Source organism: Mixophyes fleayi, chromosome 1 (assembly GCF_038048845.1).
Source record: "Mixophyes fleayi isolate aMixFle1 chromosome 1, aMixFle1.hap1, whole genome shotgun sequence".
Lineage (NCBI taxonomy): Eukaryota > Metazoa > Chordata > Amphibia > Anura > Limnodynastidae > Mixophyes > Mixophyes fleayi.
The window spans coordinates 387,882,679-388,026,857 of NC_134402.1; the positions used below are offsets into that span (position 1 = coordinate 387,882,679).

Sequence of the window (144,179 nt, forward strand, 5' to 3'; positions counted from 1 at the left end):
TGGCGTCTGTATAATTGGTGGTATTGCTGTAGTATGGGGTGGCGTGCTGGTGGCAATGTTGTAGTGTGTTTGGTGCTTAGTATTGCTAATAAGTAGGAGAGGGTATTGCTATAATGTGGGGGGTGACGCTGGATGCTGTAATGTGGGGGGTGATGCCGGTTGCTGTAATGTGGGGGGTGATGCTGGACGCTGTAATGTGGGGGGTGATGCTGGACGCTGTAATGTGGGGGGTGATGCTGGACGCTGTAATGTGGGGGGTGATGCTGGACGCTGTAATGTGGGGGGCGATGCTGGATGCTGTAATGTGGTGGGTGATGCCAGTTGCTGTAATGTGGCAGTGATTGATGTAGTATGAGTGTGTGCGGGGGGGTTATTTATTGCTGTAATTTGGGTACTAATAATGTATTGTCATGGTATTTATTGATGTAATTGGGGTGCTAATAATGTAATGTTGAGGGTCATTAGGAGAAATAAATACCCCCCCCCCCCACACACACACACTCATACTACATCATGTTGTACTGCGCCAGCATCAGTGTGCAACAATATAGTGCATGGAGCCCACAACACGTGGGCCTGTGTGCTTTAAATGCCAGGGCTGATTTTTAGTCCCAGTCCGGCCCTGCTTCAACCCTACTTGTTTGATGAACTACTGCAGGAATCCATCCCCTAACCTCTACTGTGTTTCAGTTCTCAATATTTAAACGCTTTGTCTTAATCTGAACTCTGCTCTGCCTTAGTGTAGCCTGTCCATGTGCTAAGGACTTAGTGACTTTTGTAACAGTGACTTTATTCTTTGTTGGGCTCGGTACACACTGGAGGTTTTTCAGCTGATTATGGAGCCAATCACCCAATAAACGACTGCTTGGCCACATATCGCGTTGGTGTATATAATCACACAATGTGCGACAATCATTCCAAATTCGCGATTGTCATTTCATTTGGTTGGTCGAACTGTTTAATATTCTCATTCCAATTACCTTCCGATCATGTAGTGTGTATGCACTCACGATAACGATCTCCACAGAGTCATGGTCTTTTCAGCCGATGCCGGCAATAAACATGTCCTGGGGCCTGATTCATTAAGGATCTTAAATGAAGAGGTATCTTATTTCAGTCTCCTGGACAAAACCATGTTACAATGCAAGGGGTGCAAACTAGTTTTCTGTTTTGCACATAAGTTAAATACTGACTGTTTTTTCATGTAGCACACATATATCAACTTTACATTTCAGTGTACAAATAAACTATCATGTATTTGTGTAAGTAAGTAATAGTAGACAGAAAATTATCCTAAATTTATTGCAGGTGTTTTTTTTTAGTAGCACCACCCTAAATCCAAATGCCTCTCTGTATGCAGAGACCCCTTGACCTCTCGATCACATATGTCAGCAGATGCCTCAGCAAGTCGAACGCCCCAGCTCAGAGTATATTCACGGCTTTCTCTCTCAGGTCAAGTTACAATTCCAAAGATTCATTCTCTACCCTTAATCCAGATAAATTCAAGCTCAACCCTGATCACTTCATGCACTATATTTAATTCATAACTTCTTCATGTCAATTCATGCACCGCCTCTAGTCACTTAGGGGCCTATTTTTCAAGCATTCTCCCTGTGTTAAACCAGTTTTCGTGGGTTTACCGTGAAATTGTTATGTATTATTGAAGCATCGCAGCAGATATCTCAGATATCTGCTGCTTTGCATTTCCTATCGTTTTTCTAAGCACTCCCCATAACAGTGTATGGGAAGTGCTCAGAATGTGCTATGTATGAAAGTCTTCATAGAGAAATTTTTCTCTTTTTCTACATGTTAGTGTACGCCATCTGAAGCTGGCGCCATCTGACAGCTCTGCTCTGAAGAGCAGAGCTGGACAGTGCATGTGTGGAGGGATCATGTGATCCCTCCCTGTCACTTATCGCACCGTTTGCTTTCCAGGATGTTAGTGCGCATGCACCAAGTTTTCGGTTGGTGCATGCGCACTAAGAAAAAAAGAAAAAAAAAAAGAGAGAAGATCACCGCAGCTTTCAAAATTGAGAAAAGAGTGCGATGATCAGGTGAGTCACTTCTCAGGGACAGCAGGTTATCGGCACTGCTGTCCCTGAGAAGTTTTTTAATACATTGCCGTTACTTTTCAATCCTTATCAAGGAGATAAGGATTGAAAAGTATCAAGTAAGAAAAACAAAGGGTCATAAATAGACCCTTCAATGCCCATGAAAAATAAATTTTCCCCTGCAAGCTCCCACTTCAATTTATTTCTCCCCTCAATTCATTTATTTACAGCACATTCAACTAATTTTTGCCTCACTACCCTCCAAATCAATTAATTTCTCCAAGCTCACCAAAACTCAATTAATTTCTACTCCGGCACCCTCAATTTGTTTCTGCCCCAGCACATAGAATATCTAATCACACTCACAAAGAGGCACAGAATTACACAGACACATAGAGATGCACAGGGCCACACACATAGAGACTTGACACATGGCCACACACACACACAGACTGAAATGCACAGGGACACACACACAAACACACACAGGGTTACACGCAAAGAGACACACATGGCCAAACATCCCACAGAGAAACTCATGGACACACACACACACACACAGTGACACACATGGTCACACAGAGACACACAGGGTCGCGCACACTCACACAGAGGCACACAGATTCACACACAAACATTTTATAATGATCATGGTCCCACAGAGACAAACAGGGTCACAGAAATACACAGGGTCATAGAGATGCAAATGGTCACAGGGTCACACACACAGATGCACAGGGTCATAAACAGGATCACATCACACACACAAACAGTATCACACACATACAGATGCACAAAGAGACACACTGGATCACACAAACAGAGGCGTATAGATTCGTGCACGGTCATAAAGACACATGTGGTCACACAGATACAACAGATATGAACACAAGGTCACGCACACAGGGACACACTCACACAGGATGACCCACAGGGTCAAAACACAGAGACACACCCACAAAGACAGATTCACAGTGTCACACATACACAGAGTCAAACACACAGGGTTACTCAGCCAAATAGACTTTGGCACATAATAAAGTGTTTCCCTTGTAGCCCCTCTACCCTCTCACTTTGCTAATTTTTGTTTTTCATTCTGGAGACTGTTGTTGCTCCACCCATCCTATATTCTGTGCTGCCTAAAGGTCTGCACAGCATTGTGTAGCTCCCAACCCTCTGCTTGGAGTCCACCCTCTGCCTCTCCTCTCCAGCTCATCTACAGGGCAGGAAAGCTTCGTAGTTGAAAACACCCAAACACCCTATAATGGGACCGCCTATGGGACAATTGCTCTCCTGCCCCCTGGGCCACACTACCCATATTGATGGTAGGATATTTATAACAAAACAGTATAAAATAAAGCTAATTTGGCTCTAGTATATACACAGGTTAGAGTGAACAGCAAATATTGTCTTTCCGTGATGTTCACCATCCATTAATCATAACCATTTTTTATATATAGCCATCAATACCACAATGCTGTAAGAGAATATTGGCCATTCACATCAGTCCCTGCCCCATTGGAGGTTACAGTCTAAATTTTTTAACACACACATACAGAGTAGTGTAATATTTGTCAGCAGCCAATTAACCTACCAATGTGTTTTTTGGAGTGTGGGAGGAAGCCGGAGCACCCGGAGGAAACCCACACAAACTCGGGGGGAGAACATACAAACTCCACACAGATAAGGCTCTGGTCGCGAATTGAACTTATGACTCCAGTGCTGTGAGGGAGTAATGATAACTAATGAGCCACTGTGCTGTCATTCAACCATCGCCATTAACCATCTTTATTGGATAAGCAAGAACATTCTTCCCTTTGCCTTGAATCATACCAATTGTAGCCAACTTACAGACTTAAATCTCCTGCCTCTACCCTACCACTGATTTCCTGTGAATCAATGCAAGTACACTGCTTTGAAATTGAGCGGTCACTTGTCTGAATATACAATACTCCATCCACATGTCTTTGTGGACATTTTAACCTATAAAGACTCAAAACCTTTTCTTAGCCCATCTTCGCTGTGGATTGCTGGGTGGACTCGCTTGGCATTGGATTTCCTAAATCAGAAAATCAAGGGTAGTAAAGCAAAAAAACTTGGGGTACTGGTGGTGGAGGATGAACACAGGAGCAGGATGGTAAAAGTAAGTATTAACAGAGGTGAAAGTTAACATAACACACTAAAATGGGTTAGATGGGATAAACTATTGATAACAAGCTGCAAGTTTTAAATAGTTGTTTGGGAGCTGCTTAATGGAATATGTTTAATATGTTTCATATGATAGTTTTCTCACAGTGCAGATAATTATTTAAATTGTACAGAATATGCAAATGAAAAATAATTAATGAAATATCATAAGTAGAAAGACACATAAGAATAAAAAGCAAATCATGAAAAATGTTAGTTAAATTATGTTCTAATGGAATTTTATTAATGGGAAATAGGTATAAAAACAATACATTCAATTCAGAAAATTAATAAAGAAGTAAATAGGTGAATAAATATTTAAATAACTTGTGCACATATCAGCGGTATTCTTCTGTGTAAGTGCTATTTTCATAATCATGTGTGGCTTCCTCAGTGGATTCTTTCCATATCTAAAATGTACTTTGACCCCATTCACTTCCTTAACTTCCATTAATTCATTTTTACCATTCACTTTTATACACTTGTATTCTTTAACCAGCTCCAACGCAATTATTTCTTAGCCCCCAAAACTCACTACTTGTTATCAAAATCCTATCCCATTGAAACCATTTAAATTCAATATATTCACTGATTTATATCTTACATTATTTACCCCTCATCACCTTGCACTGTATATTTTCTGACTTCTACCTATCTCTCCTTTTCTTTTTATTATTCCAACACATATTATTTTTTAGTTTTAAACATATTTATTTTATCATTATATTTATTTGTATATTAACTTTGCATTGATAATTTAGTTAATTCCATGTATTACTATTACAATTATTTATTTGCAGTTTTACCACCCTTCTCCTATATTTATCCACCACCAAAGATCCCCTAAGTATTTTGCTGCACCACTCTGGAATACAGATCTTGGAAATCCAGACCCAAATAAGTTCAGTCTGCACTCCATGGCAACAAATGGCTAAGTATAACTTAAGTGTAACTCTCCTCTAACTAGGTGGAGGACACTGTATTTGTAGTGTGCACAGTATTTCAACACTAGCTAAGCACATAGCTCACCCCTTGAAATGTATCATACGCTTATTTGTTTAATACAGGTGGTTGCTGGCAGTGAGAGGATGTATACTCAAGCACAAGTTGGACACCATTGATTGATGGATGTTGGTTACAAACTGATCTTTAATTGAAAATATTTTGAACAAGGGTGTTGGCATCAAAAAAAATAATACCATGTATACTATGAATACATCTAACTACATCCAGATAGTCACACTTCTCTGTGGAGCATATTGTTCCCATACGCCTACTTTAAGTATTGATAGAGTGAAAAAGCATAAGGGCACGGATCAATTCAAAGAATCAACTAGATGTCCACCCCAACACTCCTGTCATGCTTCAAAAGACCTCCCTTGACTTTGAATTGACTCTTGGTCCTTGGTGAGAATTTACTGATGATTCTCAAGGAGGTGGACAATCAAGTGACTATCAAGTTGCACCACTCCAAACTAAAAACAATGTAACTCAACATCCTGGTTTTTGCCCTTTAGATGTTCTTTATTTTTATTAATAATGTGCTTAGGTGTAGGGTGCCTTAGGAGAATGGAAGGTTCTGTGAGACACGGTTTTCCAAAGGTTTCCTGAGCTTTTTCTTCAACATGAGTTTTTTTTTCCCTCTCCTGGGTTGCTGAAAGAATGACGCAAGGTGAGTCTAGTTTAAAAATGTTCAGTCTTGTCTAAGGACTGTATAGATGCCAAACATGTTATGTATGTATTCAGCGGTGAATGTGACACAAATGTGTTAGTGAATTAAGAGCACTGACACCATATTGAACATCAAGGCAAAATGTTAAGATTGAGAGTGGTGTCAGGTTCTTGCAACATAAGAATTGTAAAAGTTCATACACAATCTCTACATACTTGGCCCCAATGGGTAATATGAAGATATAAATGTATTGGAAATAGATAGGTAAAATAAGCTTATCTGCCAGTGACCTTATTTTGAAAGACTTTTTTGGGGCTACCATTGGATTGGAAACAAGAGTTTAGATATTTAGGTGTCATGATCTCCATATATGGTCATGTATGACACACCATAGCCTCTACCGCACGTTTCAGAAAGCATATATAGGACCTGATTCATTAACCTGGGCAAAACCATATTGTATTGGAGGGGGAGGTAAATTTAAAATGTGATGAGAAAATTTATAGTTGGGGTAGGGCATGTTCTAGATCAACTTCAAATTTCAGTGTACAAATAAAGTCATTAAGTATTTGTGTGCTACATGAAAAAAAACAGCCAGTATTTATCTTATGTGCAAAATAATAAACTAATTTGCACCGCTTGCATTGTAACATGGTTTTGTCCAGGAGAAAACGTTCTAATTTTTTGCCTTACTTTCCTTAATGAATCAGGCCCATAGTGAAAAAAATGTATCCCTATATAAACTAAGATTTTAGCCTCATAAGCATTCTTCTCCTGAATTCAGATTTGACAAAATGTTCCTGTGTGAGACTTGCAATTTGGTAATTGTATGAAATTATTATATATATTTACTGTTTGTGTGAATTGTATTATACAACTGCATTTGTAGATACCATGGGTGAATGTGGGACTCTCTTTACTTATTCTTAATTGTACTGTTTGGAAAAATTCTATAAACATAATCCTGAATATGAGATCATTTGTGACTGTATAAGGTATACCCAGCTGTGCAATATGGTTGAGCTGTGCTGTTGTATTTTCATACACATAAGTATTGCGACTGAAGTTTTGTTAAGGTAGTAGACTAGATCTCAGCGGAAGTGACACCAACATCCATTGTGCATTTTCTTCCTATACTTTAAGTAGTAAGTAGCGTCAAAGCAATAGTTATTGGTGGATATGTCAGGAGAGACATTAAATATGAGACAGGCATTATATAATAAAAAATTAAATAAGAGAATATAAAAGAATATTCTTACAGGCTCCAAATATACTTATTTCTTTTTTAGCTCTAGAAGAAATATTTGAAGCTGGCGTTAGCTGGAAAAGGATCTCCGAGTCCATCACTGGCAGCCTTCGTGCTCTCCCCTCCATTTAATCTCCAGATCCCGGGGTTAATGCTAAAGTAAAGTCATTGCCTCCTATCAAAGGTGCTGTCCCAGATGATTTTTAAAAAAAACAAAACATTATATTGTTGGAGCAACATAATAAAAGAATACAATGGACACAAGACACTCTGTAATAGTAGTCAATGAATACAGGCAGCGGGATAAAAAATGAGAAAGTAGTTATCAGCAAAGAAATAAACATAAACAATACTTTGTAGAGTGCGTGAGAGGCAGGGGAGAAACAGTTAACAAAAGGATGTCAGAAAAGACATCAGGCATTCACAGTACATGACTTAAGCCAAACTCTGTGAACATTCCAGGCATGGCCAAAACCTGACAGGCCAGCAAAGGAGCGCACCAGGACCACCTGCCATAAAATGCAACACAGAGGGTATACCCAGGGGTGCGGAGAAGGCTATTGTGCCGGGATCTATGATAAAGTGTATGGAAAGGCTGAGGGCACAGCGTATATCAGGAGGATCAATTGTGCGCTTCCAATTGAATCAGGGGTATATTCCAGCAGTAATTGCGTTTAACACCAGGTAGTATGGCAGAAGCATTGATGGATGAGGCATTGTGTGGAGCCTTGCAGGCTGTCAATAAAACTTTCCCAAATGAGAAAGAGCGTTCAGTATGAGTGTCTTTATGTAGCGAGGCCTCCGGCCAGTCCATCATGAACACAAAAAATCCAGGACGATTTTTAAATAAATGGCTGCGTTGTATTATCATTGTGATAAGGGATGGTAAATATCATGGGGAAATGTGGCTATTTATAAATAGGCCCCTAAAAATGCAATATCAAAGTATAATAGATCTATGTGTCTATGCTATCTATCTATCTATCTATCTATCTATCTATCTATCTATCTATCTATCTATCTATCATGTATTATGTTACAATCAGTGTCAAGTTGTGCTGATGTATAATGGTATATATCATACCATTAATTCTCCAACTGCTTTCATTGTAAAACTCTCACATACCGTCACTTTTAAATTTCCACTTCGACCCCCGGTTACACTACCCAAAGTTGGAATATCTTTCTATGAAGGTACATGAGGTTAATGTAGCATAATATTCGCAGATCATCTTAATTAAGTAGTTTTCCCTGTGTTGGTAGGAACAATATACCCAGAAAGCTAAAAATTCTTAAATAAGAAAACATAGTCGTAAATATAAAATAATTTGTAGTTTATTGTCACATATTTTCTTATAATACAATTCATTTTTCCCTGCAGCACCACGGTCTTCTCAATAGTAGAGCAAGCCCATTTCTCTTTTATGTATTTAAAAACAAATATTCTTCTGTCTTAAATCATCTTCTTATTGTATGGCCTTTACAATATCCATATCCTTAACCTTCTAATTAAGGTTTCATAGTGTGCTTAAATGTTTTTATATCTTATCAGTACAGAGCATATTTATCATATGGAGCAAACAAAATTTGCCATCGATGTATCCTGGAATTCGTTTAGATTTATTGAATGAGTCCCTATCTCATTATACTTTCCTATTTTATTTCTCTGTTTTTCATACCATTATGTTATTCCTTTATTTGTTTCAGCTCCCCTTGTGATTTATCCTGTGCCCTAGATGATCTCACGAAATTTCTTGGAAGTGGATTAGAAAGAAATATGTTATAGTTGCTAGGCAATCAGATCTTAACATTACTTATGGCCCATATAAGGCTATAATGTAGATAATGGCAGTAAAATAAGGGCTTCACACCCCCAAATGAAGCTTAATAAATACGAATGTAAGACCTCCAATAATTAGCACCCCTTTACAGATCTGAATGTAGTGTAGGTAAGTTTGCCTAGTAAATATAAGCTTTCATGTCTTATACTAAGGGCATACGGGGGTTTTTGTAAAAAGCAACAGCACCTTGTTGCAACTGGAAAATACTACAGTTTAGCTCCATTTGAACCCATGTAAACAAACTTGCCTTTTAACTTAAACTGTTGCTTTCTGCAACTATCACTTATGCCCCTTTTTTCCTTGTGAAACTGTTGTACATCAGGGAATTGATTTAATTATGTATTACATCTGGGAGTAAATGTATCAAGCTGAGAGTTTTCCAGCCGGTTTGAAAAGTGGAGATGTTGCCTATAGCAACCAATCAGACTCTAGCTATCATTTTGTAGAATGTACTAAATAAATGATAGCTAGAATTGGATTGTTTTTTCAAACCCGCCGGAAAACTCTCAGCTTGATACATTTACCCCCTGGTATGTGTTTTTTAGCTGCATCAAAAATGTCTGTATAATTTAAACCTTCAATACAAAATTCCATTCTAATTGCACAAATACTTACTATATGCCTCTGGATATGTTTATACTGTTTGCACTTCCTGTGAAGCCTGCTTTTTAAATATGTAAATATATGTCTTATACTTTTTATGCTATCAAGTTTATAGTCTACATGCTTACAGTATATGTGATATTTGTAATTTTGTGCTATGCATACATTCAGTACAATGTGTTGTTTCCACGTAGAGCATTTTTCAGTTTACTGATAGAAACACTAACTACAGTTTTAAAATCTAAATCATGGACACCAGTATAAAAGTCAGAGCCTTCTGAACACTCAATAATTTCAATGGTCAGGATCAGGCACATTCATTCCGAAGGAAGCAAAGCGATTATATTTTCTTATCACCGTCATCATTTAAAGAAAATAATGGGATTTTATAAATAAAATGTAGCTAAAAATAGGATGTGGGCTCTTCAAAATAAGAAAAAAAACATTCTCAACAACAAACATAAAACGATTTGGAAAAACATAGTATTCTCTTTTTATCCCTGTACTGCATGCTCAACAAAATATAAATATACTTTGACAATATTCTGACACATCATATTATTGGCATCTAGTAAAAGGAAGAATATCATCATAGCTATATAACACACAGGTAATCATTTCTTGTTATTGTTTAATTATTTATATAGGCATGTGCTCTTAGGTATGAGAAGAAAAAAATGTTTTAAGGACAGGGATCATGTATTATATTATTGTATTGTTCATGAAGAATCAAATCCAATTGCATTTTACTTTCACTGTAAATATGAACAAAATATTAAATATATCTTTATAAAGACAATAATATTTAAAGACTTACATATAATAAATTTGTTATAATTTTCTTGTGAGTGTTTTGTTCTGTCCAGCAGTTCACATGGATTAACTGCCCTGAGAATATGCTAAATGTGTCTCACTAAACAACTTAAATAACCCAGTAAAGCCTGTAAAATGTACCTGTAACTCGATGCTTCTTAGGCATCATTTAACTGAATTAAAAACAAAGTAGGGTTCACACATTAATTATGCAAACATTCATTAATGTTTCATACACAAAATACAGTTTAAATGTTGACAAGATTTTTCCTGTGCTTCTAACATCATTGCTGGGTTAATCGTAAAATAAACCATTTTTCAAAGCGGATACAATTGAAATACTACTGCTGCTAGCTGTCCTATATTTGCAAAACAAGCACTTAGACACTGGCAGGACATACTTTAAACCTGATCATCTATTTTTTTCCTGGTAGTGCATTTTAAAATATAAGTATAATATTAACTATTTAAAAAAATGTGCTTTATATATTTCTGTCTGGAATAATCCTACATTCCACAATTTAAGTTTTAGCAACCGTCAAGCAATGGCATCAGGGGCGAACGGAGGATTGTCGGGGGGGGGGGGGGGAGTTTCCCCCCCCGACCCCCCAAAAAAAACACCCCCCGCGAGAGCTGCTGCGCATGCGCAACAGCTCCGTTTCTTCAGCGCTGTCCTATACAGCAGCAGCGGCGCTGTCTAGGAAGCGTCCGCGGTGGTGCTGTATACACCGCCGCGGACGCTTCTTTGACAGCGCCGCGGCTGCTGTATAGGACAGTGCAGCTATAGCGGCCACTTAGTTAGCGCAGGGGGGGTTACTGGAGACTCAGAAACCCCCCCTGCGTGCGCCACTGGGCATGCCTCATTCACTAAACTGCTTGGTATAGTTTGGTGTGACTTAATAATCATTCTGCTCTAGTTTAAAATCAATTGTTGCTGTTTTTTTGTTCATTTTTTTTGGAATAGATGATTTGTAATAAAAATAATAAAAAAACAAAACCTAAATTAAGCGAATGACATGGACTTATGACAATAATTTGTACAGTAAGTAGAAAGGTTTATCACAGTTTTTTTTATAGCTTGCATGAGTTCATTTTTAAAATAAATCTTTCACATGTTCTTAATGGTTTTTTAACACTGTTTTGTATTCTCAGGTTACTATAGTTCTATGCTTTATAACAGTAAACACCGTATAGCTTATGTTTTTTGTCTGGGAAACCTACGAAGCGCACAGCTGCCTCATTGGGACTGCAGCGTCTTCTTGGCCTTGAGATTGGGTAACGGACGCTGCCATCAGCCAACCACCCACCATCGCAGCGATCGTAACCAAGCAGCTTCCATGCTGCATGCATTTGGCCTACTTTAGCAATTTGAGCTCCATCGTTAAGACAGGCCTGCACAGCTTCATCATAAGTCAGCTTCGTTGGGTGTATTAGGTAGTAGAAACGACCTATTGAGAAAAAAAAAAAAAGTCAAGCAATTGCTCATTAAAAACCATGTTGGTTTTCAACGTATTATCCACAATAATAATTAAATAAAATACACCAGCATCACAACATCTATCTATAGGTGTGTTGGGGGTTTGGTACTTCGGCTGTGTTCCTATGTTTGTGCTTGAATATTTTCTTTATTTTTTTAGATAGTATTTTATTACAGTTTTTTATAAAATACAACAAAGGGGGGAGGAACAGAATAGTGATGGGGGAGTATCACCGAAATTGAGAATATATCAGCCTTAATTAGCTGTGGTGTACTATATATTGGGAAATAAATGTCAGCAATACACTGCTGTCTTCCATAGTTTATTTAAAGCTGCTTCATACATGTCAACCTAAACAATATCCGGTTGTGATCATTATAGATAAGGAAAGCAATGTGCCAGTAATTTATTAGAGTTACTACAAAAATTGGTGTTTCACCAACTGTGAAACAAATTTCTAAAAAAGGGGCCAAAGAAGTTTTTGAAATCAGTTCAGAAAGTTAAAACAACAAATAAAAAATCAGAAAATCACCAAATAACCTCAAATTTCAACAACTCAACCATACCTTAGGCACCATTATTATTTTAGTGTACATTAAATACATGGAAGTATTACGGCTCTTGTGCTAGCAAATTTATAATAGTTATTTTAACACACCCACAAACCACTGCTATTAGCAATGGCACAATGCAGGCTCCAATCTGGGTTCCCAGTGCTCCGTCTCGTTACCAAAACTGCACTACATAGAGGATGTCATATGATATGGTATCATGAGAATGTTGTGTGATGATGCCACTACTCAGTTGCCTCACAGTATTTTATAATATGAAACTTCCCTATTGCTGTTTAATATGCTTGCTGACACAGCCGCCATTTCACTACAGTTAATAGAAGGAAGCCTCTACAGACTAACTAAAGCCGCAACAGGTGAGAGATATTTCACCCACTGTCATATGGTCTTAAGAAGTCTGAGAAATTCACTGATTTCAGTAAAGACGCTGCTTGCCCCTGAGGTGTACCAATAAACAGGCTGCTTGCCCCTGAGGTGTACCAATAAACAGGCTGCTTGCCCCTGAGGTGTACAAATAAAGAGGCTGCTTGCCCCTGCGGATACAGGTGTACAAATAAAGGGCACATTTCTCTCTTGGACTTATATTAGTGTTTAATGCTCCATTGCAATCTAAAAAGATAAAGTAAAGCAACTGGATGATGTTAAAAAGTTCACCCTGCATAATTTAATTTAAGAACATAGTGGACCTCATTTAGAGTCGGACGCAAAGTCCGTTTTAGGCGCATCCAACAAAAAAACACTATCACGCATGTGCAGAAAGCACCAAATCCGCCTGCATCTTGGACGCAATTAACACTTGCGACAGCTTGCAACTCACTACGAGAGAATGGGAGGAACGCGGAATTGTGAAGGCGTAACCATGTAAATACATCCTAGTCGCAGTGAGGCGCAGACGCAACACACGTCAAAACAGGGCTAAAGCTGTGCGACAGGAATTAGGTGGCGCAAGCGTTAGCTAGCTGCAGGAACTGCTCGCAACTCGATAGGGTATTAAGAGTGGGACGCAACTGGGGTTACTTGCCACTCGTAATACAAGCTGTGGCACACTCCCACTCCTACACTTCTTAAACGGACTTTGCGTCTGACTCTAAATGAGATTCAGTATGTATACAATGTACTGGCAATTTGAGTTGCAGGCTATATTATGTGTAATTGTATTTGATGTGTATGACTTACACAATGCACTATTTAGCAATAATTACATTGAGATAGTATAATTAAACTATGCCTGGGAATTATGCAGCCAGAGTACCAAGAATTTAGTACAGGTGATATGATTCTGGTAGAGATCAGCTTGGTTGATTTCAGTGTTATGATCTCAGGATAGTCACTATATTTCCCACCGTCTTGTCACCAACATGATATTATGGGTTTTATTGTGCGCAGTCTCGATGTGCCTGTAAGCCTTTCTTGTAAAGCACTGTACACATTATAAAAGTTAACAATGCCGATATCTTATCTTGCATATTTTTTTAAAATCTTGTCCTAATCTCAGTGAACATAAGCTCTTAAACAGGAAGATTTTGAAGAAAATAGTCTCCATGGAAACCAACACTTAAATTCCCATTAGCATTTTCTGGTGCCAGAATGCTGTGTTCTCAGTCAAATGCTCACAGAAATAGCAGCATCTTATCAATTAATTGCAGTATTACACATTTTGTGATAAACTGTGCTCTATTTAATTAAATGTATTATAACAAATAAGTTAACATGAAATCACATGTTAAACCGATCACCATAGAAATATAGAATTTGATCAAACATTAATTGTCAGATATAATTTTTGTAATAAATAGAGAAGTGCTTTGCTAGTGTCCACAAATTATCATTGTCAATAAAGAAGAAAAAACTATAATCATTTTAAACCCTCTTAATGCAATACGTTTTGTTAAAAAGGCTTATAATAACATTAACAAATAAATGCTATTAGATGCAAAGATATTTATCATATGTGAGAGATGTTTTTATCAGATCTTTGCAAACTAAATTTTTGGGTTGTCAAGTGAGTAGCCAAATTAGCCAGATATGTTGGCAAGCCAATCAGCAGAACCTCATGCACGTACTGATGTTGGTTACAGGTTATAGGCTGTCTGGTAGATAAATTAGCCAATCAAATCTGTATGTGTGTGGTTAGTGAAATAAATAAATAAATCCCAAGAGTGAATATTGCTGCAACCTTAACATAATCTGGAAACCTTGTATACCCATATCCATACCACAATCAACTTGTGAAAAACACATAAAGCATTTGAAATTATACCATCCATGAGACTGTTAGCTTGCAGTACATGACCACATGAAACCTTCAGTAGTCTGTCACATGTGAGCTACCTCCGAAGGACTGGCTGAAGGTCTCATTAACCTGCTATATGTAAGCACTGTGAACTTAAATAAAGGTGCTTCCTTCATCAAATAACAGGAAAATTATTTTGATTTTAGACTGAAGCTAGTGTTTTCTGTCATCAGTCATTCAATGTCATAATTCAGTCTTTCAAATTATTTATTGACTCTATTGGTATCTGTTTCAAAATTTGTTCAATGAGACAAGTCGATGGCACAGTATAAATATTGTGATTGCCTGTGCATATCAGTGAGTAATTTATGTACAATAGTAAAAGGCAAAGGTATTTACATACAAAAACAGAGCAACATGCATAAAACAGCTTATAGTACTTGGATGGACAGGAACAAGCTTAAGATTTCACCAAAATATTCCAATTAATGTAGTTCAGATCCTACAAACACTACTGCTGCAATAGAGAATGTCTTGCTCTAGAGACACTTCAAGTACTTGTGCAGTGCTAGAAATTGAAGTGCAACATCTTTTAATATTTGCATCAAGAAGTCTGGTCTTGAGATACTGGGCATCTATAATCCCCCATGTGGTTGCCTATAGTGAATTTGTCATACCTCATTTCTGCTCCCAAATGACAGAAATTTGTGTATTTTTCTCTGAAACAAAAGAGTAGGCAACTAGAAGAACATCTGATTGAAGGATGCACCAATTTTTTCAAAGCCTCCCCATATGCTTAGCTAATAGTTACCCCTTTTTTGACCTGCCACCTGGAGTGACTATGATGTCATCATGGCAGTCCTATCTAGGTGCCTGCTTGCTCCTATGGGTAACCATGAAAGGTGCCTCTATAATTCCAACAATTAGCCTGAACGTCATCATCTCGAGCACTTGTCAAGTTCAAGGCTTATTTCTGCATAGATTATCCATTCCTGGTTTAGGCATTAAGAAATGAAATATACCATACTAAATACTTCAGTTGTGCAATTAACTATGAAGCAGTCCCTTCTTGCTTGTGTTATCTTCAGATCCACCCTGTTCATGCTGGTGAATGTCCATTACCACTACTAAGTTTAAGTAGTGGCTGTGACCTTTTATACTGTTAAAAGATAACTTTAGGTAAGATCTATGTTGGTGATAATTGCATTACCTTTGAAGTTTGATGTGAAACAGAAGACATCATATCTGTTTTTGTCTTTGTCCCTATAGCCATAGTTCCGTACTCCAGGAACGGTGTTTTTGCCCCCACAGGGCTCTCTAGGATTAGTAATAGGGTATTGTACTGATCCATCATTTAGCCATCCTGCATTACACCAATCGAATCCTGACCTCCATGCATCATACAGTTGGTCAAAAGAGGCTATTATAGAATCCTGGTCTTGACAGGCTTGTTGGGCCTCATGGAAATTAAAATTGTAGCGACCTAACCGTGGAAAGAATGGATAAACAACACCTACAACACAAAAACAAACGTGGATTAGAAGATTAATTTAAAGTAAGAAACAATTTAAATAAACACAATGAATTATTTTGATGGAGAATAGTACTATTCTACTTGCACTATTTACCCAAATATTTTAGTCATCAGATCTTGATGATTTTTTACTATGAACTATTTCTCTGTTTGAATAATACACATATCAACATGGATAACCCATCCTCACGTCAATGAAAATACATTCATAATCTGTATTTAGTTTTTTTATTACCTTTGCATTTTTATCTTTTTATATGCATGTATGAATTTGTATGTGTTACATATAACAAAAGGCCTTTTTGTTTAGAAATGTAGACGACAACAGCAGAAAACAAGCTGGGGAGCCAATAATAAATACAATCTCCAGTCAAGGTTAAACAATTTTTTTTTAAAAGATTAAGCCTCCACCAATTGCCAGAGGGCGAGACACCATGGTCCTGCCCCAACTGCCCAACAACCCAATTCATGTCATCTTGCAGCAGGGGGCGGTGCCATGATGACACTATTCGCAATGTCACTACCCACCCGCACTTGTCTTTTGGATCTCCCCTTCTGGCTCCTGGATTTCTCTGCCTAGAGAACTCCCTGAAATTAGGGAATCTCCCAGACATTCCAGGAAAGTAGAAATATTACTATAGCGCTCATTGCAAACCTATCAATAAAGCTCATTGGATGGCTATCTGTTTTTATTTTATCAACTTATGACTGTTCACAGTTTAAAAAAATATGGCAGGGAAGACTCTTCTGAAATATCACTTTAAAATAGAAGGCAGAAAATGATGAGAGCTATGATACCACTAACCAAGCTAAGAAAGACAGCCAAGGTATCCAAAAACAACCCAAGATCCAACATATTTAATTACTGGTAACCTCATTGTGCTGCTTCCTTGTTTGCAGATGAAATCAACTGACATTGCTAAAGTATATTTTTCTCTAATTCTGTCTATGTTCCCTATATACAGGTGGCACAGCAGCTGAGGCCATCAGTTGTATTACAACCAGGGCACTATCTGTGTGGAGTATGTGTGTTCTCCCTGTGTTTGTGTGGAATTCATCCAGGTGGTCCAGTTTACTCCCACACTCCAACCCATACTGGTAGGTAAATGCTAGTTTGTGTAGTAGAGAATGTAGCCAGTAAACTCTGTTGGCCAGGAACTGATGTGAAGGATTTAAACCTTCTCCATAATGAAGATGAAATGGGCACTATATAAAGGTTAATACAGGAAATGTTAATACAATACATAATGGGATTAAAATATCTCTCCTGGGAAAAACAATATACAATTACTATAGACAAACTAAAAAACATAAAATTAAAAACATAAATATAAAGCCATTCCCAGCAAAACTGCTGTAGCCTAAACCTAAAAATTGGCTTGGTCACGAAAAACAGAGGAAGACCAAAACATTGTGAAAGCTACATAAATTTTTACTACCTCAACTCAGTGGAAGGAGAATTTTTAAAAGCCAATAGAACAAAATGATCTAAATGTGGACAACCCATTTAATGACATTGCTTCTTATTATAACATGTAATGTTATTAACAGTCAACTCTAAACCAATATCTCATCAAACAATGTCCCACTATACAACGACAATGCATCTGGCCAATAATTGTATTGACATAGAAATATTTGCTTAACTATTCAAAGAATTGTTCAATAATCTTTAAAGAGTGAAATGAAGTTACAAGATACTCTTATAAATTGCAGACAATCGGTTGCTAAGAATAACAATTTAATGATAAAATGGGAAGCAGCTAAATTATATTGTTTTAATCAGATTAAGCATTATTCTCCCATTTATTCAGTGATTTACCAACTAACATCACTATCATGGGAATGTTGCATTTGAATAACAATTAAGCGTGGATTAAATAAATCCTTTATCAACATGACAAATGAAACAAGAGCATAATATCCAACATGACTCATCACAACTGGGAGATAATGGTCTGCTCCTGTCACTTATGTTCCAGTGAACTGATGTTACATGAATAGATTTAACAACAATAATTATTTCAATGAAGCTACATATAATTGGAAACTGAGAGAGCCCTGTAGCAGCCCCATGGCTCATGTATGAAAGTTAGTAGCAGCTTACATTTTATAGACTACAGATCACATTTTAGTAAACAGAAGAATAAGTGATAAATGTAGCAGGTCCCACCAGGCGTTGCTACTGCAGTTGCTCCATAGCACAATTATTAAGAGTTCTACTCCTTTCATATATTTTAATAATGTAACAATTTATGTCTTCTGTCTCACAGCTGTCCCCCGGCCAGCATGGAGGATTACACTGTGCTCACTTCTCACAACTGTCCGACCGTAGTAGACAGCTTCTAACTAAAGCCTTCTGATTGATTTCAGATCAGTGTTTGTGTACCTGGCCTATCACTTGGACAACGACTTTCTTTACTAGCTGGAGACACATAGGTAGGTGCCCAAAAATCGTTCTGAACGGTAAGTGGGTTGTGGGATGCATATTGATTGCTACTGAGCAGACACGTAGGAGAAGTCATCACTGAGCAGACACTAAGTACTAAAAGTCGGCGGGGTGCAACTTTTAAATTAGTAATGTGGGCCAAACTGGGCCTCTATGTCGCCTCTCATGACCTAGATTCATAGCGGACTACTATATTTATCATTATGCTACTGCATATGAGGCCTCGCTCTGGGCCATGTATCAGCTGCACCCCCTGCTACTGCAGAAATTCTGCCTTAGGCTGACTCCTAACTTTCTAGCAATTCCTGAATAGCAGTTGGGTCATTTTGACTTCTTGTAATAACAAACTGGCTGTTAGTTTCAACTAACTGGCTCTACTTTCTGTATGATATTGTTCAGATATCTTCCAATGAGTACTATTATTGGAGCAATGTTGTATTTCTTATTATAAAGGGCAGCCACTGATCATTTTTTCAAGGGCCATTTAAATAAGATCTGTCACAATAACGTTAACTAAATAAAATGAATCTCCTTTGCAAACTGAGGTTTTTTCTTTAAATTAGGTGCTCTATTCAATAATCCAGACCAGCATGAGATGACCACTTAGAATATATAGGGTGGTATGGGCATACAGTGGCACATATGTTAGCATTGTTGTCTCGCAGTACTGGGACCCTGGGTTTGAATCCAATCAGCATGCTTACAGTGTGGAGTTTGTATACTCTCCCTATCTCCATGTGGGTTACCTCCTGGTGCTTCGGCTTCCTCCCACAGGCTCACAAATATGTAGGTAAGTAAATGACATCTAACTAGTGATGCTCGAAAATGTTTAATTGGTTTTAATTGCAATCAAGTTTCACAGGTTCAATGGCCATGAAAATGTTCACAGTGCAATTGTCAATAGACACTGATTCAAATTTGTGGTTTGAAGTTTGCCTCTGAGATTTAAATTCACCGTTTACATTGAAAATAGTGTTTATCCTTTCTTAACACAATTTGAAAAGCATATATTTTAATTAATATATATTTTTTTTACTTTTCTTAAATCATACTTACAGGAAATGATGAAAAAAACTTCATCCCCACTATTATAACTAAATAAATAATACTTTCTTTAAAGGGCCACTAAACTTACAATACAAGTTGCCATACATGAAGACTTTATAAACAACATTCACAGATATATATGTAAAAGTTTTAACACCTTGACAGAACTCAAGATACTTCTTGTTGTGAGCTTTAACAAGAGTTGGATGCAATTTCTGTCTAAAACGCAGGTGTAAATTGCGAAAAAAGAAGACACATTCAATGTAGTATGCTGAGTCAGATGCATCCCATTCCATCACCCATATCCAGGGTCGCACGCAGGGGGGGTTTCTGGGTCTCCAGAAACCCCTCCCCTCCGTTAAAGAAGTGCCCTACATATTGGCATTGTACTATATAGCAGCTTCTTTGACAGCGCTGGGGCTGCTATATAGTACAGTGCTGCCTAAACGGAGCTCATGCGAGGGCGCATGCGCGGCAGCTCTGTCGCTTTTTTTTTTTTTCCGGTGGAAGGGAAACCCCTACCTTAAATCCTCCGTGCGCCCCTGTTATCAGTATGTAAGTTACACCTGGGGTAGAGAACCAGCAACGGATATCTGTGTCTGCATTCAGGTCTACTTTGGTTGAATTTACTTGGACATGCCCTTATTGTGCTTGGGCTGGACTTTCATGCCCCTTTCCTCCTCCAATCTGCCTCTACGGGGGTTTCAATGTGACACCTTACTCTAGAAAGTGCTACGGTAATAATGCGCATTATTACCTTTTGTACTGTAATTTTTAACGCTGATTTTTGCTCGCGGCTTAGGGACCCACTAGCAGAAATAAGGTTTAAAATTACCGTACGGCTGGTAATAGTGCGCAGGCCGCGTTACTTTCAAGAGTAACACAGCCTATTTAATTCCTCCCAATAAGTGTAAGGGGTCCTTTACACAAGATACAATTCTCATGCATACAGATGCAAACGTAAAGCTTTTTAGAGGCCATGGGCTCTGGTGAAATTTGCCTTTTATGCAAAGCAAATGTACTTGTCCAATTCTACATGAGGCTCTGTATGTGCAATTGTATGTAGCTGAATTTACGCTAGTGTAGTCTGTTATCAGCCATTTATCAGCTGACATCAGTTTCCACCAATAAGCTTACTACCAGGTAATAGATTGTGTTGGGGACATATCTCCCTCTCTGGTCATAACTTTACTTAATATATGTTGAGGTCTGACCAGCTCCTGAATTTTTACATACATTTGTAAAAAAATTTAGTAGCTCTTTTATGTAAGTTGTATCATAAATTTAATAGATTAAATTATTATAAATATGGAAGAGCTTGCAGACAATGTACCTTGTAAATCCAATGACACAACAGCGGTATCATCCTCCAGTCCTTCAATGACTTCACATTTGTATCTGCCATAGTCTTCCAGTGTTATGTCGGTGATTATCAGTGAAGCGTCATTTTCACTTGCTTCTTGTAGGTAAACCCTATCCTGGTAGTGGCCGTAACTCCTCTTGTGGTGTCCCATAGAAACAAAGACATCCACTTCCTTGAGGTAATCTGCAGTCAGTTTGGTCCACTTGATGCGTATTTTGTGAGAGGGTGATCCGGCAGACACTGAGTCATGTAAAAATTTGCACGGCAGTGTAGCATTGGCCCCTCGATGGGAGATTACTTTTGTTTGATCTACCTCCACAACTAGACGAGGTCCATTCTCTGGAACACAGTAAAAGAAAGACATTGGAAAAAATAATATATAATCTTGATGCACCAGTGTAATCTGAATACACTTACATTTGGTAAAATGCAAATAAAATATTTTAAAATGGATAACAATATACAATCATGATTTTGTATCCAGTGCCTTTACATCAAATTCCAATGATCTAGTTAGATCTAAATAACAACGTAAAAGTTAAAGGAGAAATAACTATCTGACACAAATCTCACATGTGTGCACTTTTACATCTCCTTATGAAATCTAATCTTTGAAGGTGACAGAGCAATGTCTCATAAACACGGCAGTTCCTAGCACATCGAGGAAACATTGCCACACGGCAGAAAAGAAAAGTGGTGCAAGATGGAATTGTCCTTGGAACATAAAATCAGTTATGGTTCATTTGATAGCTGTTCCTTGGATAACTGTGGTAATTCTACAGCTAATACATGGCGACGAGCACTGACCCCCCGGGGGATGTGTGCTTTTATCAGACCCAGACCAATCCAGGGTGCCAGACAATGCACTAAAAAGAGCCATTGTAATTCACAGCAAAAAGCCAGTTCATCACTGAGCTTCGAATCGTCCCCAATTGCCAAAAAATTATAATATAGTTAGGTACCTTTGACGTAAAGTGCAGATTACAAACACTTTGTGCAATACTGATGAAACAGCAGCAAATTGGAAGGTTATACATATAGATGTCTATTTAGACATTCATGTTTACATTACTGTGGCTTTGCAAATGCTACAAATGGCTAGACAACTGTTGTCAGGATTTGGGTAAAAACAATTCCACACATAAGAGGTGAATTTTTTGGTCTTAGGCCCAGGCATGACAATGGCATTCTTCTTATCATGTGCAAGAACTGCTTCCATTGGGGCAGGACTGACACAAACAACATCATCCTCATCAACATCCTCATTAGTGCCCTTGTCAGCTACACAAATATCCCCTTCATCCTGTTGCAATTCCAAAGTGGCATCCTCAATTTATGTATCAACGGCTACACTTGGGCTGTTCATGCACACATCTGCAGAAATGCTGAAAATGACCTTCTTTATGGGTACACTATCGGACAGGTCAGGATTACACATAGCACTCGTGGATAGACTCTTCTCAGGGATTTCTGAATCCCTGAGGAATCTGAACATACATTTTCCTCTAATGCCTTACTGTTTTCTTCCAGCTCGGTTTTAACACGTAAAAGTATTTGGACACCACTTTTGGAGTCCCTATTATTTCTATTTCAGCAATGACAATTAGCAATGAAGCTCTCCTCATTGTGTTTTACCTATATAACACAGTACAATGTGACTGCAGATTTAGAAGACCAAGCCTGCCAGCCCTATTTCTATTTCAGTAATGACAATTAGCAATGGAGCGATGGAGCTCTCCTGAATGTCACTGGAGACTTTGAAGAACACTGCTACCCCTCCTCCTTCTTTTCTACCTATGACGATGCCAAACTGCAGTAGAGACTGCCAGGAACTGTGCTACCCCGTCTGTGTCCCTCTGTGAAATGGCGCTTGATCCCGTGGAGGGCGGTACTTATAGAATTCAAAACTCGCAAGATCCGACGACGTCACAATGACGTTTTGCTTTGTTTTCAATTCTGAGGGCGCGCGAAAGTACCGAGCCGGCTCGACTCGATACTCGGATCTGCTGAGTTCGGGTGTGTTCGGTTCTCGGGGAACCGAGCCCGAGCATCTCTAACTATAAGTAGGTAAGTGGCATAACAAAGTTAAAATGTGTCAGGATGATAGTTGATATTTAAATGTATGTAATTATGCTAAAAGACAAAGGGGCATATTCAATTAGGATTCGCACCCGCAATTAGACGCGACTACGCATGTAAGTGTCATTACTGTACCGCAACATCGCAGATTTCTGTGTGCACCCCATAGGTGCGATGTTGTGGTAACGGGACCCACGCAGCCGCCCGTAATCACGGGCGGCTAATTGAATATGCCCCAAAGGAGTTAATTACACAGCATGGAAGTCACATTTTTGCCATAGGACATACCTTACCTAACAATTTGAAATAAATAATGTACAGCTACAGAACCATAGACGTGAAATGTTGTTGGAAGATATCAACAAATCTTCCCATCTATGTAAAACACCCGAGGGAGTAACCACCATAAGTGCATGGGGTACAACTGGTACAAGTATTATCCCCAAGTAGTCTCTACAACATCTAAAGTTGTTATTATAATGGCATCTACCTGAAGATTGTTCAAAGAATTTCCTGTCCTTTTAATAAAATGCTGTATTTTTAATATAACTTTTCAATGATTGTCTCAACTTGTGAGGCTGTTGTGTGTCTGTGTTTATTTTTTTCTAAAACTCTTTCAGCTATGTTTTCAAATATTTTAAAGTTTGTATTATTTTTAGTTTACCTTTTAATGTACATATTAACATGCAATACCTTAGACTTGAAAGTCACTGACTTGTATAGCCAGGTGGGGAGCAATAAAGCTCAAATTATCCTTGTATGTCAGGATGTGCGAAACTTAAAGGTGCAATCCTTCTTAAAAATAAAGTGTGTGGTTTTCTTGGAGTGTTTTTGGAGTGTAGGAGGAACCCAGAGCACATACATTTTTAACATGAATCTCTCTTGTTATCTATAAGAAGAAACAAGGGGCCAGTCTGATTTCCTTTTACCTGCATGTAATGTTTGAAAAACTTGATACATTTTAGCTGCACTCTATTAAAACATTATTCTTATTATTAATATTTAAAGCATACTCCATCATGCTTTACAGTTGGGGACAAACATAGTAATAACACAGCAATAACACAAGACAGACAAAATTGTAAGAGGGCCCTTCTCGCATGCTTACAATATAAAGAAACATAGGAATTAGACACATAAGGTTAATTGTCATGTATTGCATATAGGTGCAGCCAGACAGCAATGGGCAGCCAGACAGCAACCAGAAAAAGATATTAGGGACTGACAGATAGGAGCAGCAGTATAACATTTTGCATGTAAAATTAGTCTAGCCTCTGCATTCAAAATAGATTTTAGGGGCAAAAGTCAATATGGGAGATTATGAGTACATGAATTAGTATCTTGTGTGGGATATGTGTGTGTTCTGGAAATGTTTTCTAGATGTATGTAACAGGATTTAGACTGGATATGGGGATCAAAGGACAGGTCTGTGTCAAGGATGACACCTAGGCAACAAACAAGAGGGGTAGAGATAATGTTTGTGTTATCCACACATATAGAGATGTCAGATAATATTATTAGTAGAGATGTGTGCTGACTCTTGTGTTTTGAAACTGGTGACGGTTCTAAGTCAACTTCTTTTTTCGGCTTTGCTACCAGCTTTGTCAAACAAACGCAAAAGGTTTTGGGTTTGGATTTGGATTTAATTGAAAATTGTGAAAAATAGATAAAATATTGCCATTTGACCTGTTTTTGCTCCTATATTACTATTTATAGCATTAACATTCATTTCCAGTCTATTTTCTAATGATCCCTTCACAATGGTCCCAAATTTCACCAATTGGCCAAAGTCTGCAGCAAGCTGTCTTAATGAAGGATTTTGTAACTTTGCCATCATTGCAGTTACTTTCTCTGATAAAATTAAAAAAATAATAAGCTTAGTGTTGATATCTCCCTTTCATTACACCCAAACCTCCTGCGCATGTTCAGACTTACTATTACTGTATTTGATTAAATAAATAACCACAGGGACACCAATATAAATTTGGCAACAGGTCACAGTTTTTATTTAAACAAAAATGGTGGTGGAGCAAGCAATGTGAGTCAACTAACAACTAATAACAAAACCAAAGAGTTGAAGGACAGATTGCTGTTACACCACTGGTCCAGGATATAATCCTTTATAATGTTACAGCTTCCTAGCAACTATCATAAGCTTTTAGCAGGTGAGGTTTTCATCTATAGCGGCCGTATTTCCCACAGAGTTGGTACTCGGATGCCCCCAGGCCTTAACTCATCATAGTAAAAGTTTATGACCAGGAACTGGTAGCACCAAGATACCAAGATAGGAGAAATTGGGCCAAGAACACGCCCCCACGTTCACTCAGAAGGCAACAATAATTTAAATACTGCCGTGTTCCCAGCTGTCTGTCACTAGCTGGGACACAGCAGCAGTGTGAGGCATCCCGGTTGCCATGGTGTCAAAATGAGTACACACCTTCTTGGGGACCACCTCTGCTGCAAGATTTAGGCAGTCCCAATTACCCAGTGGTTGGATGAAGATTCCCCCAGGACAATGATTTTTCCACCCTCCCTCTCACATAAATATTTATGAGTCCCTGGTTTAATTCAAAAGGGCAGCATTATGGCACAGAGCATATAAGGGAAACAAGGTAGGAAAGCCCTGCTCTTGGCTACCGATGAATGCTCGGGCAAAGTGACTAATCTTTGATTTTTTGTAGTATGAGTTCAGGCCACCATCATATATTTACTTTCCAAAATGTCTAACTCTCATTCAACCCACTGTGCAATGACCTATGCGTGTACTGCAGCTTCACTGTCTATGATGTTGCACTCAAAATGTATTGTGTGCCTAAATGTTTAATTTTTGTAGTATGAGTGCAGGCCACTTTCGTCTATTTACTTTTCAAAATGTTTAACTCCATTCAGTCACACTACTGTCCATCCAATGACCTCTGTCTGTTACTGTAGCTTCAATGTCTATGATGAATGCTGTTACATTCAAAACGTATTGTGCGCATAATCTTATAATTTTTGTAGTGTGGGTGCAGGTCATATTCATCAATTTATTTCCCAAAATGTCTAACTCTATTCATTCCTACCACTGTTCATCCAATGACCTTTGCTTGTTAACTTAAATACAGCTGTGCGTGTCAGTCACTAGCCGGGACGCAGCAGCAGTGTAGGCTACTCCTTCTTGGGATCTTGTTCGTCTCTGCTGCAAGTCTCGGGCAGTCTCCATTAGCCCGGGATTGGGCGAACCTTACCCCAGGGCAATGATTTTTACACCCTTCCTACCACATACATATTTACGAGTCCCCTGGTTTGATTTAGAAGGGCAGCATTATGGCACAGATCTACCTCACTCGAAGGACAATTCCATCTTGAATTCCACCATTTAACATTGTGTCCTCATCATTGTTTAAATGTCTACTAATGCCGTTGTCAGTGGATTTTGTAAATCTGCCACCGGTGCATTTGCTATCTCACCGATTCATTAAAAAAATAATGAACCATACTTTTCAGTTCTTTAACTCCATCACATAGCATAAACCATCATCCATCGTATCTCCATCTATACATGTATTCTTTGCCAGGTCCAAAATCTGTCCTGTTAATTTGTCATAATGTGAACTTTTAATTGCATTGTCAAGGCAATTTTTGGGCAACCACATCTGCATCAATGTATTATACATACTTGTGTGGGAAGGGCAACTATGGGCCTATCTGAACTTCCTCTTTCATATATTTCTTACATGTCAGCAATAGAACTTACAAATATTATTTATATACATTCCATATTTATCATCATCATTTTATTTATATAGCACCATCTTGGGGACCACCTCCGCTGCAAGTCTCCGGCAGTCCCCTTTACCTCAGGGTTGGATAATGATTCCACCGGGGGGGGATGATTTTTCAGCCTTTACTCCTGATAAATATATATGTGTCCCCTGGTTTGATTCGGAAGGGGAGCATTATGGCACAGAGCATATAAGTAATACAAGGTAATAAACACCATGCTCTTGGCAACCAATGAATACTCTGGCAATGTATTGTGTTACTAATCTTTGAATATTTGTAGTGTGGGTGCTGGCACCTTCATCTCTCAGCATCCTCATTTATTTATATAGCAGCAAGTTAATGAAAGATAATGAAAGCCTTGCTCTTGGCAACCGATGAATACTCTTGCAATGTATTGTGTGCCTAACCATGGAATTTTTGTAGTATGGGTGCAGGCCACCTTCATATTCTCATTTATTACAGCAAATTAGGTAGCCCTTTACAATTGGGTATCTACTTGTCTAAATATCTACTGATGCCTCTGTCCATGTAATGATATTGGATTGTTACTGCCTCTTCACTATCCATAATGCTTGCTGTATATAGTTTCAAATTTAGTGTGTAGCGTTTCAACATTTTTATCTCTTGCACCTTACACTAAATTGTTTAATTTATCCAATGGGCTTGCTTCAGTTGGTGGCATGACAGATGATATTTTTTTTGCAGCCGCTGCAATGTTCTACATGTGATCACTGAATGTCGGAAATGCTCAGAAAAAAACACTCACACACAAACTTCCTTTTTGTAAGTATAGATTTCATTAAATGACCCTTTCAATGGAAAAGTATTGAAAAATAGATAAGATTAGAATATTGTTTTTTTGGAGTGTGCAGCTTCGTGCTTACCTTCACAAACTGTCTTTTTTTAAATAGATATTTCACTGAATGACCCTTCCAAAATAGATAAGTATTGAAAACTAGAAACATAAAAAAAATTAGAATATATAGCGTTTGTTTGGGGTGTGCAGCTGCGTGCCGACCCTCACAAACACCCTTTTTTAAATATAGATATCACTGCATAAACCTTCCAAAATTAACAAGTATTGAAAAATAGAAAATATTAGAATATAATAATATATAGCCTTCCTTTTGAGGGGGAGGGGGGGGTGCAACTGATGCTGAATCTCACACGCAAACACCAAGTTTTTTTTCAAAATGATTTCAGCTGTCTCTGCCCCACACAAGGTTACTTTCACTAGAAAAACTGTCAACTTTAAAAGAAAGAAATCTGATTGATTTTTGGATTCTGCTGGTAATAGTCTGACAGCAAAAGCACACAGTTTTTCTCAAAGATTATAGGGCCTGATCATTAAGGATCTTAAATGAAGAGGATCCTTATTTCAGTCTCCTGGACAAAACCATGTTACAATGCAAGGGGTGCAAATTAGCATTCTGTTTTGCACATAAGTTAAATACTGACTGTTTTTTCATGTAACACACAAATACTTGATAGCTTATTTGTACACTGAAATTTAGAGTTGATATTTGTGTGTTACATGAAAAAACAGTCAGTATTTAACTTATGTGCAAAACATAACACTCATTTGCACCCCTTGCATTGTAACATGGTTTTGTCCAGGATACTGAAATAAGGATCCTCTTCATTTAAGATTCTTAATGAATCAGGCCCATACTAGTTAGTTAGAATAATATCTGTTTATCTAACTCAATCTGTATATACTGTCTAGTACTATTATATATATGCAATACAATGCATTAACAACAACCAGTAGCCACTAGTTTGTGCAAAGTCTATTTAAGATTGAAATTAAAAGCATTTGATCAGCAAACTATTGTAGCTGACTATTCTCTACAGAACTGCTTTACAATATTGACACAATTCTATTGCTTTCCTATGTCCTTGGTGACTCTTAATGCTATTTATGAGCAGAGCACCACAGCTAACCTCCTCCCTACACGCTGTCTGTTCTAAAAGGCACCTGAGAGAAGGAGGACTATATACACTAAAGATGGCGATCCAAAACTTGCGAGAGTTTTGCAAAAAAAAATCATGGAAATGACGTTTCGCTTCGTTTTGAGATCCGAGCTTGGCGAGTCACAAATCGGTTTCACTCGGATCCCCAACATCACATTTCGTCGGATTTCAAGTAATCAGAACCGCTCATCTCTAATTATTACTTCAGTTTTTGAAAGATTGAGATTGAGGTAACAAGAGTCAACGCAATGGTGAGAGATCCGTAGAGGATACATTTTGGTATTATACACTATCTGCTTGAAAAGATTCACGGAGAGTGAGAATCAAGCACACATGCTTTAATCTCATTGTTATTCATTAATAATGTATATTTATTAGATATCATTGTACCTGCTGCAATACTGATTCTGTTAGCGCCATCTTGGCATGGTGTTAATAGAGGAGACAGCTGAAAAAATAACTTCTTGGTTAAATAGTTTATTTTTCAGGTCTCTTAGGCCGGTTACCCACTGGTGTTGCATTTACATAGGAAAATGCAAGTGCAAGCCACATGTGAAAATTTCTATAAACGACATACATTTGTGCATGTGCTTGATAAGTAGTTTATGTGCCGTTTACCAGGTTTAATATGCGTTGAACGAGCTCACATGCATCTGGCAAATGATTTCATGCACAATCATGTACCCATTGTTCATAGGCTGTCTGTCATCTTTTCCCCTCACATATTTCAAGCAGGGAGAAAGATGAAGATCCCCCAGGATTTAGGTAAGCAATAAAGTGGTAAGTGTTGGTGTGTGGGAGAGATTCTCTTTAATAAAGTCTTTTTTCTCTGTGTAGGTGAGCCCAACGCTAGCAATGGGTATGCTGGCAGTTTACAGTTTAGTGCGGCCAGGGCTTGCTGGGACCAGTGGTGTGCCAACACTATGGGGCATATTCAATTGTTTGAATATCCCATGGCGTTAAAATTATTACTGTTATTAGGGTAATAGTAAGCCGGATTTCAGCTCGCAGCTCCCTGAGCCGTGAGCTGAAATCCAGCGAGAAAAGTACCGTAATACCGGTATTTACATGCACTATTACCGTAATAACGGTAATAGTGCACGCTCCGCCAGATTTTTGGCTATAACGCCAACAATTGAATATGCCCCTATAAGTTTTTTTCTCTTCTACACTTGGAAGATCTGTACTGATGATCATCCATCATCAGCACAAACCTTGCACCAGCCCTTCAGCAGCCGCAACAGATACGACTTCTGACAGGCGGCTGGGTCTAGGTCCTTTCCTGTACACTGCCTATGATTGCCCTCCCCTTCACTCCCCCCATCCTGCATATGTGTGCATTCTTTTCCTGGGTACACTCAGTCCAAATTTGCATATCTTACGCCGAATAAACAAGCGTATGTGCCTCGCTCGTAATTGTTAAACTATGAGTTACTGCTAGAGATGAGCGCACTCAGATTTCCTGAATCCGAGCCCACCCGAACGTTGCCGATCCGAGTCGGATCCGAGACAGATCCGGGTATTGGCGCCAAATGAAAACTGAAACTGAGGCTCGGAGTCATAATCCCGCTGTCGGATCTCGCGATACTCAGAACCTATAAATTCCCCGCTAGTCGCCGCCATCTTCACTCGGGCATTGATCAGGGTAGAGGGAGGGTGTGTTAGGTGGTCCTCTGTCCTAGTAGATCTCGTGCTGTGCTGTTTAGTTCTGTGCTGTGCTGTTTAGTTCTGTGCTGTGTTGTGCTGTGCTGTGCTGTGCTGTGTTCTGCAGTATCAGTCCAGTGGTGCTGTGTGCTGTGCTCTGTCAATTTTGAGTTCAGTGGTGCAGCTGGGTCCAATCCTGCAGTATAAGCCCATTGGTACTGCTATTACAAAGTTCACTGATTCAGCAGTATAAGTCCAGTGGTACTGATATATTACAAAGTTCACTGATTCAGCAGTATAAGTCCAGTGGTACTGCTATTACAAAGTTCACTGATTCAGCAGTATAAGTCCAGTGGTACTGCTATTACAAAGTTCACTGATTCAGCAGTATAAGTCCAGTGGTACTGCTACTACAAAGTTCACTGATTCAGCAGTATAAGTCCAGTGGTACTGCTATTACAAAGTTCACTGATTCAGCAGTATAAGTCCAGTGGTACTGCTATTACAAATGTTCACTGATTCAGCAGTATAAGTCCAGTGGTACTCTCCTGTGCCGCATATAATTTTTAAAGGCTTTGCCGAGTGTGTGTGGCTTAGGGGTACGCTCTCTTGTGCTACATATAATGGAAAACCAAAATTTGGAGTATAAAGTAGGGAAAGATCAAGACCCACTTCCTCCGAATGATGAAGCTGCTGCCACTAGTCATGACATAGACGATGAAATGCCATCAACGTCGTCTGGCAAGCCCGATGCCCAATCTCCTAGTACAGGGCATGTAAAATCCAGAAAGCCCAAGTTCTCAAAAAATAGCAAAAAGAGAAACTTAAAATCATCTGAGGAGAAACGTAAAGTTGGCAATATGCCATTTACGACACGTAGTGGCAAGGAACGGCTTAGGCCCTGGCCCGTGTTCATGACTAGTGGTCCAGCTTCACCCAAGGATCTAAGCCCTCCTCCTCCCCCCCTACAAAAAATTTAAGAGAGTTATGCTGTCAGCAACAACAACAAAACAGCAAAGAACTCAGCCTTCTAAACAGATGACATCACAAATCCCCAAGGCGAGTCCAAGGGTGTTGTTGGTTGTGAACCCTGACCTTCCCATCACTGTACGGGAAGAGGTGACTCCATCCAGCATTTGCAGCACGCCCCCTGCATATGCTGGAAGGATCACCCACAGTCCAGTTACAGATTTGGCTAAAGAAGGTGTGAATGTTGTACACCGGGAGGAGGATATTGATGTAGCTGGCGCTGAGGAGGATGTTGATGATTATGATGCAGACAGATACCAAATTGCCTTTCTCAATTTCTATTTATATTCTAGAATATATAACGGCTGAATAGTTTTCTATTTTACTCCTAGTGGAGAGGGGATCTGATGCAGACAGATACCAAACTGCCTTTGTCCATGTCTTTGTATATTTGAATTTCTAGTTCTACAGTCTATGCAGGCTGCTTTTTTATATTCAACTACAAGTGTAGGGCGGGGGGGGGGGGGAAAGATAGCCACCAAAGTAACGTGGTCCATTTAATTTCACTTCCTAGCTCCACAGTCTGTGCAGCCTGCTTTTTTATCTTCAAAGTATTTACAAGCCTTGCAATTTAAATTAACTAGGGGTAGTGACGTGGTAGAACTCCAAAAGGCAGCTTGGAAGCCCCTGTACAAACTGGCTCTATTTTACCTGAGTTGTCCCCCCTCCAGTGTGTACTCGGAAAGAGTTTTTAGTGCAGCGGGGAACCTGGTCAGTGAGCGGCGAAGGAGGTTGCTTCCTCACAACGTTGAAAAAATGATGTTTATAAAAATGAATAATCAATTCCTCAATGAAGTACAGCACTGCCCTCCAGATAGTACAGAGGGTCCAGTGGGGACGAATTGATAATGTGTGAGGAGGAGGAAGTACACACTGTAGGGGGAGAGGAATCAGAGGTTGAGGATGAGGACGACATCTTTCCTCAGTAGAGCCTGTTTAGTTTGTACAGGGAGAGATGAATTGTTATTTTGGTGTGGGGGCCCAAACAAACCAATCATTTCAGCCACAGTTGTTTCGTAGGCCCTGTCGCTGAAATGATTGGTTTGTTAAAGTGTGCATGTCCTATTTCAACAACATAAGGGTGGGTGGGAGGGCCCAAGGACAATTCCATCTTGCAACTATTTTTTGGGCATTATGTGACCATTTAACAGTCGTTTGCCATGTTCAAAAAGTAAAAGAAAATGCCAACAAATTAAAAAAATTTAATCAAAAGTTAAATGCCCTGTCATTATTTAAAACAAGAGGGTTTGACGTGCTGGAATTAGTGTAGTGTTAATATGTTATAAACACTACACTTGGAACTTGGAGGAGGTATTGTGGCCACCCCACTACGCAGTCCAGATACTTGTTTGGTGGAATTCTGACCAGTTGCGGGTGTAACTATTTATTATATTGTGGCCCCGGTATCAAATTTAGTACCGGGGCCACCCCACTACACAGTCCAGATATTTTTTTTTGGTAATTCAGAGCCGTGGAGGGTTTTTTATTAATTATATTGTGGTGACCACTCCTCTACGCAGTCCAGGTACATTTTTTGGTGCGATTCATACCAGTTGATGGTTTTCTTATTATATATATTGTGGTGACCACTCCTCTACGCAGTCCAGGTACATTATTCGGTGCGATTCAGACCAGTTGATGGTTTTCTTATTATATTGTGGTGACCCACTCCTCTACGCAGTCCAGATACATTTATTGGTGCGATTCATACAAGTTCAGGGTTTTTAATTTATATTGTGGTGAGTGACCACTCCTCTACGCAGTCCAGGTACATTTTTTGGTGCGATTCATACCAGTTGATGGTTTTCTTATTATATATATTGTGGTGACCACTCCTCTACGCAGTCCAGGTACATTATTCGGTGCGATTCAGACCAGTTGATGGTTTTCTTATTATATTGTGGTGACCCACTCCTCTACGCAGTCCAGATACATTTATTGGTGTGATTCATACAAGTTCAGGATTTTTAATTTATATTGTGGTGAGTGACCACTCCTCTACGCAGTCCAGGTACATTCTTTGGTGCGATTCATACCAGTTGATGGTTTTCTTATTATATATATTGTGGTGACCACTCCTCTACGCAGTCCAGATACATTTATTGGTGCAAATCATACAAGTTCAGGGTTTTTAATTTATATTGTGGTGACCACTCCTCTACGCAGTCCAGGTACATTATTCGGTGCGATTCATACCAGTTGATGGTTTTCTTATTATATTGTGGTGACCACTCCTCTACGCAGTCCAGATACGTTTAATGGTGCGAATCATACAAGTTCAGGGTTTTTAAATTATATTGTGGTGACCCACTCCTCTACGCAGTCCAGGTACATTTTTTGGTGCGATTAAGACCAGTTGATGGTTTTCTTATTATATTGTGGGGACCACTCCACTACGCAGTCCAGAAAGATACCTCGTTGCAAGGTTTTGGACTAATAACAATATTGTGAGGTGTTCAGAATACACTGTAAATTAGTGGAAATGCTTGTTATTGAATGTTATTGAGGTTAATAATAGCGTAGGAGTGAAAATAAGCCCAAAAACTTGATTTTTTAACTTTTTATGCTTTTTTCAAAAAAAATCCGAATCCAAAACCTTAAATCCGAACCAAAACCTTTCGGCAGGTGTTTTGCGAAACAAATCCGAACCCAAAACATCACGAAAATCCGAATCCAAAACACAAAACACGAGACACCAAAAGTCGCCGTTGCACATCCCTAGTTACTGCACATATATGCTTTCACCTTTTCAAAGAGTGCTGCAATGAATAAAGTACTTATGTCGGTCATAATAAAAACTAATAAAAAGCAAGAAATCAAATGATTTGTTGAATTCCATTTTTTCAATTAAACTTTGTAATGTAGCAGGATAAGCTCCACTTGTCCTTAGCCGTTCAGGGGTTAATAGAATTAAGTGTATTTTAAGCATGATCTCTAAATTATAGGACAAATCCTTATTCAGAAAACCCTCAGGCCCCTTACTGTCCTCCATCAACAATCATGCTTTACTAGCATTTTTTAAAACATATAAACAGGTATGGGAATGGAAGCCATTGGTTATATTTACCCCATACCCATTTGTACTTTAGTACTTGCAGTCAGGAGAGTTTGTGGAGTGGCAGTGATTTGTGTACGCTGCATGCTCTATTTAGTTACATGCACTGCAAGTGAACAAATTGGTGTCAGTAAAGTGTGCTCCCAAAAACAAGTGCAAGCATTGGTTATGTAATGCAGTGTCACTAGTCTTTACCTAAAGCCAGTGGATAGCTAGCGTCAGGGGTCTATTTATGACCTACCGCAAAATTTCCATGGAAATTATCATGTCTTATCGTCACTGTACGCAGCAATAAGAGATGAGGTTTTGTGACTATTTATTAAATAGTCTTGCCGGGACAGCGCACCTGATAAGAGGCAGTCTCGGAGATTACTATCTTGTAATGAAAGCAACAGGTTCTGACTCAAGAGTCTTCACTGTGCATGTGCAACCTTAGTCAGCTTAGTTAGAGTATGGAGGAGAGGAATGTCCAGGGTGCTGGAGACGGATCCCCCATATAATAGGAGAGCTAATGCCATCTTCAAATAGCGTTAGCAATCGGGCATAATTTCCAAAAAGCTTCACTCTTCAGAGCTTGGGAAATAGATCCACACCGCAGACCCCATTGAAAATAAGAGGGACTGCGGTATTTTGCGGTAATTTGCCTAATGCGGGAAACATCGGCTTAGGGTTTTGTTAAATTGACAATACACTAAAATATGCCTAAATCGTGCATAAACAGCCGTTTCTGTATGGTTTTATGTTTGATAAATATGCCCCTTAGTCCTATTCATCCATTCTGTAGAAAAAAAGAGAGCATTACTGAAATCTTAGTAATACTTACACTCTACACTGGCAGTTCTAGATCTACTCATGTGTGTCCCTAACTTCCTTCTGCATAAAGCAGAAACAGGAACAATGTAGCACTCTGGAGATAAAAGAATGATTAGGAGTCCTTGAGAAGGTTATAGTAAACAAATGCACAGTACATTCCTTAGCTGGGGACATTGAGGACAATTGTGAAGAAAACACAGACAGTGATAAGAATACGAGACAGGATATAAACCAGAAAAGAAGTAAAAAGGAAATTTGTAAGCCACTGGCAAAGTCAAATCAATGCACAGTACAACTGTGATGTTATTATAGCTCCATATGCTTTGTTATAATCATAAAGCTATTTTCCAGCTCTATTACATCTATTTATTTTAAGACATGAGAATAGTAACTACCATTTCTTAGCATTGGCATTATAAAAGAAACTTGTCTTTTTCAACATGCTAACAAGTAATTCTCCCCTTAATGAAAGCAGCTTAACTCCCATTTGTATTCACAGTTTATATATATCACATGAATCAATTGGAATATTGTTTTGTATTTAATGGAATAAACTAAACTATTTGTTCAGAAAGTATCAGGCAGATATACTTGCTCATTAGAGTGTTTCAATGACCTTTCGGAGGCCTTGCAAAATGGATTAATAGACAACCGTAACTTGCTTTATTGCCACTAAATTAACTAAATGTGATAACACTGTGTCCCAACATGTGTACTGCATTATAATCTAATGAATGTTCAATTTTTCCAATGTCAGTGTGCTATCCTCATTCCTTCAATACTTCACAAGAGCCTAAAGAGTATAGACTGTAAAGATAGCTAATTACCCTAGATGAAGACACGTCTGAAAATGAAGCATTTTATTTAATATAAAATGTTTAATAACTATCACTAAAACAAGAGATCATACTCTGCAATGTCATCCAGTGACATGGACTATGTCATATAAAAAATCAGCAATGAAATAGAATATGTTTAAATGTCAAATAAAAGACAATCTTAACACCAAGAGTAAGATTTTAAGCATTTTAAATGTGTTGTTTTTTTAACTCAGAAAGATTTTTATTAAAGATTTCAAAGATAAAAATATACATAAACAATCACAGTTCAAATGGCAGGTGAATGCATCAGGTATCAGAAACAAGTATACAGCAAACAAAAAAAGACAAAGACTGGGAGAGGACTACAGCCTAAAGGAGAAAGGTGGGAAGGTGTGGGGGTGGGGGTGGGGGGGATTGGGTAGCTCTGGGAGTGTAGAAAGGGCCCTTCACATGGTCGGTCCAGAGGAAGTTATATGCACCCTAACTGGAGCTAGAAGGCAAGACCGCAATCCAATGGGTAGCGTAATAGACCAGGAGAACCACTTCATCGGTGGGAAAAATGTTGAGGTGGAATACTTGAAGCCAATATTCTCCATCACATAGCTATGCTAGAGAGAGATGGAGGAGCCGGGCTCTTCCAATTCTGAGCAATAACCGCTCCAGCGGCGCTTAAAGCATGTCATGCAACATATCGGTGTTTCCATGTAAGCTTTAACAAAGTCCCACAGTAATTATTTTGGATATAATTAGGGTGCATAGATATACCTGATCTCCCCTGCATATTGTAGAGCATTTTTCATTTAACACGTTTTTTTATTGGCAAAATGATCTATAGGTTATGGGTGCTGGATAGAATAAACTTTTAACGCTTCTGTCCAATGTTTCCTGGTTTTGAATTTGGTGCTGGACCTGGTCCTTCTCTTTCTATGATATAAATGATAATTGTCATTGTTTCCTGCGGGTTTGTTCCCCTTGAACCCATATATAACTTTCTTTGAAATGATTTAAAATCACAAAATGTAGCAACTTGCAGTTCTGCAGTGTACACACGTGGGCCATTTATAAGGTGACACTTAAAACAAAAATGTATTATAGTTTTACATCTGCCTACGAAGTGGGATTGTGAACACTTGCATGCTACCTATGTCCTGTGTATCCAAATGTACAAAGTCATGTCTGAGAAGTGTCTACATGTGTTTCAATGAAGTGGTTAGCACTTCTGCCTCAAGGCACTGGGGTCATGAGTTTGATTCCCGACCATGGCTTTATCTGTGTGGAGTTTGTATGTTCTCCCTGTGTGTGCGTGGGTTTCCTCTGGGTGCTACGGTTTTCTCCCACACTCCAAAAACATATTGGTAGGTTAGCTGACTGCTATCAAATTGACCTTAGTCTCTCTCTCTCTACCTGTGTGTGTGTGTTAGGGAATTTAGACTGTAAGCCCCAATGGGGAAGGGGCTGATGTGAATGCGTCCTCTGTACAACGCTGTGGAATTGGTGGCGCTATATAAATAGATCAAAAACAACACTTCACCTTTTAGTACACAAACCCCTATGAGTACAAGCACATTGATACATCAAAAATAAAAAAGGGGAAAAAACGGCGCTGATGGTAATAACTTATAGTCCAATGATATTCAAAATGTACATCATATTCTTCAGGAAGAAAATGTCCATCCACAATAAAATGAGGGGATCCTCTTTTCAGTCAATCCATTCAGTATGCATAAAGAGGAGAGAAAAAATAGACATAGTACAGCCTGTATAATTAAACTTTTAGTAGCTATGTCCCTTGAAGTACCCGTGTGTTTAATAATAGAAAAAACACCACGTGATAGAGCAATCTTCTTAGCCCCTTAAGGGCATATACTCACTAGACCACAATGGATATCAAGCGTATAGAATAGCATATAGGTTCCACAGGGGGACCTCAACTCAGCTTTCCAAGGTTCCTCTCCGTTAAAACCACCTCAGATATCCAGCGCATTGAACAACATATGATTTTCACCAGGAGGTCTCAATTTAACCTTGCGGAATCCCTCTCCATTCAGATAATCATAGGAGGAAGAAAGAGGAACTCCATAGTGTAAAACTACATAACACTTTATTCCACATACATCAATATGAACACGAAGATCCTGTATAAAAACTTATTTTACATCCGTCACAGCAGCAAAAGGGAATAGATGGACTCTTACCCTTAAGTTGAAATAATTGAGCGTGATATTGAATTATCCTTGCCGAAGACGTCCCGGGTAGTACTCCGGCGGTTCACCGCGATTCCCGGTGAATCGCTGCGTTTTGGACCTAATTCTGCGGGATGCGGGAGTCTCCCGGACATTACGGGACAGTTGTCAAGTATGCAACATACTGCTGTTTACAGTAACAACTCTCACTGCTATAAACAATCGGTAAGAGGATGAGGAGCAAAAGCAGGTGCAGTGGTGTCCCCAGCAGATATCTTCATTTTGGTGCTGCATTTGGCTGTTGGAAATTACTCCATTATCTCAATTATTATCTTGTACTTGTTATAGGTAAACTCTTGCTAATTTCAATATTTTTATTGTTAAACTGCAATGGAGAAATTCACCTCAAGATAACCACAGTGGACAGCAACAGGCAGCTAATCGCTAGGCTGCCTGTTGCTGTATGGGGTCCCTTAGTGCTGTGCGATATGGGTAGCACAGTGGCATAGTGGTTAGCACTTGTGCTTCGCAGCACTGGGGTCATGAGTTCGATTCCCGACCATGGCCTTATCTGTGTGGAGTTTGTATGTTCTCCCTGTGTTTGCGTGGGTTTCCTCTGGGTGCTCCAGTTTCCTCCCACACTCCAAAAACATACTGGTAGGTTAATTGGCTGCTATCAAAAATTGACCCTAGTCTCTACCTCTCTGTCTGTATGTATATGTCTATGTGTGTGTGTCTATATTAGGGAATTTAGACTGTAAGCTCCAATGGGGCAGGGACTGATGTGAATGAGTTCTCTGTACATCGCTGCAGAATTAGTGGCGCTATATAAATAAATGATGATGATGATGATGATAGACAAGAAGCCTCTCTTTTCCAGTCTGCCTGATCTGCGGAGCAACGCCAGCCAGAGAAACTAAAGGTAAGTGAGCGGGGGAGGGGGGTGCCTATACTAAATTATTGGGAGGTATAGTGGGAGGGTGACTAGGGAGAGTGGGAGGGAGTGGTGCCTGTCTGTACATGCTAAATTATAGGAAGGGGGACTGCCTATGCTAAACTATAGGGAGGGAGGGGGGTTCTGCCTTTACTAAACCATAGGAAGGGGGACTGCCTATCCTAAACTATGGTGGAGGCTGCCTATACTAAACTATTGGGAGGGAGGGGGAGCTGCCTATACTAGACTATAGGTAAGGAGGGGGCTGCCTATACTAAACTATAGGGAGAGAGGGAGGCGGGGCTGCCTATAATAAACTACAATGTGAGAGGGAGAAAGGGGGGCCTGCCTATACTAGCCTGACTATGATAAAGTATAGGGAGGAGAGGGCTGCCTATGCTAAACTATAGGGAGGGGGGCTGCCTATACTAAACTACAGGGGGGACTGCCTATGCTAAACTATAAGGAGGGGGGCTGCACAGAGAAAACTATATGGAAGGGGGATGAACAGAGAAAACTATAGGGAAGGGGGTTGCACAGAGAAAACTATAGGGAGGGGAGCTGCACAGAGAAAACTTAAGGGAGGGGGGCTGCACAGAGAAAACTATAGGGAGGGGGGCTACAAAGTGTGAGGGAATGGGGGGCTGTTAAACTATAGGGAGGGAGGGAGGGGGCTGCCTATACTAAATTATAGGGAGGGAGGAGGGTCTGCCTACACTAAACCATAGAGAGGGTGGGAGGGAGGGGGGAACTGCTTATGCTAAACTATAGAGAGAGAGAGCGAGGGGGGCCTTTAATTTAATGCTGGGGTGGTTTGGGTCTAAAATGGAATGTGGGGCTGAGTTTGGGGAGGAGGGCTATTTGTTAAATGTGAATATTAAATATTTTATGCCAGGGATGGTCATGGGAAATGGTTACAGTAAACGTAAACGCTATTAATTTATTGCTGGGGCTGTTTAGAGGGAGGGTATTAGGTTTATTTTTTAAATGGGAGTACTATTAATTTAATGTTGGTGATGGTTAGAGTAAAATAGATCTATTTATCAAAATTGAGTACTCTTACTTCAATGTTGGGGCTGGAGAGAGGCCTAATTATTAATTGTGGGTGCTGTTGATTTAATGCCTTGGATGGTTGAAGTTTTCTAAATTTTATGTACCCATTTTTTTTTCCAATAAGGCCTCCAAGGATCAAGAAAAGCAGCAACTGATATAAAGAAACAAGCAGCCACAGGTGGTAAAAGTGACAAGACAGGTAGGAGAGAGCAGGACAGTCTGCCAACTGAATCTAGTGGGGCAGTACAGACTTTAGGTGACTGTCTTGCTTAGTCAGGATTTGGTCTGATTACAAGAATAGTTGGGAGGCAAATCCTACCTAACAGTAGTGCAGCAAGTTTTGCCTATTTGTCTAAAATTTGTCTAAAATGATAACCCCCTGTCTTAAGTGCCCCAAGCCCCCCAACACCCACTTTGGTTTCTCCAGTTTACCTTCATGCCCCAGTCGTACATTGATGACATTCACAACATTTCGTTTAATAGTAGTGACACACTCATGCTTTCTATGCTCAGTGTATATCAGCCAAATGAATGCAATGCTTATTAGCTCCTCAAGCTTGCACATTGCTGGCAATGTAATTTGGGGGTTTCTTTTGCACTGCTTTGACTCTATGGACACTGCAAGCATTCATATAGCATATCAGCAGTACTGTGATTGGAACCTGGCCTTTACATTGCATCTACATGTTTAAGGTGCAATAAGAGCACATTTTTGCAATCCAGCTGGTCCATGTAGCTCTAGTTTTTAAGTTACGGGGACAGAACAATCTGTAGTCAATCGGATCATCAGAATGGTCACAGCAGCACAGATGATTTCAGTACATGAGTGAGGCCACATGTATGATTATGTTACTGTGCATCCTGTGACAGGGGGAATGTAATGATTCTAGAAAGACAAAGTCAAGACACAGACTGAGAGAAAGATAGCGGGAGCATAAGGTTCACCGAACAGCACAGAGTAGTGGTGAGAAGTTTGTGTCAAACTGATGAGGGAAGATTGTGGTTCTGAATGCACCTCTCTGTGAAACTAAATTTATACATCAAACTTACATATATAGTAACATAGTTGATGAGGTCGAAAAAAGACACCAGTCCATCAAGTTCAACTTATTTTGGATCTCCTGCGATCCCTCACTTATATTTGAAATTGATCTAGATTAAGCAACCGCCAGTCGGTTTCAATAGTGAAAAATCCCTCCAGACCCAATATTGCAGTCCTATTTTCTCCCTATATCCACTACTATCCTTCATTTTAATTAATGTTTGTATCCCTGGATAAGCTTTGCTAAAACTCTTCCTTAAATATATCTATTGAATCTGCCATCACAAGCTTCCCTGGCAGTGAATTCCATATCTTGACTGCCCTTACTGTAGAGAACCCCTTCCTTTGCTGGTTGTGAAACTTCCTCTCCTCTAACCTTCGGGGTGACTGCGTGTCTTGTGTATAGTCCTTGGGGTAAAAAGTTCCCATGGAAGCTCTCTGTATTGACCCTTAATGTATTTGTACATAGTAATCATATCTCCTTTTAGACGCCTCTTTTCTAAAGTAAACATGTCTTATCTGACTAACCTTTTCTCATAACTTAATGACTCCATACCCTTTATCAATTTTGTCTCCCTTCTTTGAACCCTTTCTAGTTCTAAAATATCTTTTTTATAGCGTGGTGCCCAGAGCTGTACTCCATATTCCAGATGAGGTCTTACCAACGATTTATACAGTGACAAAATTATATTGTCTTCCCTTGCATCTATGCCCCTTTTATGCATGCCAATACTTTGTTTGCCCTTGACATTGAGCACTATTGCTAAGTCTACTGTCTACGGGCACTCCCAATCCTTTTCTATTATAGATTCCCCTAAATTAATCCCATTTAATTTATAAATTGCCTGCTTGTTTTTGATCCCTAAATGCATAACCTTACATTTATCTATTAAACCTCATATTCCATTTGGCTGCCCAATCCTTCAGTTTATTTAAGTCCCTCTGTAAAGAAGCTACATCTTGCTCTGATTATATTACCTTACAAAGTTTAGTGTCATCTGCAAAAATGGAAACTTTACTCTCTAAACCATCACTAAGGTCATTAATAAATATATTAAAAAGGAGTGTCCCCAGCACGGAACCTTGAGGTACTCCACTTAAATCTTTTGACCAATTAGAAGATGTTCCATTTATCACAACTCTCTGTTCCCTATTCTCTCACCAGTTTCCGATCCAAGTACAAATGTTGTTTCCCAGACCCAATTTCCTTATTTTGTAAACCAACCTCTTGTGTGGCACTGTATCTAAGAAGACCACATCTACTGTGCTGCCCTGGTCTAAGTTCCCACTAACTTCCTTGTAGTAACTAATTTGATTAGTTTGACATAATCTTATTGCGCACCAAGTAATCCTGAATACTATCCCTTAATATACCTTCCAGTAGTTTCCCCACTATAGATGTCAGGCTTACAAGTCTATAATTCCCTGATTGTGATCTTGTCCCCTTTTTAAATAACGGCACCACATCTGCTATTCGCCAATCCCTTGGTACTGAGCTTGACGAGATTGAATTTATGAAAAATAGCAATGTAGCTATTTCTGAGTTTAGCTCCATAAGAACCTTTGGGTGTATGCCATCTGGACCTGGAGCTTTATTTATCTTAATATTCTTCAGTCACCTTTGGACTTCTTCCTTTGTCAGCCAAGTATTAATTAATTGTACGGTTTCATTTCCGTTTTTATGTATTATTCCTACCATTTATTCCTCTCTAGCAAATACTGAAGAAAAGAAAGTATTTAATTACTCTGCTTTTTCCTTAGTATCATTTATCAATTCACCCATCTCACTTCTTAGGGGTCCTATATTATCTTTTTTTAATCCTTTTGCCATTTATATACTTTAAAATCTTTTTGGGGTTTGTCTTACTTTCTATTGCAACTTGTTTTTAATTTTCTAATTTAGCCAATCTAATTTCCTTTTTGCATGTTTTATTACATTCCTTGTACCTACGGGAGGACTCCTCAGACCCTTCAGACTTAAACAATTTAAATGCACCCTTCTTCCTTTGCATTTCTTACCTTTAATTTTTTATTTAGCCACATTGGTTACATTTTATTTCCCATAGGAATGAACTTTTAAGTGTATGTTTCCAACAACATTTTAAAGACAGCCCAACTTTTCTTCCGTATTTTTTCCTTCAAAAATCTTATCCTAGTCTTTGCACTTTATAGACTCCTTTAGCATATTAAAATTTGCCTTTCTAAAGTTTAAAGTCCTAATTGATCCCTTATACTGTTGCTTCTGGAAACTAATTTCAAGTGAGACCATATTATGGTCACTGTTTCCCAATTGTTCCCTTACTTTAATATTTGATATTACGTCTACATTATTTGATATTACTAGGTCCAGTATAGTCCGGTTCCCAGTTGGTTTCTCTACTAATTGGGACATGTAATGTTCTTTTAGCGTGCTCAGAAACCTGTTTCCCCTAGCTGTACCGCAGGTCTCAGTACTCCAATCAATATCCAGATAATTAAAATCCCGCATAATTAAAAATTGACCTAGTTGTATAACCTTTTCAATTTGCTGTAGAAGTTGGGCTTTCTCAATCATACTAATATCTGGCTGTTTATAGCATATCCCTATCAGCAACTTCTCTGAACTATTTCCTTCACTGAATATTTCCACCCACAATGCCTCTATAACTTTCTGAATATTTGGTTTTAACTCTGGCTTAATATAAAGTCATACTCCTCCTCCCCTTTTATCTACCCTATCCCTCCTTAAGAGAGTATAGCTTTCCAAGTTGACTGCCCAGTCATGTGTATCATCCCACCAGGTCTCCGTAATACCTATAATATCATACTGCTCATTCATTGCTACTAGTTCTAACTCCCCCATATTACCTGTCAGGCTTCTTGCATTTGCAAGCATACACTTAAGTCTATTATTATTATTAATTTTTATTTATAGGGCGCCACAAAGTATCCGTAGCGCCGTACAAGGACAAACAATGGCACAGTACAAGGTGAAACAGCACAGTACAAGTAACAGTAAGCACTATAACTCTGGGGGCTCAGGCACAGCATGAAAGAGAGGGAGGGAGGGGAAAAGTGAGTATAGGCAGGTAACTATGGCCCAAGAGGGTGGGCACAGATGACAGGTTGAGAGTCACTGAGGGGAGCGGAGAGAAGCGAAAGGATACAGAGGGCAGAGGGACTGAGAGGAGGTGAGCTGAGTAGCTGGAGAGCGCAGTTAAAAGTGATGGAAACAGAAGGTAGGAGAGCCCTGCTCAAAGGAGCGAACAATCTAAAGGGAGGGGAAGACAGACAGACACATGGATGAGACGGAGAGACGGGAGAAATGGAGACAGAGTCGAGGAAGGGGGAGAAGGGAAGAAGGGATGAGAACGAGAGGTAGCTGACCGGTGGGAGTTTAGGCATGAGACTGGAAGGCTTTAAGGAAAAGGTGGGTTTTTAATGTTCATTTGAAAGAGGACAGATTAGGGGAAGTTCTGATGGAGCGGGGGAGCTTGTTCCAATGGAGGGGAGCGGCGCGGGAGAAGTCTTGGATACGTGCGTGAGAGGAGGTAATCAGAGGGGAAGAGAGGCGATGATCATTGGACGATCGCAGTGAGCGGGAGGGAGTGTGAATAGAGATAAGGTTAGAGATGTAGGGAGCAGTGTTGCCTCCCTTAAGTATTTCTTTTTGCTTTAAAAAAAGGCCTCTCCTTATCGGCTATGCTTCCCTTTCCCCCCCTCCACCCCTTTGACTCTTGTTAAATTCCTCCTTAATACTCTCAATGTCTATCCCATAAATACTTGCTTGCCCATCCCCCCGAAGCCTAGTTTAAAATCTCCTCCAACCTTCTAACCATCCTCTCTCCTAGCACAGCAGCCCCCTCCTCAATCAGGTACAATCCATCTCAACAATAAGGATGGCAACTGACTGAGAAATCAGCCCAGTGCTCCAAGAAACCAAAACCCTCCTTCTTACACCAATCTTTTAACCACACATTAACCTCCCTAATCTCCCGCTACTACCCTGAACTAGCGCATGGCACATGTATTATTTCAGAAAATACTACATTGGATGTCCTTGCCTTAAGTTTGCAACCTATATCTCTGATATTATTCTTTAGGACACCCCATCCTCCTCTACCTCAGTCATTGGTGTCCACATGCACCAAAACCGCCGAGTCATTCCCAGCCCTTCCCAACAATCTGTCCACCCGATCTGCAAGATGCCGAGCCCGAGCACCCGGGAGACAACACACTGTTCGGCATGCAATGTCCCGGTAATAGATTGCCCTATCTACCTTCCTAATAATTGAATCCCCTACCACCACAATCTGCCTGGGTCCCTGAGTAACTTTGGTCCCCTCTATGCTGGAGAGACCGTTCCCTTGGTTGATAGAAAAAACAGTCTCACCCAACTCTACCAATTCTGAATTGCCTTCCACAGTATCTTCATCTAATCTGGCAAATCTGCTGGGATTGCTTAGTTCAGAACTGGCCTGCCTCATCCTCCCTCTGATACCCCTATTAACTGTTACCCAGCTGCCTACCTGTGCATCCTCCTCTGTCTCTGCTCCACCATGCTCAGCCAACACATCAACGGTGAGCTGTAAACTCTGCTCCAGGTTGGCAGTCTGTCTCAATGTTGCAATGGTCTGCTTTAGATCAGTTACCTGGGCTTCCAAAGAGACCAATTGCTCACATTTCTCACAGAGGTATAAACCTTGGAACAATTGCTCCAAGTGTGCATACATGTGACAAGATATGGATTGAGTGGGGTCACCAAGCCTGCTACCACTCATCTTATTATGACTAACTTAACTTATCATAGCCTACAGTGAACTCGAAAGTACTAACATTTGCTAGCTACTTACCAAATTAAACCTCTCCCTGAATTCAACTTAATGGATCTAACTCCACAATTTAAAAAAAAAACACTTGAAATCAAAATGCAGTGGAAATCACAAGCTCAATGAAATCACTTACCACCACCTGTTAAATAGAGCTTCCACTTATCAGCTGTATCAACTAATGCAAATAAACCACACCCACTAGCTCTAACAGAAAACCTGTTAAGCTTATTATTATTATTATTATTATTATTATTATTATTATTATTATTATTATTATTATTATATTTAAGACAGAATAAATCAAGTGATCAAGTCGAACTTTCAAATTGCTGTCATTATTCAATTTACTGTAAACTTGATCTAATAATTCTGAAGTGTAGAATAGACCTGGTTTTGTACGTTGGTGGGTATCCTGTTGATATCATAATTGCATTATAAGCAATGAGCTATAGTACACATTAAGAAAATACTGAGAGTAAATGTATTAATAGTTGTAATATACTTAGGGGTATATGTAGAGAGATGTTGCCTATAGCAACCTATCAGATTCTAGTTATCATTTATTTAGTACATTCTACAAAATGACAGCTAGAATATGATTGGTTGCTATAGGCAACATCTCCACTTTTTCAGACCTGCAGTTTAGTAAATATACCCCTTAGTCACTGAGTTAGCTTAAAATGCCACACTCCGGTAGACAATGTCATACTGTCAATATTACCTCAGTACTAAAAGTAAATAATATTTTCTTGAAACAAATAGGGAGTACTAATTTCAGATCTTAGTTTGTTTCCCTTCTTGGTCGCCAAAGACCAAAATATAATTGGTGAAGTCATACATAATTCCAGTCCAAAGTGATGTGCTACGGCATATGGCAATAAATTAAATTATCTATACAACAGGTTATACAGGGCCATTTTATTCCTGTGTCATGACTTCTGATATTGTGGCTGAGATCTAATTGTATTAACATTCTAGTTTCATGGACATGCTATCAGCAGAAAAACAACAGCAGGTACAGGTGATAGACAACGCAACACTCTTAACAGCAGCCTCTGGCTGGCTCACACATGACAAGGCTGGCACACTGGACTGGGCACAGTGCTTGCACACTGATATGGGCATAGTGCTGGCACACTCAATGGGGCTCAATCATGGCACAGTCAATAAGACAGTGACCTGGTATTCATTACAGGGACCATGCTAATATAGTCAGTAGTAACAGAGATGGCATAAAGTGTGGGGGCACAAGTGAGTTAAATGTGTGGGGGATACTGTTGCAGCGAATGGCAAATGGGGCACGCACATGTTGTCATCTTGACATGGGTGCCAAAACATCTCCCCACCCCACTGAATGTGATTTTAATTGAAAGACTATAAAGCTAGTCATTAGTATAAGACAAAAAAACAGTAAATAAAGGTGAATGGATAAAAAAGCACATTTTAGGTATGCATTACAAGTATGTCTAAATTTAATTAATATAATATAAAGAGATTATTTTATTTTTTTTTAACAAAAAAAAACAACCCGATCTAAAAATAAACATACATATAAACTACATATGCAGCTCCTATTTTGACATATTTCATTATAGTAACAAAAATTCTCACTATTGCCAGAATGTTAGGATACTTTTTTTTAGTGCAATTAACTAATTAATGGTGCTGCATTTGAATCTCATTAAACAACATGTTCACGTGTGGGTTGAGCGGATAAGTATCTCACATTGGACAGTGCTGACAAAAGTATGAATATCAGAGTGGCCTGTAAGGTGATGAAACGAAAGCAGAACAGTCCGGCCTATCTGGCAGCAGACAACTCAATACATATTATGCGACACCCTAATGATATCCATATATCACATTTTAAGATCTACAGCTGTCATTAAAATATGTCATAGTCTTTATACGGTTCTTATGCCATTTCAAATGTAACCTTTTCCATTTACAAATGAATGCAAGCCCTTTTTTACAGTCAACTGTACTATTTTTATCAAGCAAATAAATACAGACCATATAAATGTGCCATATGCTAACGATGTGTAAGCTTTGAATTTTCCTGGCATTGTGGCTTTAAACTACTGATGCCAAAATTGAAAGGCTGACATGCACTGCAGAGTGTGATCTTGCTGCAGATGCATACTGTATAAGTAGGAGAGAAAAAAAAATCATAACTGGAAATAGCAAATTAATATGGATATTAGAACATGACTATCACCTAAGGTAAGCCCTGTGACAAACATAAAGCAGGCATTTCAAATATTAGGTTATTAATATATCCCCTATGTGTAGTATGAAGGACACTGCAGTAACATTAAATGGATGGGTTTGTACAGGAAGGCTCACACAGGCCAGTGATAAGGTATTACAAAAAAATGCCAAACTAAGGTTGTCTACTTCATTATAAACAGCAAACACTGCAGAATGAGAATACTAATGCAAACTGAGCAAAAGTAGAAATGTAGGACGGGGGGTAAAGGCAATGCAGCATAATATGAGACAGATCACCAGGAAGCAAACAGCAACATACTGTATATCACATTTATGCCTTAAAACAAATCTACTTGCATACTTTTAACGCAGTCTTACCGTGGACATGAATAATTCTGTCTTGCTGCAATGTGGAGGTACTAGCATGATGATCAGCCCAACAGAAAGAAATTAGCACCAGGAAAAGTATCCTCTTCATCTTAGGATACCAAATGGATCTTCCTCACTGAAAATGCATAAGATAGAAAGAGGATTGAGAAAAGTAGAAAACCTTCAACGTCTCTGCTGCTCCTGCTTCTTAACTTGTTACAGCAATATCATCAGTGGGAAAACGCTTGACAACATTGCTTGCCCTGTTCTGCACTACAGAAGTTACTGCAACTGACACACAATGAGGTAAATGTTGCAACAAGAATCTAGTAGTCCTATAGCATCAATATGTAGTACTACATTATACTTATGTTTTAAAATCCAATGGTAATGTTTTTAATAAAGTGATTAACAATGAAACTATAAAATGCTACTTCATTCTGCATAACAGAGTGGCAATATTGATGTTTGTGCTAGATCAATACTATATAGCTGTTTATATTCACCACATACATTTCACTGCAATGGCACTTACCATGTTAACCTAATATAAATGACAGTGTTTAAAATCATGTAATTTTACAGCACGATAGTACAGTACGCTACCACTGCAGTCGCACAGATTGATTCTCCACTAATTGTTACCTGGAATGCTGACACACTTATTTAATGTGCAAGGCCAGCCACCACTATCAGCTGAGTTATGTGCTGCACAGAGAATCCCAGCATCCAAGTATTAAAATTAGAAGATGAGCGTAAGACATAGACAAAGTGGTAAAAATGGAACTTATAGGTTGTCTTAAAGTGACTTTGAAATTATATAATTATATAAAAATGAGTCTTCTATATACAGTACATTGAATAATATTTAAGTAAGAAATTGGGCACATTTTAAATCATTTTATATCCTAAAAATTGTGTTAAAATAATTAAATACTAAATAATTTTGACCAGACAGCATTTAAATAATTTATTTTTCCGTCATTGTTTCTGGACAAAGAAAAATGACTATTAGAATACACATGACCTAATTTAGACTTTATCAGGTTATGCAGTTAAAGTCATCTGTTTTGCCATTGGTTGGTGCTTAAAGGTTACATGTTATACATTGAACCAGTTTCAGTTTGGGAGAAATATATATGTATGAAAAGTGCTGACGTGAAAAAAATATGGATTATATGCTATGTTCTACGAACATGATTACAAATGTCCACCACGTAATAATTCATACAGTATAATACCCAATTAATAGCAAAAGTTTTCCTATACACCTTCATTACCTCTCGTATTGGTATTTGTATGCTCTTTATTTATACTGACCTATACAACAAATGTTGCAGAGTGCTGATCTGTATAGTCCAAACCTGCATGAACAGGCATCACAGTTCTCCTGCCTCTTCAATACACTATAATTTGCTATAATTTATACCATATTCAAATTAACTGTAGCATTATAATTTACTATAGACATTAGTGGTGTGTGGTCTCTGTACACCACTTGATTAGTGCTTGATAGCCAGATAGGCAAGGATGATCATTTAAAATATTAATCATAGGAGGCACTAATGTATGTGGACTTTCTGAAATTATCAGAAACAAAACTGAAGGTGAAACAAGCTACATGCTAGGAGAAAAATTGAAAACCTTAAATAAATTTGAGTCGAATGTGATGGTATGCCATGCATTGTGGTGATATTTTCCTTTGCATAAGTCATGCGCCATGGAGTCCAACATTCTAAACTGCAAGACATGCATTGTGGAATCCAACCTTCTAAACGGCAAGATATCTATTGTGGAATCCAACCTTCTAAATTGTAAGACATGCATTGTGGAATCCAACCTTCTAAAGTGTAAGACATGCATTGTGGAATCCAACCTTCTAAATTGTAAGACATGCATTGTGGAATCCAACCTTCTAAATTGTAAGACATGCATTGCGGAATCCAACCTTTTAAATTGTAAGACATGCTTTGTGGAGCCCCAGCTTCTAAACTGCAAAACATGTGTTGTGGAGTCCCACCTTATAAATTGCAATCATTATGCACATCAGAGTCAAGAGGTGAAGAAGAAAGGCACATATTTTCAGGGCTAGCGCTACCATTAGGCAAACATCACCTAGGGTATATGATTAGGGGGCACCTGAAACACTGAGTGACATGATGGCATTATTGTTTTTAATGTATCCATATGTTGTATATGTACCCATATGTCGTATTGCTGTGTGGGAAGACATCAAGTTTTTTAAAAATGTTAATTATTTTAACTTGATTAAAAGGGATGATGAACAAAAAGAACATTTTGTTACTCTCTGCCCCTGGTCAGAGAATGTATAGCACTTATGGAAGATATCTATCTATAGTTGTCATGTTGTGGACCACAACAGTTTTCCATTTGGAGTATTTGCAGATTTTTAGGCTACTCTACAGCTGAGTAAAACAACCAAGAAAATAAGTTACAGTTAATAATAAGTTGATAAGTTATTGGCACTATTAAAATTGAGGATGACCTGTGAAGTCTCTTTCAACAAATGACTATAGGGACATGTGTGGGCATCAAAATAAACTGAATATTGTTGAACCCAAACTCTGATTGCTGAGATGATTTACCCAGAGTGTATGGCAGCCTTGTAATGTAAGATATGTAGATTCTGGTTAAAATGTATCCATCCCACTGTGGCCAAATCTGTATAGGTCTGGTCAATCAATAATCACATCATAGCATGTGTGCGGAGAGCTTTCTCCCATGTGGCGATCTGAGCAGTTAATCTCAGGTGGAAAACAGGCAGAGATGATGTTCTAGTCTTCTGGCCCAACCTGCTTCCTCTCCCTTTCACACACCAAAAACCTGCGCAACCTCCTGCAATCACTGTATTAGGAGCATAGACAATATGAATGGAGTATACAGGTCTCTCCTGCCTATACTCCATACTTACTTATATTATCAGTCACTGTGCTTCAAATACAATGATTGCAGGAGGATGCACAGCTGGTTAATGTGCTGCCCTGAGCTTAGGTTAAGGTTAGTGAAAGGTTAGGGCAGGGGTAGGCAACCTGCGGATCTCCAGGTGTTATAAAACTACAAGTCCCAGCATGCTTTGCCAGTTGATAACCAGCAGATAGGTGGCAAGGCATGCTGGGATTTGTAGTTTCACAACACCTGGAGAGCCGCAGGTTGCCTACCCCTGCCCTAACCTTTCACTAACCTTAACCTAACCCTTAAGTAGTGTCAAATCAAAGTAGTCCCAAACTAAAATCTTATACTATACCTAGCTCTTAAATCATCTAACACAAACCATGTGACTTCTTTCTAACCCCAAACAATAACGCTCCTAACCCTAATTTAACCTGTCCCTAATCTTAACTCTAAACTAACCCATGTTTCTAATTTACCACAAACCCTATTTGTAACCTAGTGCTATACAACTTATACAACTGTAGCACCTTTAATAAGTCCTGAGCACTTTCCTGCCTTCCAGTATTTCCCAATGCCTCAAGTCCTCACACTTTGCAGTAATTGACTGCAGGAAAAAGCTCAGGGGTTAGGGGATAGATTAGGATTAATCGTTGGCTGTGGTTAGAACTAGTTCACGGTTCGGCGGAGCAGTTAGGTCTGGAACACAACTGAAGTGGAGGGCACAAATGGAGAACTATGATAGATGGAGCACAGGGATCAGAGCCATAAATCTGCTGCCACTGGACTTTTTTCATTATATGACTTAATTTTGGTAGTAACCAGTGCCTCTGTATTTTCATTATGTACCAGCCAAGCTCATTTAAAGTAAAGATTGTACAGAGAAACGTGGACAGTATATGTGGTTATATAAGTTTGATAATATTTATTCATCTTTCTACCTAAACCAAAATTGTTGATGGAAGTCATGCATTTAGTTACCTTAGGTTATGTAAATAAATTACATAATGTTATATTATTGATATATTTTGTGGATCTGAAAACACTAATAAATGAGAGCCAGTAAGGTAAGCACATTGTATATCTATTATTTACCAAAAAATACATATGAAAACATATTGCTTATGGCTAGTTCCTGACCTTAAACTACACTAACAACTTAAAATAAACATGTGTATTATATAAAAATTGTTCAAAGCTATACATACACTTTTACTTTTCTATAATTGTACCATAGGTATATTTACTGTTATACACATGCAGACTTTGTGCTTTTCTTTGTTTAAAATAGTTTTGTTTCAAAACAAGGGCAAAATACAAATACAATAAAGTATACAATTCACATCAAAGTATTTACATATGTGCATTTTACCCTATGTATTGAATTTTTATTTTACACAGGAACAAGCTGCACTTTTTAACAATAATACAGAAAACTTTAAATATGATGCTTATGGGGATGGGAGGGTGGATGTGGAGGGGGGTTTGGGAAAGAGGGAAGGGGAGAGGGAAGATTTATAGATTTGTCCATTGGATCCATGGTGGTCAAATATAGCAAAATTCTATTGATTAAAGCTAAAGGTTTGAGAGACCTTATGGGGTACTGAGCCGTGAGTTGTACATATTGAATAAGAATCAGTATCCAGTATTATTTAGGTATGCAGTTATTTTTTCCATACAAGCCACATGCTATATTTTACTGAAGAGAAATGGTATGGAGACTTTTGGCTAGATTTAAAAAAAATCACTTTTGTGTGGCACTTTTAAAGCACCCATACTGACAGTGGTTTAGTCAAAACCGCCAGAAAAAAGACAGGTTTGCTTCTGATTGGCTAGATAGCTTAAACACCATGCTATTTGAGCTATCTTGCCGATTAGAATGTAAGAGGAATGCACCACTGACTTGTGAATTATGGGGGCAATCAATATTATTAAGGAGGCAAATTTAATTTTTCAGTATATTAAGCGGCAAAATTATAATTCATTATATTAAGGGGGTAATACTATTTGATTGTTAACATAGAGTTACATGTCTGCAATGTGAATGGTGCTCCCATCTTGAAATAATACATTTTGCTTTAAATAATAATTGCCCCCTTTAACAATTAAACAGTATTTACAAGGCCAAGTTTGAGGGGATGCGAACATGTCATCAAGTATCAGGTGATGGGGCCATGATGACACAATCGCATCATCAGGTCCCTCCAGGCTAGGCCTAATGAGGGTGTCACATTAGGGAGTCAGGGACAACTCCCCAAAAATTGTGAATCTTACGGACACTCCAGGGCAGTAGGCAAGGCCTGCAGGCCCGGCACTACCATTAGGCAGTGTTGTTAAGCAGGGAGGAAGGCGGTGTGCTACAGAGGGGGAACATTGTTAAGCAGGGGGGTGCTGCGGGGGCCACATTGTGATGTGGAGGGCCGCAATGTAACGCAGGGAGGGACAGTGTAATGCAGGGGTAGCTATGTGATATAGGGAGAGCAGTGTGATGAAGGGACATGTTAGGGCCGCCTATTTGGATTAGTTGTCACTTCCGTTTGGACCAATAAAGGAAAGAAGATGCCCATTGCTTTTAACCAGTATATAATACATAGAAAAGGACTCAAAGCATCACAAAACATTGTCTGTTATTTGCTTATTGTGTCAATTTTGTTTCTCCGAAATTTAACACCTGGATACCTCCCCTCTAGAAATCCTTGGTTGCCTCCGGGCAGCAGTGGAGTCTGGACATTGTTCTGCGTGACACATCACTGCATCTGGACCGCTGGTGGAGGTAAGGCTCATCTTTTTTTAACATTTTTTACAAAAGTGAAGCTTGTGAGGGTCTGGGAGGTGGGTATTTGGTGTGTGTTGGGGAGGGGGGGGGGTCGGTAGTTTGAAACTTTGCCTATGGCGCCGAGTCACCTTGCACTGGCCCTTCTTCTTGCTGTTAAATGTGAACATCTTGAAATGTATCCTTTTAAAAAAAATGTGGCACTTCAGTATTATTTGCCATTTTGTGCTGAATAGTGTTCTATTTTTGACATATTTCCTATTATTATTTTTCTAATGAGATTTAGGGTTGCTGCATTATTTATGACAGTGCTATATTGTTTATAGGTTCTTTATGTTTGTCTGTGTTTTGTTTACATTCGATGTTGCTGATGATGCTTTGATAGTATTTGGTAGTGATGAGTTGTTGATTCAAGAAGATTAATTACATGTTTGTGACATTGGCTCCCAGCATTGATCACTATGCTTTCCTCTATGCTATGTTTACATACTTTATTTATGACATGTTGAATCCATATTAGTTGCCATGGAGAGTTGCTACAACTGGATATATTACATGAATCCTAGGAGACTTTCAAACTTATGAACTGCTTCTGTGTAATTCTGTTTAAAGTTTTGTCTGTGAACATTACTCTAATATGGTTTAATACAAGTATTCCAAATGAGTTCTAATTACAGTTGCAAGAGCGGGAGAACCCACTTTAATTAATAACTGTAATGGCAATCATGGGAGTTTACCGTTTTGCAAGATTACGGCTCCCTATTTGTGCTTTGGTGATGTAGTGACCACAGCCGAAGAGCATGGAAAACATGATTTTGTAGATCACAGAATGCAGCACCATCATGATGATGTTAATGCGCAGTCTAAGGGGCTTATTTATGAAGCCCTAAACCATGCGGAAATAGAACATACCAGCAGTGATATTAACGTCACTTCAAAGGGCGGCAGTTACATTGATGCTCATAAGGAGACAATGCGAGGACCCGGCGGGTGTGTAATGTTTTGAAGGAAGGGTTGGACAGTAGACAGCCGCCGGGTCCTCGCATTGTCCACTTAATAGCATGAATGTAACTGTCGCTTTTTGAAGTGACGTAAATCTCACTGCCGGTATGTTCGCTTCTCAGAATTCTTGTGAATTACTTTTAGATCAAATCTGTATTAACTTCATATCGGAATTAGACCATTCGGAATTTTCCTGTCGCTATAAGTGTTGTCCGTAGTCTTCATTAAAAAAAGAAAACGCCGGGACAACCTCCCATTGGATGCACTTTTCCAACATGACTTCATTAGTAAATTGCCCCGAAAAGTCATCAGTCATCGTTGCGACAGATCATAGTTAGCGGGCCAATAATACGAAAAATTATTAATAAGCCCCTAAGTTCAAAAAAATGTGTGTGTTATTTTCAAATTTGCAGTACCCAACTCGCCTATTCAAAAATGGGTAATGCAGTCAGATAGTAAAGTTATAATAGTTAATCTGGTGCAAATTAATTTTTAATTTGTTTATCCTCTGGTACTATGAAATGTTTGGTGTATTTTAATAGTTTATTCAACTTTTCTAGCACAAAACTTTATTTTGAATTAAATAAAGTAAATTGTAAATTTTAAATCACAAATATTATTTCAGTTAGAAAATACAATAGACTGAGCACTCAAATACCCCTGCTTTCAATACTCACTAGCATAGAATGTGGCAGACAGCCAGGTCCACTGATAGCTTTTATTGTTTTTTGTTGTTTTACTTTATTGTAACAATGCTACATCTTTCTGCCCAGAATCCGGAAACTGATTTCAATGGCGTTTTGAAAAACAGTGCCTGTTAAAAGCTTTCTTTGTGCTCGCTTTTAAAAGAGCATTTGAACCATGCTATCAAAGAGTTCCTGCTGCATAGAGTACTATGCACTTAATGAGCGCTCCCTATAAATGCCTTTATATTGTACTTTGTACTGTAAATTGTAAGACTATGTGTTAAATAAGATGCACAATCTTAGTTACACCATTGATATTAATTACCCAATCACTAGAAGAGACATAAACAAGGCAGCAAGATGGAGGAGGTCACGTAGGTGTTGAGGTGACACAAAAAAATGCAATCCCTTTGACACAAATGCTATTTTGTGATATCATGTGCCTATTGTTGCAGGAGTTCAGCACAGCCCCCGGAAATGCAGGCCCAGTCTACACTGAGTGGTAGCAGTGACGTGTAAAGTCTTTCCATCCTAAGCATCTCCAGCCAAGCTCACAAAGATCACACAAAGCATGAGATCAGATCAAAGACTGTAACAATGACTTTCTATGGGCGTGTTTCATGTTATACACAAGGAGAACAATTAGGGCCTCATGTAGAGTTGGATGCAATTTATGCTTGTAGCGGAAGCGCAATTTGCATTCCAATAAATTTACTTACAATTCCTCGCTCGGAGTAGTATGCAAATTGCGCAGTTATGGTTAAAGTCCTACATTACCAGTTTCTGATATGCTTAAAGTGTATCAGTCACATCAGCTCTCCAAGGACGATAAAGAAATAAATATTAAAAACAAAACAGTGTGGTACCTCAAAAAACACCTTAACCAGCCCTTGTGCTGCCAGCCTAGGCTGGTACTAGCAAACGCAGGTAGTACTACAAGCACCAGCATGCCCAGACACTTAATGGCAGCCTGGGCATGCTGGGACCTCAACTGTACAACAGTCAAAATGTTTTTCTTAAATCTACTTTTATACTATTACCCCACACTCACTGCACCAAGGGGGTGGGGGGAGAGCTCTACTGCTTTTCAGCATGGAGCTAGTTATACCTAGCGAGCGGGGAAGGAATCCAGCCCCATGCTGATTAGCCTAGGGTTGGTTTGGCATTATGGCAGGGGGATACCACGTTGTGTGTGTCCCTTCTATAGCGCTACCATCAATTTCTGGCAAAGCCTAGTGATGATACTAGTGCCAGTTTAGGCTGGCAGCATTAGGGTTATGATGTTAAGATGTTTGGGTAGGAGGGACACGCTGTTTTAACAATTTTTTCATTGATTCCATTATTTTTTAATATAGAAATGTCCGTGCTGATTGTCATCATCATCAGCATGGATCTTGAATCAGGGGGCAGCAGATGCAACAGATACATCCCTAGAGGTGTATCTGCGGCTACTTCCACTTCACCATAGCACATATGAGCGTTAATACACCATTACATTGCTAGGCTCATTACCCACTACCTCTCTCGCTCCACCTCTCTAAGCATGGAGAGGCGGAAATGAGGAATATATCTCAGTTTGGGAGCAGACAAAGACGTATCCTTGGCTACTGTGCATGTACAGTTTGAAAAAGAGCTTTTTACGCTTACGAGTCAAACTTGCATCTGACTCTACATAAGGCCCTTAGTGTGCATGTCAGTTCCCCCACTACCATGGTTGTCATAAATCATAAAATAAAAATAGCAACCTTCAATAAAATAAATGACATGATGCTTCTGACAAGCTATAAAACGTATCATAAAAACTATACTCCTGCTCACACTACTGTGCCTTGGCAAACCCACACTTTAAGTTCAGTCGATCATTCATCTCTAGTTGTCAATCACACAGATTTTGAATGTTTAACAAGGCAAATTAATGCAGATTAATAGCTGTATCTAATATTTTATAACTTGGCTTTTTCCGTGCTTAAGCTCATTGATTTTGTATTCATCACTTCTTTACTAGATTCATTCTCAGTCAGTGGCCCTTTTATCCCAGCTCAAAAAGACAGACTAAGAGCTTAAGTTACACCAGCAAATTTGTTTTATTTCCCAGAATTCCTGTTCAGATAGATGTGCATTATTAAAACAACACAGTACGGAAGCAAGGGTTGGAGAATACATTAAATCCATCATTCAAAGTCAAGAGACAAATCACAGTGTCTAGAAAGTAAAGAAGATTCACTTTCATCAAAGGTGCTACTGTGTTTATGGTCAGGCTGTCGATCTCCAGCCGTTTGGCTTTAAACACTGAAAGATAACTCCTCACCCCTAGATCACAGATAAACCGAGTTTGTTTTTGTAAGAGGCGTAATACAGAATATGAACAGCAAAACAGTAGTGACTCTCACTCCAAACAACAACACAACTGCTACAATCAGGCCTATTTAGCATTCTGCAACGATAAGGCTGATTATTTATAGCATCTTATCTCAGTAATGGAAAATGAATTATCAATGCAATTTATTAATAAAAAAAATTATCTGGGCAGCTGAGTGAGAGGTGTCAATGTACTGGTGGGCCAGTCTTGGTGGATATTAGCAGGCGTGACCCGGCTCTCCGCATCACGCATGCGCAGTAAAACTAGAAGCCCGGGCTTGAGTTTTCACTTCCATTAAGTGAAACAAGGATGTTTAAAAAAGTTTAAAAAACTAATTAAAAATATAGTTTAAAACTACTGCAGAATAAAAAAAATGTTTAATCAAATGATAAAACATTTTTTCATTTATTATCTTCTGCTATTGGCATCCTTAGATGTTGATAACAGAAGACGAACATTGACTTGTACCATTGTGATCCTTGTCAATAGGATTCTCCATGCAAAACCTGGCAAATCTTATTGCCGGAAGGGGTTACCTCTGGTACTATCAGTGCTATTGCCTTCGTTAAACCCTTGATAGATAGGATGAAGCCCTTGCTCCAGCGAAAATCCCACTTTACCTCTGAGGTAGGGGTTTTCTCTGTTTAATAAATAAAGCCTAATGTCTCACTTGCGTTTTATGACCACTCCTTGGTTAAACTGGAAACCTTTTCAGTGCAAAGCTTCCAAAATGTGTCCTTCTCTACTTGATGAGACAGATATGCACTAAAATTTGTAGGACTGACTAGTTCCAGTTCATGCAGTCACAATAGGTTTTAGTTTTACATGTTTTATTACGTTTTTAATAAGTAGATATAGTTTTACATACTATGTTTTCCGATAGACAAAAGAAAAAAAATTGGCAGCTTTGAGATAGAAGGCCCATTAACATTACAGTACTTTTAATAATAATGGTTATATTGTTAAAAAAGCAAAGGGACTAATTATGCAATTATTCCTATTGCTGTAACCTGGCCCCCGAAAACATGAGATCTTACTTAGCGGCTTCCAACTCAGTTATTAAGTAACCTGCTTGTTCCAATGAACAGTATTCAGGATTATGAATTTTCAGGTAATTTGACAGAAGAGCACTGTTGAATCAAGATGCAGAAGTGCATATTAAATCCTAATCTAGTGGACAACTCAGACTTCTGTATACAGAACTCCAATTGATATCTGTTGCTTTTACAGACCACTGCAGTAACCTGTTCTACAGATGATAATGTAAATTAATTTCTTACAATTCACATGTGTATCAAGAATACAAAAACTGTTACGTTTCCACGTTTTAAAGAAGTGACACTTCCGGTGATTATCTATTATAAAATAGGCTTGTAATATACCTTAACCATATCTTGCATTTAACATTTACAGATGAATGTACATAGTAAAAAAAGTCAATGGAAACAGAGATCAAATGTTGCCAATTATGAACTACCCAGGGGTGGAACTAGAAATTTTTTGGGGGTGGGGGCAAATTAGTGACCCTCCCATTTTTCCCTCCTAGCAGGGTCATATTGCCAGCAGTCGCACACTATGTATATGTATCTGTCGGCAGAAACCAACAGGCAGAGGACGCTGTCTGGTCACTCTGCTAGGGGTGGGGGTGGGGGGGAGTGATTGCCTAGATGGCCCAATCTGAATCCACCATTAGAACTACCTGATTTTGATGAAACATTTTTTTTTTATAAACAACAATCTTAGAGCAGGTGCACAATGTCACTGGCACACTCTAAATTACCATTACACCTTTAGCCATAGCCTCCTGTAATTAATGTGAGTAATATCTGCTTTGTGTGCAAAAAATGTATTTTCTGCAGATGTTCTTAACCTTAAATGAAATATGAGCACTCTGTTTGGCTAAGGCAAATGCTATGAGTATAATACATCTCAAAATCTATGAATAATAATGATAATAATAATAATAATAATGATAATAACAAATATCACAATGCACAATTATACAAAAAAAGTACAAAGTACAGCCTAGAATCCAGCATTAGTCAATGTTTACTCTCCAGTTTGGTTAGGATAATGAAGGAGGGAGTCTGGAATCTGAGCCCAACTGTGTTTTCTACAAACACTCCACTGCCCAGTTTTCTGTACAAAGTACAAATATGGAACAAATATTTAGAGACCTGATAAATCCTGAAACTGTTCAGGAGATGGGATCTGTGAAATATATTAAAAGCACTGAGCCATGAAAAAGTGTAACTGCAAAACTCACAAGGGCCTTTTTAGGAAAGAAAGAGAAGACTTTTCTCTGTCTAAAATGTTTTTGCCCGGTTTAGGGCTTCATCCTATCTAACAAAGGGTTGCGGTCGGATAAAACTGGTTTCTCCAGTGAAAGCTTTCTCATGCTTTCCTATGTAACAAGGACAGTGGAGGTACTGTTGCAGTCACCCTAGAGCTATCACCATCTCAAGATGGAGATAGCAGGGAATATTAAGAGAAAAAAATGCTTTATTTATGTATTACCACTGACCCAAGAGGGATGTACATGATCTTTAGATACCTCACCTGCCGACAGTTAACTGCATCTCCCATTGTACAGTTGGAAGGGGAAGAAGAAAATTTTATACTACCCTTTTGCGGTACTATGATATAGTAACAAGAGTGAAATGTAGGGAAAGATAGTTAGGGGATAGAGAATAAGTCTAAAGCTGAGGGAAATTGCACCAAACACCTTGACATTATTTACTATCTGTGTGTCAGGCGCCGCCTCCGCACTGTTCCTGGTGTGAGAGGTGGGGTTACCTCTTCTGCCGCCCGGCGCGTCCCGTTGCCTAGCACGTCTCGCCTAACTTTCAGGTTACTGCGTGCGCATGCGCAGTTACTGGTGCATCCTGTTGCTAGGAAACGGGATGCTTTAGTGCTTCCCCTCGGCGGTCAGCGTCCCTGACCACCGCAACTCTGCATCCAACTAGAGATCATCAGGAGGGATTTAAGGAAGTCTCCGGCACCACTAGGGTACGAGAGTATTTGATTTCACCCTGCTCCAGCATCAATCCTGTATTTGACTCCTATTATAGTTACTGACCCAGCTTCCTCTGACCTTCCCTTCGGATTCTCCCTTGGTACCTTGTCTCCTGTCCTGGTTCCTGATTTTGGCCTGTTCCTGACTATTCTTAGGATTCCCCTTCTGTACCTCGCTGACCCGCTGGTTCTGACTCGGTTTGATCGACTACGTTTCCTCTCTGTTCCTACACTGGTTGCCCTCTTGGAGAACCACAACCTGCGCACCCCTTGCAGCGAAGCCCAAACTCCCCTGCGGGGGTCCCTGGTGAAAACCAGGGGTGCGTTAGACTCCACGCCTCCTCGTACGGCTGCGCCAATACCAGCTAGTATCAGTGCGTGACACTGTGGAAACCTCTAACTGCCTGCTGAGAAACCAACTTGTACTAAAGTGACCGTATACTTCCTTAGAACATTACCCAACAAAGATCCTACAGTACTCAGACTAAGATGGAGGCACTGTGCAGCATACGGAAATGAGGTAAAATTTTTACCTAAAGACAGGACAAACAAATCTGTACAAACACCCAAGCATAACAAAGGGTGATATAGTTATTTAAATAAACCATTTTTATTCAGATTTAGGGAAAAATATTTATTTATGCTATATTTTTACAGATTCTTTTTCTACATTTTTTGTTTTCGCTTTTTACATACAGTTCCACTGCTCATGCGTGAAATGGCAAATCTGGGTCACACATTCGCAGACGGACCTAATACTCTATTTTTTGCCAGCCATTATCACCATGTTAAAAAATTGATTAACGCTGTGACAATTATTGCTGTTCCTTTCTCGCCAGAATTGTTTCTCCTCCCACTCCCAATTCCTGGTATTAACAATTATTATAATAAACTGATTTGTCATATCTCCAGCGCTGTAACATCTCAGTTGGGTGCTCTTAGGAACTCTCCTGATCCTCCCTCTCTCACTGCTATTATTAATAGAGTCTAGTATGTCTATAAATTGGAACGCTTCACGTGCTTTTTTAACTGCTCTAAAACATTTACTAAAATATAGCTTCCCTGGTTAAATTATTTTAACACTGATAACAAATTTTGAAATAACTTAAATCACATATTCTGCTAAATATTGATTATTTTACTTTCTCTTCCTTTGAAGAATTTGCTGCCCTCCCCTTCCCATCCTTCTTTGTTCTTCCTTTGTACAGTATATATGCATTGACACTGACAGTGTATTACTATTTATTAATTAAGTTTACTTAACACATCCCGCCATTCTTAATTGCGAAATGTAATCTATCATACAAGTTACAATTGTAAAAATATTTATTGTACCATACACAATATTTTAACAAAAAATATATATATTAAAGCCAGGGGAGTAGAATGATGCAAACAGAGGCAGCTGCATAGACATTAGATTTTGGGTGCAAAACAGATGCATAGAATAGCCCCTAAGGCTCCGGTGACGGGAGAAAGCAGGTAAATAAAATTTAGTGATTAAGTGGTAATGCAGATTGAAGATCCGCAAGTTAAATGTCAAACTATCTAGAATATGTGTCTAAGCCATAGAATACAAAGTACTCGGACCTGTCACCTGCTCCTTCTATGGGGCCACATTCACCCAACTACATGCACCCATTCCCAACCCAACCTGAGTCCTAGCATGTGTGATCAATAAGCACCTGCACTGGTTCATCTTTGTAATCCTGAGCACATACACTATTCCTAAAGTACACATAACACATATAGTACTTCTAGAATATACATTGGGCTTTATGTACTACTGTGCAGAAATTCCCATTGCAGAGTGGAACCATATGTAATATTGATTTATTACCTACAACACAGCTCTGCTCATAAAATGGAGAAGAGTTGACCTCTGCCTTCTCAAAGGTTGTGAAAGATATTGGTGCATGGAAGAGGGGAGAGAGAGAAGCACATTTCCACTATTTTCTCTGTTTTGATTTAGTACATAGATCCCACCCTCTCTAACACTTTGCAGGTTAGTGCTTGGAGAAGTAGTAGGGGTGAAACTACAAAACACATGCACTGTAATGAGTTTAAACATTCCCATGGCGCATTTGGCAACTCCCTCCAAACCTCCATGTTCAAAAATCCTCCACCACCTTTGAGGTCCCAGATGTCGGCTGTGTAGTAAATAATTTTTACATGTGGCATTATACTGCTCTAAAAAAAGTGCATTATAATGACCTAAAAGTCATATGTATGTTAGTATATAGAGCCCATGGTATATACATGTTTCCTACATTGCCCAGAGTACACACTGTACTCCTAGATATACATAGTACATACAGTACTTCTAGATTATATACAAAACATACAGTACTTATAGATCACACATATAATATACAGTGCTCCTAGACTGCATATAGTGTATTCATTACTACTAGATTTCACATAGTACGTACAGTTCTCCTAGATAGAGTCACAATTTGCCTCTGGCAGCAGTTCGATATCTCCTCCCTAGATACTGCTGTGCCTTCATCTGTTCCTGCCAGCAAGGAGTTAAACCTCCATCACATGTTCTAATCCTAATCACCTGTCTCTGGCCTTTAAGAGACTGCTTCTCCCAACATTCTGGGCCACTTCATCAACTGTCTTTGCTGCTGGTTTCTCTGTGTTACTCCTGCGATCTGATCCTAACTTGCTCCCTTGTATTTGACTCCTGCTTTTCCCAATGTTTTGTCCCTCCTCTTGTGACAAGACCCCAGTTTCTTTTGACCTTGCTCCTGCTTACTTAGTATTTGACTACTGCCAAGTGATCATCTCTCTGCAAGTTTACTGCATTTCCAAAATGCATATCTTTCTGCATGTACCCTGTATTTACTGCTCCAGTAACAAAACCTGGTAATCCAGGTTCCTTGTTCCTGCCTTTCATCAGTTATACTTGGACACCAGTATGGCCTGTTCCAGTGGCTAAACCTGGTAATCCGGTCTCCTTGAATCTGTACCTGCAGTCATAAAGTTGTGCCTGGTCTCCAGCTTCCCAGCTAAACCTAATAACCTGATATCCAGTACCTGTAGCTATTCTTCTATGCCTGGTATCCAGTACTATTGTTGCTCAGCTATCCTGGTTTCCTGCTTCTGTGGACTTGTGCTAATTGATTTACCATTGACTGCATTTCATTTTTTCCTATGTGACCTCTGTTAAATCAAAAACCACTCTGTTTCATATACGCTACTCTCCATGGTCTTCATAGTTGGAAATTCTAACAGATAATACATGCAGTACTTCTAGAACACACATAGTACATGTAGTGATCCTAGTTTGCACATAATACTTATAGTACTCATAGATTGCACATAGTACATACAATATTCCTAGACACTTAAAATATACAGTACTCCTAAATAGGCAATAGTACATACAATATTCTTTGTTTACTGTACAAAAATATGGAGAAAATAAACTTACTACCAGTTTCTACTTAACACATTACATGGGAAAATATATGTCTAGTAGTGTGTCAACATATAGGAAAAATAGTGTTGCTAACAATACAATTTAAGATACTAATGAGTACTGTTTGTGGTAGCAAAATGCCATAATAAATGGAGTATATGGAAAGACAGTACATATGTAAAAAGATAATAAATCAATTTACCAGGAAAAAAATTATCTTACATATTTTAGATTACCAACTAATAGGCTGTAGAGCAGTACAGGATACAAAGCCAAGGATTTGTATGAAAAATTAGGTCACAATTCTACCCTTACCACTTCTCACCTTAACCAATGACTATACTTCTGTACCTTATCCCATATGTCTAACATGTATGTTATCAAAATTAAAACCTAAGATTATCTATATTAGATACAGTAAGCCACTTTCTGAGCATAGTAATTATAAGTTGCTAATTATAAATATATTAACAGTAGAATTAATAAATATTGACTTATTCCAAACAAGTATTGCAATACAAAAATTTAACCAGAAAATAAAAATATCTACAACGGACATGTACTGTATATTTATTTCCAAATGTGCTGATCAATTCTAATCCAAAACATTGGTATTTTGCCCTTTATTTAGCAATATTGCATCTGGTCAATTTCTGGAGAACATTTTAGTTAAATTCTTTTCAACTTCTCTGGTAAAGAGAGGCAGATCATTTAGATCCACATGGTGGAAGTCTAATTCAATGCAATTTTTCTTTGATACAGGGAATATCAGGTATGAAGAACCATCTTGAGTTCCACACTGCACACAACATTGTACACAAAAAGTATTCACATCATATCTAATCTAGACACATGCAAAGCAATCTACTCAGCATATCTACTATTCCCAATATACCCAATGTTGACCAATGCACAGGAAATGCACTGAGAAAGTCAAGTATTAACAACATAACCATTCTAGACACATGCACAGAACATACAAAGCATATTCACAATTCACAGCATATCCACCCTGGACCCATGCTCAGCACATAAACTCAGCATTGTCAAATAAGAGAATATATAACTCATACTATATTACTCTCCTGGAATGTCCGAGAGACTCCTGAATTCCGGGTAGGTCTCCTGGACTCCTGGGAGAGCAGGCAATTCTCCTGCAACCTTGTCATAGGGAGCCTGAATGAGCAGTTTGAGGCGAATAATGTAATTTTGGCCCTCTCCATGATAAAAAGCTGATTTTGACACAGTGCGGGGCCAAAGTGACACACCGTGCATCCAACCCTTATGCGCTTCCACCACCCCCCACCCCTGCGGGATTTCTTGGAGTGCAACAATAGAAATTTAGCAACTATGATATAACTGTGGCACAGAACATTACAAGAATGTTTTAGCTACCATATAGCACAAGACATCACAACAAAGTATATAGAATGAATTAATATAATATTTAACAGTACACATAATGAAAGACTAAATATTAGACTAAAGACTAAATATTAGATAAGCATTATTTGCAAACTTTAGTATTGTGGTCATGTGTAGCTTGTACAAAGCTTTGCAGACGCACCTAGGCAACCATTTACGTCACCCACAGATTATGGGATTACTAGTAAAAACTAGAAGAGATAGCAATTATAATATGTGACCAAAGTGGATGTTAAGTGGTAACATTGCTAACTTGGATGGTGTTATAGGCAAAATTTTCTGGCTTATTTTCTAATCATTAGAGTGATTCAGGGTGCAGCTAGCATGGCTTTTACGTGTGATATATATATATATATATATATATATATATATATATATATATATATATACATATATATAGACAGGTAGATAGATAGATAGATAGATAGATAGATAGATAGATAGATAGATAGATAGATATTGATGTAATGAACAAGAGTGTTTTCAAAGTATTATTGTGTAGATTGATGCATTTTTATTTTACAATCGTTGAGACAAATAGACTTGTGGGATTTGTTAAAATCTGAAAATGTAATCTGAGATAGAAGTCTTGAAATACCTTGTGGAGCCACCAATTGGATAGTCTAACAGGCATTCTAATTTATCTCACTCTTTCCATATAACTGTTTTCTCTACAATTTAACAATACATTTTAAGACAGTATATCATTTATTTTTCCTTTCTTTTTTCATTTTCCTTTGTTTCTGGTATTGCACAGTTTTTCTTTATTGAAGACTTTTTCGAGAGAATGATCCATGAAAATAGTTTCATTAAATAGTGAAGAATGATAAGAAAAATATCTTCTTGTACAACAGGAGAAACTCATAAAAGCCATGGTTATGAGAGGGCATGTTAAAATTCTAGGACTGCTTGTTCCATCAAAATTTGAGTCCCCTTTGCTCTTATATGTCATAAAGGAGAAATGTTCAACAGAACTGAAATTCTCCCTGGAAAAGCACTGAGCACTATAAAAATGAAATGTTCACAGGCTGGAGCAATGCATGTGTCATTCAGGAAACAAATGAAAATTGAAAAGTGGTTCAGTCTTACAAAGCATGAATACCATTGTCAGAAAAAAAAGACATTTATCTTAAAGCATAATTCAAATGTAATCATAGTCAGGACACATACACACAATGGGTCAATTTAATAAAGTCTTTCAGAAGCAAAATGAGAACAAAAGTAAGAAAAGCATATGCACGCAGATTCAAAAAGGTATTTTATGGACTGTAAAGCTGTTACTCTATATTACACACACAGTCATATGCACGTGTTACACATATTAAATGCTCTTTCCAGCGCTTCCCTTTAGAGTACAAATGCAGCATTGCGGTTACAAATATTATATAAATAAACAGATTAAATACATTATCAGAAACAGATATAATATACATGTTAATTGGACTCTGCGATTAAAACAATAGATGCATCTGATCATTCAGACAAGACAACTTCAATCTCCTGAAATCCTTCCTTAAACTAATTGGTCAAAATCTGACAACTCTGATACATCTTCAATATCTTTCAACTATTCTCAGTATTTGCAGTAATTGTATAATGTATTAGAAAAACAGGGGTGTTGATATAATTTTAAAACAGCAATAGGGGTCTATTTAATAATTAACGGGTTATTGTCCCATCAATTATCATCAGTCATTGCAACAATGACAAATTGTTGATACATTTACTAGAAAGTCATCCCAGCACAGCACATCCGATAGGAGGCTGTCCCGGAGATGACTTTATCTTTAATCTGCGGTAGTCTGTCTCTCCAATCAAGCTACTATCGCAAAGTGGTATTGTGCATACTCAACATGTTCAAAGCCACTTTGCAGTAGTAAACGGAGGGGAGAGCAGGAAGGCGATGGGGAAGGATCTGAGGATCCCTCTATCGCAATGCTTTCCCCATAGCGTAGAATGGTTTTCGCCATCTTCAGATGGTGTTAGCCAATGGGCTCAAGCTCCAAAAAGCTAGGCTTTTTAGAGCTTGTTAAATAGCCCCAGACCACAGTCACCATTAAAAATTATGGGATTGCAGTTTAATGCGAAACTTAGCCTAATGTAGGAGATATGTATGATATTTTCTGCATTAGGTTTTGTTAGATAGCTAGAATACGTAAAAATATCTAAACCATGCGAAAAAGCTGTTCATGCATGGTTTATGGCTTAATAAATAGGCCCCATAGCCTTTTTAAAAAAAAAGAAAAAAAAAAGAAATAGCAATTTAAGCACCTTTTAAGCATGCAACTGATTTTTCTCAATTATCCTCCTACAAATCATTATCTCTTTTTCACAAACTCTCTGCAGGGCAGACATGTATGACTGCCAGTCACGCACATGCAGACTCACAGCACTTAGCATGTCATGAGATGGCAGAGAGGGAGGAGGGGGAGCAGTTTACAGTGCACCGAGCAGACTGATTTCAAAAGAGCGTTCCAAATGTGACTGTGGTTGCCATGGTAGTCACATGACACTTTCGAAATCGAATAGAATTAGAAGTCATTAATAGCAGCCTGAACATACAATGTAATGATAATTATCAAGTTTATTTCTATAGCCTGCCAGGGTAATATATGCTAAAATACACATCTAATTTTTCCATGAGATTGCTGCTTTAAGCATGTAGCTTACTGGTAAGAGATAATTCTGTTACGCCTCATTTGTCATATGTCATATGTCTATTTTATTCAGTACATTCAACAAGGCATTGCATATCTGGATGGAAATTTACAACTGGATAAATCCCATTCATGCTTTATAGTGGATAAGCGGAGCTGCAACAAAATGTTATACTAAATAAAGCTCTCAGCTGAGGTACAAAGTTCAATACAATCTTTGAGTTTCGTTTCTGCTTTTCCATTCCATGTACTGACTACTTTATAGTCTGTACATACAGTGGATATACCTTTTTTGCCTCTAAACAGATTGTCGTTTTAAATGTTGCTGTCAAAGTCTCTGAATATCGGCGATTTGAAAAAATCGGAACATAATACATTTACCCCGAGGTGAGTAAAGTTGATAGAGATTCATTCAAAAAGACTCAATTACTACAGTAAAAGAAAAAAGTGGTTCCACAAAGTATTAGTGTATGGGGAGTGCACACTTATGCAACAATGGTAGTGTAGGTTTTTATTCTCACTTCTTTAGCTTAAAAAAAATGTCTATTTGTTTTTAACTGGAATTTTGTTGACTGCCAGGTCACTTCATAGGTTGAAGAGGTCTGACATTATTTAACTTATTTATCTTGATTTCCCCAACACTTAGATTGTGAGCACAGTGGCCTGCAATTTACTACAGCATTGGCAGCTAAAAGTGTTTAATTCATACTTGCCAACTTTTCCTCGTTGGCTTCAGGGAGATCCCAGGGGCGGTGGGTGCGGGGTGGGGGGCTTGACAAATTGCAGCATTTTGACCCCGCCGCTAAGTGATTGACACAATTTTGACCAATTACAGCAGGGGGCAGGGCTATGATGACACAATATTTGCATCATTACGCCATGCCCCCCACCACTTATCTATTGCGGGGGCGAGAACCGGGAGGTTGCCCTGCTCCCCCGGGAGGTCTCCCAAAAATGCGGGAGCCTATGCATTAAAGAAAAGCAGCTATTGAATCTCAAGAGACTGAAGGGTCTTTTACATTTCTGTCTCCATTACTGAAGTCATGTTGTCTTACCTGTCAGTCCTTGATTAAATCTTGTCTCCATGAAAATGGTCACCTTCATAGGCATCAATACGTGGATATAGGACACAATTTCTGAACTGTGTCATCATGCCAGAGATGGCGAAGCCAACCACGTCTTGTACTGGCTCAGCATCAGGGAGAATGCCAGACTCTTCAGGGACTGAGGGAGATCACCCCTATTTCAGGGAGTCTCCCTCACATTCAGAGAGAGTTGGCAAGTATGGTTTAATTATCCAAATCTGAAGAGCTAATGCAAGCTTTGATTCTGCAAAAAATGATGTTGGGGAGGAGGCAAAGCAATAATGGACAGATATATGTTACTGACACTTGGATAAATATAAAGATATTGAAAGTGGATAATGATTTGGGTAGATTGCAATTTTTTCTCCAGCTGCCCCCAAAGTTGACAACACACCTCCTCCCCATCCACCCAGCATACAGTGCTAGTGACAAGGAAAGTTTTTGTTGCTTGAACACACAATCTACTTTTACTTTAATTGATCTTACACAATCCCCAAAAAAATCACAAACATTTGGGTTAGGAACAATTTGCCTTAAGTAAAATTGGAGGTCTCTATCAAATGGAATAATATTTTCAATATACTTGTGCAGTTTCATTAAATTTTCAAATACAATTGCTGGATTCTAACTACAGCTTTAAACAAATGCTTAGGTACCTTTCCCATTGTTATAGGTGTCCATATTGAGGGTCAAGCTAAAGTGATCAGACATCTACAGTGGAAATATACTGCAGTATCTACTTGCCTGTGTTCCTTACTTTAAATAAACTAAAATGACTAGAACAGGGCAAACTACAGGGTTGAATTTGAGAAAGGATTTTGACTTTAAGCCAAATGGCTCAACAGAGGCAGATCAGAAGCGCAAATGTGGCAGCATGTTAGAAACAAGTTAGACCAAAAAGTTATTAGGAAGTAATGGAATCTGGCACAATGGGGGATTGTAAAAGACAATTTTAAAGGAAGTAAGGGATAGTCTTACACACAACATAATATTATCAATGATGCTTATCACACCACAATCCCAATCAAAACAAAAACCTGTGAAGGGATGTGGCAGATGGCAAAATCAATGTCTGCAGCATTGTAGTATATTCAGACCTGGAAACACTACTGACAACATACAAGCAACAAACAAACAAACAGGATCAGGAGCTAAAGGAGGGAAATTAGGACAAATAATAATCTGGGGGGTTCCTAAGTCATGATTTCCCCTGTTGCATTGATGCATTGCAGATGAGTCAAGTGACATTCTCAGAGTCATGCACCATTTCACCATGTGGTTGTTCAAAATTACTGCACGCTTATTAGTAGCAGTAGTAGTCGCAGTTTGATTTTTTATTTTTAAAACATATTATACTTTGTTAAAAAATTATTATTTCAATTGTGTTTTTTTTTTTAAAGTTGAAAACACTAGTGATGGGTAGTTCACGAATGATTAGTTCAAATGAACTAATCTTCAAAGTGAACTAAATCATTTAGTTCACAGCTCTGGCAAAGATTAGTTCACCAGGAACTAAAACAAGTGGGAGGAGTTTGAGATAAAGCCGAGCAGCTCCAGCAGCCTCACTCACTGTCTCATTCACACTGGCTCTTTTGTTTCTATTCAGCTCTCTCATTTAATACTCATGAGTCAGTACCTCTAAACTACCAAAGGTGGCACTGCTGTGCTCAGACATTGTGTGAGTCATTCTCCTCGCTCAGGAGTTCAGTGGTTCATCTAGTTCATTTCACTCTTCAAATCTTTCCACTCTTCGAATCTTTCCACTCTTCGAATCTTTCCACTCTTCTAATCTCTCCACTCTTCGAATCATTTCACTCTTCAAATCATTTCACTCTTCAAATCATTTCAATCATTTAGCTCATGAGTCACAGGATACATTCCCTTCCCTGTCAGCTCAAGACACACTGCACTGCTGAGTGCTGCATGTTATATACTGTAGTTCTGTTTACTGCACCATATATACAGGGAGATGTATTAAACCTTCAAGAGAGATAAAGTGGAAACGTTGCCCATAGCAACTAATCATTTTCTGCCATTTTATAGACTCTGTTAGATAAATGACAGAAGCTGATTAGTCATAATTGCCAACATTATGTTGGTTACGTCTGGGAGTTCCTGGAGCAGGGTATGGGTGTAGGGGGCGGGGCTTCGTGTATTGCGCCATTTTGGCCCACCCCCAGTGACGTGATGCCTATTTTGGGTCTTTTTACAGCTGTCAAAATTCCCCCCTAAGGTTTTAGACATCTTCCCTATATCCTGATTGCACTGATCTCAATTTTAAAAGCAAAAAAGTTACACTTTATAATTCTCTGAATTTGGGTCTTTTTCATTAGTATATTATGGAAATAAAAAATAATAATGAAAATGTAATTAACTTTGCAGTGCTCAACATGTCACTACTAGTTTTTGTATAAGTGATTCCCCTTTTTAAAATATTAAAAAGGATCTGACATATTAAACTTATCTGATAATTTTAGGACTATAACTCATCTAATGAGGTAGTAGTAGATATGCCTGCAGTATGTGTAATAGACTAATTCTATGTCTCCAATCACTTCTCTAAGCAGTGTTCCAGAGCCAGTGATCTAACTGAACTAACTGAGCTAAATGAACTACTGAGTGAAATGAGTGAAATGAACTACTGAGTGAAATGAGTGAAATGAACTAATCTTTTGAACTAATCTTTTGTGTGAACTAGATCAGAATGAACTAATCTTCAAAATGAATTACATTTCCCATCACTAGAAAACACTCATTTTAATGTGAACAGGGAACCTTGAACACAAACGATGATGTGAACTGCACATTTCAAAACCTCAGTTTGAATCTGGGTCTATAGATAATTTGTACTGCAAACATGTTCAAAGTCTTCGCATCTCTGAAAATTAAATGAATTTCCATCCCTTTCCAAATTTTCGGGCATCTCTACTACTTTACTTGTAAATAAGGGACCACAAGTCTATGATACGCTGAAATCTAATTATGGTCACGCATGTGTATGCATATGGAGTTATGTCCAACTTTATATGGGACAATTCATAAGCGCAAAATGCGCTTTTACAGCATGTTAATTCCTCAGCATAGTACATAAGAAGTGTTAACTGCAGGAGATGTATCGTTGTGGCTTGAGTAAAATACGGAACACAATTTGCAATGATGTTGTAAGCGTAAATTGTGACCACCCTGGCCTTGTATGCGCTACAGAACACCAAACCAAATCTAATGAGAAATAAAAACTAATTTATATTTATTTAACAAGATAGTATTGAAACTTACTCTAAAAGTCTGACATTTTTCTGGCAACCCTAATTAGAATAAAATCTTGCCAATATGGGGACACTCTAAAAGGCAAAAACTCTTGTCCACCTGGGACTAAAGCTAATTACTGCAATTTGTTTGAAAATAAGCTGTTCTAGATTTTCCTTCTGCTCTTAAACTTTTGAAAACTTATTAAGACCTCATTTAACCTCAGTTATTCACGGTGAACTCGTAGGGCATGTCCCAAAACAGAATTGAGGAATACAATATCATACATTTTATCCAGTATGTGATTTTTTTTTTACAGATTACACTGAACTGATTCCAAACAACCTTGTTTAGACCTCAATGGACACACATGTAAGTCCATTCTCATGAACACTGCTGCACGAACACAAAATAAAATACAATTGTTATAAAAATCTGGTCCCAATTATTCAGTTATTTAATTTGATTCAGGTGTTTGTCAAGTAGGAAGACATGGAAATACTAAGCTAATAATACATGTTGCAATCTGGTAATTTGGCCTGTTCACTGATTGAGGGGATATGTGACCAGTGACGCCACAAACATGGATGTATAGAATGAAAGGCTCCACGTTATTCCTTTTTGGGCATCACTTACAGTAAAACATTTCCTACTACTATTAAATATGCAATTTGATATCAGCAGTCTAAATTCTGTAAAATAAACATGTTAGTTAAAGATTTTTTAGTGGAAAAGATCAGCTCTCAAGAAACAAATACCCATTTCCTGAATACATGCAAATGATGGGCATAACATTACTGTGCATGCTATGCTGTCTGACTTTGGCCAAACACCCATACATATATAAACCTTTATATTAATATTCCACATATTAGATCTCTTTTCAAAAGCCACAACAGCTCCAAACCATAAGCGGTTGGTTGATACAATGGATTTCATCAGCACCAGGCTATGACAGGCTGGTTTATACAATGAATCTCATTGAGACCCCATACAGGTTCTATGTGTAAAAAGCCAATCAGAGCAGCTATATCGTCCTCCAACCAATCAGAGCAAAGTCACTCTGGATTGGTGGCGTGCGGAGAGGTTTCCGACCTGCCATTTGTGACGCTGCTCCAAAAGGAGCAGGTTACCATTGTCTTACAGGGTTTTCTTTTTGTTTAACCTTTGGATTACCATAGAAGACATAAGAAAATAGAAAAGAAGAATAAATGGGAACATCTCTTTGGATTTATCAGTGGAGAATGAGGGATTGGGCAAATGTTTACTTAAATTAAATTACTTTTCTACAATATGGGAGTTTTTAAAATTAAACACTTATTTTACTATGTAACTCTACAGATACCAGTGGGAGATGGATGCCAGCGCCAACCATGTATGACTGTCTGGGCTTGCTGTGACACATATTAAAATACTATTTTTATACTTTATACTTTTAAACACTAATTACACCCACCGGACAGGGGTGTCGGGTGGCCCGTTCTGAATAGACTGGGGCTGTGTCCCTCAATGACAGGGGGACCCCACCCCACTATAGTGTAACTAGCCCAGCTTGTTTAGCCTGGTGGCCGCTGCTGCTTTTACTCATAGCTTGGACTACTATAATAATCAGCCCAGGCTATGTGCACTGCTGCATGCTTCACTTTTGGTGGTGGGGGAGCAGTTTGTTTTAAATCTATGTTTTATATTATTTTTTAAATATACATCAAAACACTAAATTAAATTCCTATTCCCCAAATGATGATATGTAGATCTGCAAATAATGCTATCAATTTACAAACTCCCAATGACTGAACAAAACAACAAACAAAGTAAAGGTAGTTTCAACAAAGTAGGAACAAATACAGTAGCAATGATTGCATGACAATGTTTGTGGTAATGAATAGGAAATGAAGTGGACTGTTTAAACTCATTGATACACAGCAACATACATCACCATCACACAGGTAGATAGTGGTGTCAGGAGCCCGCTACTGCAGAAGCACACGCGTACAACTTCTTCCTTTTCATGGTTCTTTATTGTCAGGATGGTAATAATGTTTTGACACCGTATACTTGCACAGCAATTATGGAGACCCTCAACGCTTACTATACATAGTCCAGCTCTCTGTCCAGATCAGCCAGCTAGCACAGCGTTGATCTCCCTGAACAATGAAACAAGCAGGGTTTTATACCTGACACTCCTCCCACAGGCCTAGCTTGATGGACAGGTGACACACCCACCTTCTCTTTAAAAGGAAACGCCCATCCCTGGCTCTGTTTAGACTATCAGACCCACCCTGTCTGTTTGCAGAGAGGAAGCAGCTTTTAAATCATGTAAGTAAACCAATTTTAAACTACACATATGTTTTTACCTGGTTTAATCTCCACCTAGGTACATAACTGTGCCAATGTTTTACTCTACTTCCCTGCTTTCTCTGCATATTGCCAGCTAAATGCCTCCTTTTGTTACAATAGATAATAAATTATATGGTTGCTTTATCCTCCACAATGAAGGAGAAAATCCATTAATAATAATAATTTGTAAATCAACTTATTATCTTATGAGAGATATAAACAAAAAAAATTGTGAACATCACTTTTAACCATTGGTATAATGCTGATCAGAAACACAGATCTACAAATGCCCAGGGTACAATAGCTACATTTATAAGATATGCCCACAAATGTGAATTTATATTTCTACCCTAAATGAAATGTCATGTACAAAATATCACCTTCTCAATCAATCACAAAGCGTATGTGAAAATTTATTAATACTACTTTCTTTTTTTAAAAGTTGAATAATCTTTCTTTACAACCAGGCTGTGATTAACCTTTTTTTCCTTTATTATAATGAAATCCCTAATGGAAGTCATACTTTCATTGATAACTGGTTTCTCTGTCTCTCATTTTTATCTTCGCATGTATATTTCAGAATTTTACTGTTGGAGTTTTATTGTCACCTTGATTATTTCTTTTCAATTGCTTATAATCTTTTATTTTTTACTGGTGTTTAATTTTGTTATAAAACAATTTATTTTTTTGGGGGGATTAACTGGTTATTGTCACTGCAAATTGATGTATATATAGCAATGGAACCCAGACCCACCTGACCAGACCTGAATCACCATCTACAATATCCCTGGGACTATGGGAATCACCTTTCTATGAGTGGGTATCAATTTTGCACCATCAGAATGACCAATCAATTAAATATTGATATTAAATGGTACTATGGTACTAGAAGCATTGGTGTAAGTACTAGATGAATTGGTGCACCCTCCTGAGATAGTGATAGAAGGACAGTGACTTTGCATAGAGAAGCTTTGTCAGAGGCCCTGACGAGTAGGAGAAAATGCGACTTATGTGGACTGAGATTCCAACACATATTAGTAAAGAGATTTCACTTTGGGGGAGGGAGTAATGTAAAGGACTTGTAAGAAATGGATTTAAATAAATGCATTTAAGGAGACGTCCCCAGTTTTATAGACAGATACCTTGCCTTTTCCTCCCGACAAAAATACCTTAATTGTCTGGATAGTCAGATGTGCCAAAAATGGATGCATTTAACACTTGCAATTTTACATGAAAGTGCATTTCTAAATGTACTAAAATTAATGTAATAAAAACATTTACACAAAAGTGACACGTGTAATAAACACAGTCCTAAGATCCCTTTACTCTGATCATTTATTTAGGACATAGATGAGTCTAAACTGCTCAGTATTTTGGGGGCAAAACAGAAATGTCCTAATTACTAAAGTAGGTGGCTGTAAAGTGGAAGTAGGTTGGAATTTGAAGTGACATATTTGCTGATTCCACCCTGCACACTTTCTGGCGAATCCGCCAGGCTGGAAAGTGGGGGTGCTATTTTTGTTAAGTGGACAAATAGCTGCGCTTGCACAAATGAAAAAGCAGGGTGGGACCATATTTTTTGTGGTTTGTAAATACCCTCAGTGTCTGTATGACAATTCACTAATTGCAATTATATTTACATGGTGATTTCTTGGTCATCATCACATAGACTCAATTGTACCATACATAAATATAGTTTCTAACATATATGCACACATTGGGCCTGAATGATGTTCAGACGTCCACCCGGTTACGTAGTGTATCTTGTGTGATTCCATACCGCTCATACCCAGAAATGAAGATTACACCAATGGGCCCAATTGCTGTCAATTCGTATCTGCACACAAGGGACACTTATTACTCCCTTTAACTTGAGATGCGGAAAGGGGGAGAGAAGGGGTGACTGGCACAGGCCATGTAGAGAAAGGGCTTTTCAACACAGATGTGGTTGATTAAAGTCCTGTGCTTTTCTATCTTTTACACCTGCTACAGGGCAGATGTAAATGTCGGATAATAGTGATGACTGATATGGCATAATCTTTGAATTATAAATTACATGTATGCTGTCAGTAGCTATCACAGAATAACTGTATGCAACAAGACATACTATTTAAACACATAGTACTTATTGAAGTCATCTTTATTTATGTAAATAATGTAAAATAATATATAAAAATTATATTTGAAAATAGTTATTTTTAAAAAAAATTATTGCACCGTTAACAGTTGTCATTTTAATTTATGACAAAATAAAAGTTTTATGTGTTTTGTTGACTTTGACTGTTTTGTCATGATTATAAAGTAACTTTGAAGAAAATATGATCATAGATCAGGTAGATGGGAACTCATAATGGATTTCCAGTAATCTAACTTAAGCCAAACAGTATAGCTATTATTTGCAAGACTGTGACTGTCCATTGTTTAAAGAGAAAGGGTTTGTTTTTCTTTTTTTCATCTAAAGTGTCTGGATGAGGCAGGCCAAAGTGTTTAGTAGTTAGTATGGTTTTACATCTCTTATCTTATTCTAACAAACAGGCTGGGTACACACTACAGAAATTTCGACCAACTTTTTATGCCGATTTTACATGCGATCGATGGTCCGATCGCTCAGTCCATGGACTGCATACACACTAGCCTTGTTTAGGACGATAAAGGGAAGAGCGGACGTCCCTTTAGCGACTTTTTACAGCCATTTTGTCGTGAGCAATGACTGTAATTTCGTATTTACTGTTGTGGATCGGTCGGAAGTTTATACACACTACACAGCGGAAACGAGATTGGAACAAAAATATTAAACGGTACGACCAACCAAATGAGACGACAATCGTCCATTTAGGCAGACTTTCGACCATCGTGTCACTGCACACACCGACCCGACTTTTGAATGAGCGGTCGTATGTCGGCTGTTTGAGCCGATTATTGGACGAAAATAGTGTAGTGTGTACCCAGCTTAACCTACTAACATTTTAGACCTGCATTCTTAAAAAGACATTCAGAACCCTTTTATCTTTCTTCAGTGAATTGACCATGATTCATCGATGCTTCTTCCAACATACACACGTTCATCAAGCATGTATGCCCATTCTTCATCTTGCTTTTTTGCTTTGCCAATAGAACGGCACACTTTAATGCACAATATTCAGATTTGTTGCTATCGCATTATGATGTAACTCATTTTGACTGCATGTTATAGCAAGAAACCATATAATTTTCCAGCATTTTAATATGTTTACAAGACCAAATTATATGCAGTTTTGATAAGCTCTGATCTGATCGTTTTAGATGTCTAGCAATAACTCACTACACACATGCCTGAAAGTTGTAAATATTAAATGTCCAATTTCATTTTATTGATGCGGCTGTTTTATCAAGCAAAAAAATATATTAATGGTATGTTCATTTTTCTAATTTTTAAAAATGTTTTAGAAAGACAAATGAAATATCCCTTGACATGATGCAATTTATTTGTTTCTTCTCTATGACATTTTGTTGTATGAAAAGGAACATAATTAATGACCAGAAAATTCATATTTGTAAAAAATGATGTACTTAATTATTAACAGTTCAATTACCTATGCTAGAAAGTAGAAACCAACAGCGAATCCTTTTTGTAAACACAGATTATCCTCACAGCTTTTTGCAGAATCTAAAGAAACCATTGGGCTTAATATATGGTAACATTTGGTTAATGACCTAATGCAAATATATGAAAAGAACTTTCAAAATTAAGTTTAATTTACAAAAATGAAATTATGTAGAAGTGCACAACTACAAGCAGATTGGCAATTAAGATCCCTCAAATTAGGATATTGCCAATTTCTGTATTGATTTTCAGAAAAAACAGTGACTTGTTTTGATATTTCTTTACAATATGGACAAATAAACCTCTGACACAAATAATTCACTAATAAATAAATAAATATAATAATAATAATAATAATAATAATAATTATTAATAAGTATTAATTAAATTTTTCAATAATAGAGACTGCAGTGTGGAGATTTTATGTGACTTTTCCAATACAGGTTTTAAATTCAAAGGTTTTCCACCTTTGGAGCAGCTATATAAATGTCAGGCTTTTACAATGACGTTGTCCCTTCTTTGAGACACCTGGCATTTATGCAAAATAGCTGTCCCCCAAATCCATTTTATTGACTTGTATTGCTGCTGAAAAGAAGGGGGTGGCACAATTACTGGAATGACAATCGGCTTGATTGGATGGTTGCAGTGCTCAACCAATAAATGTAGTTCGTTTTTTGGAAGTGAGTATTGCACAAAGCGGTGACCAGGCAGCTCTATAAAATAGTTAAAAAACAGATGTAAAAAAAAAACTACCTGGGGTCCTCCCCTCCAAACACTATTAACCCTTGTGCTGCCAGTCTAGTGCTGGTAGTCACAAAATCGGGGGGGAAAAGGAGTGGGGTCTCCCCAATTTTACAAAAACCAGCACTAGGCAAGCCAGCCGGAGTTAATGGTATTACAGCAGGGGAACCCGCAGCAGGGGGTCCCCCTGCCATAATGACGAACCAGCCCGAGGCTGCTCAGCACCGGACCAGACCAGGCATAGGATTTAATCTAGACACCTGGCAGGTGCAGTAGTTACGGCTAAAACCAGCGCACTACTATACTGTACTGTACGGGCCCTTACTGTACATTGCCTATGTTAAACCGCCAATTCCCTACCCTGCTCACTCCTCTAAATTGTAGATTGTAGTAAGCCTTTTTTTTAGCCTGTTCTGCCCATCAGCAGAATGAATTTGCGGAGGATACTCTGAAAAAATCCAGTTACCAGTTGCCTTAATGACTCAGGCCCAATCTGAGTTACTTCCTAGTACATATTTTATAAAATTGGCAACCAAGACTAGCAACCCAGATTATTATTGTTCATGCAGCATCTCCTATAACACAAACATTATTTTTTTTGTGTCCCTTTTATAACATGGAAATGTTACGCCATAAGCTTTTCTAGTATCAGTCAGTAACCGAAACAAAAACTACTGTCTGCATATGATGCGGCCAAACTAATATTTTCTTCTCCAATTTGTCAGTCTGGTGGAGGTGATCTATATTATCTCATCCAATTCAATGATATTCTAATCAATAAATAAAATATCCATAAAGTCTAGCCTGAAATAATATGTTTACAAAAAGACAGACACTGCAACAAAAAGTATTCTGTGTATGGCCATATCGCCCCCCAGAAGATGTGTTGATGAGGCTTCCTGATGAGTTTCTTGTCATAGAAAAAACATTCACCTCTTTTAAGGTTCCGGCTTCTGTCTACCAGCACTGGCTAGTGACTAGTGATAGAAATGTGGGGCTATTTAAAGTACCACTGGGGGTGGGGGATGGTAATGAGAGGTGGTCAATACCTTTAAGGTGTAGCCAAACCACACAAGTTGGATGTATGAAATCCAATTCAGAGGTATGTTTGATATAAATAATTTGCTGCTGTTTTCTATTTCAGTTGGCAGCAGAACCTGTTAATCTATGTTGTGAATGTTCTAACACTCTGCAGTTGGTTCTATTTCACCCACTACAAATTAGTTTACATATGAGTTTTTCTGTAGGGGGGTGAAGTTTTAGCAAATGCAATCGGAATTCACAGGCCACTAAAATTTGTCTAAAATGAAAAAATAACTAACATATTTAAAATCATCTTATATGAGGCATCTGTTCATACATGAGCAAGTTATAAAATAGTATTTTATACAGCCTTAGGCTGGTTCTTATTGTCAGATTTCGCTTATTGACAGATCTCATGATGATTTTTCTCGAACTGTGTGGTATGTGCTGCATGTATTGAAAGCAAAGAATATTCTATGACAAAAAAATCTGAACTAAAAAGCATTTTATGTTGGTAAGCTAAACGGCAAGTCTGCTGCCACATGTTTATTAATTAAATTCAATAAGATTAATGTAGAAAACGGCAACTGTTATTTTGTGACATCATGTGAGAGATTTTTGTTTCTGTGTGTAATTACATGGCTTACTCATCAAGGTGGTGATTTATAGTGTAGGGAAAACCTTCCAAAATGTCAGTTCCTGGCATCAGGACAGGCTAGTGTGGCCACGTCACAATGGCGGCATGGTTATGTCACTTTGGGTGTGTGGCCACTCCCCTAGAGGGGGCTACGACTGACCTCAATGTTAATTTTGTAAATAGAACTGAGGGATGAATTAAGCCTGAGGGAGATAAAAAGCTGAGGTTTGTATACATAACTATTTGCCCTCACTAAGAGTTAACTAATCAAGGAGGGGATGATGCCTATGTACAGGTCATAGTGGGGGCAGGATCAAGGGAATAGACTGTATAAGGACACGGAGGAATCAATTAATTCTCTTTGGATTCAGACAAGATGCCCTCCCATCCATTCCTGACTGCTGGATCCAATGTTATCATAGACCAGTTATGGTTCTGGTCCGAAGCTGTGTGCTTGGAGGTACACGGGTTCTGGTATCTGGTACGGGTGTGCTGGCCTAGCCCCGGAGGTAATGATGGGCCACATGGTGCACAGCTAGGTATGGTACAGGTATACTGGTCTAGACCCGGAGATAATGGGCCACTTGGTGCGCAGGCCAGGTATTGTACGGGTGTGCTGGTCTAGCCCTGGAGGTAATCATGGGCCACATGGTGCGCAGGCCAGGTATTGTACAGGTGTGCTGGTCTAGCCCCGGAGGTAATGATGGGCCACATGGTACGCAGGCCAGGTATTGTACAGGTATACTGGTCTAGCCCTGGAGGTAATGGGCCACTTGTTGCGCAGACTGTGGTAATTGTGCACAGGCCAGGTTTGGTGCAGGTGTGCTGGTCTAGCCCCAAAGGTAATGAGCCACTTGGTGTGCAAGCTGAGGTTTGGTACGGGTGTGCTGTTCAAGCCCCGGAGGTATGTGGAACCACTTGGTGCATGGGATTGATGCCGGGACTGGAACAATTTTTGAAGTGGCAGGAAAACACTGTACAGGCAATAAGCAAGGTTGGTAAAGCGCACATTGATGAGGCATTTGGAACCCGTTCCCTTCAAAGAGTCGGCTTAGGTTCGTTGCAAGTACAGCCCCTTTAGCCTGGCTTGCGATGCATTACGATTAGCCCAGAAGAGTTTGGGTTCCAGAATACCTGGGAATTATTGCCCCAGCTTAAGGACCCACTACAATGGTGTGCTTCAGTAAAATGGCAGAAAGTGTCCCGAGAATGAGTGACTCATGATTCAATCAATAGCCAAGGCTGAGTACAATGCTTCCCGTCACCATATCAGTGCAAAGTTAATTTAATAAGCAGAGTTATTTGCCAATGGGGTATAGTCAGTGGGTCCGCCGGCTATACCCCGTAACCACTGGCATTGCTTTTTTAATTTTGGCATTGCTTTTTAATGTTGGCATTGTCATTGGCAACATTGTGCATGTCGCCAATCACACTATATACAATGTCAACCTGTCAGCATAATAGAAGTGTCGGAAATTAGCCTACTGACATTTATATGTCAGTAGTTTAAGTGCTGACAGTTCCTCTATGGCAATTATGTACCCTACCTACATTTATATAAACTAGGCACAAAATAAAAGAGAAAGCATATTTTTAATGGACAGATGCTACCAATGTGATAAAAACTTTAAAATGCACATGTGCCAATTGAAATACAAATGGTACAGATGCTGCCCTTACTCCATGATTTATTTAAGACAAAAATTAGGCTCTAACATGCAGAATTTTAGGAGAAATGAAGGTGGTGGTTGCATAGTGATAGTAGGCAGGATTTTGAAGCAATGTTTTGCTTTCATGAAATATGCAATCCCATATGCACATTAGGACTTGCCAAAAATGGAAAGGGGGCTTGTACCTTCGTATGCACTCAGCAGACAAATAGAACATTTGCACATATAAGCATTTTAAGTCTGCTTCTTTGTGGCTTTTTAAATGACTACATGCTAGGGATGCGGGATAGACTTTCACAGAAACATGGCAACTTCTTAATGAACATTATTGTTGATCTTTCTTTAAAATGAACAAAGGCTTTCAACATTTGGGATAAATGGATATGTAGATTTTGAATGATAACTGCTTCGTTTGCCCAAGAAAGTTTCAAGCACAGCAATCAATATGTGATCCTCCGGATGGCATGACCTTTTACACAAACCATCTCATACATTTTTTTTTAATTAATGAAAACTTGTATTGTTTGGTGAGCTAAAAGCCAATTAGAAGTATGTTGTAACTCTCTAGAGAAAATGTGTTAACATAACTATGGCTATCGTCAGAAGGAATGATGTTCTCTTACAATGCAATTATTCCTTTGAAATAATTTTTCAATGTAATTGATGATGCTAAAAATTTCTCATTGCATTTTAGTAATTAAATGTAATTCGAGAAAAAAAATGATATGCGTAAAATGCAATTGGGATAGAAGATGAGTTCACTGTACAGATTCATGAAGGTGTGTGTAATTACATTCATTTTGTCATGGCACAGTTGTAAACATGACTTATCTTGTACTTCTGGATTTCTTTAGAATAAAGTATTATAAAGAATAAAAACAAAAAGTAGTTTTAGCTAAAGTATAAAACTATGTTAGAATACAGAACACTTCTTATTTGGAGCCCAGCAATGTGCCAATGCAGCACTCCTCTCTCTCACTACGAGGGGCTTCTTACAAAACACAGTTGTGTTGTCAAGTCTCCTCCCACATCCTGTTCATATAAATGGGAGTTCATAGAGAGACATGGACAACACCACTGTTGGAGTAGTAGGTAGATAGACATCTGTATTCTAACATAGTTTCTTAAACTGCACCTAAAAGATACTTTTGGCAGAACGGTGGCTAAGTGGTTAGCACTTCTACCTCACAGCACTGGGGTCATGAGTTCAATTCCCGACCATGGCCTTATCTGTGTGGAGTTTGTATGTTCTCCCCGTGTTTGCGTGGGTTTCCTCCGGGTGCTCCGGTTTCCTCCCACACTCCAAAAACATACTGGTAGGTTGCTATCAAAATTGACCCTAGTCTCCCTCTCTCTCTCTCTGTGTGTGTATGTATGTTAAGGAATTTAGATTGTAAGCTCCAATGGGGCAGGGACTGATGTGAATGAGTTCTCTGTACAGCGCTGCGGAATCATTGGCGCTATATAAATAAATGATGATGATGATAATGATGATACTTTCATACTCTCCTGAATATCCAGGAGACTGCTCAATTTCAGGTAGTTCTCCTGGACCCCCGAGATCCCGCTAACATCCTAGTGGAAGGGATGGGATGGAGACATTAATGACGGGATTTGCCAACAATACCTCTGCAGAGCAACCACGGATTTTGACCACAGGGGCGGGGCCAAAAGGACGCTATTTGTGGCTCCATGTCACTTGACTTTTAGTGGAGCTATTTTTACAAATAAATCCCATATCATGTTTTCGGCAATGATCTCTTGACAGTATTTAAACTAAGCTAAACACTGCCTCTTAGATTAATTGTTACTGTCCTGCACACCGAAAGGGTTAGCCGAGTTAGATTATTTAGTCAACGAATAATAAAGAAAGGAGCTGCTACACACTGATACCATTCAGCCTGGAGGCACATTGCCCCCTTTATCAGCAATGCTTTTGCATTGTGAGATAAGTTTGCTAGATTAGAACATTTAGACTTAAATGCTAAGTAGAAAAACATATTATCCCACATAACATTGCATACTAGAAATCCTGGCTTTGTCATTGCCAAATCTTGTTTTCATACTTAACAGGGACAGAGTGCAGAAGCATAGTGGAGCAATTATGAATGAGTCACACAGTTTTTTTTATCCCACTGCTGGAAAAATACATATGTCTTATTGTTGTATTATCTATTGCACTGTATGACTTTAGGGCAATGGTTTATATCCTCTGGCATTCTAGCTGTTGGCAAAATAATCTCTCATGATACTAAATCAGCCACATGCTACCCTCAGTGCCCTGCTATGACGTTCTGTGATGCTATATACTAACCTATGTAATGAAGCTACTCTGCATTGCTCTGACAATATATAAATGAAGTCCATTTATATATTGTTAATGAAGTCCAATATATGGACTTCATTTACAGTTAGGAATAAATCCAGATACAAGGTGCCATGTTGCACCTTGACAAAACCATTTTGTGGTGCAGGAGGATGGGGGGGTTTAAAATGTGCAGATTTAGGTTTAAGCTAGCTGATCTCTAAATTGCAGTGTAAAAATAAAGCTGCCCAGTATTTTTGTGCTATATGCAAAATCCAGCACTATTTTCCTTGCATGCAAAAATAAATTGCATTTGCACCACATGGTCTGTCCAGGTACAAATTTTGCACCCAGGACTTGTGTCTAACTCTAAACCAGCACCTTAGATCACATATTACCTCGATGAACACGGTTCTAAAGTCCTATGATGCCAACTAACACGGTTTCGCAACATACTGTGATGGGTTGGTAGACATACATTTGAGATTTCATTTGCAGGTCCCATATTGCTGGAGACCAGAGATAAAGAGCTGAAGACTAGGCCTGATGGGGCTATATCTCCTGTCTATTCAGAAGCCACCTTTGCACTATTTTCATACTAAGTAGGTGTCTCTCCTGTCCAGTTCTCATTACCAATTCTGACAGTTCTGACAATGGAAAGCTGGTGTGGGAGCAACCAGCCGCAGGGGTAGATGGGTATTTCTAACCAGCATGGGCTGTGCAAAACCATAAAAACCTCTTTTGGGATAAAAAGTATTTGTTGCAAAGCCATTTAGGCTATTCACCAATGAGTTTCTTTGTGCAAATCTATTTCGTAGTGCCAACACTTAAAGTATACATTATTATTATTATTTCCCCCCTATTTTTCTACTCATTATGTTTTTTTAAAATATACTTTCTCCGCATTCCTTCTGTAATTCCTAATAACTGCATCTGACAGCATTCAGAGTGCAGATTATGTTAAAGGTGAGCAGAGTGATTGGAGGAGGGGGTAAGAGGCGTGTAACTGGCCAGGAGCCAATCTTGCAGCCCCTCACTGTCACAATGCATTTTACTGTCAGATACTATGATTTTGTATTATCAGTGGTGAATACCTTAAATTGTAGACAACAGTCAAGTAGTTCAAATGGAAAAACATTACTGATGTATAGCTGAACAAAAGAACACAAATATCATTTAGACATGTTTGAGGTCGTGACCATAAACTCAGCAAGAACATAAAAACAAAGTAGTATTCTTAAACAGGGTGTTATACGTAGGGTTATTTGCATACAATAGACACAACCATTGTGATTTCACAGACATCTATTTGTGGATTATCTGTTATATGGAACTAGCAAGTGATGTCTGTGGCAGGGTGAGTACATTTTGCATGGGATGATGGGTAATCTTGAGTGAATGAAGAACTTCCTCACTGCAGAAACAATAATGCATAGGGCAATGAGCCAATCTGCAGAAATAAGATTTCATTTTGCAATTCTACATAGTAAAATTATACTCAGGGCATAAGGGGGCGGGAGCACTGTGAATCTTGTAATTTTGACCCCACCCCCGAGTATGCAATGATTTCCCTGGGGGTGTGGCCAAAATGGCGCAATTCCCCACAAATCGCGTCATTAACTAGGAAGTGTGCAGGATGCTCTCCCGGTAGTCTGGGAGATCTACACGGAATTCGGGAGTCTCCCAGACATTCCAGGAGAGTGGGCGAATATGAGTAAAACCATCAGCAACACTTCTCAGCTATGAAAGTATTACTGATTTTTGGGGGGCATTATAGAGCATTTTTATCATGCAAATTAACCTGACACTTGCACCACCTCAATAGTTTTGAAATCAGTACTTTTCCAATATGTCGCTTGCATTGCAACATGGTTTGCCCAAGCGCTAACTTTCAGCATGTAGTTGGATTTGCTTCTACTTGTAAAGGAGACTTATTGTGTACAAATAGGTTGACTTAAACCAATTTTCTTAAAAAAAAAAACCAAACAGATTATCATTGGGGCACTCCCCTGTGTTTGACACCTGCAATAAATATACATATCCACAGTGGTGTGGTGGAATCAGAACAGACGGTGAGTAACAACCAAAGCTGGGCATTACAACGGCGATGCATATTTTATTACTGAGTATATTGCTAGGCAATAGACTGCTGTATATTTTACTGAATGTGTTACCATTGGCAAATTATTTACTGCCATTACTACATTACTACTGCTATGCTTATTGAAATAGACATAATAAATGGCAGCGTTGGTGTGACTTAAAAATAGCTCATTTATTGAAAATAAATAAAATATAGCAATAATCACGTTCAACAAGCTATTTGGATAACAGTACAACTCACATGGGATCACATAAGATCACATATAAGGCACAGATTGCCTTATCCTGCCTATAACATTTGCGTATCCATTAATCCTTACCAGCGCTCGGTGTGCTGCTTTTATTCCGTATGACTTGGTATATCCACATCTGGCTTATTAATGGGTCTAGTCGCAACTGTGCATATTACTAGGTGTTAGTCACAAAGTGATGGTGATCAGCTCATACCCAACTAATGTATAAAATGTCAGTGGATGGTTGCTCTGATAAGGTCTTTATATGAATTTGTGCTCTCTTTATTTTGTGTGATACCCAGTGTATATGCCCTTTTTATAGACATTTCTATCCTTGATTTTCTGTAACATCTAAAGATAAATTCAACTTTAAATTCTGCTACTCATAATATACTTCACACGGAGCATTTGGCTGTATTATGATGCACGCCCAGATAGCAGAATCGGGTCTCAGGTGCTCACAGGATTACCTCAACCACACCATATAATAGGATGAATTCCCATCATCATTACAGCTCTGTGCATAAGCTTTAAAGTCTGCAAAATTCAAATTCCATGGAACAACAAAGCAAAAGCGGAACTCAAAGATCATATCATATCTCTGCCAAATGGCCTGCTGATACGGAACTTGATTGGTGCAAAACTTCAACACCATTTTGTTAATCTCTACAGGTATCCTTTGAATATTTAATCTACTATCAGAATTCACTTTTTAGGGACATTGGGTCTTCTTTAATATGATGGTGCAAAGTGCAATGATGGGCTGCAACCTATATCATCATCATCTATTTATATATCGCCACTAATTCCGCAGCGCTGTACAGAGAACTCACTCACATTAGTCCCTGCCCCATTGGAGCTTGAAGTCTATATTCCCTAACATTCAATTTGATAGCAGCCAATTAACCTACCAGTATGTTTTTGAAATGTGGGAGGAAACCGGAGCACCCGGAGGAAACCCACGCAAAATGGGGGAGAACATACAAAGTCCACACAGATAAGGCCATGGTCAGGAATCGAACTCATGACCCCAGCGCTGTGAGACAAAAGTGCTAACCACTAAGCCACCGTGATGCCTCATCTGATTGGCTGCCACAATTTACAGCTCATCAATCCTCTTTGCACAACTTTATTAAATATGTCCCTCTTTTTTTGGGTTATCATTTATACTTTGTCAGGTCTGTCTTGTTGCCATTTATGGTTGTGTTGTGTCATGATGAGTCAAAGAATAGGCTGGCTGAGTATCTTGGTAGACGTAGTTCAGCAAGATCTGAGCTGTCATACCTTCCCTATTTCTATTGCTGGATCTTTACTGGGTTAAATAACCTGTGCTATCGAGTGCTGCAGTTAAGCTAAAACAGTTCTGTTTATTCAAACTTTTAGCAAAGTTTCATTTGTTATTCATGTCTTATAAACGATGGTTATTTTAGTCTATGTGACTCACATAAGTCACGCTTTATAGAAGTGAGTAAAGCATTAGGAATGTTACCGTTGGTATTTCTTAATTTTACAATTTTACATGTACCAACCCTTTAGTCAAACATTACCTTATAAAAAATGGCTTGTTCATGCTAAAATGGGATCGAGTTCACTTAAATCCATCACAGATGTGGTTTGTTTGAAGGCCAAGCTTACAGCTTCATGGCAGTAACCACTAGGTGGCACACAGTAACCATATTTATTTCAGCCTATCCTTACAAACCTACCATTCATATAGTAAATAAAGAGCTACATTATTAATTTATGCCAATGCATCCACTCTAAACTTAATATTTGTTTAGCCAGCTGTTTCCTTCATTCCTCCTTTAACGCAACTGATTGAAGCCTTAAGTACATTTAGCCTTTTTTTCATCCCAAAGAACATTTTGTTGCCTACAAATTACAAAATACCTTTTCAAATGAGGCTGTGCACTACAGTAACGGACTGTGGAGCCAGAGTGTCTAATAATTCCTTTTGAATAACAGAAGTTCACTGTAGTCTAAACATGAAATTTTGCCTTCAATAGCACTCATGTGTTTGTTACTTTAACCTAAAACTGATTTTCAGGCTGACTAAAATGCCTTGCGTGTCTTATAATATGCATCATCACCTATGGTAAACAATGTTTGCCTATAATAATCTCTTTGTCTCTTTATAAGTTTTCAAAAGAAATAGATTTCAAGGAATGGACTTGAATTGGACGAAGTCAAAAAGTGAAAATGTGCTGCAAATGAAAACTATGCGTCAACAATATGATTACAGTAAAGCATACTATAATTGTTCCACAATATAATAAACATTGTCATCATAGTCACTCTAACAACTTTAAAAAAATTATATATATATATATATATATATATATATATATATATATATTTCAACAACCACAAAATACTCACACAAAAAGGAATAACTTTGTAAAACAGCACATAAACTGGTAAAATGTAGAAACTGCAGGATGATGTTCATTACTGAACAGTTATATAGCGTAAGTTTTATAGCAGAATACTGCTCAATGACATTTGATACACCCATTGAAATGATAGATGGATAGATAGATAGATAGATAGATAGATAGATAGATAGATAGATAGATAGATAGATAGATAGAGAGTTAAGTTTTGAACTGCTGCTAAGACTGCTTTTGAAGCAACATTAAACCGCACCAACTTATTATAATAGTTACTATTATAGTTATTGAGTTTGGTCACACTTTGCACTGTTGCAATTTAGAATTAATCTGAAATATAACTTGTATACAACTGGTATTTTTATTATTTTTAAACTTCTTTTTTTAAATAAATCTTAAAAATAGTATGCAGCCCTAGACATAGGTCACATGTTATAGGCTATGTGGACTAGATATATTACATACAATAGCACACTGTAATGGATGATGATAAGCTTTCTGCTCAAACAAGCTTGTAATAAAAAATCTAATTTAATGTTATTTCAGAAATGCTACATTTTCCATAATAAAAAAGTACCAATCGTAAAAAATGTGCATTACAAGTGTATTGTTTGACGATACACTTTAAACTGTAACCATGGGTTGAATTATGTGCAATTTGATGTAACTGAGAAAATAAAGAAAGTAGATTGTTGTGACATTGGATCATTGTTCTCATATGCTCTCAAATGCATTATTGCATTTTTTTTTTCAATTCAAGTTCCCTGTGCCAAGAAGACACTCAAAGGTCTGTTTGACTTTATGACATCATATTGGAACATGTACAGACACACTTTCCACGCTGAAAATTCCCATATGTATTGGCCCCACTGTGTATTATTTTAGTTGCAGGAATACACAATTGTACAATCAAAACCAAATCTAAAATGTATCTCATTCACAAAACTTGTTGTATCAGGTCCAACCACAGCAAATAGTTATGTGATTCATCTATGCGCCATTATTTATTGCGGAAATGCAATGCCGAGCTTGGAAAAATACACTGCTAGACTCTTAAATATTGTATACTAGAATCTTACATTATTTTTCAGATTGAAAAAAAAAAGATATGGTATACATATTTTTCTCTTATAAAAATGTACTTATTATATTAAATACAGTGGCTCCATAGTTTTATTGCAATTATACAATAAATGTAAAGATTACAAATCATTACATGGAAATGATTGAATCTGGGTTCTATCCATTACCATTGAAAAAAACACATCCTCACCTGGTAAATGTTAGTTTATTACCCCAAGACATCAAAGAAGCCTGATTTTAGAAAGCAGTCCTAACAACATTATGTTACAGTTGACATAGGTTATAGTAAAGAAAACGTTTACTGCATGCAAAAATCAAATTTCAGATTTGTAATGTATTACTAAATTGCTACCAAGTTACCATAGCTGAGTAATATTAGTTTAGCAATACAGGGCAAATAAAATAACAGACATCAAGATTTAGTCACACAGAACATATGCCAAGTGATATTATGTAAAAACTAGTACAAAGTTGCAGTAATATAATCAACAGGACAACATAAGAGTGATATGGCCCTCTGAGAAAGTATTAATAGCCACTATCCATTACAAGAGACATTCAATACTGTTGAAGGTGTCCAGTACACCTGCCATTACAATAGTATACTTTAGCTAAGGAGCAAAAATACTTTAGTGTTTGCAGAATGTGCTTTACCTGCAAAGGTGTGTTTATTTTCTATGTAAGAATTTCACTTAGGTACCAATTCACTAAATAGTTATATACTTTAAAAAATAAACAAATGGAAAGTAGAATTGATTAAAAGTTGTATTTACAATTCTTCTGATATTGGCTGCTGTTGATTGACATTGAAAATAAAACTGATGTTAGAGTTTTCAAATACTCACCTTTCAAACTTTGGGTCTGTGTTCAGACTGTTTCTTTGTGGCTCTCTGGATGGCAGAGGTCCTGATCTTGGGCACCAGAAGCCACTTTCTCATCGAGCAGAAAGGGAAAGTAACACGTCATGAGTACGCCTCCTAGATGTGTTAATTACAGCCCAGCATTCAGTCTGTCCAGCTCTCCCCACTCTCAGTGCGCGGTGCTGAGGAAAGCAACACGGTGGCTTTTGTGCGTTCCCCTCTCTGTGCGCAACACACCCAGTGCTCCACCACAAACTTACAGAGCTCCTTTATGCACCTTTGTGCTGACAGCGATCCCACTATAAAAACAGCCCGATTGCTTCATATAGGACATAACAGGTCATCCATACAGTTAGTCCACTTTACATAGGGAAACCCCGAGAGAAACGCACCCGTAGCTGCGTTATGCGCGCGTTATGCGCTTTGTCAGCGCTGTAACTGTACCATGTATGTTACTCATGCTAATTGCAGAGTTGGAATTTATTAAAACAATGCAGGGCTGCCAGTCTCATGGTACTTAATAACTTGCCTGTACAGTATATATAGTGTGCAGGGTTTGGGTGACACGGTAGTGGGTGGGGTTGGCTATACATATACACCACGGGCCAAAATTAGAAGCAGATGGGATCGTAAAGGGGGCTGAATAACATGGTGAATGCGAGGATAAGAAACTTGGGAATGGCTGAGGACAAGCAGCAGAAACAGGCACCCAGCCCTCAGAACAAGCTGGCATTATACTGCCAGAGAGCATATTGGGACCATTGATGACTAGTTTCAGGAAAACCGTTTTCTTGGATAGGAAATAGCTTCATATTTCAATAACAGAGCAACATTTTATGAAGTGGAGTCTGTGCACCTCAGATTTAGTCAGTTAAGAAAAGAGGAGGTGTAAAGTGTGGTGAAACGGCAACAAATGGGAGCATTTTATAAAAGAAAATAGGAAAGGGTGGGCAGTGCTTGGAAAAATATGTGAATACTGAACTAGTGTGAGGAATAAGGAAAAGGGAGCTATGCACTTTTTAGTAGCTGAGGAGTATTTCACTGCTGAGGCTGCAAATTGATGTGGACCCACTGGCATCTCTCCCACCCAGGGATGAGGAGCATACATTTTTCTTAAATTAAATATTTATTTTATTTTGTCAGTTTAAAATATTCTTTCTTAAAAATGGAGGTAAGGTGCTGTTCAGTATACCCACAGGTGTGCACAGCTGTTATATACACCTTATCAGAGCTGGCTGAAATTGGAGGAATTGATAAGAACTAACTGGGTGTTTCACAGATATGTTGCTTAAAGAACAACACATGCAGTATATTTCTCATTAAATGCAGTAGAATGCAGATGTTTAATATAAAAATCCATTACAAGTTTATAAATTGCTTCCCTTACACATCATCTGTCTTCAAGCACGTGTGTACTTTAGAGAAATCTGCAATATATAGCTTTTCATGTCTGCTATGGAGAAAAAAATGAATGTACAAACGAATTCAGCTGAATTGGCAAAGAGGTGATGAACTTAGCAAAAGCAGAAACTGTAGATGGCGCTATTGTACTAGATAAATAATCATTTCTACACAACGAGGCTGGAAGTCCCCCCACACAGCGATTACTGTGTGAAATGTGCACTGTGCCCCTTCCTTCCCTAACGTTCAAGGCATTACGTGATTTCATTTCCTAACAAAGGGGGGTTCTGATGAATATAGTTCTCTTTCCCTGAACTGAACCTATTTAGGTGATGACTCAGTTTCAGAAACAATATTTTCACTGAAAGAAATGGAACTGCACTCACAAGACTGAAATGAGGATGTGGAAAATAGGGCTAAACAGCACATGCTGGAAATAAAAATATCTAGTCAGAAAAGTTGGATTATGGGGGAAAATTGCAACGTGCAATTTTATTATGAGAGTTTAATTTTCCTATATGTCCTGTATGACGTTCACTTTTATATTTCTGTCAATAATCCATGTAGGTTGATGTGTTTCATGACTGATTTACAATCCAACTATTGTACTACTTTATAAAATTCAAAAATAAACCTTAAAAGTCTTATCAACGTTCAGGTATTCCCAATGAAGCAGTGATAATAGTAAATCCTTGCTATAATTTATCTGCACATTTTGCTATTTACTAAACATGCTAGAATAATGGGCAGTAATTTGTCCGTCTTGGGGGCCTAGAACATGTTTGTAGTACAATAAGCAGATTTGATCTGCTTCAATTGGTGCATCTACCCTGTCCTCGAACAGGGGCGGGAAGGTGGACACCTATGGTTGAAATTCGTGGTTGTGGGTTTAGAAAGACATTAAAATAAACCATAAAATGTTGCCTTTAAAGCCTAAATTGCTACATCATTTGCTGTTTGCATGGAAAACTGTTAAAGACTTTACAGTGTAGCCAATAAGCTTGAACAAACTTGAACGTGTTCAATCCAGCTCAAATGTGGATGAAACTGTTCGCCTAGATCGAGCGGTAGAGGCTTTTTTCACAGTTTATGTTCTTACATCTTGGAATCAAAATTGAATTATTAGGACATTCTTAAAACTGATCTGCACAAAATAATCTGTAATGTCAAATCAAAACACTTCTAAAGTTTTATCTTAATTACAATAACAAACACAATCATCATCTTCATCATCAGCTATTTATATAGTGCCACTAATTCCGCAGTGCTGTAGATGGGGAGAATATACAAACTTCACACAGATAAGCCTGTGGTCAGGAATCAAACTCATGCTGTAAGGTAGAAGTGCTAACCTCTAAGCCACCGTGATTGCACAAATGTTCACCCAATTGATCTAATAATCACTAAAAGCACCTTTAGCTGCAAATACAGCTGTGAATCTGTTTGGCAAGTCTCTACCTTTGCACATCCGGACACCCAGTCTTTGTAATATTAATATTGTTCCATCAGGGTGGAGGGGTTCCAACACGTTTACACTCCTTCCACATATTCTAGAGGGGATTGAAATCTAAGGGTAGGGTTCCAAAGATTTTTTTTTTTTAAAAAAAAGGAGATGTGGAGGAGTTGCCCATAGCAACCAATCAGATTCTAAATATCATTTTCCCAGTACATTATAGAAAATGATAGCTAGAAGCTGATTGGATGCCGTGGGGAACACCTCCTCGATTCCTTTGTAGAAGAGTTAGTAAATCTACCACTTGGGCATTGAATTGGTCCTTTCAGGATAGTGATTTTTTTTTGTATTTGTTGTATAGTTTGGGACATTACCCTGTTGAAAGATAAATCTTTTTCCAAGTCCTTGCTCTCTTGCAGACTAAAGCAAGTTTTCTTCTAAGATATGGTCTCATCAGACTATAGAATTTCAGTATGAAGGTTTCCTACATGTTTTCTGCCAGACGTTAGGCAATATTTCATGAGTTTTCTTCAATACTGGTATTATTTTTGCTATACTTCCATAAAGCATGATTTGCTTAACTTCCCCAGGCTATTAGGGTGACATGAACAGCATCTCTGCCGTGGAAGACTGTAACTTTGCCAGAGTTGCGATATGCTCCTTAGTGGTCTTGTGAATACTTACGCAATTAATTATCTGTCTTTGTTCCATTTGTATATTTGTAATCAATAAAGAAAAGATTTAGGGCTAGATTTACTAACCGTTTGAAAAAGTGGGGATGTTGCCTATAGCAACCAATCAGATTCTAGCTTTCATTTATTTAGTACCTTCTACAAAATGACAACTAAACTCTGATTGGTTGCTATAGGCAACATCCCCACTTTTTCAAACCCGCAGCTTAGTAAATCTAGCCCTTAGAGTCATTTTGTAATTTGACATTACAGAGTATTTTGTGGGTTATGTATTCCTGAATACATCTATATAGATTACATGTTGCAAGAACAAAAAATGTGAAAAAGGCCAAAAGGAGTGCATTCATCATATAATTCATATAAGACTTAGGGGTGAGTCATTAAGGAAAGCAAAGCATAAAAAAAGGAGTAACTCTGCACCTGGGAAAAGCCATGTTGCATTGGAGGGGGTGGTAAATTTTAAATGTGGGGACAGATTTATAGTTGGGATAGGGCATGTCCTAGTTCAACTTTAAATTTCTGTGTAAAAATAAAGCTATCAAGTATTTGTGTGCAACATGAAAAAACAGCCAGTATTTAGCTTATGTACAAAATAATAAACTAATTTGCACCCCTTGCCTTGTAACATGGTTTGTCCCAGAGAACATTTACTCCTTTTTTTTGCCTTACTCTCCTTAATGACTTAGGCCCTAATATCCATCTAGAATATACTGTATTATGTATGTACTCCATAAGCTCATTTGGGCAAAGTCTGTACATATTCTGTTTAATATTATTGCATATCATTTGTACAATGTTGTATAAAATATTAGCATATTATTAATACAGAATAATAGTACTAGTAATAATAATAATAATAATAATAATAATAATAATAATAATATGATTATCCACAGAACATTTATTTTTGGCAGTGGAAAATTAAAACTATATTGAGTCCACACTACACAAACCACTATATAATAAAATTCCAATCCTTTATGTCCACTTTTGAATTACATTGTTTATTGAAATGCACAGCACGTTTGTAGTCCTAAATGTATTCATTTATTCAGCAAGCCTTATCGTACATGTATTTCACAATGAACATTAAACAAAACACCAACAAACAGTACAAGAACAAATAAAGACTTCACTCCAAGCAAAACCCTCAAGCTCACTTGTCAAGGTCAAAATTGCATCAATGAATTTAAATTTGGGGGTCTGAGCTCTCTTGCAAACTTGATCCCAAACCACCTTGTTATAACATAGCACTACATGAGCAAAATACATTCTTGCCAGATCGAAAATACAGTTGTCAAATTGCTCAGTGTTCCTTATGGCGAGCCCTCCTTCCCATTTACATCCAAGGACATGTTAAAGGACACTGCCCTGGTAATGCTGACTGCAGCTTACCCGCTGCCCTTGGTAGGGCTGGATGGGTGCTACAAAGCAGCCTGGCATAAAAAACACACCAACCCACATTTGGGTACATGGCCTATTCCATTAATCACTGGTTGGTTTCTAACTGAGTCTGTCTATTGCACCCAACACCGACACTGTGGCAACTGTAACATGAGACTTGAAAAGAGAGAAAAAGGTTTTGGATTCCACCAACAAATCAACAATAACTTCAGCCTTTTATTCTGCCACTGAGACACACACAATGATTTTCAACTTGGCAAATAATAATAATAATAATATAAAATCCAATAGCAAGTCAACTAGCTATAGTCTCCTTGATTTGAATAGCCTTTTGCTCTCTGATTACTTTTCTCTGTGTTTCATACATTTATATTAGATAGTGTTTTGGCTAACTAATGCTTTGCTGCTGGATTTACTAGTATTATTTAATTAACGAAGTTAAAAATTGCAAGTTATTTGAAAAAGACTAAAAGAGTCAACTACACCAGAGTAACTAACAGTGACTACTGTCTGAAATTAAAATGATTTTTACTTGTACCTGTAATTTTACCCCTTTTTCAGGGGCAATGACAGGATTTCTAAACAGGTTTTCCATGCCACAAGACCAGAGCTGGCATGGCCATCATATAGGGAGCAGGGCTATCATTTTAGCTAGTGTTAAGCAGCTCTCCAACAAGTTCCCATCCAATTCAAAGACACGGTCAATTCTGCGTGCACTACTGTTAAGTGTATGCAGCCAACCCAGGGGCGCACGCAAGATTTTTAAGGATCCCCACCCAAAAAAAAAAAAAAAGCGAGGGAGCTGCTGCACATGAGCCCGCGCATGCGCAGCAGCTCCGTTTCGGCAGCACTGTACTATACAGCAGCCACGGCGCTGTCAAAGAAGTGTCCGCGGCGGTGCTGTATACAATACAGCACCGCTGCGGACACTTCTTTGACAGCACTGCGGCTGCTATATAGTACAGTGCTGCTATGTAGGGGCACTTCTTTAGCGGAGGGGGGGGTGTTTCTGGAGACCCAGAAACCCCCCCTGCGTGCGTCCCTGCAACCTGATTCAAAGCAGTTGGCAGACTGTCCTGCTCTCTCCTACCTGTTCTTAAAGTGTTTACTACATGCTGCTTTTTGTCTCTTAAGTTCAGTTGCTTCTTGTCTGGGTTCTGAAATATTGTAACCCTATTTGGAAAAAGGATAGGTTCATTAGGACATTGAATCAATAACACCCACATTTAATAATTAGACCTGTTTTCCAGCAACTTGCCCTGACATTAAATTAATAGCATTTACATTAATAAATAGAAATATCCCCCCCAGACAGCCCCAATGTTAAATAAGTAGTGTTCACATTTCATAAATAGCTCCCTTCTCCCTAATGATCCACATCATCAACATCATCATCATCAACATTTATTTATATAGCGTCAGCGGATTCCATAGCGCTGTACAATTGGGAACAAACAGTAATAAAACAATACTGGGTAATACATACAGAGAGGTAAGAGGGCCCTGCTCATAAGCTTACAATACAAATTCAATGAATAGCTCACTAACCACCCCAGCATTCAATTATTAATCTCAACACCTCTCCTTAAATGAATAGGCACCACCGTGACGCTACTATGATATTAAATAGCTCCACCATCAAGCAAATAGCCTCTAGCATCACCACACCAACACATGAATATCTCCCATCCACTCTTAAATGATTACTCCCCACCCTCACCATTAAATGAATAGCCCACATCCCCACCCACTTTACCACACGTAACTTCTTCCATCAGGTCCTGTGGGCAGCATGGTGACTTAGTGGTTAGCACTTCTGCCTCACAGCCTGGGGTCATGAGTTCAATTCCTGACCATGGCCTTATCTGTGGGGAGTTTGTATGTTCTCCCCGTGTTTGTGTGAGTTTTCCTCTGGTTTCCTAGCACATTCCAAAAACACCATAGTAGGTTAATTGGCTGCTCTCAATCTGTGTGTGTGTATTTTAGGGAATTTAGACTGTAAGCTCCAATGGGGCAGGGACTGATGTGAGTGAGTTCTCTGTACAGCGCTGCGAATTGGTGGCGCTATATTAATAGTTTATGCTCTCCACCTCTGCCACAAGAGGATGGAGAGCATTGTGGCAAGAGATGTAAACACATTGGAAAGCTAACGGAATTCCGACATTGAGGAAAAGTGACGTTTTGTCTCACTTTCAGATCCGGATAAAGTTTGAAATGTCACACTTAATAGACTCTGAACCCTCTACTCAAGTTTGGTTTACTGCATTTTGCTAAAGTAAGTATGAGCGTGATGTGGTATTTTAAGGGCTCATATCCACTGTTGATATTTAAATGTGTTTTACCAGCACTTTTATTGTTAATGGGTCTGACACTAGAAATCTTTGTATTGTCACTATAAACACTGGTATTCTTCTTACATTGCACTTTTCAGAACACATTTATTTTTTTGCTTTTGCAGTGGGCATCAGAAATGCCTACAATTATCTTTTTAATGCTAAGAACACATGTAAACGTTTGACATGTGTTTTTACCTGCGTTAAAAAAATAAAAAAAAACACCAGTGTGTAAGTGCCATTAATACTGAACAACTGTCATGTAAAGTGGTTATTTTGTTGCTGTTTCTAAAATATGGGAGCTTTAGTCATTATTGGGATGGAGGTGTGTATTATATTTTATTTAACTCACAATTGTCAATTAGGATTTCATGAAGGAAGAATATGTATTACAGCTTAGCCATTTCTCGTGCTCTTGGGGATGCTTAGCATGGTCAGCGTTGACCAGAGTGTATTAGACATGGCTAGCTAAACATGATCATTGGTCCCTGTGAGCAGTACTAGTGACTATCAGTTGGACATTTGGGGGGGAAAGGGAAAACCATAGATGCATCCTATATTATTTTTTCAATTTCTGTCTTGCATTTTCCGTGCATTCCCCTAAGCACACAAGGTACTTGTGCATATTTATGCTTGAAGATCCGGAGTGAGGAGAGAAAGGGACAGGTAGACGCAGGTCAATCACAGCAAAGGCATGTTTGCATAATAGAGACTGAATATCACTTGTGGTGCAAATACACACTAATGATGAAGACAGTTGCCAGTACTTGCTAGCCGAATATGATTGGCTGATTGACCTCTGAAGCTTATAGCGCTTTCTTCATTGCCTATATTATATGGTTTTATGGGTATATTTTAAAATGAGTTTTTGTTACTTTCATTCTACATAAGAAGTAAAATTATTCCTGCTGTATTATAGATGTTTATTTTATGTAAATCAACCCTAATAGTGAAAGCATTTTTTGCTTTCAAAACAAACGTTGAAAAACTTTCTTGTGTTTATGACCTGGTTGTGTGTAAGTGTATCTGATGTACGCCTGACATAAACATGGCGAATATGCTATTAGTGTAGAGCCGGATCATAATCAGCTATTTATATTGCTCCATTAATTACGCAGCGCTGTACAGAGAACTAACTCACATTAGTCCCTGCTTTTACACATTAGTCCCTGATATTACAGTCTATCCAATGGGGCAATAACATACACACAGATATAGAGTATAATCAATTTAATAACAGCTAATTAACCTAGTAGCATGGTTTTATTTGAGTGTGGAAGGAAACCAGAGTACCAAATGTCACGATGGTCGGGAATCTAAGTCATGACACCAGCTCTGTGAGGCAGAAGTGCTAACCACTAAGCCACCAGGCTGATCCATCTTGAGATTATATATGCTATTTTTATGTGCACCTTTTAGATTTTTATTTTGGATACATATGTATGTCAGCATAAAATACTTTGTTCCTAATCTTGCTACCTTAATTGTAATTTTGTCTCAAGATGCAGTTTTCTTAAAATACCTTTAGATTTGCAATCCGCAAAATTGCCAAAAATCCAATAGTTTATTAAAATGAATGTATAGCTTTTTCCTATTTCTGTGACTAATAGTGTGCAGTTGTCTCCTTAGTATTAATACTGTACACATATTTAATAGCAAAACTGCTTCAAGACACCTGCAGGGTTTATCCATCTCTATTCATGTACATTTTTTACTTGTGAACTCGTTTTCAAACAGAGAAATTGTTTCTGTAAATTATATTCCTATTCATGCATACAAATTCAATAAGCAATTTCTTAAAAACACATTTGGCTATAATGAAGGAAAAATGATTAATGATTTAATAATTATAGGGCTCATTTAGAGTTGGACACAAGGCCTGTCTAAATTATGCTTCTTTTTGTACTGCACATGTGCACGACAAATGCGCCTTTATTACGCTTTTTGCGTATCCCTGAATTGTAACTTCTTGTGTCTGGGGAAAGGGAATAAGGAAAAAGAAAGGGTTGTATAAGTGTAGGACAGTAAAGGTGTGTTCACATAAATGCTCTCCACTTAGAGGGGGCCGTAGATATGCTTGTCAGGGGGTTTATCTGTTGCTAGTGCTTGACACTTGGTGCAAAACCTGTAGTGCACATTCCCCCACATACCCTCTTTTGCAATTAATTACACATCTAAATCCATGTGTTCCAGCTTTTAATCCAATGGGATCCAATGGGAATTAAAAATAAATAAAACACTTGAACAACTTGCCCACCAGGAGCCTCAACTGGATTGACAGGCTGGGCGGCCTGTTAGCTACTAACCAACCGAACCACTACCTTCCCCCTTTTCTCTGTTACTTTGTCATACTCTTTGTTACCAAGCAGCCAGATTAGTTGAGGCACTCCTAAGAGTTTCACAGCAGTTATTCTGTGTGGAAGCAAACTGGAGCATATTGAGAAAATCCATAGAAACATGGGAAAAACATACAGAGCCTGAGTCAATAAGGGGAGCAAAGAATAGAAAAGGAGTAACTTTGCACATGGATAAAACCATGTTGCATTGGAGGGGAGGTAAGTTTAAAATGTTGGGACAGATTTATAGTTGGGATAGGACATGTCCTAGATTAACTTTAAATTTCAGTGTAAAAATAAAGCCGTCAAGTATTTGTGTGCTACAAGGAAAAACAGCCAGTATTTATCTTATGTGCAAAATAATAAACTAATTTGCACCCCTTGCATTGTAACATGGTTTGTCCCGGAGAACATTTTCTCCTTTTTTTGCCTTCTTTTCCTTAATGACTCAGACCCACAAATTCCACAAAGTCAGATGGGTAAATGTATCAAGCTTCGATTTTTTTCAGCATGTTAAAATCACGGCAAATCGCAGGTGACAACCCGTGATTTCAGTCAAAAATTTCTCAAATGTATGAAGCTACTATTTTTACCCTGATCTTCAAAATCGCTGGTCATCTCTGACGATTTTCTGCGATGTAAAACACACCAGTGTTAGCTAACTCTTCTGTGTTGTAGCAGCGTGTTGTATAAACACATCACTGTTACACTGCCTGTCTTACAGCTGCCGGAGCTCCGGCAGATGTCAAAAGTGTTAAAAATAGATCAAACTAAAAAAGCTATTCAGTGTTAACCATAGTGCTGCCAGACAAATGCTGGTTCCGTGAAAATCGGGGAAAAATTTGTGTGGGGTTCCCCCGATTTTCAAGGAACCAGCACTAGGCAAACCAGCCGGGGTTGGTGGCACTATAGCTGGGGGACGCGTGGCAGGGTTCCCCCTCCCATAATGACAAACCAATCCCAGGCTATTCAGCGCTGGGCTAGATTCCCTAGGCAGTAGGGTCCGCCTAAAAAAATGAGCGCCCCCCCCCCCTAGCCCAGTGCTGATAGCACTGAGGCTCTTCCAACAACCCTGGGCGGTGTAGGAAGAGCTGATACACCACTGTGTAACAGTGATGTGTTTATACAACACGCTGCTAGCAAGCCGCGTGTTGTATCTGGCATGTTTGAAAGAAAACTCTCCTGAGTTTGCTTAATCGCAGCTTCATACATTTGAGACTTGTATAGCTGGAATGACAAACAGTCGGGAGTTTAATCTCTATCGATTTTGAAAATAGCGATTTTGACAGAAGCACAACTCTGCCGATTTTACATGCAATCTCAGCTTCATACATCTGCGAGTTTCAACTCTCCTGAGAAAATCGCTGGATTTGGAAAATCGGACCTTGATACATTTACCCCAGGGTGGTGCTACCATTAAGCTCACCTAGGCAGTCTTCTACAGTGGCTTAAACTCTGAATAAGTGGCATAATGTTAGATTAAATACAATACTAACAAATAATTGATAAAACATCATTGGAAATTACAGTTACATAAAAAGTAACTTGTTTTGTAACTTATGAATGGAACTACATACAAAAAATAATTCATGTGTTCCGTGTCAAGAGCACATTAGTGACACCATTTACACTTTTGTTAAAGTTTTGTCAATATACTTTTTTGAGAAAAATGTTTGATAAATTACCTGAGAAGTATTTAGTATTGACTCATCACAAAAGCAGCAGAATCCTTCTTCCCTGATTAGGCAATGCTTGAATACGAAGATTTGTGTACAAGGTTATTTACCCTCAGTTATAGTTGTTTATATTTAATTCTTTACCAATATTAGTGTACACATTTCTTAAACGCCATAAGTAATTTCCTAACTTTTTAATTAAGCTGTACTAAATTTTGGAGTGTGGTGGTACCTCATAGATTTGGACAGGCTGCTATGTATGCGGGACAAGCAATTCAGGGGTTCACACACATTGTTTTAGGAACTGTTCTAGGTCTGATATCACAATGGTGCATTTTGAACTTTCACAACAAAACAAAATGGCAGATTGAACTCTAAAGAGTATTAAGCTTGCTAAGATCAATTTAAGTGGCTGTGTAATAAATGAAATTCCCATAATCTCTAAATGGCATTAGCATCTGTTGTGTACTTTCTGGCCATTGGAGTTAAGCAGGATTTGTTCCTATAGAGCAAGCCCAGCTTGGAATACACTTACAAAGAATATATAAAAACAACAGAAAAATACATTTGGGTTCTAAATAATATGATATAACATTAATTAAATAACATTGCAACAAGAACACAATACTTAAAGAAAAAACCCACACGAAGAAAGAAATTTGAAGTGTAGTAAACAACAATAGCACTGTAGAATAAACGGCAGACAGTCTTCTGTAATTCTTATTTTTTTATTTGTTAATTGATGTAACATATTTTAAATACGTATGTAGTATTTATTTGGTTAAAATAGGTTTATCAAGGTATGCTATCTATTTTTTGTCATATAGTTTTATCAGTATGCAAAGGATTAAGCACCATTTAATTTGGGGCTATTTATTATGAACTACTACCGTATTGTTCTGAAACGTGTTTGTCTAAATGTTGTATTGATGGATTCTGTTGTACCTCTAGTCTCGCCTTGAACATCTCCTACACCACCGTCTTCTATTTATACTATCCACAAGTGGTCGGCCTGCCAGTTGGATCATTAGACCTCTGGCCTGCGTGTAGTCTACTGCTTACTTATTCATGTGGATATATATATATATATATATATATATATATATATATATATATATAGATAGATACAAGTTAACCCATGCATGATACTCATGCATTCTAGTCAAATCAAGCTACTTAAGGTCTTAAAAAGGTTCTTGTCATGCATTTGGACCTAGCCCAGGCCTCCTCAGGGGAAGAGCGTTACTTCCCGACACAAGTGCCCTTTTTAATGTGTGTTCATGAGGTAAAATTACCTCATGAAAATGAGTTTGACCCCTCAACTCGTAAATTTAGCCTTTACTACCCCTCCCACAGGGGGAAGGGGGGATGATGGAAGTTAACCCACTTCACTATTCTAATTTTTTTGTCAAATAATGTCAGTATACCAAATTTCAGGTCAATTGGATGATCCCTTTCTGAGAAAATAGTTTTTTCCCCACACACACACACACACACGCCGTTAGGCTTTTACTTTTATATATTAGATAATGCTAAGAATTTAGTAGGTCAGTGTATAACTCCGCCCAGCAGGTGGCGCTGCAGCTTGTTTTGTTTTTTTCCACACACAGACTAACACACGCCACTAGGCTTTTATATTATAGATATATATATCGAGCCTGCCGGCCTGCCCGGCGATTTTTCTTTTAATCTACGTGCTTGAAAAGTAGGATGTTAATATTACCAGTCTGATTACTTTTAGCATAGGAGCATTTCTTCTGTTTTGACTTTTTAGTCACACACTATAAGGAAACCAATAGGAATGGGGTTGCACATACATTTCTGTTCACCACTCCTTATTTAAACTGGAACTTGTCCTTACTGGGCTGTTTTTAAGGGTGTTTCTCCTTTGTGTGTTTCTATATGATTTACTTACAGCGCTTAGTTTATTATATATATTGGTTTTACCTTGCTAGTTGTTGACTAAACAATATTTGTTTTAACTGGATTCTATTTAGATAAATGGTTACAAAACATGATTTTAGTTAATAAATGTTAAAATGTGGATATTGATAAAAAAAGTTTCATATAAATAATATAATGTTCTTAATTGTGTTATGTATATTTATATGGATTTTTATTTATCAATTTTGACATTGGCATTAGGCATGTGTATATGCATTTGTATAATTAATTTTTTTTTCTATCTCTACAGTTGCTGTTTAGTAACCACACAAAGGTACAATTCTAAGAGAATGAAATGAAACATGAAACAATGTGCTCAGATGATAAAATAAGTTGCAGCTACTGCCCCTGATATTCTGCTACCTTACGCCTGGTGCTGGGACTGTTACTGGGACTGTATGCAACAGTAGTGCCTTGTATCCTCCTTTATATGCAACAGGAGAATGGTAGGGGAATATATATGAAAGGTGAGAGTGGGAGGGCATATGTGCCCAAAAGTCCCCCCCTTTAGATTTCTACCTACTGTGCTGGTGACTCCCATTCAAAAAGTTCACCGGCATCCTGCGCAGACCCCCTCCCATAATGGAACAGCAGTATGAGCTGTGTCATGCCTCATTCTGACTTCTCATCCACTTGTCACCAGGGTAAAAGAGCTGCTTGTGGTGGGGAATTGGCAAATAACTTTCGACCAAGTCATACTTCTCGATTTTGTCCTGGCTGTACAGGATAATTTTCCAAAATTGGAACTGTCCTGACAAAATCAGGGAAAGTAGCAGACTGGACTGATTTCTCCTATCAGATCTAAAAAGGTTTGACTACCTGCTGCTGCAGTTTGTGTCTTAAGCGCTGTTGCTGTTTTGCTGGATCCTGGGAGGTTTGGGATATGTACTATTTAACTCCTGGAAAGCCTAGCAACAAGTGAAAGTGTAGGCTTCACTCCCGCTGCCAACCAAGCCCAACATTAAATCAATAACATATACATTAAATAATTAGGCCTCCTTCTACCCAAATGTATGTGGACACACCTTATAATTAGTGTGTTTGGCCATTTCAGCCACACTCATTGCTAACAGGATCATACAATTAAGCAAACAGTAATGCTATCTCCATAGTCAAACATTAGGTTGTTCTAAATAGTTCAATGGCTTTTAATGTGCCACAGTCATAGGATGCCACCTTTCCATCAAGTCATTTTGTAAATTTCTGTCCTGTTACAGTTGTCCTGGTTAACTGTAAGAGCTGTTATTGTAAAGTGAAAATGTCTAGTAGCTACAAAATCTCAGCAATGCCAAATGTTAACCAGAGGGGTACAAATCATCACCATTGCAGTTTGGGCGAGATGTACCTCCCGGTTGTCTCGGCAGTCAGGACAAAGCAGGATAGTTCCCCAAAATTAAGACTACATAAACTCAGCAATGCCAAATGCTAGATGGACCAGTGTAAATCATTGCCAATGGACTCTGGAGCACTGTGACTAATTACGCTTCACAATCTGGCAGTCTGATGGAGAAATCTGGGTTTGTCAGGTGCCAGAAGAACACTTTTACATACCGCCAACTGTTAATTTTTGTGGAGGAAGAATAGTTGGGGCTGCCTTTATGGTTTGTTCTGTCTTTCATGGTTTGTTCTGGGCCCTTTTCTTCCAAGGAAGAGAAATCGTAATGCCACAGCATACAATGACATTGTAGAGAATTATATGCTTCCAACTCTGTGGCAATAGTTTGGGGATGGCCCTTTCCTGTTTCCGCATGATAATGACCACATGCATAAAGTGAGCTCCATCAAAAAGTGGTTTCCCAAGTTTGGTGTGGAAGAACTTGACTGACCTGCACAGATCCCTAAACTCAATCCCATTGAACACTTTTGGCCGGGCTTAGTGTGTCTCACTTCCTACATCATTGGGGATGTGCCACTAGCCTAAGGCTGTGTCGCCTTTCCACAAAACCTGGTATGTAAGGACAACTGCACAGTATCACTTCTCTTATTGTGAATGCAGTTAATATTATATTTTTTAATTCCTACAAACTACACCTTCTTCCTTCACCTGTTCATATATTTTGTTCATGCTTATTTCATCATCTTTTCCAGTTCCTTACAATCAATCTTTATTCTTTCACCATTTTTTACTCTTAATTTCTATTATCCCATCAAGCTTCAGTCCTTCCAACCTTCAGTCTTACTCAAACTGAAGGTCTAATCAGATACAGGTCTATTCATATATAGTAAATGTTAACAGACTTAAACATTGTCTAAAATTCAAATTGCATTTTAATCTGCTATATAAAAGCTATAATAACGTTGTAATTAATATTGATTTTTATTCTTCTAGATTTGTTTTTAGGCTGTTTACATTTGGGCTTCCCAAGCATGTTTGGAATAATCAATACATAAGCTTACTTTTCATATATTGGAAGAAAATAAGTGCTGATGAATGGAAGTTAATCTATTACCACTTGATTAGCGGCACAGTATATTATAAAGCTCAGTGGACATTTTGGCAAACTCATAATGTCACATTGTGCCCCCAGTATTAAATTGGAAAAACACACACAAATCTCCGGAGTTATTTCAAGTAATAGTTGTAATTATTCTTCATCTCACACATACAACCTAAAATCCACTCACTCCCTGTTGCAAAACATGTGTTTATGAAGGTTATCCTGGAAGAAATCAGTGTGAAAACAAGCTTTTTGTTCCCAAATTAGAAGTGACTTAGATGATGTGTATCCATTTTTACATAGGTACATTATATTAAATTTGAACAAAAATTAAAACAATTTTTAAGTTTAAAGAATGTAGTGAGTACAAGACAATACAGACCATGTGGCGTGTGATGGTGCCCCACATCATGACACATTGTCTACACCCACTAACGGACAGTATATATATGAGTACGATGTACCTGAGTGGATCCTCCTTGCTTTATTGCCTTTTCATTTCATTCTTCTTATATGTATATTAAAATATGTAAGTTAAGGCGAATGTCAGAAATGGAAGTAATTACAGCATTATCCTGATGACATTTACAGATAAGTGAAATAAAATAAATTCAGTATCTTCAGAGGTATTTTCACCAGATAAGATCTGAAACAAGAAGTGTGTGTCCGATTGTTGTCAAACGGGAGCCTGCAGGAGATACGAGTCCTCTTTTACAAGATACTGGCATCTAAATAACTTCTTCCAGCCAGTGAACACAATGGACCTGATGATGAATTGGATGCATGTTAGGTGTAATTTACAGTAAAAAAAAAGGTGGCAATTAAAATAACATATTTACACCCTCATGCTGGCTGGCAGGCATCACAAGATGTGGCCAGCTCTGCATCTGAAGCATATATGCAATACATACACCCACAAACACACAACCAGGCCATAAGTACATAAAGTAAAGTTTAATATTTGTTTTTTTTTAGTGAAAAACACATTCACAATTAGGCTCCATTTAATACAGCCTATATAATACTCCTTCTTGTATATGAATGAAAGTAGCAAAACATTTTTTTTTAATATACACCTACTAAATTCTGTAATATATGCATGATCAATGCAGAACTGCACCTATCAGCCATAACTGTTCACTCTGCCGGTGTCTCTGGGAGACTCCTGAATTCCGAGTAGGTCTCCTGGGAGAGCAGGCCATTCTCTCATATACTGCCCTTGGCAGGATGGGAGCCTCCGTGACGTGATTTGCCGTGCCCCGTCACCTTCCATCCTCACATGTCACCTCCCCTTCAGGATCTCCCAAAGGGAAAGAGTAAAAAGTTGGTAAGTATGCTATTAGCTTCAGTGGTGAATTCACAATAACCCAATTAGAGTCTAGCTAGTGCGGGGTGACCATTATCATCATCAGCGTGTACTTCCATCTGCACTGCAGCAGGTACTAAAGATACAGCTCCAGAAAGGCATTTATATGCATCTTTGTGCTGGCCTGCTTGAGCTACATTTGGTTAATGTGCATTTTATTTCAGTTATGTTTTCTTATTAACTGGTAATACAGTGCTGTTTTCCAAAATTCTGAAATAATAGAATCAAGGCAGCATAATGATACTTTGCTCTTAGAAACGTAGTTCCATTATTATTTATCTGTTCCCAAAGAGTGAAATTTAAAAAATATCCCTGATGTAAGAGCTCTTGACGGAGCTAGTCATGTATTGTCATTCAGGGATTTTTATTGTGCCAAGACCTGGGCCATTACAAGAAGATGCCAAGCTTCAGACTTAGGTGAAGAAATAAAGAGAGTCAAGAGGTTGTGTGGAGTGTTTTTATTTAGAATAAAGTTCTAAATAGGGTTTACAATAAACACACATACTGTGTATGTGTGTTTATTGTAAACCCTAGGGAATTGAACCCTGTTGTGACCGACCTAGGGCTGGTTGTTACTATGGAAGGGGGACCCCATGCTGAGGGTTTGTGTTGAGTATGAAAAGTTGAAAGCTGAAATGTTGACAGCCACGATGTCTACCCCATAAGCTCGACAGTCATAATGTCGATTCAGTTAAAAGGTCGGCAGTCAGAATGTCTATATGTTCATAAGGTCGACACAATTAAAATGTGGACATGTAAAATGCAGACAGGGTTGTAAAGTCAATAGTCAAAATCAGAGCCGGAACTAGCATGGAGGCTGGGAAAAGGGAACTGGGGCCCCGACCCTCTGCATCTACCATGCAGCAGGCCCAATTATCTCCATGGACGCCAGTGCAATGCAATTGCTGCACCAATGATAGTACTGCCACTGGTCAAAATGTCGACGTAAAGCATTATCTTTAAAACAGTAATACATGTAAATGAAAAAAGGGTTGTGGGAAGAGCCCTAGTGCTATCAGCACGGGACTGGGTAAACCTAATAGTGGGAGTCTGAATTATTTTGTGGACCCGGTCTCCCTAGGGAATCCAGCACTGTATTGAGCCCATAGTGATTTATATATTGTTTGTTTGTGAGCGCCGGACAACAACTTTCTTTTGTTTGCACTGTGCTGAGCAGCCTGGCTTTTGTCGCCCTGATTTTAATGGTACGAGCATAGGCTGGCAGCACAAGGGCTGGTTAAGCTGTTTGGGGGGGCCTTTGCCTTTTTTTTACATTTCTTGTTTTTGTTTTTTACATGTATAGCCATTTTAAATATAGTGCTTTATATAGACATTTTGACTTTCGACTTCACAACCCTGTCTACATTTTACTTGTCCACCTTTTAACTGTGTCGACCTTATGAACATGTAAACATTCTGACTGCGAACATTTTAACTGTTTAACTGTGTTGACATTATGACTGTCAACCTTATAGTGTAGACATTGTGACTGTTGACATTTTAACTGTGTAAATCTGAAAAGTTGGGTTGTACATCACAACAATTTCACACATACACTATATTCCTATTATTTTACAAATCTAGCATATCTGTGCTAATTTTAAACATTTTTGAGCTTGTGTTGTACAATAAAGTGGTGTAATTCCTTAAGCATCTAGCTTGCACTGTGAATGCTTTAAAAACTAACTTTATATACATTTATGATCACTGTTATATGAATGTTTATTTGATTATTATATTATATTATTATTTGATGAATTTGATACGCTTGTTTATTGCAGCTATATTTTTTATTATTACTGTTCTTCATATGAATTATTTATCTGTGTCTATGAATTTCACATTTATTGACTGAATTAAATATTTAGTTATCACAAAAATCATCTTTCTTAAAATAACGCACATTACGAGGGAGAAAATTGATAAACATTTCACTAATTAGGTGTTTTATAGCTTTTTAATTATTCATTTTCATTATGGTAACATATATAATATTATGATATATAAAGTAATGAACTTTCTATTTTATTACCTGCTGCAAGTCCAAAAAAAATTCTTTATTATGTGGAAAGCTGACCAAGAACATGACTATGTGTATGAAAAGACAGCGTTATCAATATAATGTAATTTTAATACATTAATTTGACTTGACGCCATTGTGTGACCAAAGATTAGTACCACTATAATCGCAGAGTTTCAATTTGATCATAAACTAAAATAACTTTGAATGACTAATCTCACTCTGTTGACCAACCAAAGACTCATTTTCCGTGATGTATCGATTAAAAGACAAGGTAAGATACTTACCCATGACATCTATATGAGACTAACAGGCAGGTTTAATTTGTTGAAGGCTCAGAGTATTTTTAAGCTTTGGTTCTGATCAATAATCTCCTTTCGGTTAGTTGTTTCTTGATTGATACTTTGTGATTAGTGATTTATCAATGAGGGACAGAGAGCTTTCTGGAATGGCATCTCATTTCATCTTTCACAAAACACTCTGAACAAATGTGTCTGACATTAGGCTTTGCAAGTTTAAATATATATATATATATATATATATATATATATATATATATATATATATATAGATATGTGAGTGTATTTGTGTATATATATATATATATATATATATATATATATATATATATATATATATATGTATATATATATATATATATATATATATATATATATATATATATATATATATATATATATGTATATATATAGGGATAATATCCTTAAAGGAATATGCCTAATGTATGTGAACGACTAAATATTCTCTGCAAAAGCACTGCGTAATATGTAGGTGCTATATAAACTACTCTTAATAAAATAATAAATAATTATGTGTGGAGTTATATTTGAAGGGGCTTTTCAGAAATGCAAAAAGATCTGAAAAATTCACCATCAAAAGATGTGTAAGTCCTGATTTTAACCAGAATAAAGTACAAACATGTAAAATGACATAAGTTAAACGGAATGCATATAAGAAGCAGTAATCATACCAATGTAGTTAAACACATATTTTGTGTTATCTTTATGAAACAAGCAATATCTTTAGGAAAATGTGAAAAGTGCAAATGAATAAGCAGGCAATGTAATGTGATATCAGGGTTACTAACCTATCTAAATATCTTCTTACTGACAATGTTATAAAAAAATTAGTGAACAAACATTTTTACTTTAACATTTTTAGATTATACATAGATTTCTTCAAAAGAGAAAATAGTAATCATATCTGGAAGAGAAGTATGTTTAGGGAGGTCAAAATACTTAATGTCTGAAAGTCATTGCCTTAGTACTTTAACAGAAGACATAGTATTGACAGATAGTTGTCAGGTGTTTATTGTCCTTTAGTTTTTACATTAGAGGGATAAAAATTTTACCGACTATCAATTAACTTATTGCTGCCTGATTCTGCTATGTGTTAGTAGGTAGTATGACATCGGGTGTAGCAACATTGGCTGTGGAGTAAACAGAATAGTATCACACTAGCCTACCCTCCCGATACGTCTGGGAGGCTGGCCAGTGCTAAGCCGCTACTTTCACTTGAGCCAATGTTTTCAAATCTTCCGCTGCCTGGCTGATTGGATGACTTCTTCACTGACTTCACTGAGGGGATTTGAAAAAAGGTAGAAATGGTGCAGCAATAGAGAGCTAAAGTAACATCTGTATAATTAGCAAGTACTAAAAAGAAACCTTTTGTTGGCTGACCATGCTCCCTTCAGCTGCTGACCTCGACTTTCTAGTGGCTGGCCCACCCCTTCTGGTGGCTGACCTCTAGTAAGTGCACACACAGTGATTCATGGGCTCTTACCATTGCATTCCTACACCAACTCATTTATGACTATCCAAGCCATATAGCTGATACAGCTAGCCAGTGTGGCAATGATGCCACAGTAATTAGTGCAGATATTGGATGCATGCATGCAAAGGATGATGGGAGTTGTAGATGAATACGACAGGTTTGCAAATAGTGCTGTTATATCATTACAGGCTTTGCTTACCAGGACCACATTTTGAAAGGATAAAGGCCAGGATACTGCTAGAGAGATGCACAAAAACACACACAAAACTTGTTTCTGGTATCACAATAATAAATCAAAAACACATGCTTGGACAAATATTAGCTTAATATTTATATAAATGTTATTTAAATACTGAATTGCCATTTTTTTATTTGACAGGTAAATGTTTACCAGGACCTCTATACACTAACAAAATCTGGTAGTTAAAGAATTATCAGTAGCTAACAGGCATGCTAGTTTAGCAGAGTGATAAGAAACAATAATTAGCTTTTACTGATTACAGTGATTTAGCAACACTTGTGGTAAGAATTGTAAGCACATTAGAAAATGTTTACGTGAAGATTTTATCCATTTGTTTTATTTTTTGTTTTTATCAGATTGCTGTTGCTTTTATTAATGTTTATGCAATAAATCATAAATTCTTTATGTTGGAAAATGTATGGCCTTTAGATGAACACTAAATAGTATAAAGCTCTATTGTTCACTGCTTCTCACTGCACATGGGACCTGGAGCAGTTTACTAGCTAGAGATGTTGTCATAAAAAATATGATGACTAGTAATGAAGAGTGATTTTAGAACCTAGGGGAGTATTGGAGTATTGTGATGAACAGCAATGATCAGTGATGAGCAACTTTGCTAAGCACACATCAAGACAACTCAGGCACACAAAAAATAACAGCAAAAGAGTTATATAAAGTTAAATTAGCAGATATGACACTTAAGACTTAACATTAAACATTCTTTCAGCAAAGGCACTTGCCAGTGCGACTACAGAAGTTGACTGATTGGTAAAGATGCTCACTACCCAGGACCAGGTAAGATCCCTCTCCATTGGGCTATATGATAGACAATTATCAAGTTGGCATTTCTGGAAGTGTTTTGGCTGCATTTCATGTTATTTTGCCACTGGGCACCTACTATTTCTTCCATTCTTTATCAACCTGACTAGTAATGGGAATTTGGAAGGCTGCCACCCTCAAAATATTATGAGGGAGTTATGTATATGGACGTTTATGGATGTTATGAGTATTGTATGTGATTTATGTGCGATTTTTTTTTTTGTTATACACTTTTTCTTAGGGAAGCCCTGATGTTTGTATTCAGTGCGCTACATTCTCATGAATACTGGTTCAATCCACAAACACACATATAAGGGGCGCTATTTTACCTAAAGGTGCCCGACCAAGTTGCTGCTAACTAAGCAGCATCTGGACCTGCTGATTAAGATAGAACTAGAAAAAAAGAGGAGTGGTAGCGCAAAACTAAGATCAGCACAATGGTTTAATTATCACATAAAAATTCAATACAAATGGTTATGGATGCTTCAGTGTACACTGATACAAAAACTATTAAATGGAGACTGCACAACAGGTCAAAAAAGAGGACTTAGTGGAAGTCACAACATTGATAAGAATTATTAAAATATATAGTGCCACAATATCAAAATCCCTCCAGATAAAGGGAAACCACATATATAGATAACAATAATGACAAGATAGTTTGCAAATTAATTTACATCGCTAAGGGAATATGTGTAATCACTACATGCAGATCAATACATAAAAATCAGAAGGTCTGAGCCGGCATCAGATTTGAATTTCAGTGACCATAGCATATAGTGCCAAAAGCGTAGATGGACTTAGTATCTCACACTCCAGGTACGTCCTGGTGTGTAGTCCGTCTAGATTCCAAAAAACTATAGGGCCCTTTGTGGGCTTCCAAGTTGTTTCTCACTAAAGCACTTGTAAGTTCACTCTCCTTGGAGTTTAATACGGGAGTGTTGCACACCTCAGCCTGAAAGCTGACTGACGCGTTTCTCGGCATGTGACTGCCGTTTCATCAGAGGCAAAGGTAAATAATCCACAAACGGGGAAGTTGTCATCCACACACGAGTGTATATAAGTAGAGTATATGACAACTTCCCCGTTTGTGGATTATCTACGCTTTTGGCACTATATGCTATGGTCACTGAAATTCAAATCTGATGCCGGCTCAGACCTTCTGATTTTTATGTATTGATCTGCATGTAGTGATTACACATATTTCCTTAGCGATGTAAATTAATTTGCAAACTATCTTGTCGCTATTGTTATCTATGTTGTGACTTCCACTAAGTCCTCTTTTTTGACCTGTTGTGCAGTCTCCATTTAATAGTTTTTGTATCAGTGTACACTGAAGCATCCATTACCATTTGTATTGAATTTTTATGTGATAACTAAACCATTGTGCTGATCTTAGTTTTGCGCTACCACTCCTCTTTTTTTCTAGTTCAATCCACAAATTGTCTGCTTCCATTGTCTGTACGTAATAGGTACTCACCATTTGGGCAACACCCATTTCTCTTGATTAATGGGACTCACACAAGTATCCCATTGCTTCCTGGATACTGTTGCCTCTGGTGTGTGCTTCCTTAATATTTTATGGTAAATACTGCCCAGTACATTTATTGATGTCATTCTGCTTATACTCCCCAAGCGACACATCACACAGAATAAATGTAAATGGGCAATGATGTGCAATGTGCTATTTCTTGCTTGATGTGTTTTGTTTTTTCTCTTTTAGCCTTGACGGCTTTGAATGTTGTTTAACACTTGTAAAATACCAGCATAGAATAGAACTAGCTAGTAAAACATAGGGGTGGTAGTCTTAAGCAATTACTGTACCATGAATACTGCAGTAGGAAACACAATAAATAAATGCATAAACATAACAAATATATTTTTCAGCTATGTTTACATTATAATTTGTAGCTGTGTGCCTTTTTATTTTTGCAATTAATCTGTGTTATTTTGATGTGCTGTTCTTGCAACAGTGATCTAAAGAATGTATCCATGGCGACATATCTGAATGTAATTGTGATAAGACATAAATGAGACCTGATTACAGAAACCAGATAAACAAAAGTCTGTACTTAGAAACTGTAATGCACATCATTTATCACTACTATAGAATGACCATATAACTGTTAAAGTAAAATTTATGATCCCAGCTTAGCAGTGGGACTTTGAACGGCATCAGCGATAGGGACGAGATGAGGGTCCTATAGGATGGCCATGCAGGGTGCTTCCATTCGTTAAACCTAGGCAGTCGCCAAGTGTACCGGGGTTTCAAGAGTACCTAACACACTAAATGAGTGACATATTGTCACTCGTTCAGTGTTATTATTTTCTCTGCGATTGCCCACATGAAGGCTGGCCACTAACATGGAGGGGCAGCAATTGGCAACTTCTTACCTTTGAAGTTGCAAGCAGTTTCTCCTCCATGTCAGTTATGGGATGGGAGTGTGGCTCTGGGTTGTGATATTATAGCCCAGATCCACACTCCCAGTCTGAAAGGAGTAGAACATGCTATCCCCCCTTCCCTTCCTGTGGGCAGTACTAAAGGTGGGGGAGAGTCAACTAGAGCACTCACAGAGCTTTTTCCAGCCATGAGTACACAGTTAAAGTAATGAGTAGAACAGAGTTGTCAACACTTTAAAGCAATTTGCAGGGAAATTGCTAAACCAATGCGATGTACATCATGCACAATATCATCTTAGTAGACCTTGGAGTACTACACAGATCAGCCACAATATTAAAACCACTGACAAGTGAAGTGAATGACATTAATTATCTTGTTACAATGGCACCTGTCAGTGGGTGGGATATATTAGGCAGCAAGTGAAAATTCAGTTCTTGAAGTTAATGTGTTAGAAGCAGGAAAAATGGGCAGGCTTAAGGATCTGAGTGAGTTTGACAAGGCACAAATTGTGCTGGCTAGACAACTGGGTCAGAGCATCTCCAACACAGCTGGTCTTGTGGAGTGTTCCCATTATGCAGTGGTTAGTACCTAATAAAAGTGGTCCAAGGACAACCGGTGAACTGGTGACAGGGTCACGGGCATCCAAGGCTCATTGATGCATGTGGGGAGCATAGGCTAGCCCATCTGGTCCAATCCCACAGTACTGTAGCATAAATTGCAGAAAAAGGTAATGCTGGCTATGATAGAAAAGTTTCAGAACACACAGTGCATCACAGCTTGCTGCGTATTGGGCTGCGTGGCTGCAGACCGGTCAGAGAGCCCATGCTGACCCCTGTCCACCGCCGAAAGTGCCTACAATGGGCCCATGAGTGCCTGAACTGGACCATGAAGCAATGTAAGAATGTGGTCTGGTCTGATGAATCAAATTTTCTTTTACATTATATGGACAGCCAGGTGCGTGTGCGTCATTTACTTGGGGAAGAGATAGCACTTGGATGCACTATGGAAAGAAAGCAAGCCAGCAGAGGCAGTGTGGGCAATGTTCTGCTGGGAAAATTTGGATCCTGGCATTCATGTGGATGTTACTTTGACACGTACCATATACCTAAGCATTGTTGCAAACCAAGTACACCTATTCATGGCAGCAGTATTCCCTGATGGTAGTGGCCTCTTTCAGCAGGATAATATGCCTGGCTACACTGCAAAAATTGTTCAGGACTGGGTTGTGGAACATGACAAATAGTTCAAGGTGTTGACTTGGCCTCCAAATTCCCCAGATCTCAATCTGATCAAGCATATGTGGGATTTGCTGGAAAACAAGTCTGAGCCATGAAGGTCCCACCTTGCAACTTACAGAACTTAAAGGATCTTCTGCTAAAAATTTGATACAACTGGGCACCTTCAGAGGTCTTGTGGAGTCCATGCCTTAACAGGTCAGAGCTGTTTTGGCGGAATAAGTGGGACCTACACAATATTAGGCATGTGATTTTAATGTTGTGGCTTATCAGTGTATATGTCACACTTGCAGAATATAACAATGAGGTATCTTTTGTATTTTAAATACTCAATTCAATATATATTAACTTATAGCATTCACAGTATACAGATAATCAGTGTTTAACATTCAAAAAAAAATGAGGGACAAATCATTACAACGTGGTTCTGTCCTTCAAAATTTTGGACAGTTGGCAACTATAAGAGTCAAGAGAGGAGGATGTTACTATTACTTTTTCCTGTGAAAAGATGGAATTTTCCTGCTACACAATTAAATATTGAATAAAGCATAGCTAAGGAATCAGTGGCACCACTTTATGAAATCAAGAAGGGGACTACAATATTTAATATCACTTTCAGAATAAGTGATCATAACATTTAATAAAACTTTCACATCATGCAATAAATCAAACCAAAGTGAAAAATGAGCCCCTTAGTAAACATATTTATTTAATTTATGAATACTAGTTGGTGACAATTCATAAGACGGCCCTAGAAAATATGTTATATTGCATCAATAAATAGTCTTCTGTATTATGAAGTCAGAAGCATTTAGCAACCAAGCTGCAAATATAGTGTAATGCACTTATTACATCAGTTTTTGTCTTGTAATATATTTCAGCCAAGATAAACAATCTTTGATTAGAATTCACTTATTATTAATTATTTATGTGGTGTACAAAACCCCAGACATTATATTTGTGTAGATTCAAAATTGTTTATTATTATTATTTGTGTATCCGAATTCAAAAGCAATCTGTGTGAATTGTGCTGAAATTGTTTCTGAAGAGTAAAAATGACTGTGTGAATTTCAGAAAGTAATCACACTCTCTGCAATTGTATCCAATTTTAATAATCTCCCTCCACAATAAAATATTTAATTTAACATGGGAAAACTAGTCTGCGCAGCACCCTTGATAGCTGAAGTAAGGCCGGGGTTGAGGCCCCAGTCTCTGCCCTGACAGGAAAGAGACAATCGGTCCCTGGAGTACTGCCTTTGCCCTGATCTACCTCTCCAGGTCTTGGGGAGCTGTGTGTCTGCCAAAAGAGGAGTGACAGTGACTCAGGACCACTGCCTTATTGGTAACCTGAAAAAAGAGAGGGGTAGAAGCTTGGATGGATAGACAGCAGTCCCTGTTATTTGCTACAGGTTATTTCTTAAAGATGTATATTGCTGTTTGGTACTACCATTTTGTTAAATAAACTTATTTATTTTATTTCGGATATTTGCCTTGGTGATTTTGAACCTTGGATAGGTACAGGGTAGGCCAGCTGTGAGGTGCAGAAGGTTACATTAAACCTGGTATCCTCACACAGTATAATACAGTATATTTGGAGTCTAGTTTCTTCTTGTCACAGAATTCTTCATTGTTCCAAATCAATGTAATGTTACACCCATCATGGTACACTAAACACTTTACACTTAGGAGCTGATGTAGAGTTGGTGTGTCTTAGAAGTAAATTACTCTAATAAAAGGTTATTCACTGTGTTTTTAGCCATGTAATTGTATTTAGGTGTATATACAGTATGTACACAAGGTAGTCACAAGGGAAAATGGGCAATTTGTCTCTCTTGAATATTCCTGAGACATATAGCGCAGACATGAGTCTCTAAATCTTAAACATATATTGTCTACTAAAAAAAGTGTTGTTAATGTTGTACACCTCTGCAACCATAACAGTGTTAATATGTAATAAATAAGGAACCGTGAGAAAGATTACTCACTAGGTTATGTCTGGAAATGGAATCCTATATATCATAGCATAACATCATATTCATTATAATATCATTATAATAACTTATAGCTATTATCCATGCACTCATAATTTCCTGTCTTGATTACTGTAACCTTCTTCTCATTGGCTTCCCATACTCCCATCTCGCCCCCCTTCGTTCTATGCTCAACATGGTTGCGAGACTTATCTTCCTTTTTATGACGCTCTTCTTCTGCCTTCTCCCTCTCTGCCTTGCCTTTCACTGGCTCCCCTTCCCTTACAGAATCCTTTTCAGACTCCTCACCATCACCTACGCTCAACTGCTTCTTATATCTCCAACCTCCTCTCCATTCACACCCCCTCCTGTTCCATGCGCTCGGCCAATGGAAATCGCCTCTCCTCCACTTTGATCACCTCATCCCACTTCAGAATCCAAAACGTCTCCCGTGCTGCCCTCCTTTGCTGGAACGACCTCCCATGCTCCATCCGACTGTCCCCTAATTTGTGCACTTAAAACTCACCTGTTCCTCAAAGCATATCAGCCATCCACCTAACCCTTTCTCCCTGCTCATTCTCATCCCCTCTCTCTTCCTGGCCCCTTTTTTCACTCCTCCTGCGTTAGATCCCCTCTACTGACTTCCTTTGTTCCCACTGTCTGTTTGTCCTCACTTTACGATGTAAGATCGTACAAGCAGGACCCTCTTCCCTCCTGTCTCTATACATATTCCTCTGCTCCAACTTCACTGCAATGGCTATGCCTGGAACTACTTGGTATTATTTGTTTATTGTTCTGTACTGTCCTACCCTGTATGGTCTACTGTTTGTATTTTGTATGGCGCTGCAGAATTCCTGTGGAAACTTATTAATAAAGGATAATATTATTAATAATAATAATAATAATAATACATATATTAGTATACTCATACTAGTATATTTCCCACTGAAATATAAAGAGAGAGAATAAAATTAAATATGCTTAATAAAGGAAACAACTTGAATCCAGTAGATTTGGTCTATATAGTGTGGTTATCAATCCTTTTAATGTGCTATATAACCAAATAGTACTAATAATTAAAAGTGTCAGAACGGAAACAAGACTATAAGAGTCAAAATGTAGTGTAGGTGACATGTGTAAAACAGGAATGAATCAATGGACAGTACTTGCTGTGAAATACAGGCGCAAATAGATATTCAAAAGAAAGCCCAAATCAATAACAACATACAAGATATCCAGAGCAGTGCAGAAGTCAGTAGGCATAAGGCAAATCAAGAAGTCCAAGAAACAAGGGACAATCCTAAGCAACCAGTAATTTATACCAGCTCCTTTTCCACAATACAACCTTATTCACTTCTACAGGTCACACTGTGGAATTAGCTTGTCTTCTCTGGCTTCAGGCTAATATATGAATTGGAGATGAGCGCACTCGGATTTCTGAAATCCGAGCCCACCCGAATGTTGCCGATCCAAGCCGGATCCGGGTATTCCCGCTAATTGCAAAACTGAAACCGAGGCTCTGACTCATAATCCCGCTGTCGGATCTCGAGATACTCGGATCCTATAAATTCCCCACTAGTCGCCGCCATCTTTACTCGGGCATTTATCAGGGTAGAGGGAGGGTGTGTTAGGTGGTCCTCTGTCCTGCTATATCTCGTGCTGTTCAGTTCAGTTCTGTGCTGTGCTGTGCTCTGTGTTCTGCTCAGTTCAGTGGTGCTGCTGGGTCCTGTGCTGTGTCCTGTTCAGTCCAGTGGGGCTATGTCCTGTGCTCTGTCCTTCTAAGGGCATTGTTATTTCACCATTATTCTCAAATTATAAAAAATTTCAAAAAAAGTAATTATAAAAAAAAAAAATATATAAATAAATCCCAAAACAATCCTGCAGTATAAGTCCATTGGTACTGCAATATTACAAAGTTCACTCATTCTGCAGTATAAGTCCAGTAGTACTGCAATATTACAAAGTTCACTCATTCTGCAGTATAAGTCCATTGTTGTTACTGCCATATTACAAATTTCACTGATTCTGCAGTATAAGTCCAGTGGTACTGCTGTATAACTCCAGTCCAGTGGTACTCTCCTGTGCCGCAGATAATTTGTAAAAGCTTTGCCGAGTGTGTGTAGTTATGTATCACAGGTTTTAAGAAGACGCACAACACTGACAACCTGTTAGAGAAACTGAGGGAAATAATCTCTCTGTGGCTCACCCCACTTAGACTCTCCTGGGGATTCGAATAACTGCCATTTCTATTACTACCTTCTTTCTTTCTCTATTTAAAAAAAAAAAAAATAACTGCCATTTCTAGTACTACCTTCTTTCTTTCTATATTTAAAACAAAAAAAAAAATGTCATTTCTATTACTACGTTAATTGTTTGTGCAGTCACAAAAAAGAGGAACTGCGCCCTTAACTGCTATGTTGGTTTTAGATGTCCATCCGGTGTCCGCCATCTGTGCACTGGAATTGAGACCAGTTGAGGGTTTTACTATTATATTGTGGCCCCGGTATCAAATTGGGTACTGGGGCCACTCCACTACGCAGTCCAGATACTTGTTTGGTGGAATTCAGACCAGTTGAGGGATTTTTTATTATATTGTGGGGACCACTCCACTACGCAGTCCAGATACTTTTTTGGTGGAATTCAGACCAGTTGAGGGATTTTTTATTATATTGTGGGGACCACTCCACTACACAGTCCAGATACTTTTTTGGTGGAATTCAGACCAGTTGAGGGATTTTTTATTATATTGTGGGGACCACTCCACTAAGCAGTCCAGATACTTTTTTGGTGGAATTCAGACCAGTTGAGGGTGATATATTGCGGCCCCGATACCAAATTGGGTATCGGGACCACTCCACTATGCAGTCCAGAAAGCTACCTCGGTGAAACGTTTTGGACTAAAAACAATATTGTGAGGTGTGAGGGTGTTCAGAATAGACTGGAAATTAGTGAAAATGATTGTTATTGAATGTTATTGAGGTTAATAATAGCGTAGGAGTGAAAATAAGCCCAAAAACTTGATTTTGGAACTTTTTATGCTTTTTTCAAAATAAATCCGAATCCAAAACCTTAAATCCGAACCAAAACCTTTCGACAGGTGTTTTGCGAAACAAATCCGAACCCAAAACATCAAGCAAATCCGAACCCAAAACACAAAACACGAGACACCAAAAGTGGCCGGTGCACATCCCTAATATGAATCGGTTGTTTTCTTTTACAAACTCTTTATCAAATATCATTTGAGACAAATACAAACGCTGGGTGGGTTTTAAAGTATTTATATAGAATCCCTGTCTGATTTATAATATTGTTAAAGCTTTATTAAATGTTCAAAACATGAATACTTCATTTACTCTGGGAGGGCTTTAATTTTTTTTCGATCTAACAGTGAGGCCAAAGATTGCTAACTTATACTTTGTTAAATTTTTTATGCTTTTGACCTGTACTTAACTAGCTGCTTACCACCGCAAGAGCTATAATTTTAAATATCTTCAGTGATTATTTTGTTTTTTTATGGCAAGGTTCCTTGTCAAACTTCAGAGGTGATCATGGAGTTATAATTGTTCTGTCCTCAATATAACTTCCCTTTGGGCTAAATATAATCAGACAGTCAGCTTAACCACTCCAACTTTAATGTTTATTCAAGTAGTTAAGAACATGATAATTCAACTGGTAAAACTGCAGCACAGAAATAATGGAATACATTTACAACATGAACAGATTCAATGTAATGCAAACATGAAAAACATAGCGAAACTACATAACTAGAAAGCAATCTTACCTTTGATGCTGTGCTAAGAGGAGAGAAATACTGCATCTCTTCTTAGCATGCAATATCTAAAATGGCGACCTCCTGTAATTCCCATGATGCACTAAGAACTTAACTACAGAGGCCCTGAGAGTTCAATTTTAAGCTAATACCAGACTGGCCACTAGGTGGAGTTTACACAGAGTACATGCATATATAAATATAAAAATACTGAAGGTATAACACTCCTCCGAAGATAACAATAAGATCATTTCAGATAATGGTCTAAAAAAACAACTTAGTCTCTCTGTGCTTGCAGATCTTGACATTGTCTAACAAAACCTGTATAAATCGCACCAGGAGAATCCTAATATTTTCTAGGTTATGTGTATTTCATTTATTCCATTATATTTTTATTGTTGTTAAATTTGTTCTTGTTTTATATAGATTCACAAAACCCAGAAAAGGTGCTGCTGATTCCTAATGATTGTTAAATTAAGTAGTACATAATAGAAAGGAACGGCACATTTATGCTAGTTTTAACAGTTTCTTACCAACTATTCATTGGCTCTATTCATAATCAACAATTTTAATATTTCACTGCTACTTATTATTAAACACTAATTTTTTAATGCATATCAATAAACTTTAAGATGTTTTATTATCAAGATATCCTAAGAGTGCCCCTAATCAAACACAATGGTTCTCTGTTGATATGAGATCTTGACATTGACCTCACGAACCTTCCCATCTCTGCTTGGGAATATTTTGGTGACAAGGCCACTCATTGTGCTATGATTGGCAATCTCTGACGAGCACAATATCGCCAGGTTTTACATTAAGTTTAGCAAAATGCCACTTGCTCCTTTGTTGCAAGTTAGTGATGTATTGTTTCTTCCACCTGTCCCAGAAGGTGTTTGCAAGGCTATGAGATAAATGAGGTGGGTTAAAAATAATGGCTCTAAGAAGTGATTTCCAAGTTGAGAATCTTTGGAATCTGTGAAGCTCCAATTAACAATATGAAATTGTAGTGTGGATTGTTGTCACTTGTGTACGGATTTCGTCATTTGAGTCTGCATCTACTAGCTGTGTCACTTTCTGAAATGTTCCAATCTGCTTTGAACAAGACTTTAGGTCTTGTTCAAAGCTCTGAGCTCTATTGATGAGGCTGATTGCAGTCTCGTCTGTTGGCAAAGATTTAAAAAAATTATCCACATAGAAGTCTTTTTCTATGAGCTGTCTGAACCGTACTTTTGCTCACCCTCATGAGCTAAAGGTCTGAGTCCATAGATGGCAACTGCAGGAGAAGGACTATTACCAAAGATGTGTACCCTCATGCGGTACTCTGCAATGTCTTTAGAAGGGTCATTGTCTCTGAACCAAAGGAATCTTAAGAAATTCCTGTCTTTTTCTCTTACGTGGAAATAGTGCAACATTTGTTGAATATCGGCAGTGAAGGCAATGGCGTCCTTTCGGAAGCGCATGAGTACTCCGAGAAGTTAGTTGTTAAGATCTGGTACTGTCAACAGAACATCATTTAAGGAGATACCTTCAAACTTGGCACTGGAATCAAACACAACTCTGATCTGACCTGGTATCTTGGGATGATATACTCCAAACATGGGTAGGTACCAGCATTCCTGTGCATCTCTGAGGATGGAAGCTATCTCAGCATAGCTATTCTGAAATATTTTGTCCATGAAAGAGAAGAAGTGATCTCTTATCTCTAGTTTCATGTGAAAGTTACATTTAAGTGAAGAGAAGTGTTTAAGTACTTGTTCTCTTTTGTTAGGTAGGCGAGGTCTGTTGTAGAGGTGCAACCCAGCTGTTTGCCTCATCTTTGACTAGTCCATTCTGCATTATTTCTAAAAATTGTTTGTCCTCAATCACCATTGTCACCTGATCATCCTTCTGTGTTCTTTGGAAGACTGTGCACTTTAGATGATCTTGGTAGTTGTCACAGACGTGATTGTCACTCGAGGAGTCTATGACAGGATGGTGTGGCAATTCTTTTATGAGAAAGCGATTGTGACATGGTTGGAAAATAGAAGGACATCCAGTTTCCAAAGTATGAGTAAGCATGCGGTTAACAGAAGCTGGTCTGTATATGTCTCCTAGATATACATCTCCTATTATGACCTATCATAGATCTAGTCGTTGAGCATAAGGTGCATTGTATGGACCGTTGATCTGGCTCCTGACATTGTGGACCCCTAAGATATCTCTCCCTTTGAGTAGAATTATCTGAGCTTGAGGGTCCAGTTCTGGAAAGAGGTGTGCTATACGTTTCATGATGAATAACTGTGTCTGGTGTAGGAAATTCAGGCCTGTTATCTATGATTTGGTTGCATTCAGTGATGGTTACTAAGGGAAGACATGTCCTTCTGTCCAAGGACTCGACTTGATAGGCGGTAGCTCTCCTCCCTGTTGTCTCATAACTCCCTGCGCAAGTCTTTCAGGTGTAGGGAGTGTTGGGGCCTTTAATTGCATAAAGTTTGACGGCTTTGTCTGGCTGGTCTTTCAAAATTGGCGTGTACTTTCGCGGCTTCAGCTTTTGCGCGGGCAATGATTGATGTGTTGCCGACAGATGAGCTTTTTGAGGACCCACAGGTGTGAGACCTTGTTTTGTATGAAAAAATATCTAAAAAAAATAAATGATTATGGAGCGCTGGAATAAATGGCTGCCTCACAAATTGAAGTGGATAACACCCACTGATCCACATATAGGGCCCGAGTCATTAAGGCAAAAAAGGAGTAAATGTTCTCTGGGACAAACCATGTTACAATGCAAGGAGTGCAAATTAGTTTATTATTTTGCACATAAGTTAAATACTAGCTGTTTTTTCATCTAACACACAAATACTTAATAGCTTTATTATTACACTGAAATTTAAAGTTGATCTAGGACATGCCCTACACAAATTATAAATCTGGCCCCACATTTTAAATTTATCTCCCCCTCCAATGCAACATGGTTTTGCCCAGGTGCAAATGTTACTCCTTTTTTTATGCTTTGCTCTCCTTAATGACTCAGGCCCATAATGAACAAAAATAAAACAAAATTTCCACATCAATAGGCGCCACAGATAAAATAAAAATATATGAAAAACAGTACACTTATTACAGTGTTAAATAGGGAACAATTATGTCCATGAACTTCCAGTTTCTTTAGAAGATATTTATCAATATGACCTTATTTGATGTTCAAATTCCGAAACATGTGAAGAGAAGGGAGAGCAAAAAAATCCCATAGTGCATTATCCTTCACTTATTTTATTGTATATCATTACCATAAAAGAAACTTTAAAATAATTATTTTTATGACTATATAATCTCCCAAGTCTTACCTTAAATCATCAAACCAGAAAGTTGCAGAAAATTACTATAAACTCCTGAAATGACTATCGTAATTCACTATCTGATCATTTGATCGGGAATCAACTGATGGGTCACATCGTCACATGACCGCACTTCTAGTGAATCAGGTACTCGTCCATTCTCCAAAAAAACTAATCCCTTAACTTCCTTAGTTAGGTCATGTGATATAAGAGGCTTATCAGAAGACAAATAGGTTGTCATGGTTACCCATTTTCTCACGAGCGTAATCTTTTCTACAAACATGAAAAAAAACAATCGGGAAGTGTCTTATTCAAAAATACATTCTATATCCAAACATTCAACAAGTGCAAAGTTCTTTTGTAGTTGTATATTGGCAACATGGTTGTAATATGGTTTTGTCCAGGAGACTTAAATAAAAAACTTCTTAATTTAAGTTCCTTAATGAATCAGGCCCATGGTTCCCAAAAACAATAATATTCTACGTTGCTTATTTTATCAGTGCCTAAATGATGATGACGAACTTCACTGGTTATTTCAGGCTGATTCCTGTTTACGTGAGCTCTAATAAGTACACCAGTTTCATTGCACAATATGAAACGTACTATAGGAATTGACTGCAGATGTCCCTGTTCCGAAGAGCTAGCACTTGCTGACATTGTTGTTCTGTCGGTTTATAGTTAATGTGGGAGAGAAAGGAAGAAAGTGCTGGAGGGAAGAGACGGCGGAGATCAGTGGTTAAAAGAGAGAAAGTTTTATGAACATAAACTCATCAAAACGGGGAAAACCACATCAAGTAATAGGAAAGGGGCAATGCTATGTCCATACCCAGGGAAAGAATAAGTAGAGAGGAGGGCAGGACTTCTGGGTACAGTGGGAGGGGAAGTTAGGAAAGCAACATACATGGGAAAGAGGAGGGGCAGAAATTTAGGAGCATTTCAGACTCTCATGCAGTATCTAAGGCTAGAGCAAGAGAGACCTGAGCTCGACACATGTGTAACCCGCAACCCATGTTACCCGCCCAATAACCTGCAACCCACAACATACAAAAATAAAATTGCAACTTTAAAAAACAACAAGCCTAATTCTGCTTATTATAAGCAGAATTGGCAACTATGGTAGTGACAGCAGCGGAGAGATAAGGAACATGCTTGCGGTAACGTCACACGTAAGCGATACATTCATAAGTGTCACCCCCATAACATAATAATAATAATAATAATAATAATAATGATAACAATAATAATAACAATAATAAAAATAAACTCTTTATTTCACTAAAATATTGTACAAATAAAACATATGGAACAAATGATGAAATTATTTGCTTAAGGCAAGGATAACCATAGTATGACGCATGTACCGCCATAAATCTTGTGCTTTTTTACCTGTTGGAGGAATTGCGCCGTGGCACACTTAACAACATCTTGTGGCACACCAGTGTCCTGCGGCACACTGGTTGAGGAGCACTGCTGTAGGGGGTCAGCTCAATGGCAAGGCAACTGTGGCATTTGTCTTAATTACAAATGTAAATGTCTCTGTTTAGTATTCCAACAAGTTATAAAAGTCCATGAGATAACTAGTTTGGTGTGACTTGTCACAGTATTAACAACGGGAAGCAACACGGCAGGGACTCCTTTTAGACTTTTACACACAATAGTCAGGTAGATGTTACGAGCCACGGCGGTGCCTCAAGCCTCCACGACTCACTGTCTTTGGCAGATGTGTCCCGGCTGTCTCCATGACGACCAGGACGCAATTTCTGGTTCTCGGCCCAGCCGCCGCTAAGGCAACAGTTGGGACTTTTGGTCCCGGCATCAGGGGCAGCCGGGCGCGTGTGCAACATGTTTAATTAATCTTATTACAACCTTCTGGACTGATTAATTAATTCTGTGTCTCAGAAGTTTTCATTTGTCAATATATGTATATAAGGCAGGTAGAGCTTAGCCTCCCTGCTGGTTAAGTGTCCAGTTCTCTGTTAGCTTGCCTGCTCCTGTCTATTTTGCTGATATCTTTGGATTAATTCTCTGTGTATGACCCTCTGCTTGATTTTCTGGATTTTGGATCGTTATCTTATTGCCCTGACCTCTGCTTGTTACCTGGACTACCCTTGATTGCTGCCAACCCTGACCACTTGCCTGTACCTGACCACGTTACCCGCTTTGGACCCTAGACCTCCGCCTATGCCTGACCTCGCTTCGCTTGTTATCACTCGCTATCCCGTGCTGAGCTACATTCATAAGCTTGTACTACGCTGAGTTTAAGACCTGGAGGCATCTAAGCACCTGTGAGATGGAAAAGGCGGCTCCTATAGGTGAAGACCTCTACATCCTTTTCTACAAGCTCATGATAGTAGCTGTTAGATAGATAGAGAGACTGCTGTTGGGGAGTTGCCAAAAGGGGCATGGCCAACTGGGGTGTGTCTGCACCTCTCTGGACATGACATATTACATATTAAAACTGTGTTGTTTTCTCCTAACTGTTTTGCAGCTATCACAACCTGCTACTTGATTCTTGACTGGATCCTGGAATGTTGGGGCCTGTTTGGAAAATATATTCGAACACGAAATATGGAAAGCAAAGCAGTAAGTGAACACAGTACAAAGCAAGCACAGATCACACAGTATATAATACGTTATACTATAACAAACATAACATACATTTAGTAGGGCGTGGTGCATACAGTATGTTCAATAGTTACATGATCGACATTTATATGGCTGACACCATAATATAGACAGGGTTGGAAAGTCGACAATTCAAATGTAGACAGTATTATTAGGTTGACAATAATATCCTTCATCCTATCCCTAAACTTAACCCTATCTCTAAGCCTAACCCTAACACTAACCATATCCCTAACCATGTAATACTATCTACATTTGAATTGTCGACTGAATATCATACTGTCTACATTTGAATTGTGGACCTAATAATACTGTCTACATTTCAATTGTTGACCTAATGTTGTTGACTTTCTGAATGTTGACCACATGAAGGTCTAGTCTTTGACCGCATACCCGTTTATTACATACAGTTTGTATAAACTTTGTGTTTGGTGGATGACAAGCAGTGGAGGAATTACCATTTTTGGCCTATGGGGCACTGAAGAAAGAGGTGGTAGAAGGTGAAGAGCAGAAGGAAAATCGGATTGTGAGGGGCACAGTGGAAAAGTGTATGGTGGCGATATATGATAGAAGATGGTGGTAGCAAAGATATGATAAGATGGGGAAAGGGAGACAGACATACACACAAAGAGGAAAAAAAGGACAAACACCAACAATGCAGAAACAGAGGTGCACAAATGTAAATGGGGTGGGGGCTAAGAGAGACAGATGGGGAGACAGAGATACACATAAAAAAATAGAGACAGACACACCAAGAGGAGGACAAAGGCAAATATGTGGAGAGAGAGAGATCGAGACAGGCAGAAAGCTTGGAGTAAATTGTGTAAAGCAGACAGGGTGGTGTAAACAGGGAAATGGCAGAAAGGTTGGTGCAGACAGGGGGAGAGCAGAGAGGCTGGTGCAGATAGAGGAAAGGTAAAGAGACTGGTGCAGACAGGGGAAGAGCAGAGAGGACAGTGTAAACATGGGAAGGGCAGAGAGGATGGCATGAAAAAGGAAAAAGCATAGAGGCTGGCACAGACAGGGGAAGTCCTGAGAGGCTGGTGCAGATGGGAATGGCCAAAGCTGGCACAAACAGGAGAAAGGCAGATCTGCTGGCACAGATAGGAGAAGGGCATTGTTGCGGGTGTGGACATGAGAAGAGCAGATAGGCTGGCGCAGATGGGAATGGCAGACACTGGTGCAGACAGGGGAAGGACAGAGGCTGGAACAGACAGTGAAGAGTAGGAAGCAGAGCCGGATTTACACCTCATGGGGCCCTAGGCAAGATATTGGTTTGGGCCCCCCAGCCCCGCACATGCGCCCCCCAGCCCCGCACACACGCCCCCCAGCCCCGCACATGCGCCCCCCAGCCTCCCACATGCCCCCCCGCCTCCCTGAAACAATCCATAGCACTATATTTTTTTAACACAGCATATACTCCTATAGTTAAGTAGAAGGGTAAGCTATGTGCCGCCGCACATCACGCTGCTCCTCCTGCATCACCATGCGGCCCCTCATTACTGTCCCTCTCATCACACATGCCCCCTGTGCCCTGCATCTTTCATCACACATGCCCCCTGTGCCCTGCATGTTCCATCATAATACATGCCCCCTGTAATAATATGGTACAGTATTAGCGTTCAAAATTGTCTTATAACGAAAATAATTAGTTGTAATGCAATTTGGTAAGAATATGTAGAGAAGATGGGTGATAACGTTGGAATGACAGCATGGGGGTTAAAACAAAAAACATTTAATATTTACATACAAATAATACAAATGAATGTCCACAATTGCCATATGAATGGTAGTCTGACACTGCAATTGTTACAATAGTAATTGGTCAAACAGCCATGGTCTGCGAGTTCCAAGTAAAGGAGAACAGTGGCGGCTGCTAGAGAGAGCTCTGTTGGAAAGATGGTATATCCTTATTACAGTCCAACCAGGTCAAGGGAACATAGTATGGGGCAATGAGGTCCAATTAGAGAACAGTCATAGACCAACCTCATACAGTCCAGCAGTCAAATGGAGTCCAAGGAGTTCTATGGTGATGACAAGATGCAGGGATCCCCGTTACGATGAACAGCGCTAATCGCGCTCACGAAGCAGGTCCTCAGTGATGGTACAATGCCGATTCGCGGGGGAGAGACGGCGTGCGTTCCACAGTGGAAGTGACGTGCGTTCCACAGTGGAACGCACGTCACTTCCGGATGGTGTCAGAATACATTCTGACACATCCGGAAGTGACGTGCGTTCCACTGTGGAACGCACGCCGTCTCTCCCCCGCGAATCGGCATTGTACCATCACTGAGGACCTGCTTCGTGAGCGCGATTAGTGCTGTTCATCGTAACGGGGAACCCTGCATCTTGTTGCGAGTCGGGGAAGGGGCCGAAAATTATTATTATTTTTTTTTCTTTCTGTTTTGTCCCTCCCATCTGGGCCCCCAGAGAGCCGCTAGGCCCTAGGCAGGTGCCTAGGTTGCCTAGCGGGAAATCCGGCCGTGGTAGGAAGAGACCCTTGGAAGGGTGCGTGAAATTGATTGGAAGCCAAATGTCATGAGAGAGAGGCCCTGTGTAGATGCCTTGTGAAAAGCGTCCCCATATTGTGAAAGTCTCCTTGAAAAGTACCTCTTAGAGTAAGGTGGATCACTGGAAATAGGCAGTCAGGCTGCTCTGGAGAAAAAGAGTCAGGCCACAGTGAGAAGTATATGGAGTCCTGTGGTGTGGAAATTGTAACAAGCAAGTGAGACAGAATTCCTGACTACCGGGATGTGATTAAGAGATCTGCCTGAAAAACTATCAATGTAATTACACCAGGTCTGCAGTGTGTTCCCTAATTATTGGATATTGGGATTATATTTGAAAGTGCAGTGTGGCTAGTTGCAACAGTGGGGTTGGAGTAAGGGTCACTGTGTGGGATGGTTTAGTCTACAATGTAGACTAAACATTGTACATGCGCCGCTTTCTTAAATGACCACCTTAAGAAGAAGAATGGGCAGGTCGCACTTTAACATGACGTTCTTTTTAAACGCCGGACTGTTCAATAGCCGAAATTGTTTACAGCAGTTATTCCAAACAGTCGTTATCAGCTGAAGGTAGGAATCCTCAAATTCGCACTTCTCCTATTGGAGAAAGTGCTGTTGGATTTTACGTAGTCGTTTATTGGTACCCAACCCTTTCCATATTCATTGTTTAGCCTTGAATGAAAGATGTTAACTAACTTGTATGTATTTATTTAATATGGTACTTGCCTATTTATAATGAATGCAAATCTTATTTTTCTGTTATGACTGGCAAATAAGGTTTATCTTGTCTCCGTTATTGTCTAATGTGCATCCTTCAGGCGAGTTTATTCTTCTGTCAGTTTGCTTTGTAATCTGAACCCCAGGTCCATGCACATCTTTTTGTAGGGGAAAAAAATCAACCTGGAATGTTATGTTTACAATCACGTTCATTGTATATTGATGACAGATTACGTACAATAAAGTATTTTGCATAAATTTAAAGAGACAAATTCATCAATTTTGCATATGATTTGCATTCATGTGTAAACTTAGCTTTCAGGATGGTATAATTGCATGGCATTTTCCTTGGAATCAGCATATGTTTTAGAATGATATGGTGTACACCTTTGAATGTATTAACTGTCAGTTCTTTTACATGCTACAAATGTATTTTTATTTTATTTTATTTCACCTGTTTTGTATTCTATTGTGTATATGTATTGATCTTATTTTCCTATCCATTAAAATGTATACTATCATATTAATATACTTATATACGATTTAGTTTCTTACATAAACCATCTCACTTGTTATGTGCCTATACACATATATGGAAGATCTTTTACTATTTATTCCTATTAATTACAAGCAGCATATCCATGAGACTTTTTTCAGGGCACACAGGAGCATAAAAAAATGAGTGACTTTGCACCTGGGCAAAACCATGTTGCATGAAGGGGGTGGTACATTTAAAATGTGGGGACAGATTTATAGTTGGGGTAGGGCATGTCTTGGGTCAAGTTTAAATTGAAATCTAAAAATAAAGCTATTGTGTGATGCATGGAAAACAACCAGTATTTAACTTATGTGCAAAATAATAAAACTAATTTGCATCCATTGCATTGTAACAATGTTTGTCCAGGAGCAAAATTACCCTTTTGTTTTGCTTTGCTCTCCTTAATAAACTCACTAGTTCTCCATAACTTCCATTTCTTAATGATGTTTTTAACATTGGAAATTACAAGTGGAAATCATTTAGATATCTTTTGATATTTTTCCCTTGCTTTGTTATAATTATCTTTGTTTTAAACTCCTCAGTCAGTTTCCTAGAGGAGCCCATGGTTATATGAGAAGTGTGTCCCTCAGACTAAACGCAGTTAAAATCATGCGGGTGAGTGACTTACCAAAGAACCTATTAGCTGTGGATTCCTGTAAGTTTCAGCCAATGAGTGCAGGAAGGGGTTGGGACTTATACACAGTTATAAGTCAGTGTGCAGAGGCTTCTGCCCTTCCTGCTTCCGGATTCCTGAGAGCTAGGCTGAGTACTGGTTTCCAGATTTCTTTTGTATTTCTGTGTGCTGTGTCCCCGCTTTTTTCTCTCCTTTATTTCACCTTGTGGTTCTGTCTTTTTATTTTATTCTTTTTATTTTACCTCCTTTCCTCCTCATTCTTCCCTTCAAACTCTCCTTTTTTCCCTCTCTCTCTGTAGCGCGGAGCTCCGTGTATTCTCCCTCCCCCCCTCCTTCTCCCCTTCTCTCTCCGCTTGTCTCTTCCTCCTTTGTATAGCTGACAGCTATGTCTCGTCCTAGCAGGGTGAGGAGTGCCCCAGCCAGGTACAGGGACGCAGTCCCCGCAGCCCAGTCCCTCTCTTCCCCGGCGGTAGCCCACGTGGAGACAGCGCTGTCCCCTATTCCCAGCGGTGTGGCCGCTAGGGGGACTCGCAGCGCTTCTCCATTCAGACGCAGTCGGCACAGGTCCCCTTCCAGCGGGCGGCGGGCAATGAGCTCCACCGCCAGAGATTCTCTGCTTTCTGCGGGGGGGGCACTAAGGCAGCCCTCGTAGCTGTTAGGTTGATTAAGATCCTTAATACTCACTTCAGTAGGGCAGCATCGAAAGGAGATAGACGAGGGCCTGTAGGGAAGACGTCATTGAGTAAAAACCCCATGGTGCTCTGTGAGAACACTGCTCTTTTAGCAGGCATTCGCCCCTGTATTAGAGATAGGATTAAGAAAGGTTGGTTTGTAGACATGTTCGAGATCACTAAGGCTAGCAAGAAAGAGCTATAATCGGCCCGAGGGAAAGGGGGGATAGGCGAGGTCGCATACAAAACCTTCTCTAACTGGCTGTCAGGTTATTGCTCCTTCGCGGCGTGCTATATTGACACGAGACCTCAAGCCACTGAGGAGGTCTGGAAGTATTTGCATATGATAAACGAGATGTTTATTAATGACCGCCCAGGTACGTGGCGCAAATACGACAAATTGTTTAGAGAGAGAGTAGAGGGTCGGGTAGACATGCCCTTGGGCGTTAAGGATGTCGAGATTTGGATGCAACTAAACCGGGTTAGTTTAGCCTTCAGTTCAGGGGCACAGTGGAATAGGTTTCCGCAAGGGGGGAGACGTGGAGCTCCCCAGTTTGCAAAAAACAGATGCTTCGCCTTCAACAATGGAGCGTGCGGCAGGGGTGAATCTTTCAGATACAAACATATCTGCTCCTACTGCCGCGGTGGCCACGCAGCCAGAGAGTGTCCGAGGAGTGCCCCCGGCCTCTCCAGAAACCGTGGCAATGATAACAACGCTCAGTAAAGCCCCATCCCCCATATGTAATGACGCACTTGAAAGATGGCTTAGACTGTACCCAAATACGGAGCAGGCTTCCTTCTTAAGTGAAGGCTTTCACCACGGGTTTAGGCTCCCTATCAACACATCAGTTAGTGCTAGGGCCTCTAGGAACTTAAAATCGGCATACTTATTCCCTGATATCCTAGACGAAAAAATCCGTGGTGAGATAAGCCTAGCCCGCATGATCGGCCCATTTGATTCCCCCCCCCCCCGGCAGATTTAGTCATATCCCCAGTAGGTATAGTCCCTAAAAAAGTTCCGGGTAAATTTAGGCTTATTCAGCACATGTCACATCCCGCAGGCAAGTCCGTTAACGATGCCATAGATCAGGACATAAGTTCAGTAGTTTACCAGTCATTCGAAGAGGCTTTAATGCTTATTCGAAGGTTTGGACCAGGGGCTCTTATGGCCAAACTAGACATTGAGTCGGCTTTCAGACTACTTCCCCTACACCCGGAATCGTTCCGGTACATGGGTTTTAAAATTAAAGATAAATATTTTATCGACAGATGCCTTCCCATGGGGTGCTCCTTGTCATGTGCTTACTTTGAAGCTTTTAGTTCCTTCCTTCACTGGGCGATCCAGGCGGGCACAAGGCAAGAGGGCATCGCTCATTTCTTGGATGATTTTCTATTCATAGGCCCGGCTGGCTCTTCAGTGTGCTCTGATTTGCTATACGCGGCTCAGGCTCTTTTCTTGGTTATGGGGGTACCAGTAGCCAGGGATAAGACAGAAGGCCCATCATCTTGCTTGTCGTTCCTAGGGATAGAAATAGACTCTGAGGCGGGCTGCTGTCGCTTGCCAGCTGACAAAATAGCTAAAATGGAGAGTTTGATATCCAGTACTCTGGCCTCTCCTTGTCGTACTCTTAAACAAATTCAAGCGTTATTAGGATCCTTCAATTCTGCATGTAGAGTTATACCCATGGGTAGAATCTTCTGCAGGAAACTGCAGTTGGCCACAGCAGGCAGAAACAGACCCCATGCTTTAATAGCTCTGAGTGACGAGATAAGGGAAGATTTATCAATATGGGTGACATTCCTTCAGAAGTTCAACGGTTCCAGGATTTGGCCTTCACCTCCCATTTCCACATTGGAGTTAGACCTATTCACAGATGCCTCAGGCGCTAAAGGCTTTGGTGCTTTCTTCCAAGGTCGGTGGTGCGCTGCTTCATGGCCGCAATCGTGGATAGACGGGGGGCTTACAAATAATTTATTGGTATTGGAGCTCTTTCCCATAATCGTAGCGCTGGAATTGTGGGCCTCTCAGCTGTCAGGGCGTAATGTTTCCTTTTGGTGTGACAATTTGGGCGTGGTGCAGGCGATTAACCGTCAGAGCGCTTCCTCTAAGCCGGCAATTAATTTGCTACGCGTTCTGGTGCTTCGTTGCCTGGTCTTCGACATAAATTTTCGCGCCAAACATGTACCTGGTATAGACAACTGTATTGCTGATTCTCTGTCCCGTTTTGAGTGGGAGCGCTTTAGATCTTTAGCTCCCAGTGCTGACCCCATGGGTACATCTTGTCCATTTTATGTTTATCAGATGGTCGGTCCGGTTTAAGATTCTTAGCAGAGGCCTCTCTAGCACCAAGTACGTGGAAGGCTTATCGGGCAGCCTGGAAACGATGGGAGGTTTTTTTTGTTATCCGGTCCCGATCGTTCCTCGGGGGATTCTAACGGTATGATAGACTTCATGTGGGGGTGTTACCAGGAGGGCCTTAGTAGAACATCTATGACAGCTATGCTGGCAGGTATATCGTTCATGGCCAAGTTACAAAGTGTACCTGATCCCACTAAATCATTTCTAATAAGTAAAGCGTTAAAAGGCTGGTCTAGACTCCACCCCACCCCCAAGGATAGGAGAAAGCCCATAGATCCTATTTTATTGTCCCGTATGATTTTTACTTTACCGGATATTACATCGGACCATTTCGAAGCTTCCCTGTTTGCGGCTGCATTCTCCTTAGCTTTTCATGGCGCCATGTGAGTTAGTGAGTTAGTTGCACAATCCAAAAGCAGGACAGATGCTTCATTATTAGGTAAACATGTGGTGTTGTCGGACGACAGCATTCAAGTGAAAATTAGGCGATCAAAAACAGATCAGGCAGGGATTGGTCATTGGTTCACGCTTAGTAAAATACAGGATCAAAGTATATGTCCTGTTAAAATTTGTAAATATTTCTCCAGCATTAGGCCACATGGATCAGAGGTTTGGCTAGTGCATGAAGATCTCTCCCCCCTCACCAAATTTCAATTTCATGCGGTTATGTGCAACACTTTAAACGCTCTTGGTTTAAATTCATCAGAATTCGGGACGCATTAATTTCGGATAGGGGCGGCCACAGCGGCCGCAGCGAGTGGGGCTTCAGTAACTTCCATACAAAGGCTAGGAAGATGGAAGTCTGGCTGTTATAAACCGTATATTCGTCCTGATGTTTAACATGTGTTTTTTCCCTCTAAGCAGCTCTTCTCTACCTCTTTTCTCCTCTAAGCTAGTGAACCCAGGGCGCTAGGCTGCTCGCCGCTATTTGCGGGGGCTTTGAAGGGCTTTTTCCTTATAGGTTTTCACCTTCACCTGGGTTGCTGCTTTTCCTTTCGTTCTGTTAGGTGTAAGGTTGGAATTAATGTTTTGTCACAGCATTCACCTCACTCCCTACCTCCTAGTTTTAAATAGGTTTATTTTATAGTTTTGGAATTTAACTTCAGTTCATGGCAAATATGTTAATGATGTTTCTTCTCCGCTTAGTTAGTTTTTCGTGCTTTATTGCTTATCCTCCTCCTTTTATTATCTCGTTTTAGGATCCAATTCCTCTATGATTTCCGTTTGGGTGTTGGGTCACTCCTACATTTTCTGGGCTAGCAGACATCCGTTATCTCGTAATTGTCATTGGTTAGCGGATAACGTTTACATTAGATGGATAGGTAAACGTGGTTTAAAATGGGACAATTTGCTCCCTCTTCTTTCAGAGGAAATTTTATCATTTGGTGTGCCGGATGTTTTAGTGGTCCACGCTGGTGGCAACGATGTGGGGCAAATTAAGACCCTGGAGTTAATCATCAGAATTCGGGAGGACACGTATGCTATTTCAAACAGATGGCCTAATATTAAATTATGCTGGTCCTGTATTGTTCCTCGTAGGCATTGGAGATCTGGTATGCCCGCCATTAACATCGGGGCGGCGGTACGTAAAATAAATCAGGTGGCCAGTAAAATTTTTTGTTCTGTGGGTGGTTCTGTTATAAAGCACCCCTTGTTGAAAGTAGAGTCCCCCTTTTTATATAGAGTTGACGGTGTTCATTTGTCAGATGAGGGTGTTCGTTTGTTTATTGACCAGCTTTTTTGGCGTTTAAGGGGAGTTGTTAGGTCTGTAGTTGGCGGGCCGCATGTATAATTTCATGCGGCGTGGTAGGAGAACAGTGCAGTCTGTAACTGTGCATATGGTGCTTGGTTGATCTTGTCATAGGTCACTACCCCCCTGCGGTTATGGTGTCATACCATGGTTGGTCCGTTTTGTTAGTAGGACCTTTGGGCCAGTTTTGTATGGTTTATACTGGCGGAGTTTATAGGGGGTGTAATCTTGCCGTTGGACTTGATCTTAGCACCGGCCAATAGATAAGGTATGATCCTGGGTTGGTGGTATTATGGTCTGACCTTTCCACCGTATTGGTTTTGCGTTCCTGACTGCCCTGCTCTCGTCCGCCTTACAGTCCTATTAGTTTAAAAATAAATAAATACCGTCATTCATTCCAACTTTAATTTTGTGTCCGTGTCTTTATTTGGTTTGGAATAAAGGTTTATCCCAGGTGTGTTATTTGGGAAAAACTTCCCTGCTATGCATTTTAGAGAAGTGTGTCCCTCAGACTAAACGCAGTTAAAATCATGCGGGTGAGTGACTTACTAAAGAACCTATTAGCTGTGGATTCCTGTAAGTTTCAGCCAATGAGTGCAGGAAGGGGTTGGGACTTATACACAGTTATAAGTCAGTGTGCAGAGGCTTCTGCCCTTCCTGCTTCCGGATTCCGCCCACCCTCCCTACAATTGGTTACATAACTTTGAATGTAGTTGTTGAGAGTAGGAGAACAGTGCAGTCTGTAACTGTGCATATGGTGCTTGGGTGATCTTGTCATAGGTCACTACCCCCCTGCGGTTATGGTGTCATACCATGGTTGGTCCGTTTTGTTAGTAGGACCTTTGGGCCAGTTTTGTATGGTTTATACTGGCGGAGTTTATAGGGGGTGTAGTCTTGCCATTGGACTTGATCTTAGCACCGGCCAATAGATAAGGTATGATCCTGGGTTGCTGGTATTATGGTCTGACCTTTCCACCGTATTGGTTTTGCGTTCCTGACTGCCCTGCTCTCTTCCGCCTTACAGTCCTATTAGTTTAAAAATAAATAAATACCGTCATTCATTCCAACTTTAATTTTGTGTCCGTGTCTTTATTTGGTTTGGAATAAAGGTTTATCCCAGGTGTGTTATTTGGGAAAAACTTCCCTGCTATGCATTTTAATGCAGGTATCGGGATGGGGGATTTCAATGACAGGAGTGGATAGGAACAGACTTTAGGGAAATCATGTATTGTATATTTTAGTATAGAAAAGGAGCCTGGGGACTCAACCAGTAGCAAAGTCCAGGGAATTGCCTGGGATCCAGAGCCAGAGAGGTATTTATCCAAAAGACAGAGTCACAAAGGTATCCACCTTAAAGCTAAGGGTTAAGAGCTCTAAAGATAGTTGTCGAAAATCCATAGAGCAAAACATAGGATAGCAGCCAGGTTAAAAACTGGCCCTGGGATAAGCATTGTACTGGCAGGGCCACAATCATTTAGGTAGGGGAGATCCATTGGTATAGGGCTTGGACAGACTAGAGGCCTTGCCTCTGTGACTGCAGCTCACGCTGCACTCCCCATGCTGTAATCTGAGGATCCTCAGGCCTTAAAAGTGTACAATGTTTTCATGTGTGAAGCATTATCACGCTCAAAAATGTTGCATTTATATGACTTCTTATATGATTACAATTCCAGGCAGAACCTGAAAAGTTACAAGCTTAAAAATTACATTGTTTTTAGAATTTAGTACATTTTGTCAATGGCTAATACTGACAGATGTTCTACTTTTTCCCTTTCTCCTGGTATTGTGCTATGCATTGTGAGTGAAGTGGCCTTATTAGAATTAATTTCTGGAGAACGACATTACTCGGGGTGGAGGGAATGGTTGGTTAACACCAAGAAACAATTAAAAAGAAATTAAAAGAAAAATACAGACTAAACTAAAATGACATAAAAGCATATTTATGCCGCCCTCTTAACCGCAGGCATATGCCTATATGGTCAAGCCCTGATTTTCTTGCTCTGTTAATCTTAATTTAATTTATTGCAATGATAAACTTGATTAAAATAAACTCTTCAGATTTAACGAGTTATCTGCAATTATCTGTAAAATACGGAAATACAGTTACAAATAAAAAAAGGAAATATATCTTTTCTGTTAAACACTAATATTTTATAGGGTAAGCGGCTAAAGGGGAGTGGGGTCAATGGATTGCAATGGAAAAAGTGACATGAGAAAACATGACTGTAAGTGCAGAGAACGTCATTAATGAGCAACTGGTTCACAAGGAAAAAATCATTCTCTCACCACTCCATATCAAGCTGGGATTAATGAAACAATTTACCAAGGTCTTGGACAAAGATGGCGATTGCTTTAAATACATTTGTAGATCGTTCCCTGCTAAGCATGGAAAAACTAAAATCTGGAATCCTTGATGACCCTCAAATTTGTATCAAGGATTCTAATTTCACAAAATTTATGAATGATTGAATTTTTTGCTTGGTGCAGTAATGTCTCAGTTGCCAAGATTTTCTTGGGTAACCACAAAGCAGACTATTATGAAGAACCGGTGCAAAACATGATCACAAACTTAGATTTGGGTACTAATATGAGAATAAAGGTATACTTTCTCCATAGTTATTACACAGATTTACGGATAATCTTGGTGACGTTCATGAGGAACAAGGGGACAGGTTTCATCAAGATATAAAAGTGATGGAGGGGGGACGTGGTCTAGGCTCCATACCAGCCAGACGTGTGCACTACGGGCTCCGTGGCAATCAAGGCTGATCTCGAATACAGGGCACCCATATTCGTTCTCCACTACCAGCACCTGGGAAACAGTGCTTTGGGGACTCCTGCCGCCTATTTGGAAGAGGAACAGATCCCGGCTCAGCCCGGCGGTGACCTACTACGCAGGGAGGCCTAACTTCCGGCTGCCTTGCCGAGTGTCTCAGGCCCCTGGGGCATCTATCCCATCTAGTGGAGGCTTTGTCCCCGTCTGTTCCCTGCCCAGCAATTCGGCAATTCAGCTTACCCGACAGAGGTTGCGGCTCCGCTGCAGGAACTCCTCATTGAGGATCGCCGGAGGTAATGAGCTATATCAGGCCAGTACACAGTCACTGTTGTTGGGCGCCCTTCCGCCCTCCCACTGGGGGAGGGGGGAAGGGCTCCCCATTTCTACAATGTCGCTCCCATCAAGGGTCAGTGTCCCCCTCTTCACGGACGCAGCACAGACAGTTTTCAGTGCAGCCCCTGCCTGGGGAGAAATGTTCTAGGCACTTCCTGTACTGCAGGGCAAGCTTCCAGCACCAATTGGCGCTGTGGGACTGAATTGGAACTCTCTTTAGGAGCAAATCCTAATTAGCCTCACCCATCCTATTACAGTCTAAAAACTACCTGACACAATCAGGATACTGTTTCCTCAGGCTAATAGCAGATGCAGTTTGGCTTGGTCTAATGGTTTCAGCCCTCTGCTGCCTTCCAGTGGTAGCTTTCTATATTGCACCTGTATTATCAGCATTGTGCAATGATTTCAACACTAATAAAATCTGTGTGTCTTGATTGGACCCCCTCGAGTAACTTACATCTACTGGATGCCACACAGAGTCGGTGCTACTGCCTACCCGCAGTCAGCGGTTTTTAGTTGTTACCCTGCTTAACAACGTTATATAGCGGCAGAACTGCGGCTGGGCCGCATCGGGGTAGCGAGTACATAGTCTGTGCAGTCTATCAAACAAACACATGTGATTTATGGCTGCTGTCGAATGATCAGTGTCCACCACTGCACTGTTAACAACTGCAAATAATCTCTGGTAGACAAGCCTGCAAAAAGCTACCACTCTAGTTATGCTATTTATTGTTATTGTTGAAGTGAGCTAAACAACAGTCGGATGTGATTATGCCCTGAGTTTTTTCCAAGCAGATTTTGACTAGGGTGTCCTAACCCTATCATGCCTGATAGTATCATGCATACTATTACCTTTACCCCACCCATGTCTAGTTAATACTACCCCCTGCTTTACCTGGGCAAAATCAGACACAGACCTGTGCTGCATCTGTACAGGTATTCCTCACTTAACGACCGAGTTCCGTTCCTACGACTAGGTCGTTAAGCGAATTGGTCGCTAAGTGAGTACAGTACTGTTATATGCACCTACATGTATTGTAATCATTTTTATTGATTCTGAATGAAGAAATAGACTAAAGAAAACTATATTTTGTTAGTTTGCTTTACATTACATAACACTGCATAACAGAAAATAAACATGTGTACAGTAAAGCTCTACAAACAGCAGCAATTATAACAATGAGGACCCAGGGAGAACCTGGTCGTAACTCCGAGTGGTCATTAAATGGGTAGGTTGTTAAGTGAGGAATACCTGTATTCCTATTGACCGAGCCTCACTATACACTCGTACCCTTTAACATGGCCCCGAGAAAAGCAAAGCTTAGCAAACATATTCCTAATGTCAACTACTTTAAACCTCTGGCTTTAAAGAAAGGCAAAAGGACCTCACTCCCACCGGAGTCCCCATGTTCTGCAGACACCGCAACCAACTCCCAATCTGATCCAGTGATGCCACATACTTCCTCATCAGTACCTCTTGATCCCAACGCCATTATTACGGTTGGTACGATACAGCGAATATTTGCTGCTTCCACTGCTAAGCTTACCTCAACTGTGAATGCATCAGTTCACAAGCTCAAAGGAAAAATAGAGAAATTAGGAGCATGCACTAATCATCTAGATCAGAAGATGGGAGAGGTCGTTGCACCTCACAACGCCTTGACAGACGCTCACAAAGTTATGTGCCAAGAGTTTGACTTTTTTAAAGATAAAATGGCAGATTTTGAAGACCGCTCCCGGTGCAAAAGTATAAAAAGTAGAGGTATCCTGGAATCTGTAACCAACGCAGACCTCCTTTCTTATGTTCTGGCCCTATTTCATAATCTACTCCCTACAGCTTGAGATCAAGATCTCATCGATAGAATTCATTGTATACCTAAGCCAAGAGCGTTCACTGGAACAGCGCCTAGGGAAACACTTTTGCAGATACATTTTTTTCATATTAAAGAACAGCTCCTGAGTTCAGCTAGAGCCGCAGAGCATACAGATATACTGATGGGTCTACAATTGTTCCCGGACTTCTCTGTGGCAACTATCACTAAGCGATGCTCCTTTCATGCTGTTACTAGTGCGCTTTGAGCTAATGATATTACCTATCGCTGGGGGTTTCCAGTGAAACTTATCACACAGAAGAGCAACTCTACGCACGTCATTGGTACTCCTGAAGAGGGGGTTATGCTAGTAACATCCTGATATCTTAGATTCTACTAATGCACTACTCCTCGCCTCGGCAGGCTT

General features: G+C 38.9%; 1 protein-coding gene and 1 long non-coding RNA gene across 2 annotated transcripts; one reads left to right on the plus strand and one right to left on the minus strand.

Moving 5' to 3' along the window:
* Window positions 1–11,225: 11,225 nt before the first annotated feature.
* Window positions 11,226–92,493, minus strand: HAPLN1 (hyaluronan and proteoglycan link protein 1). The gene is made up of 5 exons (XM_075193203.1): window positions 92,408–92,493; window positions 48,882–49,008; window positions 21,060–21,428; window positions 15,907–16,209; window positions 11,226–11,861 (listed from the first exon to the last, which is right to left on the minus strand). Exons 2-5 carry the CDS (start codon window positions 48,979–48,981, stop codon window positions 11,578–11,580), a joined length of 1,056 nt encoding a protein of 351 aa, XP_075049304.1. The 5' UTR covers window positions 48,982–49,008; window positions 92,408–92,493; the 3' UTR covers window positions 11,226–11,577.
* LOC142109142 (uncharacterized) lies at window positions 48,834–99,635 on the plus strand. Its single transcript, XR_012680289.1, has 3 exons — window positions 48,834–49,178; window positions 54,473–54,555; window positions 99,569–99,635. It is a non-coding gene; the product is annotated as an uncharacterized LOC142109142 (long non-coding RNA).
* The last annotated feature ends 44,544 nt before the right edge of the window (window positions 99,636–144,179 follow it).

Bases quoted from the DNA above. Each gene is read 5' to 3' on its own strand.
- HAPLN1 (XM_075193203.1), bottom strand. From the start codon at position 48,981: ATGAAGAGGATACTTTTCCTGGTGCTAATTTCTTTCTGTTGGGCTGAT. The intron at 16,210-21,059 runs GTACATTGTCTG...TTTGTGTTGTAG, and splicing joins TGTGTCATTGGATTTACAAG to GTGTTGTTTATCCATTCTTT. The intron at 11,862-15,906 runs GTAATGCAATTA...TTTTCTCAATAG, and splicing joins TTTCACATCAAACTTCAAAG to GTCGTTTCTACTACCTAATA.